Source organism: Schistocerca piceifrons, chromosome 11, assembly GCF_021461385.2.
Source record: "Schistocerca piceifrons isolate TAMUIC-IGC-003096 chromosome 11, iqSchPice1.1, whole genome shotgun sequence".
Taxonomy (NCBI): Eukaryota; Metazoa; Arthropoda; class Insecta; order Orthoptera; family Acrididae; genus Schistocerca; species Schistocerca piceifrons.
The window spans coordinates 32,431,615-32,575,793 of NC_060148.1; the positions used below are offsets into that span (position 1 = coordinate 32,431,615).

Consider the following 144,179-nt stretch of genomic DNA (forward strand, 5'->3'; position numbering starts at 1 on the left):
GAAAACTGTGCGACTGTGAAACTGTTGCATTCATTTGTTGCAGTTTATGTGACAAACTCTTATGTTTTCATCAAATCGGGCAAGGTAGAAGAATCTTCTTACCCATTCGCCAAGTGTACAAGTTAGGTGGGTCGACAACATAGTCCTGTCATGTGACGCACATGCTGTCACCAGTGTCGTATGGAATATATCAGACGTGTTTTCCTGTGGAGGAATCGGTTGACCTATGACCTTGCCATCAAATGTTTTCGGTTCCCATTGGAGAGGCACGTCCTTTCGTCTACTAATCGCACGGTTTTGCGGTGCGGTCGCAAAACACAGACACTTAACTTATTACAGTGAACAGAGACGGCAACGAACGAACGGACGGATCATAACTTTGCGAAAATAAAGAAAGAAAACTTTTCACTCGAGGGAAGACTTGACCCAAGGACCTCTCGTTTCACAGCTGCACACGCTAACCACGGGACCACGGCGCTCCTGAGCTCACACTGTCCTTGATGTTGCCTATCTTGCGCATGGACTACCCAGTTTGTATATTTTGCTTATATTTTTCATAGTTTTACACAACTTCTTCCTGTTTTCTCGATTGATCCCTGTTCAGTGTTTCAAGGCCTATCCACTGTGCCAACTTATAACTAAAGATGAGGGGGGTGCGATGGGGAGGTTTCCTTGTTTGGACATACCTTGTATATTGAGACCTACAGCTGTGAAGCGGCAGTAACGTTACACAAAGATGAATGAGGATGCAAAAACAGATGAAAATTTTAATGTTTGGATGTCTCTGGATGACACCTGTGTTCAGCAATGAATGATGAATGGCTGATGATGGTGACAGTCAACGCTAGCTTTGTAGCAGGGCCGAGGATTTCCCCGTCGACTTCGTATATGGGGAAGACCAACTTCCTCCCGTGGAGGTGACAGAGACCAACTCGACCCGCGCTTGCTGCAGCCACGTAACTGGACACACGTTGACGCAGGTTAGTGGGGGCCCCTACCACCCCTCCTCCCTCCCCCCCCCCTTCCACCAACGGACTGGCTGTCTGCCTCGTTCGCCGTACCCAGCACTCCAGTAGCGTGCCGGACTTCCACGGAGACGCCGGCGTATGACGTCATCTGCCCCGGTCCAGGAGTTCGCGCCGTCTCGCCGACTCCAGCTAAGTCGAGTCAGTATTTTATGGCACATAGTTTTCTACTTTCACACGACACGGAGCTACGGCCACGATTCCCCTTCCTCGATCATCATCCGACGATGCTCTGTACCCACCGAAATTGTTTAAACAACTCTACGAGCTTTCTTCCCTACCTTTCGTTCGTGTAAGGCAGCGTTTCCCAACCTTTCTTGGACCATTAACCCTGAATGCAATTGGTGGTCATTATTCGCTAGCCCCCCCCCCTCCGCGCTCCCTCTGCTGTCTATAGCCCCCCCACCCCCCCGGCCCATATTATGACCAACTTTTGCACCTATCTAAACTATAGAATGAAAGACTTTTCCTGGAATACTTTTATGTTTAAAATGATGAAACTGAATGATATTCACGTTTGTTTGTCTGGCCATCTTCCGCAGCAACTATATAAATACTTGTTTTGCAAATCGAACTGCCTTTTCCTGCTGCTATTTATTTCATTTAATCCATACGCGCTTCGCCTTCTACTGTTTTAAGGCATCATCGGTGGGATCTATAATGATGCAGTTTTGTTAGTTATAGATTATCAAACAGATCACTTCGCGATTTTTTGTAAAAATGTAATTACTTAGCCGGCCGGGGTGGCCGAGCGGTTCTAGGCGCTACAGTCGGGAACAGCGTGACCGCTACGGTCGCAGGTTCGAATCGTGCCTCGGGCATGGATGTGTGTGATATCCATAGGTTAGTTAGGTTTGAGTAGTTCTAAGTTCTAGGGGACTGATGACCTCTGAAGTTAAGTCCCATAGTGCTCAGAGCCAATTGAACCATTTGTAATTACTTACGATTTGCTGATTTGCGTTTCCCTAATCTGGTCTGGAGGTCGCACTACCACTTTTATCACCGTTCTATATTCACCTCTTCCTGTTTTCGCCATCCACACACTGCTCAGCATGTTTGTCATCCTTTTTTGTGGTGGACTATCGTTCTTCTCTCACTCGATACAACTATTTCGTCGTACACTTCTTTTCACAGCGTAAAAAAAAAAAAAAAATCGGCTTTATCCCACCCCTCTCTCTCTCACACTCATACGCACACAGACGGTATAAACAGCATAACAGGGTAAAAAGAAGTTAGTAACGAACATATACTTCGTTAGGTTGGCGACACATAAGTAAACATACCAAAGACGATGAAACACGTAATGGAGTCGCAGTATTTACGCTGTGAAAAGAAGTGTACGACGAAATACTTGTATCGAGTGACAGAATAACGATAGTCCACCACAAAAAAGGGTGACAAACATGCGGAACAGTGTGTGGATGGAGAAAACACGAAGAGGTGAATATAGAACAGCGATAAAAGTCCTAGTGCGACCTCCAGACCATATGTGAGGAAACGCAAATCAGCAAATCTACATCTACATTTACACTCCACAAGCCACCCAACGGTGTGTGGCGGAGGGTACTTTACGTGCCACTGTCATTACCTCCCTTTTCTGTTCCCGTCGCGTACGGTTCGCGGGAAGAACGACTGCCGGAAAGCCTCCGTGCGCGCTCGAATCTAATTTTACATTCGTGATCTCCTCGGGAGGTATAAGTAGGGGGAAGCAATATATTCGATACCTCATCCAGAAACGCACCCTCTCGAAACCTGGACAGCAAGCTACACCGCGATGCAGAGCGCCTCTCTTGCAGAGTCTGCCACTTGAGTTTATTAAACATCTCCGTAACGTTATCACGGTTACCAACTAACACTGTCACGAAAAGCGTCGCTCTTCTCTGGATCTCCTCTATCTCCTCTGTCAACCCGACATGGTACGGATCCCACACTGATGAGCAATACTCAAGTATAGGTCGAAGAGTGTTTTGTAAGCCACCTCGTTTGTTGATGGACTACATTTTCCAAGGACTCTCCCAATGAATCTCAACCTGGCACCCGCCTTACCAACAATCAATTTTATATGATCATTCCACTTCAAATCGTTCCGCACGCATACTCCCAGATATTTTACAGAAGTAACTGCTACCAGTGTTTGTTCCGCTATCATATAATCATACAATAAAGGATCCTTCTTTCTATGTATTCGCAATACATTACATTTGTCTAAGTTAAGGGTCAGTTGCCACTCCCTGCACCAAGTGCCTATCCGCTGCAGATCTTCCTGCATTTCGCTACAATTTTCTAATGCTGCAACTTCTCTGTATACTACAGCATCATCCGCGAAAAGCCGCATGGAACTTCCGACACTATCTACTAGGTCATTTATATATGTTGTGAAAAGCAATGGTCCCATAACACTCCCCTGTGGCACGCCAGAGGTTACTTTAACATCTGTAGACGTCGTAAGTAATTACATTTTTTACAAAAAATCGCGAAGTCAACTGTTTGATAATCTATAACTAACAGAACTGTATCATTATAGATCCACTGGTGATGCCTTAAAACAGTAGAAGGCGAAACGCGTATGGATTAAATAAAATATAGTCGCAGGAAAAGGCAGTTTGATTTGCAAAACAAGAATGATGTTCAGTTTGTGTGTATGTGTGTGTATGTGTATCTCTGTGTGTGTGTATGTGTGTGTGTGTGTTTTTTAGAATGAATTACGAAGGAATTCGTGGTGCATCGCAAGTGCTACACACAACTCCTTCTCAGAAAAGACAGCTAACTACCCACAGTGAGGGCAGACACTTGTTACAAAACAAGTTTCCCCTGCATTACTCCTCTCCATTGCGGCACTTGCTTGACCGGCTCACTGCAAACCCATTTAAAATCGACCAAGTTATAACGTATACACTATACTTACTGTTCGTAAATCATTCGATCGCTGCTCCTTATTTCTGACCGAGCGATGTGGCGCAGTGGTTTGCACACTGGACTCGTGTTCGGGAGGACGACGGTTCAGTCCCGCGTCCGGCCATCCTGATTTAGGTTTTCCGTGATTTCCCTAAAATCGCTCCAGGGAAATGCCGGGATGGTTCCTTTGTAAGGGCACGGCCGACTTCCTTCACCGCTGTTCCCTAATCCGATGACCTCGCTGTTTGGTCTCGTCCCTCAAAACAACGCAACCCAACCTTATTTCTGAATTGTCAGAAATTGGAAGACTTGAGGCTGTTTATGCACTGTGCCTGACCATAGCCACTAATATTATTATTATTAATAATAATAATAATGAAATGTGTATAGCGCATTAGTTGTCCTTATGTAGTTACTGCTATGCCGTGCTGTAAATGGATTCATTTATCTGTTTCGAAGCGAGTAATGAAGCAATTCCTGCACTACTGCGGGTACTAACTACAACTTGGAGAAGACCTTTTCTTAATATATTTAGTATTTGTTACCTATATGTCTCACTTTTATCATCGGCGATGTACGGGACAAAGGTCGGCCGTGGTGGCCGAACGGTTCTAGGCACTACAGTCTGCAACCGCGTGACCGCTACGATCGCAGGTTTGAATCCTGCCTCGGGCATGGATGTGTGTGATGTCCTTAGGTTAGTTAGGTTTAAGTAGTTCTAAGTTCTAGGGGACTGATGACCTCAGATGTTAAGTCCCATAGTGCTCACAAGGGAACCTCCCCATCGCACCCCCCTCAGATTTAGTAATAAGTTGGCACAGTGGATAGGCCTTTAAAAACTGGACACAGATCAATCGAGAAAACAGGAAGAAGTTGAGTGAAACTATGAAAAAAATTAGTAAAATATACAAACTGAGTAGTCCATGTGCAACATATGCAACATTAAGGAGATTGTAGCATATGGAGCGCCGTGGTCCCGTGGTTAGCGTGAGTAGCTGTGGCATGAAAGGTCCTTGGTTCAAGTCTTGCCTCGACTGAAAATTTTACTGTCTGTATTTTCGCAAAGTTATGATCTGTCCGTTCGTTCATTGACGTGTCTGTTCACTGTAAGAAGTTTAGTGTCTGTGTTTTGCGACCGCACCGCAAAACCGTGCGATTAGTAGACGAAAGGACGTGCCTCTCCAATGGGAACCGAAAACATTTGATCGCAAGGTCATAGGTCAACGGATTCCTCTACAGGAGAACATCTGATATATTCTATACGACACTGGTGACGGCATGTGCGTCACATGACAGGAATATGTTGTACACTTAGCGAATGGCTAAGAAGATTCTTCTACCTTCCCCGATTTAGGTTTCCTTGCGGATGTGATAATCACTCCCAAAAAAGTGATGAAAACATAAGAGTTTGTCACGTAAACTGAAAATAAAAATTTAAACTTTTCACGCGAGGGAAGACTTGAACCTAGGACCTCTCGTTCCGTAGCTGCTCTCGCTAACCACGGGACCACGGCGCTCCGTGACACCCATTGTCCTTGATGTTGCCTATCTTCGCATGGACTACTCAGTTTGTATATTTTACTAATTTTTTTTATAGTTCCACACAACTTCTTCCGGTTGTCTCGATTGATCTGTGTTCAGTTTTTCAAGGCCTATCCACTGTGCCAACTTATAACTAAATCTGAGGGGGGTGCGATGGGGAGGTTCTCTCGTCAGAGCTATTTGAACCATTTTGCACGGGACAAAGCCCAAAATATGTGTATTATGGTCTCTGTTAGGAACCTGTAACCTCCATCGCTTTAATGCGATTATTGAAAACTTGTGTAATCAATACTAGATGATGATGATCATTGGTTTGTGGGGCGCTCAACGGCGCAGTTCTCAGCGCCCGTACAAATTCCCAACCTTTGCTCATTCCAATCTCGCCAGTTTCGTGATCAGGACACCACAAACAGCGAGTCATCTCGGGCCAGGTGAAAATCCCTGACCCCACCGGGAATCGAACCCGGGACCCCGGGCTCGGGAAGCGAGGACGCGACCGTGAGAGCACGACATGCGGACATCAATACTAAAGTCTTGCAAAAATGTGATAATAGTAATGATCTTTTATAAGTAATTTAGTTTCGTGTCCGAAAAAGAATCCAAATCGTAGGGTGGGAAGCACTGATGTGGCATTATTCGCAATGACGTCGCTCGCGACATGTACGAAAGAAGCAAAAGGATGCTTTCTAGTTTATGTGCTGTGTCAATAGGACATACGAGTACCACAGAATATTCGTGTCGCAGTCGTGATTTTATTCCAATTCGGGATGCATTTCGAGTCCTTACGTCTCACCTTCAGTTGCTTTGACAATCTACATTGATTATTTGTCCATATTTAGGCTAATTCTGGTCCTAGTAAGACTACAAAGTTTACAAAACTAACACAAATCGAAAAGTAACGGTTTCCAATGGTGGATACATGGTTTTGAAGCACACTACGACTAAACATGTCTATGTACATATGTACACCTTTCATTCTGTAAATACAAGTCGAAACAAGCCAAATAATTTCGGATGTGAAGATGCTGCACTTCTACAAATACACGTGTGTTATTATTTCAGAGGAGATACAAAGCCGTTATATTATTAGTTATACAGGATATTGTGTACAAAACGAATATTTGTGAATATGTGAAATGTGAATAATGTTAGCAAATGGTTGCACTATAAAATATTTGTTTCAGTAGGAAAGAAACTTCCGAAATTACTGAAAAAAATTGTGGCTCCTAAACTCTTGTTTGTTTATTCAACGTGTTTTCAGAAGATTTTTCTTTGTGTAACACTATTTTCTAATTGTTCTAGTGGATCAGGTTTTTTACCGTGGTATTCTGTGTTACAAAGAACACGCCTATGCTTTTAGACTTAACCACTTTGACAAATTTACAATAGCCAACCATGCATACCTTAAGAGAGACAGGCTAAGTGACATTCACAACAGCCTAAATGTATTCCACACAGAAAGCCATGGTAATAAGCTTGATTTATTAGAACAATGAAATAATGTTACACAAAGATGTTGAATGAACAAACAGAGTATAGTAGAAATTGTTTTTTCAGTAATTTTAAAAGTTTAATATTTCCTGAAGAAGCAAATACTTAATAGTGTGACTATTTGCTAACACAATTCACATTTTACCTATTCACAAAGAAATATTCGTTTTGTACATGACATCCTCTATAACTAATAATACACTGTAGAGCCAAAGAAACTGGTATACCTGCCTAATATCGTGTAGGCACACAGAAGTGCCGCAACACGACTTGGCATGGACCCGACTAATGTCTGAAGCAGTGCTCGAGGGAAGTGACACCAAGGATCCTGCAGCACTGTCCATAAATCCGTAAGAGTACGAGGGGGTGGAGATCTCTTCTGAACAGCACGTTGCAAGGCATCCCAGATATCCTCAATAATGTTCATGTCTGGAGAGTTTGGTGGGCAGCGGAAGTGTCTAAACTCAGAAGAGTGTTCCTGGAGCCACTCTGTAGCAATTCTGGACGTGTGATGTGTCGCGTTGTCCTGCTGGAATTGCCAAAGTCCGTCGGAATGCTCAATGGACACGAATGGGTGCAGATGATCAGACAGGATGCTTACGTACGTGTTACCTGACACAGTCGTATCTAGACGTATCGCAGGTCCCATATCACTCCAACTGCACACGCCCCACACCATTACAGAGCCTCCGCCTGCTTGAACAGTCCCCTGCTGACATAGAGGGTCCTTAGATTCATGAGGTTGTCTCCATACCCGTACACGACCATCCGCTCGATACACTTTGAAACGAGACTCGTCCGACCGGGCAACATGTTTTCTATCATTAACAGACCAATATCGATGTTGATGGCTTCAGGCGAGGCATAAAGCTTTGTGTCGTGCAGTCATCGAGGGTACACGAGTGGGCCCTGAAAGCCCATATCGATGATGTTTAGTTGAACAGTTCGCACACTGACACTTATTGACGGTCCAGCATTGAAATCTGAAGGAATTTGCAGAAGGGTTGGACTTCTGTATCGTCGAACGATTCTCTTCAGTCGACGTTAGTCCCGTTCTTGCAGGATCTTTCTCCGGCCGCAGCGATGTTGGAGATTTGATGTTTTACCGGATTCCCGATATTCACGGTAGAGTCGTGAAATGGTCGTACGAGAGAATCCCCAATTCATCGCTACCTCGCAGATGCAGTGTCCCATCGCTCGTGCGCCGACTGTAACACGCCGTTTAGACTCACTTAACTCTTGATAACCTGCCATTGTAGGAGCAGTAACCGATCTAATAACTGCGCCAGACACTTGCTGTTTTATATAGGCGTTGCCGACCGCAACGCCGTACTCCGCCTGTTTACATATCTCTGTATTTGGATACGCATGCCTATACCAGTTTCCTTGGCGCTCCAGTGTATAATAGCTTTGTACCTCCAATAACAATACGTGTGTATCTGTAGAAACGCAGCATCTTTACATCTGAAATTTTTTTACATGTTTTGACTTGTTTACTGAATTGGCTGTACAATAACGTGCACCAATCATAACCCCACCCCACACCATCAAACCACGACCTCCATACAGGTCCCTTTCAAGGATATTAAAGGGTCGGTATCTGGTTCCTGGTTCACGGCAGATGAAAACCCGGCGAGAATCACTGTTCAGACTATACCTGGTCTCGCCTGTGGATATAACCTGGGACCACTGTTCCAATGACCATGTACTGTGTTCTTGACACCAGGCTTTACGGGCTCTCCTGTGACCAGGGGTCAGTGGAATGCACCTTGCGGGTCTCCAGGCAAGTAAACCGTGTCTGTTCAGTCGTCTGTAGACTGTGTGTCTGGAGACAACTGTTCCAGTGGCTGCGGTAAGGTCCCGAGCGAGGCTACCTGCAGTACTCCGTGGCCGTCTGCGGCCAATGATAGTGAGATACCGGTCTTCTTGTTGTGTTGTACACTGTGGACGTCCCGTACTGTAGCGCCTGGACACGTCTCCTGTCTGCTGGAATCGCTGCCATAACCTCGAGATCACACTTTGTGGCACACGGAGGGCCCGTGCTACGACCTGCTGTGTTTGACTAGCCTCCAGTCGCCCTAGTATTCTACCCCTCATAACGTCATCAATGTGTGTTCTTTGAGCCATTTTCAACACACGTCTGAAAACGTCTGCACACTAACTCGCTGCACCGTACTCAGACATGCACCAACACACCTCTGCGTATGTGGACTGCTGCCTGGCCGGCCGGAGTGGCCGAGCGGTTCTAGGCGCTACAGTCTGGGACCGCTCGACCGCTACGGTCGCAGGTCCGAATCCTGCCTCGGGCAAGGATGTGTGTGATGTCCTTAGGTTAGTTAGGTTTAAGTAGTTCTAAGTTCTAGGGGATTGATGACCACAGCAGTTGAGTCTCATAGTGCTCAGAGCCATTTGAACCATTTGAACTAAACACAGCCTTCCGAAATGCCTTCACAAAAGAAGAGGAAGTAAATGTTCCAGAACTCGAATCGAGAACAGATGCCAACGTGAGTGAAGTAGAAGTAAATTCCTCGGAGTAGTGAAGCAACTTAAATCACTTAATAAAAGCAAGTCTTCTGGACCAGACTGTATACCAATTAGGTTCCTTTCGGAATATGCTGATGCAAGAGCTCCGTACTAAACAATCATATACAACCGTTCGCTCGACGAAAGATCCGTAACCAAAGACTGGAAAGTTGCACAGGTCACACCAATATTCATGAAAGGTAGTAGCAGTAATCCACTAAATTACAGTTATCGCTAACGTCGATATGCAGCAGGATTTTGGAACATATATTGTGTCGAACACCTCGAAGAAAACGGTCTATTGTCACACAGTCAACATGGGTTTAGAAAACATCGTTCCTGTGAAACACAACTAGCTCTTTATTCAAATGGAGTGTTGAGTGCTATTGACAAGAGTTTGCAGATCGATTCCGTATTTCTGGATTTCCGGAAGGCTTTTGACACTGTACCACACAAGCGGCTCGTAGTGAAATTGCGTGCTTGTGGAATATCGAATCACTTATGTGACTGGGTATGTGATTTCCTGTCAGAGAGGTCACAGTTCGTAGTAACTGACGGAAAGTCATAGAGTAAAACAGGAGTGATTTCTGGCGTTCCCCAAGGTAGTGTTGTAGGCCATTTGCTATTCCTTATCTATATAAACGATCTGGGAGACAATCTGAGCAGTTGTTTGCAGATGACGCTGCCGTTTATCGACTAATAAAGTCATCAGAAGATCAAAACAAACTGCAAAACGATTTATAAAAGACATCTGAAAGTTGCGAAAAGTGGCAGTTGACCCTAAATAACGAAAAGTGTGAGGTCATCCACATGAGTGCTAAAAGTTATGCGTTGAACTTCGGTTACACGATAAATCAGTCAAATCTAAAAGCCGTAAATTCAACTAAATACCTAGACATTACAATTACGAACATCTTAATTTGGAAGGAACACACAGAAAATGTTGTGGGGAAGGCTAACCAAAGACTGCGTTTTATTGGCAGGACACTTAGAAAATGTAACAGACCTACTAAGGAGACTGCCTACACTACGCTTGTCCGTCCTCTTTTAGAATACTGCTGCGAGGTGTGGGATCCTTACCAGATACGACCGACGGAGTACATCGAAAAAGTTCAAAGAAGGGAAGGACGTTTTGTATTATCCCGAAATATGGGGGAGAGTGTTAAGGAAATGATACAGAATTTGGGCTGCACATCATTGAACGAAAGGCGTTTTTCGTTGCTCTCTCTGACTTCCACCTTTTTCGATCAGTGGCATACAGTCTGGCTGACCAGCACTTCCGATCAGATGAACAAGTGCAAAACTGAATAGAATCGCGGATCCCCACGAAAGAGGCCAGTTCTTCCGCCACGGGATTCGTATGCTGTCCGAAAGATGGGAGATTTTAGTGGCCAGCGGTGGGCAATACTATGAATCATCATTTTTTGGAAGTTTTTCACAATAAAGCCCCGGACTTCGAGAAAAAAGCGGAGGAAGCAAAGTTGTAGACCTAGTAGCTACGAATACTGTTGTAACAATTCTTCGATCGTTTGAAGTGAGTCCGTGATATCGTGAGTTGAAAAATAAATTTCATGTTAACGCAGGGGAACTAACTTTTCGGTAGCGACAAAACAAATGTGATTGACGTTATCACATGAAATAACCTTCAGATGCGAAATGCTTTGCGTTGCAAAATGTGCACGAAATTCATTGCACCGCAGTTACAACTCTCAAAAATATTTGGACCTGCTTCTACATCTACATCTACATCCATACTCCGCAAGCCACCTGACGGTGTGTGGCCGAGGGTATCTTGAGTACCTCTATCGGTACTCCCTTCTATTCCAGTCTCGTATTGTTCGTGGAAAGAAGGATTGTCGGTGTGCCTCTGTGTGGGCTCTAATCTCTCTGATTTTATCCTCACGGTCTCTTCGCTACATATACGTAGGACGGAGCAATATACAGCGTCACTCCTCGGTGAAGGTATGTTCTCGAAACTTTGACAAAAGCCCGTACCGAGCTACTGAGCGTCTCTCCTGCAGAGTCTTCCACTGGAGTTTATCTATCATCTCCGTAACGCTTTCGCGATTACTAAATGATCCTGTAACGAAGCGCGCTGCTCTCCGTTGGATCTTCTCTATATCTTCTATCAACCCTATCTGGTACGGATCCCACATTGCTGAGCAGTATTCAAGCAGTGGGCGAACAAGCGTACTGTAACCTACTTCCTTTGTTTTCGGATTGCATTTCCTTAGGATTCTTCCAATGAATCTCAGTCTGGCATCTGCTTTGCCAACTATCAATTTTATATGATCATTCCATTTTAAATCACTCCTAATGCGTACTCCCAGATAATTTAAGGAATTAACTGCTTCCAGTTGCTGACCTGCTATTTTGTAGCTAAAAGATAAGGGACCTATCTTTCTATGTATTCGCAGCACATTACACTTGTCTACATTGAGATTCAATTGCCATTCCCTGCACCATGCAATTCGCTGCAGATCCTCCGGCATTTCAGTACAATTTTCCATTGTTACAACCTCTCGATATACTACAGCATCATCCGCAAAAAGCCTCAGTGAACTTCCGATGTCATCCACAAGATCATTTATATATATTGTGAATAGCAACGGTCCTACGACACTCCCCTGTGGCACACCTGAAATCACTCTTACTTCGGAAGACTTCTCTCCATTGAGAATGACACGCTGTGTTCTGTTATGTAGGAACTCTTCAATCCAATCACACAATTGGTCTGATAGTCCAAATGTTCTTACTTTGTTCATTAAATGACTGTGGGGAACTGTATCGAACGCCTTGCGGAAGTCAAGAAACACGGCATCTACCTGGGAACCCGTGTCTATGGCCCTCCGAGTCTCGTGGACGAATAGCGCGAGCTGGGTTTCACACGACCGTCTTTTTCGAAACCCGAGCTGATTCCTACAGAGAAGATTTCTAGTCTCCAGAAAAGTCATTATACTCGAACATAATACGTGTTCCAAAATTCTACAACTGATCGACGTTAGAGATATAGGTCTATAGTTCTGCACATCTGTTCGACGTCCCTTTCAGTACACATTTAAATGAATCTTTCAAAACAACAATAGAATTATCGTTACCACTGTCCACATTGTTCCTTTTACTTTTGTCTTCGCAAAAGTTGTCCCTCTCTATCTCTTCGTTTTTCTGTTCGCCCCGTTAGTGTTCTTCTACTACGCAAAGCCTTAAAAATATATAGTTTCCGTGTAAATAATAAGGAAAGTCGTAGCTATTCAAAATAAAGGAACTGAAAATTATAATCTTCAAATTCTGTGATTACCCCGCAAAATGAAAAACAAACGTAATTCCTTTTACGATTAAACATTGGTAAGTAAAAAAAAGGCGCCAATAAACAACGTTATGTAGGGCCTGTGTTGCCCACGATAGCTTCGTTGCTATGATGTTTTGGTTCAAATGGTTCAAATGGCTCTGAGCACTATGGGACTTGACTTCTGAGGTCATCAGTCCCCTAGAACTTAGAACTACTTAAACCTAACTAACCTAAGGACATCACACACATCCACGCCCGAGGCAGGGTTCGAACCTGCGACCGTAGCGGTCGCGCGGCCGCAGACTGTAGCGCCTAGAACCGCTCGTCCACTCCGGCCGGCTATGATATTTTGTTTTCCACTGCTGACAACATCAACGATCTGACAGTTGTGGCATCTTAGCAGTCCGGTATCCGTGTATTACTGCAAATGTACCATCTGCAGCATTTAAACACGAAAGTACGTAGAATGCGGTTTCACGAAACGTTGTTACTTTCGTGAGTTGTTTCTACCACAGCGCCTGAACCTTCCGCAGGTTGGAAGTTGGTAGCGGTGTGAGAGACGAGGAAAACTTCCCTCGTGTGTGTGTGTGTCTGCTTCCTTTTACCTCTCTTAACGGCGAGGTACACACATGATATTCTTTTTGTGCCATCTATTGCAAAGTACCTATCGAATTACATCTTTCTTATATAATTAAAGGTAAAAAAAAAAACGGTACTTCAGTTTTCGCTGCTCACGTATGATTATTATGATTTTATTTTATAAGTCTTTGTAGCTTAACTGTTTACAGTGGTGCCTAATACGTATGCGTTCTGGGTGTTTACAAATTTTTAAATACAGATAAATATGAGAGTGTGAAATTAATAGCATATGCTGGTTCAAATGGCTCTGAGCACTATGGGACTCAACTGGTGAGGTCATTAGTCCCCTCGCACTTAGAACTAGTTAAACCTAACTAACCTAAGGACATCACAAACATCCATGCCCGAGGCAGGATTCGAACCTGCGACCGTAGCGGTCTTGCGGTTCCAGACTGCAGCGCCTTTAACCGCACGGCCACTTCGGCCGGCCTAGCATATGCTGTATAACAGTAACGCTTATCACCATTACTACAAAACTTCAGCCACTGTCAATAATAATAATAATAATAATAATAATAATAATAATAACAGTAACAACAATAAAACCGTTTTAAAAATAAAATACTAAATTTGGAACGCTTTGAAAGCATAAGAAATTAAAAATCAGGACAGCATGGACAGAAGAAAGGAAGACACTTCATGGGAAGAAAATGAGGGAATACTGGAAAAATAGAAAACAACAACAAATGAAGAAGATGAATTGAAGTTGCTAACGTGATCCTAGTTGGTCAATACGACTGTATAATAATAATAATAATAATAATAATATGCATAACTTTTCTGGAAAAAGGAAGGCTCAAATGACTCTGAGCTCTATGGGACTTGACATCTGAGGTCATCAGTCCCCTAGAACTTAGAACTACTTAAACCTAACTAGCCTAAGGACATCACACACATCCATGCCCGAGGAAGGATTCGAACCTGCGACCGTAGCGGTCGCGCGGTTCCAGACTGTAGCGCCTAGAACCGTCGGCCACCCCGGCCGGCTGAAAAAAAGAAGATTTTTCTTTTTTGTGAAATTTTGTTGTTTTGTATGTAATTAAGTACAGTTTGTGGCAAGAACGCAATAATGAGCGAAGTAATGTTTAAGCTTTCGCTACTCTCCGCTTTGCATTTTTGTGTAAGTGGGAATTTTCGTGCTTTTTTTATTTTTTGGGAAAAATGTACAAGATCCCTATTTCATATATTAGTTAGCGAATTAACTTCCGGGCTGAAAACCAGGTATCCGCAGGTTGCACCCACACAACTCACGCTTATTATACACTTTTTTGTTAAATGTTCGCTTGTAGTCGCGCTTATTCGATTTCGTCGCTTTGTCGTACAACGCCCTGCTTCCTTTGCGGCTAACTTTTCCTGGTAATTTTTTTTCTGCTAGCGCTTAATACAGGTTCAACAGAGTTCATACTGACTCTGTACACGAAAGACGCTTCCTGCACAGTAAAAGACCAGCTGTTTGCGGAAATTATTAAATTCAAATAGTACTATCACCCATGAGGGTCACCTGACTAGAATGCAAATGCGCTGAGAGCCATAAGGGCCAAAGGTACACCGTCTTCGATCCTCATGGTAGTAGTAGTAGTAGTAGTAGTATGGTATTCTGCCTTACGGCAGGTCTTGTCATGAATTAAGCCTCTTCCACTTTTGTCCGTCCATAGCCAGTCTTTTCATTTCTGAATATTTGTCTCCTTTGATATTGTCCAGCATTTGATATCTTCTTTTTCCTTTTCCCCTTTTTCCCTCCACCATTTCTTCTATTCCTTCCTTCAATAAACAGTTCCTCCTCAACGTCCAGTCCAGTTCTGTTTTCTCTTTCTGATGACTTTCAGAATGTTTCTTTCTTTTCCAACTCTTCTTAATACTTCTTCATTCTTTACTCGTTCTTCCCATTTCATTTTCTACATTCTTATCCACATCTCTAGTGCCTCCAATCTTCTTTCATCTTCCTCCCCCAATGTCCAGGTCTCCGCACCATACAGTGCAACACTCCAGATGTAACATTTGGCAAGTCTTTTCCTCATATTTGTTTAGTAGTCCACCAAGTAATTTCTCTTTGCTCTTGAATCCTTCTTTTGTGACTGCAATTCTTTTCCTAATTTCTGTTGAGCAAAACATATCATCCATTATTACACTTCCGAAGTAATTGAATTTATTCAGTTGCTCTATTTCCTCTCTCTCTATTTTCATACGGTATTTTCTCCCCTTTCCTCCAATTACCATGGCTGTTAATCTTCATTCCATATTAATCGACCCCCATATTTAAGTGAATGTCAGAGTACCCAGTGAGACAGGTTTTTGTGAAATTTCATATATATATGTACAATGTGGCCGTACAGGACAGATAAACCTGACCCGTCATAACATCAAGATGTCAGAAGCATGAATAAATGTTTCAGTCTTACAACCAACGACGATGTAGTTCCCGGTTCTCAGCACCTGAAATGGATGCTAAAATCCAAAATTTAATGTGCTATATTTCATTTAGAATCCAACAAAATAGGTTTTTCTGTCAGTATAACTATAACAGATACTGACGACCGATGTAATGTTACTGTATAGTGAGTGAATTGGCGTATCTACCTAGCGGGATTTATGCCAAGCGAACGTGGATAAAAGTCTGCTGCAGTGTGCTACCGCACCTGGTCGCATTGGTGTGATCTTTTAGATGAGTAGTAAGGCTTAGCAGTGTACGCCGTGAACCGTGCCCTTTGTTTGTCAAATACGTATGTTTTTGGCCCGTAAAGCAATTATCACACCAGTTGCGCATGCGCAGAAGCTCCTTAAAACTTGCGCAACTTAAGTTGTGCTCGCCACCCTGATGCCAAATTTCACGGAGTCTAGAGGAGTAGCAATGTAGCATAGCCTGGTACAATTACTGCGTGTATTTCTGATTACCGCCTCTACATCACGTTTAACAGCATTCAAAGAAAAATAACCAATGAATCGGCAAGGTGTCAAAAGTTAAGACTGTTCATGTGCTCCTGTGGTCTTACACAACAACCGCCACTGACTGCTTATGCATTGCGCTTCTGAGACCAAGATGGAACAGCAAAAATTTGGTACTGGACCAGTTTTTGTCAGTCTGGTTGGCAAGCCTGCTGCGCCATATTCACGACACTGAGCAGAGCCGCAAGCTTGTCCGATGTGCATCCAGGCAATGTTTCGCGGGCCCAAGTGGTGAGATCAAGTACCCTTTCCCTGTTCGTGCTGGGGATATTTGTGTAGGCGAAAAAAAGGTGCAATTTCTGCAGAAGTCTCCTGTATACTTCTTGAGCTGTTGCTGCTTCAAGTCTCCAATTCCTCCAGCTACATCTGCATACGTTCTCTGCAAACCACTACACGGTGCACTGTAGAGGGTACCTTGTACTGCTGCTCGCCGTTCCCTCTCCACTCCCACTCGCAAACGGAGCCAATGGAAGACGATTACGGATGATATATTTTGGTGGCGGTAGAATCGTTCTGCTGTCAGATTCAAATGCCGGTTTGGTTCAAATGGCTCTGTTCACTATGGGACTCAACTGCTGTGGTTATCAGTCCAAATGCCGGTTTCTGTAAACTTTCTCAATAGTTCGCCGTCTATGCTAATATAAAGATGAGTCGTTACCAAAAATCTCGAAAAGTTCTTGGCCGACCTACATCAAATTTTTACACCACGGACATAGGCTACACAGTTCGGACGGACATAGGCTACACATTTTTAAGGTATATGCAATTCCTGGTGCATAGATATATGGTACGGGTGCAATCGATGTTGATGGAGCACTCTCAACACCGACATTTTTGAGATTCCCGATTCTCGCACAATTTGTCTGCTACTGATGTGCGTATTAGCCGCGACAGCAGGTAAAACACCTACTCGGGCATCATCATTTGTTGCAGGTCGTGGTTGACGTTTCACACGTGGCTGAACACTTCCTGTTTCCTTAAGTAACGTGACTATCCGGCGAACGGTCCGGACACTTGGACGATGTCGTCCAGGATACCGAGCAGCATACATAGCACACGCCCGTTGGGCATTTTGATCACAATAACCAAACATCAACACGATATCGACCTTTTCCGCAATTGGTAAACGGTCGATTTTAACACGGGTGATGTATCAGGAAGCAAATACCGTCCGCACTGGCGGAATGTTACGTGATACCACGTACTTATACGTTTGTGACTATTACAGCGCCATCTATCACAAAGCGAAAAAAGTGGTCCAACTAAAACATTCATATTTCTTTACATACTACTATGAATATGTAATAAAAAATGGGGGCTGCTATTTTTTAAAAAAACGCAGTTGATATCCGTTTGACCTGTGGCAGTGCCATCTAGCGGGGCAACCATAGCGCCATCTGGTTTCCCCCTTCAAGCCAGACAAGTTTCGATCTTTGTAGTTTTTTCGTTTGACGCTTATTTCATGAGATATTTGGTCCGGTCACTATCAATGGACCACGATATATATATATATATATATATATATATATATATATATATATATATATATATTCTTGATCGATTTACTTCAAATTTTTCCAATATTCTGTAATGAACAATCAGTGGGACATATATTGAGCAAGCAGTAAAGGAAAGAAAAGAACAATTCGGAGTAGGTATTAAAATCCATGGAGAAGAAATAAAAACTTTGAGGTTCGCCGATGACATTGTAATTCTGTCAGAGACAGCAAAGGACTTGGAAGAGCAGTTGAACGGAATGGACAGCGTCTTGAAAGGAGGATATAAGATGAACATCAACAAAATCAAAACGAGGATAATGGAGTGTAGTCGAATTAAGTCGGGTGATGCTGAGGGAATTAGATTACGAAATGAGACACTTAAAGTAGTAAAGGAGTTTTGCTATTTGGGGAGCAAAATAACTACGTCGACCATGATCAGTTATTTTGCTCCCCAAATAGCAAAACTCCTTTACTACTTTCAGTGTCTCATTTCCTAATCTAATTCCCTCAACATCACCTGACTTAATTCGACTACATTCCATTACCCTCGTTTTGCTTTTGTTGATGTTCATCTTATATCCTCCTTTCAAGACACTGTCCATACTTAGGTCTTTCAGTGCACGTTCCATATAAGTGATTATATCTAAGATATTCGCAATAAAATCAATACCAATAATTTTGGGGTGAAGCAAAACATAACAGGTGGATGGGATCCATCTGGTTTGTTACAACTCGTTACTAACAGCGCCCTGTCACGGACGCTTAGGTACCACATGAAACGCTAACGACTTCTGCTTTCACCACAGAGGAGAATTGCCTGCGTGGGCAGAACCGCATGTGAGATTAACATCGGCTCGGCAGTGTCGGCAAAGTTAGGCGGCTCTGAACTGAGCGACACGTGAGGCGAACGCTGCGGCTTTCGCCAGGGTCAGGCGAACCAGCCTTAGCGGAGAAACCGGTTGCCGCTCGCGGCACCGCAGGACCTGCGCCTCTGTGGTTTGGCCTTCGAGATCCTTTCTAGTAGCGACGTACGTCTCTTCCTAGTTGTTCCCCAAACGTCTCTGCGCAAATTTTGCAACGCAAAGGGTGCTATGTTATTAGCCTGAGGGTCTCGATGTGTCATGTGGGGACACGTACACTACGTGATCAAAAGTATCCGGACAACCCCAATATCGTACATCTTTCATATTAGGTGCATTGTGCTGCCACCTACTGCCAAGTAGTTCATATCAGCGGCCTCAGCAGTCATTAGACATCGTGAGAGAACAGAGTGGGGCGCTCCGCGGAACACACAGACTGGGTGTCACTTGTGTCATTAGTCTGTACGCGAGATTTCCACACTCCTCAACATCCCTAGGTCCACTGTTTCCGATGTGACAGTGAAGTGGAAACGTGAAGGGACACGTACAGCACAAAAGCGTTGACTGACAGAGACCGCCGACAGTTGAAGAGGGTCGCAATGTGTAATAGGCAGACATCTATCCAGACCATCACACAGGAATTCCAAACTGCATCAGGACCCACTGCAAGTACTATGACAGTTAGGCGGGAGGTGAGAAAACTTGGATTTCATGGTCGAGCGGCTGCTCATAAGCCACACATCACGCCGGTAAATGCCAAACGACGCCTCGCTGGGCGTAAGGAGCGTAAACACTCGACGATTGAACAGTGGAAAAACGTTGTGTGGAGTGACGAATCACGGTACACAATGGCAGGGTGTAGGAATGCCTCAAAAATAAATAAATAAAAGGTTCAAATGGCTCTGAGCACAATGGGACTTCACATCTGAGGTCATCAGTCCCCTAGAACTTAGAACTACTTAAACGTAACTAACCTAAGGACACCACACACATCCATGCCCGAGGCAGGATTCTATACTGCGACCGTAGCGGTCGCGCGGTTCCAGATTGAAGCGTGTAGAACCGGTCGGCCACACCGGCCGCCGTGGGAATGGCGATGCCCGGTCAACATCATCTGCCAGCGTGTGTAGTGCCAGCAGTAAAATTCGGAGGCGGTGGTGTTATGGTGTGGTCGTGTTTTTCATGGAGGGGGCTTGCACCCCTTGTTGTTTCGCCTGGGGCTATCACAACACAGGCCTGGGTTGATGTTTTAAGCAATACCGTGCTTCCCACTGTTGAAGAGCAATTCGGGGATGGCGACTGCATCTTTCAACACGATCCAGCACCTGTTCATAATGCACGACATGTGGCGGCGTGATTACACGACAATAACATCCCTGTAATGGACTGGTCTGCACATAGTCCTCACCTGAATCCTATAGGACACCTTTGGGATGTTTTGGAACGCCGACTTCGTGCCAGACCTCACCGACCCACATCGATACCTATCCTCAGTGAAGAATGGGCTGCCAATCCCCAAGAAACCTTCCAGCACCTAACGTATGCCTGGGAGGGTGGAAGCTTTCATCAAGTCTAAGGGTGGACCAACACTATATTGGATTCCAGCATCACCGATGGAGGGCGCCAGAACGTGTAAGTCATTTTCAGCCAAATGTCCGGATACTTTTGGTCACATAGCGTATTTGGTACAGCCCCTTGAACACGTGAAGCACATGGCGCGGAGGATGCAGATCTGACCACAGATTTATCTGACTGTCTGACTGACAGTAGCGTCTGGATGATTCCCAGACTTACCTACCAGAATGGAGCAAACAAACTGAGAGGATGGGAGTCAAGGTATACCTCCTAATCTCGTGTCGGACTACCTCTTGACTGGGATGTTGTAGCAACTCCACGTGGCATAGACTCAGCAAGTCGTTAGAAGTCCCCTGCACAAATATTGTGCCATGCTGCATCTAAAGCCGTCCATAATAGCGAAAGCGTTGCCGCTGCTCGACTTTGTGCCTCGTTTATGTCCCATAAATATTCGAGGGACATTCATGTCGAGCGATGTGAACGGCCAAATCGTTGGCTCGACTTTTCCAGAATGTTCTTCAAACCAGTGGCTACATGGCTACAACACTAGGAGAAAGGATGATCTTCACTACTCAAAGTTAAATGTAAGTGTGGCTCAGAAGGGGGTAAATTATGCTGCCAAAAAAGTCTTTGGACACTTACCTAATAGCATCAAAAGTCTGACAGGTAGCCATATAGCACTGAAAAGGGAATTAAAAGAATTTGTTAATGGCAACTCCTTCTACTCATTAGGTGAATTTTTGGATACAGTAAGTGGGTAATTTTCCCAACCCCTACAAAAAAATTAAAAATATTAAGTGTCATGAAATATATTGTGTAATGTAATATCTTGTATAGACACCTTTTATTAACCTGACACGTTCCACATCATTACGAAGTGTCGTATTCATGATCTGTGGAACAAGTACTAACCTAACCTGTCGCGAACAACTGTTGCCAAGTGACATGGCGCATTGTCACCCATAAAAATTCCACCTTTGTTTGGAACACGAATGGCTGCAAATGGTCTTCAGGTAGCCGAACATAATCATTTCCAGTCGACGATCGCTTCAGTTGGACTAGAGGGCCCAATAAATTCCATGTAAACACATTTCACACGATTATGGAGGCACCACGAGCTTGCACAGTGCCTTGTTGACAAACTGGGTTCATGGCTTCTTGGATTCTGCGCCACACTCGAACCTTACCATCAGCCCTTACCAACTGACATTTGGACTCATCTGCCCAAGCCAGGAAAGGCGCTGCAGGCCATTTTGTGCTGTTAGCAAAGGCACTCGCGTCGGTCGTCTCCTGCCATACCCCATTCACGCTAACTTAAAAAAAAAGAAAGAAAAAAAAAGTGGTTCAAACGGATCTGAGCACTATGGGACTTAACTTCTGAGGTCATCAGTCCCCTAGAACTTAGAACCATTTAAACCTAACTAACCTAAGGACATCACACACATCCATGCCCGAGGCAGGATTCGAACCTGCGACCGTAGCAGTCGCGCGGTTCCAGACTTTAGCGCCTAGAACAGCTCGGCCACACCGGCCAGCCACCAAACTTCGCCGAACTCATTTCACGCAGTGTTTCTTGGCTGTTATCACTGACAGCTCCACGCACACGTGGTTGCTCTTGGTCGTTAAGTGAAGGCTGTCGGACACTGTTGTCCATGGTAAGAGGTAATGCCAGTAATCTGGTATTCTCGACATACTCTTCGATTGTGGATCTCGCAATATACAGGGTGAGTCACTAACTATTGGCACCAATGATAGGAGCTGAAAAGTTTGTGGGACAAAAGTTGCATGGGATAACGGGGGCCATAATATGATGCTACTTTTTTGTTGCTAGGTGCGGTCGCTTCAGAGATGGTTCAAATGGCTCTGAGCACTATGGGACTTAACATCTATGGTCATCAGTCCCCTAGAACTTAGAACTACTTAAACCTAACTAACCTATGGACAGCACACAACACCCAGTCGCTTCAGAGAAATCAGCCTCAGCTTTTTTTTTTTTAAATGGGATGCTATAGTTTGGTACTTATTTTCTGATAGCGGCTATCGAGACAAATCCAATGATGTGTAACAGTAAGGTCACAAAGGTGGCATGGACGTCCATTTACAGAAGGTGTTCCAAGTGATGACCATTGGTATCAATGCAGTGCTGCAATCTTCTTACCATGGATTGAGTGGTATTCCTTATCACATCGGTACTTGTCGAAGCACATGCTGTGACAATCCTCTCTCGCATATCTTCAGGTGTTGTTGGAACGTCTTTATAAACAATGTCTTTTACGAATCCCCACAAGAAAAAAAAATCCAGAGGCGTCAAGTCTGGCGAACGAGCCGGCCACGACACATCTCCTCCGCGTCCAGTCCAACGATTTGGGAATTCTCTCTGCAACTCATTTCTAGCCATCAGCGAAAAATGTGCCGGACACCCATAGTGTTGATACCACGTTCTGTTCCTTGTTCCTAAAGGTATTTCTTGCAATAAGAGACCTAACGTTTCTTGCAGGAATGTGGTGTACTTCCTACCGTTAAGATTCCCTTCGATGAAATACGGGCCTATTAGTCTGTCCTCCAGAATCCCACACAATACATTCACCGACCACGGTTTTTGGTGTGCAACTTACCGCAGCCAACATGGATTTTCAGTTGCCCAATAATGCATGGTATGCGAATTAACATTTCCATGGTTCGTGAATGTAGCCTCGTCAGTAAATAAAATCAAATTAATAAATGTGTCATCCCTCTGAATCTGAAGTTAAGCCCATCGGCAGAATTCAGTGCGGCGCATACAATCCGTAGCAGTTAATTCTTGGTGGAGACTGATGTGGTAAGGATGATATTCATGGCGATGCCAGATTCCCTTGCGATTTGACGCGAATTTAACACAAGCACCTCGAACCACAGTGGCAAGAGTTCAAATTTCCGTTTCCTCGATAGTAACTTTCCTTTGCCGGATATGTTTCCGATGCGTTAAAGATCCAGTTGTCGTCAATTTATTATACACATATTTAGATGTAGGACGGTTAAGGTGAATATGTTGAGGATATCTTTCAGCGTATCTCTAGCTCTCACTGAACTTCGTTGGCATTCTCCATAAATGAGAAGCATATCGACTTTTTCTTCGAAGGAATACATCACTCACATTCGCTTGATTAGACGATACTAGTCTTACTGTTCCTATTAGTGTCGTATTGCAAAACCGTCGAATGGCGTTTATACGAGGTACATTCAAGTTCTAAGGCCTCCGATTTTTTTTCTCCAGACTGGAAAGAGATAGAAACATGTGCATTGTTTTAAAATGAGGCCGCATTCATTGTCAATACGTCCCAGAGATGGCAGCACCGTACGGCAGATAGAATTTTACCACCAGCGGCGAGAATGAGAACTGTTTTAAATACTTAAAATGGCGACGTTTTCCTTACTTGAACAGCGTGCAATCATTCGTTTTCTGAATTTTCGTGGTGTGAAACCAATTGAAACTCATCGACAGTTGAAGGAGACATGTGGTGACGGAGTTACGGATGTGTCGAAAGTGCGTTCGTGGGTGCGACAGTTTAATGAAGGCAGAACATCGTGTGACAACAAACGGAAACAACCTCGGGCTCGCACAAGCCGGTCTGACGACATGATCGAGAAAGTGGAGAGAATTGTTTTGGGGGATCGCCGAATGACTGTTGAACAGATCGCCTCCAGAGTTGGCATTTCTGTGGATTCTGTGCACACAATCCTGCATGACGACCTGAAAATGCGAAAAGTGTCATCCAGGTGTGGGTGCCACGAATGCTGACGGACGACCACACGGCTGCCCGTGTGGCACGTTGCCGAGCAATGTTGACGCATAACGACAGCACGAATGGGACTTTATTTTCGTCGGTTGTGACAATGGATGAGACGTGGATGCCATTTTTCAATCCAGAAACAAAGCGCCAGTCAGCTCAATGGAAGCAGACAGATTCACCGCCACCAAAAAAATTTCGGGTAACTGCCAGTGCTGAAAAAATGATGGTGTCCATGTTCTGGGACAGCGAGGGCGAAATCCTTACCCATTGCGTTCCAAAGGGCACTGCGGTAACAGGTGCATCCTACGAAAATGTTTTGAAGAACAAATTCCTTCCTGCACTGCAACAAAAACGTCCGGGAAGGGCTGCGCGTGTGCTGTTTCACCAAGACAACGCACCCGCACATCGAGGTAAGGTTACGCAACAGTTTCTTCGTGATAACAACTTTGAAGTGATTCCTCATGCTCCCTACTCACCTGACCTGGCTCCTAGTGACTTTTGGCTTTTTCCAACAATGAAAGACACTCTCCGTGGCCGCACATTCACCAGCCGTGCTGCTATTGCCTCAGCGATTTTCCAGTGGTCAAAACTAAAGAAGCCTTCGTCGCTGCCATGGAATCATGGCGTCAGCGCTGTGAAATATGTGTACGTCTGCAGGGCGATTACGTCGAGAAGTAACGCCAGTTTCATCGATTTCGGGTGAGTAGTTAATTAGAAAAAAAAATCGGATGCCTTAGAACTTGAATGCACCTCGTATGTCAACGACATGTTAGTTGGATACGCCGTATTCGACGAATATTTACTATTTGCACGATGTATGAGAGAGAATTGTCAGAGCATGTGCTTCGATAAGTGCCCCAGTGCTAAGGAATACCACTCAATCCATGATAAGAAGATTGTAGGACTGTACTGATACCAACGGTCATCACTTCGAACACCTTCTGTAAATGCCACCTTTGTGACCGTTGACCTCCAAAGATCTTACCGTTGTACATCATTGGATTCGTGTCGACAGCCGCTATCAGAAAATAAGTACCAAACTCTAGCGTTCAATTTAAAAAAACAAAATTGACCTTGCTATGCCGGCCGGAGTGACCGTGCGGTTCTAGGCGCTGCAGTCTGGAGCCGCGTGACCGCTACGGTCACAGGTTCGAATCCTGCCTCGGGCATGGATGTGTGTGATGTCCTTAGGTTAGTTAGGTTTAATGAGTTCCAAGTTCTAGGCGACTGATGACCTCAGAAGTTAAGTCGCATAGTGCTCAGAGCCATTTGAACCATTTTTGACCTTGCTATCTCTGACGCGACGCCACCTAGCAACAAAAAACCAACGTCATATTATGGCCCCCGTTTTGCCATGCAACTTTTGTCCCACAAACTTTTCAGCTACTGTCATGCTTTCGGAGTTATTGTAGGTGGCAATAGTTAGTGACTCATCCTGTACAATTCCCTAAAGATTTCCGAAATGGAATTACCCATGCGTCTAGCTCCACTTCGTCTGTTAGTTCACGTCGTGCGGCCATAATCACATCGGAAACCTTTCCACACGAATCACCCGAATACAAGGAAAGTTCTACCAATGCGCTGTCCTTTTGTACGGGGTGTGCCAAAAGTCTCTCCACAGTGCCGTATGATTGTTAGCTGCGCGTGCCGTGTGTCGCAGTGAATATACCGAAATGAAACTCAATGAAATACAAGTTATTAATTTACTGATTATTCATTGTTACTTACAAATTTTCACACTGAATGTTGAAAGTGTCCCCCCCTGTTGTTCAATACACAATTCGTCTAATCATGTTCCCGAACTCAAGCTGTAACATTTCTTCTGTAACAGAAGCTTTGAAAGTGGATATTGCAATTTTCAATTCATCGATGGATTTTGGACGCTTTTTATAGACAGTTGCTTTCGCTGCGCCCCAGAAGAAAAAGTGAGGTGGTGTTAGGTTAAGCGATCGTGGAGGCTAAAGTCTCTGTGAAATTATGCGATCACCGAAAACATGAGCAAGCAGTGACATTGAAACGCCAGCTGTATGCGCGGTTGCACCATCTTGCTAAAAATAACCATCCAGTATTTCACTTAACACAAGTTCTCCTACGAATGGGTACCGAATATCACTGCAGTATCGTTGTGCGCTTATTGTTTCGTCGAAAAATATGGGACCCACAATCCGACGTCTAGAAATTGTAATCCTAACTCCTATTTTCACAGAATGAAGTGGTTCCTCAAGAATACACTATGGATTTGCAGTGCTCCACATAGGAGAATTTTGCGAGTTCATGTACCCGGATAAATGAAACCACCGCCTCGTCAGTGAAAAACGTTTCATTAAGAATATCCCTTCCATTATGCTGAACGAAATTTTTGAACCATTGACAATAATGCAGTCTCTTGCCGTGATCAGTATTTTTCAGTTCTTGCACGACTGTCACTTTGTATGGGAAAAGTTCAAATTTGTTTTCTTACAGCTGTGTGGGCCGTTCCGACACTGACATCGATTTCCTGGGCGAGTTTTCTTACTGACTTGTTCGGATTAGTGGACATTTTATCGGAAATATCGAGTAGTTTATCCTCAAACAAAACGCTAGGACGACCACTTCTCGGTGCATCTCTCACTGAACCCGTACTTCTAAATTTGCTAATCAAATCACGCACAGTATCGCGATGTGGGAGTGTTGCCTTTAAATGTTTTACGAGCTGAAACTGTGTATTTACCGCCAGCTTTTAACAATTGTTCGAGTGAAAACACACGTTCTTCAATGGTTAGCATTTTAACAGTGACAAAAACGGAAACAAACGAACGAAGCAACTAAATTTGAACGTTCATGTCAACACGTAACGACACACACACCAACGATACTACTGACGCAGGCTCAGAAGAGTGGAATGTTTGAGAGAGTCCACTTTGAAACCTTCACGTCTCCTGTATACCTCTTTTGTTAATGATAACCTTCCCTGTTACAATAAACTATGAAACCTTTCCTTAGGATTTCTATCTCTTGCTTAAGAATAACAAATGAAATCTTCCCTTTGAAATTTATTCCCTTTCTCAATCTTCGCATAAAAATTTAATTGCTGCTTATTAAAAGTGATTTTCTGATTATTTCGACGAAACACAGAATGTGTCGTCGTCGTGGCCCTCAGTCGTTACCTGCAATAACCCAAAACTGTTCCTCACCTTTTTTTTCTGTTACTGCCACATCGAACTGCGACATGAATATACTTACTCTGTTTTACTATACTCTCTTAGCTGCTGGTGGGCTTTCATAATAAGTGGCTGTATTTATTACCAAAGCTGGCGTTATTCTTTAACAGCAAAGCTGACGTTATTCTTTAATTAATTTGACTGAAGTTACGTAATTCACAGTTAAACTTTTTCTTGACAACAACAAAATTTTGCAAAGTTTTACGTTGATGGTTTTTGGGATGGATTATAATTAGAAATGCAATATTGCTGGCTAAAGTTAATTATATTCTGAATGAAATGATTTTAGAAACGTTCAAATGAGACTTACTTTTTACAATAATCTTACAACTAGCAATGCGCAAACATACCTTCAGTAGTCTTGAGTTTCGCAAAGAAAATAATTCAATAATATTAGTTCCTCTTATGATAATAGTTAGCTGATGTCTCTGTACATCCGTTTATAATCTCTTGTAAACCATAGCTGGTGGCTGGCAGGCACACCGCTCCTCTCAACCTCTCGCTTCAGACCTGCTACCGACTCGCTTCACTTCTCGCTCACTACTGACTTCCTACGAACGCTAAAGTGCGCTCTCTCCTGCCAACAGTGCTTTCTGGTGCAGACAATCCCTGCCACCATTACAAAATGTACCAATGCGCGGTCTTTCCCGCTCTTTTCTTAAAATGTATCCATACGCGGTCTCTCCCGCCATTTTTTAAAATTAAATCAATGTGCGGTCTCCCCCGCCAACAATACTTTGGTGCAGACATTCCCCGCTACCACAATTATTTCCAATATGACAAATATTAATTATTCCTACTTAATCCTATTAGTAAAATATAGAGAGGTTCATAAATTGTAATTTGACAATAAACAATAGGAATATACACGTCTTACGACTTGAAGGGAAGTAACCCAACAATCATACGGCAAGCGCGGCTAACAGTCACACTTGCACTGCGGAGAGACTTTTTGAACACTCTGTATGTTGCGTGACCTGTACTCCGGCCAAGCATATACGTGTATATCGCTATCTGATCAGTTTTACCACTTCAGTGTGCACTCGAAGAAAAAAAAAGAAAGGAAGATGCACCATGAAAGAATTATCGGAATGAGACGGGTAACCAAATGATTATAATTTCAGAAAATTTGTATGATTTGTTCAAGAGAAAAAGTTTCACAAATTAAGTCATAACTCGTTGGTCTACCTCTGGCTCTTGTCCGCAGCTCGTGGTCGTGCGGTAGCGTTCTCGCTTCACGCGCCCGGGTTCCCGGGTTCGATTCCCGGCGGGGTCAGGGATTTTCTCTGCCTCGTGATGACTGGCTGTTGTGTGCTGTCCTTAGGTTAGTTAGGTTTAAGTAGTTCTAAGTTCTAGGGGACTGACGACCATAGATGTTAAGTCCCATGGTGCTCAGAGCCATTTGAACCTCTGGCTCTTATGGAAGCAGTTACTCGGCCTGGCATCGGAGCTGCTAGATGTCCTCGTGAGGAGTATCAGGCCAGACTCTGTCCAACAGAATTGTGCAGGTGGTTCGATGAACCCTCTGCCAGGCACTTAAATGTGATTTGCAGAGTATCCACGTAGAAGTAGATGTAGACCATTAACGTCTTGCAACAGACGTCAATGTAAATGCGTTTGAATTTCGAAAGAGCGAATAATTTAGATATGTACCGGACGAGAGTGGGCCAAGTTGCTGGCGGTGAGTTTTGTACGAAACAGGAGCTCCGCAGCGGAGCTGTTACCTCGCGTATGCAAGGGGGCAACTGCTTCCGAGAATCCAGTTTACGTCATCGGCGGCGCCTGAAGACCTGCGGCGCAGTGCGTGCAACATGCAGACACCTGCTGCCTACCACTGACTACACAGAAGAGAATAGCGAAGCGAAGCGAAGTACTCGGTAGTGAAGCCACTTTATAAAAAGGGAGACGGGGATAATGTTGACAATTATAGACCTATTTCTATGCCATCGGTGTTTTTTGCTAAAGTTATCGAGATGGTTGTATACAGGGTGTTGCAAAAAGGTACGGCCAAACTTTCAGGAAACATTCCTCACACACAAAGAAAGAAAATGTGTTATGTGGACATGTGTCCGCAAACGCTTACTTTCCATGTTAGAGCTCATTTTATTACTTCTCTTCAAATCACATTAATCATGGAATGGAAACACATAGCAACAGAACGTACCAGCGTGACTTCAAACACTTTGTTACAGGAAATGTTCAAAATGTCCTCCGTTAGCGAGGATACGTGCATCCACCCTCCGTCGCACGGAATCCCTGATGCGCTGATGCAGCCCTGGAGAATGGCGTATTGTATCACAGCCGTCCACAATACGAGCACGAAGAGTCTCTGCATTTGGTACCGGGGTTGCGTAGACAAGAGCTTTCAAATGCCCCCATAAATGAAAGTCAAGAGGGTTGAGGTCAGGAGAGGGTGGAGGCCACCGAATTGGTCCGCCTCTACCAATCCAGCGGTCACCGAATCTGTTGTTGAGAAGCGTACGAACACTTCGGCTGAAATGTGCAGGAGCTCCATCGTGCATGAACCACATGTTGTGTCGTACTTGTAAAGGGACATGTTCTAGCAGCACAGGTAGAGTATCCCGTATGAAATCGTGATAACGTGCCCCATTGAGCGCAGGTGGAAGAACATGGGGCCCAATCGAAACATCACCAACAATTCCTGCCCAAACGTTCACAGAAAATCTGTGTCGATACCGTGATTGCACAATTGCGTGCGGATTCTCTCCAGCCCACACATGTTGATTGTGAAAATTTGCAATTTGATCACGTTGGAATGAAGCCTCATCCGTAAAGAGAGGATTGACACATTGTCGGATGAACCATTCGCAGAAGTGTCCCCCTGGAGGCCAATCAGCTGTACATGGTACGGAAACAACTGGTTCTCCCGTAGCACTCTCCATACAGTAACGTGGTCAACGTTACCTTGTACAGCAGCAACTTCTCTGACGCTGGCATTAGGGTTATCGTCAACTGCACTAAGAATTGCCTCGTCCATTGCAGGTGACCTCGTCGTTCTAGGTCTTCCCCAGTCGCGAGTCATAGGCTGGAATATTCCGTGCTCCCTAAGACGCTGATCAATTGGTTCGAACGTCTTCCTGTCGGGACACCTTCGTTCTGGAAATCTGTCTCGATACAAACGTACCGCGCCACGGCTGTTGCCCCGTGTAATCCATACATCAAATTGTCTGCCAATTCCGCATTTGTAAACATTGCACTGACTGCAAAACCACGTTCGTGATGAACACTAACCTGTTGATGCTACGTACTGATGTGCTCGATGCTAGTACTGTAGAGCAATGAGTCGCATGTCAACACAAGCACCGAAGTCAACATTACCTTCCTTCAATTGGGCCAACTGGCGGTGAATCGAGGAAGTATAGTACATACTGACGAAACTAAAATGAGCTCTAACATGGAAATTAAGCGTTTCCGGACACATGTCCACATAACATCTTTTCTTTATTTGTGTGTGAGGAATGTTTCCTGAAAGTTTGGCCGTACCTTTTTGTGACACCCTGTATACAAGGTTACTGGAACATTTAAATTCACATAATTTGCTGTCAAATGTACAGTTTGGTTTTAGAAATGGCTTAACAACTGAAAATGGTATATTCGCTTTTCTGTGTGAGGTTTTGGAAGGATTAAATAAAAGGTAGCGAACGTTAGGTGTTTCCTTTGATATAACGAAGGCTTTTGACTGTGTTGACCACAAAATATTACTGCAGAAGTTGGACCACTATGGAGTAAGGGGAGTAGCTTACAATTGGTTCGCTTTCTTACTTAAAGAACAGAAAGCAGAAGGTAATTCTCCGCAACATTGAGAGTGGTAATGATGTTCAGTCGCAATGGGGCACTGTTAAGTGGGGCGTTCCCCAAGGGTCGGTGCTGGGGCCACTGCTGTTTCTTATTTATATAAATGATATGCCTTCTAGTATTACAGGTGATTCAAAAATATTTCTGTTTGCTGATGACACCAGCTTGGTAGTGAAGGATCTTGTGTGTAATATTGAAACATTATCAAATAATGTAGTTCATGAAATAAGTTCGTGGCTTGTGGAAAATAATTTGATGCTAAATCACAGTAAGACTCAGTTTGTACAGTTTCTAATTCACAATTCAACAAGAACCGATATTTTGATCAGACAGAATGGGCACATTATAAGCGAGGCGGAACAGTTCAAGTTCCTAGGGGTTCGGATAGATAGCAAGCTGTCGTGGAAAGCCCATGTTCAGGATCTTGTTCAGAAACTAAATGCAGCTTTATTTACCATTAGAACGGTATCTGAAATAAGTGACATTTCAACACGATAAGTAGTCTACTTAGCATATTTTCATAAGCTTATGTCATATGGTATTATTTTTTGGGGTAATTCTTCTGATTCAAAAAGGGTATTTTTGGCTCAGAAACGGGCTGTTCGAGCTATGTGTGGTGTAAGTTCGAAAACCTCTTGTCGACCCCTATTCAATAGTCTGGGAATTCTGACATTGCCCTCACAGTATATATTTTCTTTAATGTCGTTTGTTGTTAGCAATATTAGCTTATTCCCAAGAGTTAGTTGCTTTCACTCAGTTAATACTAGGCAGAAATCAAATCTGCATGCGGAATGCACTTCCTTGACTCTTATGCAGAAAGGAGTGCACTATTCTGCTGCATCCATTTTCAATAAGCTACCACAAGAACTCAAAAGTCTTAGCAGTAGCCCAAACACTTTTAAGTCTAAACTGAAGAGTTTCCTCATGGCTCACTCCTTCTATTCTGTCGAGGAGCTCCTGGAAGAGCTAATACATTAAGCAAGTTCCAGTGTTACATTGTTGATTTTCTTTATTTAAACTTACGACTTGTCGCCTGAATATGTTTCTTATATTTCATTTTATCTGTTTCTACAATTGTGTTATAATTTCATGTACTGACTCGTTCCATGACCATGGAGACTTCTCCTTAATGTGGTCCCACGGAACAATAAATAAATAAAGACAGATGGCAGTGGTATCGCGTACATAAGGTGTAAAAGGGCCGTGCATTGCCGGAGCCGCCATTTGTACTCACAAGGAGACGGCACGTCCGTGGGGCCGGGGATTTGTCCGAAATTTTTTGTGTGGTGAAAGAGGACCCCTAACACCTCACGTGGTTCAAATATTAGGACGCACTACTAGGAAAATCCCGAGAAAAATCGATCCAAAGTTTCTTACAAGGGAACCTCCCCATCGCACCCCCCTCAGATTTAGTTATAAGTTGGCACAGTGGATAGGCCTTGAAAAACTGAACACAGATCAATCGAGAAAACAGGAAGAATTTCTGTGGAACTATGAAAAAATAAGCAAAATATACAAACTGAGTAGTCCATGCACAAGATAGGCAACATCGAGGCTAGTGTTGGGTCAGGATCGCCGTGGTCGCGTGGTTAGCGCGAGCAGCTGCGGAGGGAGAGGTCCTTGGTTCAAGTCTTCCCTCGAGTGATAAGTTTAATTTTTTATTTTCAGTTTATGTGACAAACTCGTACGTTTTCATCACTTTTTTGGGAGTGATTATCATATCCACAAGGAAACCTAAATCGGGCAAATTAGAAGAATCTTTTTATCCATTCGCCAAGTGTATAAGTTAGGTGGGTCGTCAACATATTCCTGTCATGTGACGCACATGCCGTCACCAGTGTCGTATATAATATATCAGACGTGTTTTCCTGTGGAGGAATCGGTTGACCTATGGCCTTGCGATCGAGTTGGTTGGTTGGTTGTTTTGGGAAAGGAGACCAGACAGCGAGGTCATCGGTCTCATCGGATTAGGGAAGGACGGGGAAGGAAGTCGGCCGTGCCCTTTGAATGGAACCATCCCGGCATTTGCCTGGAGCGATTTAGGGAAATCACGGAAAACCTAAATCAGGATGGCCGGACGCGGGATTGAACCGTCGTCCTCCCGAATGCGAGTCCAGTGTCTAACCACTGCGCCACCTCGCTCGGTGCGATCAAGTGTTTTCGGTTCCCATTGGAGAGGCACGTCCTTTCGTCTACTAATCGCTCGGTTTTGCGGTGCGGTCGCAAAACACAGACACTAAACTTATTACAGTGAACAGTAAACTTATTACAATGAACAGAGACGTCAATGAACGAAGGGACAGATCATAACTATGCGAAAATAAAAAAAGTAAACTTTTCACTTGAGGGAAGACTTGAACCAAGGACCTCTTCTTCCGCAGCTGCTGACGCTAACCACGAGACCACAGCGCTCCTGCACTAACGTTCTCCTTGATGTGACATATCTTGCGCAAGAACTACTCAGTTTGTATATTTTGCTTATTTTTTTCATAGTTCCACACAACTTCTTCCTGTTTTCTCAATTGATCTGTGTTCAGTTTTTCAAGGCCTATCCACTGTGCCAACTTATAACTAAATCTGAGGGGGGTGCGATGGGGAGGTTCCCTTGTTAGGTGCCTTATGAGTATAAAATGTTAGTCCACTCCCGAGACGCCGTAGCGGTACCTCAGCGTGCTCCGTCAGAGGGCTAGCTGCCGTCTGTAATAAAATAACTGAGTTAATGGATCAACAACGAACTGGAACGGGTGTCTTTCAATGTCCGCCCAGAGCAGATACAACGAATGAAAACGATCAAAATGAGATTAAAAAAAAAAGAAAAAAAAATATGTTTAGCTCTCGGACGCGGACTCTTACGCCAGAAGTCTCGGGTTCGGTTCTTGTACTTTCGTTTTTCCTTCTGTTTCATTTTCTTTTGTTATTACACCAATTGCTCAAATAGTTTCCCAAACCTACATTATTTTAGCTCAAGAACGTAAAGTTTTTCATTCAATGAAAAATATTCTTGCCTGTTGTTCTATGTCGTTTTACGGGGTTTCATGGTTTAGAGGGGCTTTGTAAGGGTCCCCTTGCGATTATAGCGGCCATCTGCCCATAGGACTGTGCGCGAGCCGCGAGAAGTAAAGGGCAGTTTGTTTTTCGATTTCGTCGTGAACAGACGTGCCTGTTTCAAATTTCAACGTGTTATTCCGAACCGAGGTTCAACATGTCCACTGAAGAAGTTGCTGGCTCATCTCGAATAGGAGAAGAAATTCCTGAAGACTCCATTCGTAGCGATCTATCAAAATTACGGTTGAAGGACGCAGTGGTGTATTATGAAAAGCTTTGACGGAAAATAATTTAATTGCAAAAAAAAGGATGTCGCCAACTGAAGAGAGAAAGAATATCTTTCACAATGGGAGAAAGATATTAAAAGTGGTGGTATGCGAATTGACAAATTTGAGGAGATAGATTCGTGGACCTACGACCGTTTCGTGGAAGCAAGACAGCAATATCAGCAAGTCACGACAAGAAATTTACAGCAATGGGCATTGGCTGCGGCTGCACAGTTCGTCGATTTCAAATTCGAGGCGTCTGATCGATGGGTCACGGCATTTAAACAGAAGCACAGAATTTCACAACGCAAGTTCACGAAACTGGTTTCGAAAAAAGAAGCGGCGTCAATGGAGGACATCCAGGCGTCTGCGGAGAACTTTCGTCGGCAGACGTGCCGTTTAATCCCTCAGTACCATAAGGATTATGTGATAAATACTGACCAAACGGTTAAATACATGTTTTCTGCGTACAAAATGTTTTTGCCGATGTAAAATATCAACGAGCATGACCACGAATATTTTTCAGTGAATGAAAAACTTTCCGTTCTTCAGCTGAAATAATGTTTTAAAAATAATTCAGGTTTGGGAAAGTTTTCGAATAATTGGTGGAATAACAAAAGAAAATGAAACAGAAGAAAAAAAAAGTGCCAGAGGAGGAACCGAACCCGAGACTTCTGGCGTAAAAGTCCAAGTCTGAGCCCTAACCTTCTAGGCCAGACGGCTGCTCGGCAATGGACGAACATTTTATACTCATAAGGCACCTAAAAAACTTGGGATCGATTTTTCCCGGGATTTTCCGAGTAGTATTTTGACCACGTGAGGTGTTAGGGGTCTCCTTTCACCACACAAAATTTCGGACAAATCCATGACCCCACGGTCGTGCCGTCTCCTTGTCAGCTGACTCGTGTGGAAAGGTTTCCGACGTGGCTATGGCAGTACGACGGGGACTAACAGACTTTGAACGCGAAACGATAGTTGGAGCTACACGCACAGGAGATTCGATTCCGGAAATCGTTAGGGAGTTCAATACTCAGAGATCCACAGGGTCGAGAGAATACCGAAGTTCAAACATTACCCCTCACCACGGACAACGCAGTGGTCGACGGCCTTCACTTAACGCCCAAGAGCAGCGTCCTTTGCGTACAGTTGTCGGTGCTAACAGACAAGCAACACTGCCTGAAATAACCGGGGAATTCAATGTGGAATGTTAGGACAGTACGGCGAAATTTGGCGTTAATGGCCTATGGCTTTGCTAACAGCACAACATCGCCTGCAGCGCATCTCCTGGCCTGGTGAACATACCGGTTGTGAGACATAATTGGTAGGTAGTCAGAGAGCGCACAGGTAAAGTCGTGGATCGGGCCATAAACAGTTACTGTAAGTTGCACAATCAAACACACAACTTTATTTTTCTAAGAACCACTTATTTACACATTGGCTTAAAACATCGCAAGTAGCCGGCCGCGGTGGCCGTGCGGTTCTAGGCGCTCCAGTCTGGAGCCGCGCTGCTGCTACGGTCGCAGGTTCGAATCCTGCCTCGGGCATGGCTGTGTGTGATGTCCTTAGGTTAGTTAGGTTTAATTAGTTCTAAGTTCTAGGGGACTGATGACCACAGCAGTTGAGTCCCATAGTGCTCAGAGCCATTGGAACCATTTTGATCGCAAGTAAACAATACAGCTCAAGGCCTAGTTAATGAAAACTTGAGGTGTTTTCTGGGCTGAAGGCCAAAAACCACACAGCAAACACAAGAACGGTTGAAGTCCTGGCTTAGAAATCAAAAGCAATTAAAAATCGAAGGTAAAAAAATTAAAAAATGCAATGAAAACAATTAACGGCTGGAGGCGTCTGCTACATATCTGAAGGAAAACTGTAATTAAGGCACATTAATAGACAATGTTTTTTAGCACAAAAATTTCTTTTTAAGCAGTACAGTCGAAACGTAATCAACTTATTGCATGGCTGGAGGCCACAAACAAATATGAAACAACGGCCGAAGGCCACAAACAAATATGAAACAACGGCTGAAGGCCTGAACAACAAGTGAGATAAATAATTTAGAATAAACCCCTTGCTTCTTATAAAAAAAAAAATTCCTTTGGAGAATACAAATGGCTCAAGACCATATTAAGGGGTTCAAGCAAATCCTGAGCTGAAGGCCAGACATATGAAACGTCCCCTTTTTGAAGAATTATACAAGACTGTGCTTATCCCGACACAATATTTTTAGCGCAACGCAATCTGACTTTCAAAACATCCCTACAAAAGAATGGCCCTGACTAACATTAACCTATACCTTTCACAAATCACTTACCTCACAAAAATCTTCGTTACTGGAACTACTGCAATACAGCGAGCGCCACTACTGCCAGCTAAATAAAAGATTCAAACTATGGAAGGCACTAACTACTGATAGGGATAGTTAGCAAATGAAAGATATTAATAGAGAACAAACAATGTATTTACCTTGATATCATCATATATAAATATAGCAGTTCATGACAAATTTCAAAACTCCGCCATCTCTCTCCCCACATCCACCACTGCTGGCGGCTCACCTCCAACTGCGCAACGCTACGCGCTGTTCACATCCAGCTGCCGCTGCCCAACACTACAATGGCAGACAACAATGCAAACTAGCCACAGACTGCACACAGCACAGCCAGTGATTTTCATACAGAGCGCTGCATAACGTTGCCAATAAGAAAACATAAACAGCCTACTTACACATAACACATGGAACAACTAATGGCTTAGGACCTTGATTACAAACAATTTCAGATAGAACAATTTCTGTGAATAAAAAGAGAAATTCTAAAACAATCAATAGTCAAAATTTTAATTTAACACAGCTGAAGGCCTTTATGTAAAATTTAAAAAAAACTGAATTAATACACAGCTAAAGGACTCGCACAATACTTCAACTAAAATGAAAATCACAATTTAAAACAAACAGAACAAGTGGTGCTCAGAAGCCATCCAAGGTCCAAAATGGTTCAAATGGCTCTGAGCACCGTGGGACTTAACAGCTGGGGTCATCTGACTGAAGCGCCTAGGACCGCTCGGCCACAGCGGCCAGCAGAGTTCCAAGGGTCGGCCTGGGAAGGTAGCTCAAATGTGAGGTGACGAGAGACAGGCAGCCAAAAGTAGATGCTAGGTAATCGGGTGGCAACCCAAACTAGGGACGGCCCAAGGACCGACCAAAAGTTTAACCAATTTCCTTCCGTTCGACCAACGGCACGATGATGGAGAATATTGGCCGAGGTCGAGGATATGAACAGCACTACGCCTCCAGAAATTGGCATCTAAAAACAGCCATGGGAACAATGACCACTCTAAGCAAATATGAACCAAACAAAGGCTGTCGAACCACTCGCTGTGCCGGACTGCATCAACATGACGAGGAAAGACTGTGTGATAATTGAAGTCACAAAAAGCAGCGTGATATTTCTATTTGTGTCACTTTTGTCAATTCAAGTAAGCATAGGGCGCTTAAATAATTTTGATTATGGTTCAAATGGCTCTGAGCACTATGGGACTTAACATCTATGGTCATCAGTCCCCTAGAACTTAGAACTACTTAAACCTAACTAACCCAAGGACAGCACACCACACCCAGCCATCACGAGGCAGAGAAAATCCCTGACCCCGCCGGGAATCGAACCCGGGAACGAGCTGCGAACAGTTTTGATTGATAGTTTTGAAGAAACATTTAAGAAAATTTTCCTTTCTGTCAGTTTTAATGAATAAACTGAAATGTACCGCTTCTGTGCCTTTTGTTATAAAAAGTTCATTCTTTTCTTATTTACCATTGTTAGATCTTCCAAATAAACGGGACACCCTTGATTACGAAAGTAAGTCAATTATTATCCGGAATTTAGTTATATTTTTGTATATTTTGGTAGTACTGGCCTTTTACGTTGATGACGCATGCTTTGTTTATTTGTTGTTATATCTTTGCAAATTTTAAAGCTGCTAGGTTAGTTAGCATTCGACAATATAAAATCGTGCAAGCTGTTCGAGATTCTGAGAAAAGTAGGGGTAAGCTATAGGGAGAGACGGGTCATATACAATATGTACAACAACCAAGAGGGAATAATAAGAGTGGACGATCAAGAACGAAGTGTTCGTATTAAGAAGGGTATAAGACAAGGCTGTAGCCTTTCGCCCCTACTCTTCAATCTGTACATCGAGGAAGCAATGATGGAAATAAAAGAAAGGTTCAGGAGTGGAATTAAAATACAAGGCGAAAGGATATGAATGATACGATTCGCTGATGACATTGCTATCCTGAGTGAAAGTGAAGAAGAATTAAATGATCTGCTGAACGGAATGAACTGTCTAATGAGTACACAATATGGTTTGAGAGTAAATCGGAGAAAGACGAAGGTGATGAGAAGTAGTAGAAATGAGAACAGCGAGAAACTTAACATCAGGATTGATGGTCACGAAGTCAATGAAGTTAAGGAATTCGGCTACCTAGGCAGTAAAATAACCAATGACGGACGGAGCAAGGAGGACATCAAAAGCAGACTCGCTATGGCAAAAAAGGCATTTCTGGCTAAGAGAAGTCTACTAATATCAAATACCGGCCTTAATTTGAGGAAGAAATTTGTGAGGATGTACGTCTGGAGTACAGCATTGTATGGCAGTGAAACATGGACGGTGGGAAAACCGGAACAGAAGAGAATCGAAGCATTTGAGATGTGGTGCTACAGACGAATGTTGAAATTTAGGTGGACACATAAGGTAAGGAATGAGGAGGTTCTACGCAGAATCGTAGAGGAAAGGAATATGTGGAAAACACTGATAAGGAGAAGGGACAGGATGATAGGACATCTGCTAAGACATGAGGGAATGACTTCCATGGTACTAGAGGGAGTTGTAGAGGGCAAAAACTGTAGAGGAAGACAGAGATTGGAATACGTCAAGCAAATAATTGAGGACTTGGTTGCAACTGCTACTCTGAGATGAAGAGGTTAGCACAGGAAAGGAATTCGTGGCGGGCCGCATCAAACGAGTCAGTAGACTGATGACCAAAAAAAAAGGTTAGTTTCGTTACGCTGCCGTGCTGTTAATCATGGCCGCTCCGCTGTCTGTTTGCACCGAAGAAGAGCAACGTTCAGTGATCCGTTTTTTGTGGTCGGAAGGCGTACCAGGGGCCGAAATTCATCGAAGACTTTCGGTACAGTACGGGAACAGTGTTTTGCCACAACGGAGTGTCTACGAATGGATTGAAAAATTCCGAAATGGTCGCACAAGTGTTATGCGCGATGAAGGAGACGGACGACCGTTTACCGCCACAAATGAAGAAACCATTGAGCGTTCACGTGAAATGATTCTCTTAGACAGACGATTAACTATTGACGAAGTGGCACATCGTCTGCAATTTAGTCACGATTCTGCCTACGTAATCATACACAACAGACTTGGGTTTCATAAAGTTTGTGCAAGATGAGTCCCAAAACAACTCACACAGTTGCATAAACAAACGCGCTCGGACATCTGCAAGAAACATTTGGATCGTTATGGTGACGAAGGGGGACAACTTCTTAGATAGGATCATTACCGATGACGAAACATGGATCCATCATTACGAGCCGGAGAGTAAACGGCAGAGTATGGAATGGAAACATCCCAATTCACCGTGCAGGGAAAAGTTTGAGACCCAACCGTCCGCAGGAAAACTGATGCTTACGGTTTTTTGGGACGCACAAGGTCCAGTACTGGAACATTATGCGGAAAGGGGCACAACAATAAACAGTGTACGTTACAGTGAGATGCTTACTGCCAGGCTAAAGCCTGCAATTCGAAGCAAACTGCGAGGATTGCCGTCAAAAGGTGTTGTGTTGTTGCAGACAATGTCTGTCCGCATACTGCTGCCCACACTGCTGAAACGCTCCAGAAACTCAAGTTTGAAGTGCTGCAGCATCCTCCGTATAGTTCCGGTCTTGCCCCCTTCTGAGTATCGGTTGTTCGTTCCACTCAAACAGGCATTAAGGGGCCGTCCATTTGCCTCGGACGAAGCAGTGAAAGAAGCGGTGCATTCCTGGCTCGCAGCTCGACCAGAACCTTCTTTTATGAGGGCATCAGGAAGCTTGTACAACGATGGACCACGCGCGTTGAAACGCAAGGAGACTGTGTCGAAAAATGTTGTTCTTGTAAGTTTCCTATTTGATTACAATAAAATTTGATAACTACTTTGCGGATAATAATTGACTTACCCTCGTATATTGTGAATTGTATTGTTTGGGACGATTTATTGTTGTTATGAGTTGCTTCACTATAGAAGCATTATTTTCTAACGTTCTCAGTTGTGTAAGTTTTGAAAAAGTAGATTAGAATATTTTGAGTTGTGCCATTTTTCAAGACTGCACTCATCGTTTTCTGTTCCCTTTTCATACAGAATAATGGTGTTGTCATTAGGGTGTTCGCCTGTCATATTGTAGGACAATACGGAGGATGGACATTATGCTGATCTAAAGAGAAGCCCATGAAACAAATCCATGGGACAAGGAAGCAATGTTGTTATTGTGGTCTTCAGTCCTGACCTCGGTGAACTTCCGATGTTATCCACAAGGTCATTTATATATATTGTGAACAGCAACGGTCCTACGACACTTCCCTGCGGCACACCTGAAATCACTCTTCCTTCGGAAGACTTCTCTCCATTGAGAATGACATGCCGCGTTCTGTTATCTAGGAACTCTTCAATCCAATCACACAATTCGTCTGATAGTCCATATGTTCTTACTTTGTTCATTAAACCACTGTGGGGAACTGTATCGAACGCCTTGCGGAAGTCAAGAAACACGGCATCTACCTGGGAACCCGTGTCTATGGCCCTCTGAGTCTCGTGGACGAATAGCGCGAGCTGGGTTTCACACGATCGTCTTTTTCGAAACCCATGCTGATTCCTACAGAGTAGAATCCGAATGGGACGGAAACCCGTAGAAATGATGTACATGTAGAGACAAGAAACGACTACATAATTCCAGAAAAACTGGATGATTTATTCAAGACAAACTACTTCACAGATTGAGCAAGTCGATAATACACTGGTATACCTCTGATGCTGACGCAAGTAGTTATTCGGCTTGACGTTGAGTCGTTTGAGGTCCTCCTGGGGGTTACTGTGCCAAATTCTCTTCAATTGGCGATTTGGATCGTCAGAATTCCGTGTTGGTTGGAGGGCCGCGCCAGTAAAGCTCCAAACGTTCTCAATTGGGCGGAGATCTGGCGATCTTGCTGGCCGAGGTAAGGTTTGGCAAGCACGAAGATGTGTAGTAGAAACTCTCACTATGTTCGGGCGGGAATTATCGTGCTGAAATGTAAGGCCAGGATGGTTTGCCAAGAAGGGCAGCAAAACACGGGGTAGAGTATCGCCGACCTACCGCTGTGCTTTAAGGATGTCGAGGATGACATGGTTTAGTTCAGCATCTGTGGATTGAAATTGCAGGTTTATTGGAAACAACATCTACATCTACGAGATTAATCAGCTATTCACAATAAAGTGCCTGGCAGAGGGTTCAATAAACCACCTTCAAACCGGCCGCTGGTGGCCTAGCGGTTCTAGGCGCTTCAGTCTGGAACGGCGCCACCGCTACGGTCGCAGGTTCGAATCCTGCCTCGGGCATGGGTGTGTGTGATGTCCTTAGGTTAGTTAGGTTTAAGCGGTTCTAAGTTCTAGGGGATTGATCACCTCAGAAGTTAAGTCCCATAGTGCTCAGAGCCATTTGAACCACCTTCAAGCTGTCTCTCTACCGTTGCACTCTCGAATGGCACGCGGGAAAAACGAGCACTTAAATTTTTCTGTGCGAGCCCTGATTTCTCTTATTTTATCGTGACGATCATTTCTCCCTATGAAGATGGGTGCCAACAGAATGTTTTCGCAATCGAAGGAGAAACCTGGTGATTGAAATTTCATGAGAAGATTCGGTCGCAACGAAAAACGCCTTTGTTTTAATGATTGCCACTCCAATTCACGTATCATGTCTGTGAAACCATCTCCCTTATTCCGCGATAATAAACGCGAGCTGCCCTTCCTTGTACTTTTTCGATGTCATCCGTCAGTCCCACCTGATGTGGATCCCACACCGCACAGCAATACTCCAGAATAGGGCAGACAAGCGTGGTGTAAGCAGTCTCTTTAGTAGACCTGTTGCACCTTCCAAGTGTTCTGCCAATGAACCGCAGTCTTTGGTTTGCTTTACCCACTACAGAATCTGCGTGATGTTCCAGTTTAGGCTATTTGTATTTGTAATCCCTAAGTATTTAGTTGAATTTACAGCCTTCAGATTTGTGTGACTTTTCGCGTAATCGAAATTTAGCTGATTTCTTTTAGTGCTCATGTGAATAACTTCACACTTTTCCTTATTACCACTTTTCGCACCATACAGATATCTTATCTAAATCATTCTGCAATTCGTTATGATATCTGATGACTTTACAAGACGGTAAATGACAACATCATCTGCAAACAATCTAAGACGGCTACTCAGATTGTCTCCTATGTCGTTAATATAGATCAGGAACAATAGAGGGCCTATCACACTTCCTTGTGGAACGCCGTGTATTACTTCTGTTTTACTCGATGAGTTTCCATCTGTTACTACGAACTGTGACCTTTCTGACAGGAAATCACGAATCCAGTCGCACAGCTGAGGCGATACTCCGTAGGCACGCAGTTTGGTTAGAAGACGCTTGTGAGGAACGGTGTCGAATGCCTTCTGGAAATCTAAAAATATGGAATCAATTTGACATCCCCTGTCGATAGCACTTATTACTTCATGAGTATAAAGCGCTAGTTGTGTTTCGCAAGAAAGATATTTTCTGAAACCGTGGTGACTACGTGTCAATAAATCGTTTTCTTCGAGGTACTTCATAATGTTCGAATACAGTTTGTGTTCCAAAACCCTACTGCAAATCGACGTTAGTGATATCGGCCTGTAATTCAGCAGATTACTCCTACTTCCCTTTTTGGGTATTGGTGTGACTTGAGCAATTTTCCAGTCTTTAGGTACGGATATGTCTGTGAGCGATTGGTTGTATATAATTGCTAAATATGGAGCTATTTTATCAGCATACTCTGAAAGGAACCTGACTGGTATACAATCTGGACCGGATGCCTTGTCTTTTTTAAGTTATTTAAGCTGCTTCGTTACTTCGAGGATATCTATTTCTATGTTTCTCATCTTGGCAGTTGTTCGTCATTGGAATTCGGGAATGTTTACTTCGTCTTCTTTGGTGAAGCAGTTTCGGCTTTAGTGGCTCTGTCATCAGTGACTTCACTGCTGTTATCGCGCAGTGAAGGTGCTGATTGCGTCTTGTCACTGGTGTGCTTTATGTATGAGCAGAATCTCTTTGGCTTTTGTGCCAGATTTCGGGACAGAATTTCGTTGTGGAAATTATTAAAAGCATCTCGCATTGAAGAACGCGCCATATTTCGAACTTCTGTAAAACTTTGCCAGTCTTGGGGATTTTGCTTTTTTGGTTGCTTCTGCAACAACGATATGACCCGTTTTGTGTACCATGTGGGATCAGTACCATCACTTATTAATTTATGTGGTATATATCTCTCAATTTCTGTCGATAGTATCTCTTTGAAAACATTCCACAACTTTTCTACTCTTACATAATCAGATCGGAAGGAGTGAAGACTGTCTCTTAAAAAGGCGTTAAGAGTATTTTTATCATGCAGGCAAAATCTTTTTCGGAAATTTTAGGTGTAAATTATAACCTCAAAAAACAATTTGTTCAAGTGAGAAGGATGGCGTATCTTACGCTTATTAAGTTACTCTGTTGGATCTTTTCTGGGTTCTTGTATGTAGAAGTTCGCTGACTACAAAATATTATTACTACTTGCTGGCGTTTTTATGCCAGTAGGGTGGCGATTCTGTTATATGAGGTGATTTGCAAATGTGGTGTTATGTGTGTCCACATTTTAGTGCTTTACGTGTTCAGGGTATCTCATTCTAAATCTGAACTTTATGTTCCACGCGTATGCTAAATGACAGTCATTGAAAGTTAATTAACGTATGACTGCACGACTTCAATAAATTCAGCAAAACATAGCGTTTGTAATCTTGCTTTTCAGGGTCATCACTTATCTTCTTGAGTATGTAAAGCCGAAGACTCAACAGTGAAACACTGTCGCATAACGAAAGCTAATTTCGAGCACTTGTAGAGGCGTTATTCTAGCTCGGTTAAAAAAACCGACACTCACATTAAAGATGCAGTTCTGGCACAAATAAAAGTAGACGGGACAGTTGACATCTGGCGATTACATCTTTCCACTACTGAAGCCTATATCAAAGTACTGAAAATCACAATTCCGAAGTTTTTGTTTGATACGTTGGATGCTTTTTATGATGCTCTGACGACTAATTTAAAATCTAATATCTTCACTCTAGCACACGAAATACTACGAAATTTTAAATCTACACTATGTGATCAAAAATATCCCGACACCTGGCTGAAAATGAGTTACAAGTTCGTGGCGCCCTCCATGGGTAATGCTGGAATTCAGTATGGTGTTGGCCCATGCTTAGCCTTGATGACACATTCCACTCTCGCATGCATACGTTCAGTCAGGTGCTGGAAAGTTTCTTGGGGAATGACAGCCCATTCTTCACGTAGTGCTGCACTGAGGAGAGGTATCGAGGCGTGGCACGAAGTCGGCGTTCCAAAACATCCCAAAGGTGTTCTATACGATTCAGGCCAGGACTATGTGCAGGCCAGTCCATTGCAGGGATGTTATCGTCGTGTAACCACTCCGCCACAGGCCGTGCATTATGAACAGGTGCTCGATCGTGTTGAAAAATGCAGTCGCCTTCCCTGAATTGCTCTTTAACATTGGGAAGCTAGAAGGTGCTTAAAACATCAATGTAGGCCTGTGCTGTGATAGTGCCACGCAAAACAACAAGGGGTGCAAGCCCCCTCCGCCAAAAACACGACCACTCCATAACACCATCACCTCCAAATTTTACTGTTGGCACTACACACGCTGGCAGATGACGTTCACCGGGCATTCGCCATACCCACACCCTGCCATCGGATCGCCACATTGTGTACCGTGATTCGTCACTCCACACAACGTTTTTCCACTGCTCACTCGTCCAATGTTTACTCTCCTTACACAAGGCGAGGCGTCGTTTGGCATTTACCGGCGTGATGATGTGTGGCTTATGAACAGCCGCTCGACCGTGAAATCCAAGTTTTCTCACCTCCCGCGTAACAGTCGTAGTACTTGCAGTGGATCCAGATGCAGTTTGAAATTCCTGTGTGATGGTCTGGATAGATGTCTGCCTATTACACATTACGACCCTTTTCAACTGTCGGCGGTCTCTGTCAGTCAACAGACGAGGTCAGCCTGTACGCTTTTGTGCTGTACGTGTCCCTTCACGTTTCCACTTCACTGTCACATCGGAAACAGTGGACCTAGGGATGCTTAGGAGTGTGGAGATCTTGGGTACAGACGTATGACACAAATGACACCCAATCACCTGACCACGTTCGAAGTCCGTGAGTTCCGCGGAGCGCCCCATTCTGCTCTCTCACGATGTCTGATGACTACCGAGGTCGCTGATATGGAGTACCTGGCAGTAGGTGGCAGCACAATGCACTTAATATGAAAAACGTATGTTTTTGAGGGTGTCCGGATACTTATGATCACATAATGTACTTTATACCGAATTCTGAAGCTGTGCTTTGTGCAAGTACGCTAAACAGACAGTGTGGTATAGATGATTTCCTTCATTAAACGCTACACTCAGTCTGAAATAATACTGCCAACACAAACCTTGTTACTTTCTTTCTCAAATCCACTAAGCAAGTGCTTGAAGGGCATTGAAGTTTCCAGTACTAGAATCTGATTATCGAAATATTCTGCCAGTATTGCATTAATTTTCACCAGTAATGGGAAATCACATATCTATTTTTCATTAATTAAATAATACTTGCTTTCTCGCACTCAAATTTTATGCATCATATGGTAACAGAAACAACATGTACTTTCACCGCGTAACCATTACGGCCTCATAACCTCACTGGCAAAACCTTCATCCCACCACATCCCACCACAGTAGCGTAATAAACCGTACTCGGAGCTCGACTGAGAGAGATCATTAATGCGATGTATCACCTAAACTACATATTTTCGTAATACATTCTTATAAGTATGGAATGCACCAAGAACGGCATGTTCGATTCAAAGGTCGCTGGTATTTAAAGCAGCGCCACGCGGAAGAACCGGGCAGTTCCCATTTGAATAGCGAACTCATAAAACGATTCCAGATTGAGATTTTCACTCTGCAGCGGGGTGTGCGCTGATATGAAACTTCCTGACAGATTAAAGCTGTGTGCCGGACCGAGACTCAAACTCGGGACCTTTGCGTTTCGCGGGCAAGTGCTCTACCAACTGAGCTACCCAAGCACGACTCACGACCCGTCCTCACAGCTTCAATTCAGCCAGTACCTCGCCTCCTACCTTGCAAACTTTACAGAAGCTCTCCCGCGAACCTAGCAGAACTAGCACTCCTTGAAGAAAGGATATTGCGGAAACATGGCTTAGCCACAGCCTGGAGGATGTTTCCAGAATGAGATTTTAACTCTGCAGCGGAGTATGCGCTGATATGAAACTTCCTGACAGATTAAAACTGCGTGCCGGACCGAGACTCGAACTCGGGACCTTTGCATTCGCGGACAAGTTCTCTACCAAGTAAAGGTCCCGAGTTCGAGTCTCGGTCCGGCACACAGTTTTAATCTGTCAGGAAGCTTCATAAAACGATTCTTTCTACACGTCATACGAACAACGAGTGCAAGTTAGTAAATTTTGAAGTGTTTACTGTAGGTATAAAATGGCGTGAAGTCTATGGTGACATGTGCTTCGATGACTAAAGCGTTGTTGTCTAATGTTTACCGCCTAATAAACTTATCATAGCTTACGAAAATGCCTAAGGATGGAAAGAGGAAGTATCACTTTTTGGATGATTACCGAAGAGAGTGTTGTTGTTGTGTTTTTTTATCAAGAGAGGAGATAATTATCAGGAAGCGTCGTGTGACATTTCTAGCTGTTTCACCACAGTAACTCACGGAGGTAAGGCAGATGTGAGGCATCACATTTCTACGAAGAATCGAACAAAGAGATTCGCGGTATCATCGACATTAAAGCCTGTTTCTACACACATGATTGCGCAAGATACCAAGGAAGAATTGCTCGTTGCTGATGCAGAACTAACAACAGCGTATAAAATTGGCAAGCATTATCAATCCTTCAGTTCTCTTGACTGCGCCATGAAACTGAATGTCGCAGTGTATGCTGACTCCAAGGTCGGCACAAAGCAGTCTACAGCCAACACGAAAGAAAGATACAGCGATAATTTGCACAACGAAATTCTGTCTCGAAATCTGGCAGAAAACCCAAAGAGATTCTTCGTATATCCGTAATTGAAATGGACGATTTGGGACGTCAGCTAGTACAATATACAGGGTGAGTCACCTAACATTACGCCCGCAGCTCGTGGTCGTGCGGTAGCGTTCTCGCTTCCCACGCCCGGGTTCCCGGGTTCGATTCCCGGCGGGGTCAGGGATTTTCCCTGCCTCGTGATGACTGGGTGTTGTGTGATGTCCTTAGGTTAGTTAGGTTTAAGTAGTTCTAAGTTCTAGGGGACTGATGACCATAGATGTTAAGTCCCATAGTGCTCAGAGCCATTTGAACCTAACATTACCACTGAATATATTTCGTAAACCACATCAAATACTGTCGAATTGATTCCACAGACCGAACGTGAGGCGAGGGGCTAGTGTAATTGGTTAATACAAACCATACAAAAATGCACGGAAGTATGTTTTTTAACACAAACCTACGTTTTTTAAAATGGAACCCCGTTAGTTTTGTTAGCACATCTGAACATATAAACAAATACGTAATCAGTGCCGTTTGTTGCATTGTAAAATGTTAATTAATCCGGAGATATTGTAACCTAAAGTTGACGCTTGAGTACCACTCCTCCGCTGTTCGATCGTGTGTATCGGAAAGCACCGAATTACGTAGGGATCCAAAGGGAACGGTGATGGACCTTAGGTACAGAAGAGACTGGAACAGCACATTATGTCCACATGCTAACACCTTTTTATTGGTCTTTTTCACTGACGGACATGTACATTACCATGAGGGGTGAGGTACACGTACACACGTGGTTTCCGTTTTCAATTACGGAGTAGAATAGAGTGTGTCCCGACATGTCTGGCCAATAGATGTTCAATGCGGTGGCCATCATTTGCTGCACACAATTGCAATCTCTGGCGTAATGAATGTCGTACACGCCGCAGTACATCTGGTGTAATGTCGCCGCAGGCTGCCACAATACGTTGTTTCATATCCTGTGGGGTTGTAGGCACATCACGGTACACATTCTCCTTTAACGTACCCCACAGAAAGAAGTCCAGAGGTGTAATATCAGGAGAACGGGCTGGCCCCATATGGTTTGTATTAAACAATTACACTAGCCCCTCTCCTCACGTTCGATCTGTGGAATCGATTTGTCAGTATTTGATATGGTTTACGAAATATATCCAGCGGTAACGTTAGGTGACTCACCCTGTATGTTAAAAAATGACGAAATTCCTCCAGCTGTATTAAGGTGTTGGTTTTAATGGCGACTAGTTTTGATGTTGTTACAACATCATCTTCAGGTCCATTCTTGTTGACAGCAACTGTATGTGTGTAACACTAGTAGTCAGTGGTGAGATAGGCGTGTTCCATGAGGAAGGCAGGTAGTAACTGATGCGGTTGCTGTCAACAAGTATGGACCTGAAGATGATGATGTAACAACATCGAAACTAGTCGCCAATAAAACCAACACCTTAATACAGCTGGAGGAATTTCGTCATTTTTTAACAAGGAGATTACGGCCACACACAAAGCACACCAGCGGCAAGGCGCAATCAATACCTTCACTGCGCGATAACAACGATGAAGTCACTGATGACAGTGCCACTAAACCAGAGTTATTAAACACAGTTTTCCGAAACTCCTTTGGCAAAGAAGACGAAGTAAATATTCCTGAATTCCAATCAAGAAACATAGAAATAGATATCCTCGAAGTAACAAAGCAGCTTATATCACTTAATAAAGGCAAGGCCTCCGGTCCAGATTGTATACCAGTCAGGTTCCTCTCAGAGTATGCTGATAAAATAGCTCCATATTTAGCAATTATATCCGACCACTCGCTCACAGAAAGATCCGCACCTAAAGACTGGAAAATTGCTCAAGTCACACCAATACCCAAAAAGGGAAGTAGGAGTAATCCGCTGAATTACAGGCCTGTATCACTAACGTCGATTTGCTGTAGGTTTTTGCAACATATACTGTATTCGAACATTATGAAGTATCTCGAAAAAAACGATTTATTGACACATAGTCAGCACGGATTCAGTTAACACAACAAGCTCTTTATATTCTTGAAGTAGTAAGTGCTATCGACAGGGGATGTCAAATTGATTCCATATTTTTAGATTTCCAGAAGGCTTTCGACACCGTTCCTCACAAGCGTCTTCTAACCAAACTGCGTGCCTACGGAGTATCGCCTCAGTTGTGCGACTGGATTCGTGATTTCCTGTCAGAAAGGTCGCAGTTCGTAGTAATAGACGGAAAGTCATCGAGTAAAACAGAAGTTATATCCGGCGTTCCCCAAGGAAGTGTTGTAGGCCCTCTATTATTCCTGATGTATGTTAACGACATAGGAGACAATCTGAGGAGCCGTCTTAGATTGTTTGCAGATGATGCTGTCATTTATCTTCTTGTAAGGTCATCAGATGATCAAAACGACTTGCAACATGATTTAGATACGATATCTGTATGGTGCGAAAAGTGGCAGTTGACCCTGAATAAGGAAAAGTGTGAAGTTATTCACACGGGTACTAACAGAAATCAGCTAAATTTCGATTACGCGAAAAGTCACACAAATCTGAAGGCCGTAAATTCAACTAAATACTTAGGGATTACAATTACAAATAGCCTAAACTGGAACATCACGTAGATTCTGTTGTGGGTAAAGCAAACCAAAGACTGCGGTTCATTGGCAGAACACTTGGAAGGTGCAACAGGTCTACTAAAGAGACTGCTTACACCACGCTTGTCCGCCCTATTCTGGAGTACTGCTGTGCGGTGTGTGATCCGCATCAGGTGGGACTGACGGATGACAGCGAAAAAGTACAAAGAAGGGCAGCTCGTTTTGTATTATCGCGAAATAGGGGAGATAGTGCCACAGACATGATACGTAAATTGGAGTGGCAATCATTATAACAAAGGCGTTTTTCGTTGCGACGGGATTTTCTCATGAAATTTCAATCACCAGTTTTCTCCTTCGATTGCGAAAACATTCTGTTGGCACCCATCTTCATAGGGAAAAATGATCATCATGATAAAATAAGAGAAATCAGAGCTCGCACAGAAAAATTTAAGTGGTCGTTTTTCCCGCGTGCCGTTCGAGAGTGTAACGGTAGACAGACAGCTTGAAGGTGGTTCATTGAACCCTCTACCAGGCACTTTATTGTGAATAGCAGAGTAACCACGTAGATGCAGATGTAGATTGTTAAAAATATTCTCGCACCATATTCCGTGTCCGAAGGTGGGCATTAAAGACATTTTGCGGCATAGGCTCAAAAATGGCTCTGAGCACTATGGGACTTAACACCCATGGTCATCAGTCCCCTAGAACTTAGAACTACTTAAACCTAACTAACCTAAGGACATCACACACATCCATGCCCGAGGCAGGATTCGAACTTGCGACCGTAGCGGTCGCTCGGCTCCAGACTGTAGCGCCTAGAACCGCACGGCCACTCTGGCCGGCTTGCGGCATAGGCACCGACGCCTCGAAGCTCAATGCTGAAAGGTGTTTCCTTCAGTTTTTCTATACTGACGGAATCCAACAAAAGCTGTTGAAGTTTGAGTCGGTGAATAACGAAAGATCGGAGACAATTGCCAAGTTTTGTCTAGTCTCTTTAAGGGGAGGTTTACTATATTTGGCGCGAAAAAAGCATGTTCTTTGAGAATGTTTTTCTCGGTATGTGCTATGGATATCAATGTCAAATTTGGTCAAAATGTTTATTGATATTTGCCCCGATATCAACAAATTTCTTTTCTTCAGAAACGTTTTTCTTGCCATTGCCAGTCTACATTTGATATCCCCCCTCCTTCGACCGTCATCGGTTATTTTGCTCCCCAAATAGCAAAACTCGTCTACTACTTTAAGTGTCTCATTTTCTAATTCCCTCGGCATCACCTGAATTAATTCGACTACATTCCATTATTCTCGTTTTGCTTTTGTTGATGTTCATCTTATATCTCCCTTTCAAGACACTATCCATTCCTTTCAACTGCACTTCTAAGTCCTTTGCTGTCTCTGACAGAATTACAATGTCATCGGCGAACCTCAAAGTTTTTATTTCTTCTCCATGGATTCTAATACCTCCTCCGAATTTTTCTTTTGTTTCCTTCACTGCTTGCTCAATATACAGATTGAATAACTTCGGGGAGGGGCTACAACCGTGTCTCACTCCCTTCCCAACCACTGCTTCCCTTTCATGCCCCTCGACTCTTAGGACGGCCATCTGATTTCTGTACAAATTGTAAATAGTCTTTCGCTCTCTGTATTTTACCCCTGCCACCTTTATTTATGTAGATGTCATTAATAACACAAATATTTGTGAATGTGGTAAATGTGCCTATATTTTCTTAAATGGTTACATAATTGAACACTTGTTTCTGTAGGAAACAAACCGAGTTTAGCAGTCACAATCTTTCCAGTTATTTTAAAAGTTTATTGTTTCCTACAGAAACAGGTATTTAATAATGTAACCATTTCATAAAATAAGGATACCATTACCACATTCACAAATACTTATATTATTAACGACAGCTATGTAATAAAGTAACCTTGTAAATAATATCTGTGTATTTATAAGAAATGAAGCATCTTGATGGTCGAAATTCATTGACTTGTTTTGAATTGTGTTCGAAAATGTGCTGTGTCAAAATGTTTCTGCAAATGTGCTGTTCAACAGAAAGTGTATATTTGTACATAAACGTTCTCCAGTGCCATACACCTGCTACGAGAAACAGTAATTTACTTTTCGATTAATGGTAGTTTTATAAATATATATTTCATAATGCGGCATTTTGTAATGTGACAATGTTATCTTGCCAGGCCCAGAATTAAACGAAATGTAAAGTTGATGTAGACTCTCAAAGCTCCTGAAGATGAGCTCTCACGGATCTAAATGCATCATGCATTTTGATAAAATCACGATTTGTGGCTGAAGGTGGTTGTTCTTTATTGTTACGAAGCTGAAATCTTTCGAAAAGTATTGTGTACCAATTAATTAAATAAATTTTTTACTTCATTTCTACACCCTCATTTCAGAGTGTCCCTACGAGGTCCCAGCTAGCAATGGCAACTCTAAAGGTAGCTTCTAGCAGGCTGGACGTTGCCGGGATATAATACAAAAAGCTAACTACACTGAAGAACCAAAGAAACTGGTACACCTGCCTCATATCGTGTAGGGTACCCACGAGCACGCAAAAGTGCCGCAACACGATGTGGCGTGGACTCGACTAATGTCTGGAAGTAGTGCTGGAGCGAAGTGACACCATGAATCCTGCAGGATTGTCCATAAATCCGTAAGAATACCAGGAGGTGGAGATCTCTTGTGAACAGCACGTTGCAAGGCATCCCAGATATGCTCAATAAAGTTCATGTCTGGGGAGTTTGGTGGCCAGCGGAAGTGTTCAAACTCAGAAGAGTGTTCCAGGAACCACTCTGTAGCAATTCTGGACGTATGGCTTGTCGCATTGTCCTGCTGGAATAAAATGGTTCAAATGGCTCTCAGCACTATGGGACAACTTCTGAGGTCATCAGTCCCCTAGAACTTAGAACTACTTAAACCTAACTGACCTAAGGACATCACACACATCCATGCCCGAGGCAGGGCCGGCCGGAGTGGCCGTGCGGTTCTAGGCGCTACAGTCTGGAACCGCGTGACCGCCTCGGTCGCAGGTTCGAATCCTGGCGGGCATGGATGTGTGTGGTGGCCTTAGATTGGTTAGGTTTAAGTAGTTCTAAGTTCTAGGGGACTGTTGACCTCAGAAGTTGAGTCCCATAGTGCTCAGAGGCATTTGAACCATTTTTGAACCCGAGGCAGGATTGGAATCTGCGACGGTATCGGTCGCGCGGTACCAGACTGTAGCGCCTAGAACCGTTCGGCCACCCCGGCCGGCTGCTGGAATAGGCCGAGTACGCCGGAATGCACAATGGACACGAATGGATGCAGGTGATCAGACAGGATGCTTACGTACGTGTCACCTGTCAGAGTCGTATCTAGACGTATCAGGGTCCCATATCACTTCGAATGCACGCTCCAGACGCCATTACAGAGTCTCCACCAGCTTGAACAGTCCCCTGCAGACATGCAGGGTCTATGGATTCATGAGGTTGTCTACATACCCGTAGCGTCCATCCGCTCGATACAATTTGAAACGAGACTCGTACGACCAGGCAACATGTGTCCAGTCATCATCAGTTCAATGAGGGGCTCAGGCGAGGCGCAAAGCTTTGTGTCGTGCAGTCATCAAGGGTACACGAGTGGGCCTTCGGCTCCGAAAGTCCATATCGATGATGTTTTGTTGAATGGTTCGCACGCTGACACTTGATGATGACCCAGAATTGCGATATGCAGCAATTTGCGGAAGGGTTGCACTTCTGTCACGTTGAACGGTTCTCTCCAGTTGCCGTTGGTCCCGTTCATGTAGGGCTTTTTCCGGCCGCAGCGATGTCTGAGATTTGATGTTTTACCGGATTCCTGATATTCACGGTACACTCGTGAAATGGTCGTACGGGAAAATGGGCACTTCATCGCTACCTCGGAGATGCTGTGTCCCATTGCTCGCACACCGACTGTAACACCGCGTTCAAACTCAATTAAATCTTGATAACCTGACACTGTAGCAGCAGTAAGCGATCCAGCAACTGCGCCAGACACTTGTTGTGTTATATGGCGTTGCCGACTGCAGTGCCGTGTTCTGCCTGTTATCTCTGCATTTGAATACGCATGCCTATACCACTTTCTTTGGCACTTCAGTGTAAAAAGTTAACTAATACGAAAAATGCGACGTAAGGAGTAATAATAGCAACACCAGTAGTGGCAGCTGTAATCGTAGAAGAAATGTAAACAGAAACTATACAGGGTGGTCCATTGATAGTGACCGGGCCAACTCTCTCACGAAATAAGCATCAAACGAAAAAACTACAAAGAACGAAAGTAGTCTAGCTTGAAGGGGGAAACCAGATGGCGCTACGGTTGGCCCGCTAGATGGTGCTGCCATAGGTCAAACGGATATCAACTGCCGTTTTTTAAATAGGAACCCACATTTTTATTACATATACGTGTAGTACGTAAAGAAATATGAATGTTTTAGTTGGACCACTTTTTTCCTTTTGTGATAAATGGCGCTGTAATAGTCACAAACGTATAAGTACGTGGTATCACGTAACATTCCGCCAGTGCGGGCTGTATTTGCTTCGTGATACATTATCCATATTAAAATGGACCGTTTACCAACTGCGCAAAAGGTCGATATCGTGTTGATGTATGGCTATTGTGATGGAAATGCCCAACGGACGTGTGCTATGTATGCTGCTCGGTATCCTGGACGACATCATCCAAGTGTCCGGACCGTTCGTCGGATAGTTACGTTATTTAAAGAAACAGGAAGTGTTCAGCCACATGTGAAACGTCAACTACGACCTGCAACAAATGATGATGCCCAAGTAGGTGTTTTACCTGCTGTCGCGGCTAATCCGCACATCAGTAGCAGACAAATTGCATGAGGATCGGGAATCTCAAAAACGTCGGTGTTGAGAATGCTACGTCAACATCGACTGCACCCGTACCATATTTCTATGCACCAGGAATTGCATGGCGACGACTTTGAAAGTCGTGTACACTTCTGCCGCTGGGCACAAGAGAAATTACGGGACGATGACAGATTTTTTGAACGCGTTCTGTTTAGCGACAAAGCGTCATTCACCAACAGCGGTAAAGTAAACCGGCATAATATGCACTGTTGGGCAACGAAAAATCCACGATGGCTGCGAAAAGTGGAACATCAGCGACCTTGGCGGGTTAATGTATGGTGCGACATTATGGAAGCAAGGGTAATTTTATCGATGGCAATCTAGATGGTGCAATGTATGCCGATTTCCTACGTAATATTCTACCAATGTTACTACAAGATGTTTCACTGCATGACACAATGGCGAAGTACTTCCAACATGATGGATGTCCAGCACATAGCTCGCGTGAGTTTGAAGCGGTATTGAATAGCATATTTCGTGACAGGTGGATTGGTCGTCGAAGCACCATACCGTGGCCCGCACGTTCACCGGATCTGACGTCCCCGGATTTCTTTCTGTGGGGAAAGTTGAAGGATATTTGCTATCGTGATCCACCGACAATGCCTGACAACATGCGTCAGCTTATTGTCAATGCATGTGCAAACACTACGGATGGCGAACTACTCGCTGTTGAGAGGAATGTCGTCACACATATTGCCAGATGCATTGTGGTTGACGGACATCATTTTGAGCATTTATTGCATTAATGTGGTATTTACACGTAATCACGCTGTAACAGCATGCGTTCCCAGAAATGATAAGTTCACAAAGGCACCTTTATCGCATTGGAAGAACCGAAATAAAATGTTCAACGGTAGCTACGTACTGTATTTTAATTTAAAAAACCTACCTGTTACCAACTGTTCGTCTAAGATTGTGAGCCGTATGTTTGTGACTATTACAGCGCCATCTATCAGAAAGCGTAAAAAGTGGTCCAAGTAAAACACTCATATTTCTTTACGTACTACACGAATATGTAATAAAAATGGGTGTTGCTATTTAAAAAACGCAGTTGATATCCATTTGACCTATGGCAGCGCCATCTAGCGCGCCAACCATAGCACCATCAGGTTTCCCCCTTCAAGCTAGACGAGTTTCGTTCTTTGTAGTTTTTTCGTTTAACGCTTATTTCGTGAGATTTTTAGCCCGGTCACTATCAATGGACCACCCTGTATACATTTCAAGTATAAAAAAATACAGTGAAAGAGTAAAAAGGAACGGGTACCAAAAAGAACGATCACTGGACCACCCTGTGTATTGTGTCCTTCATTTCTAAGTTCTAAAAGTCGCAAGGTTCTTCGAGTGCAGTCGAGTGAACGTCTCTGGTAGCTTACGAGTATGCTGGCGACGTTTGCTGGTCTTTCCTACGCGCGTAGCATTCGCAGAATGCGTAATAGGGGCCCCCCGTGGGGGAAACAAGTCATTTCCTGTTGGGAAACGAATTCGCTCGCGGCGGAGAACGAACTCTCCTCTGGTTGTTTCCCGGATGCGGAAGGTGGCCGCAACGTAGGTAGCCCGGCGACGTCAAGGCGCGGTTCGCGGTAGGTCCGGCAACACAGCTGGCGACGCTGAAGCACGGGGCGTTTCCCCTCATTACGGAACAGACTGGGGTACGAAATGTAGTTGACGCTGACAGCTATCGGCCTCACACGAGCTAAGATACACTCCAAGGAAAAAAAAAAAATTATCCGAATGGGACGGAAATCGGTAGATGTTTTGTGCATGTTGTTGTTGTTGTGGTCTTCAGTCCTCAGACTGGTTGATGCAGCTCTCCATGCTACTCTATCCTGTACAAGCTTCTTCATCTCCCAGTAATTACTGCAACCTACATCCTTCTGAATCTGCTTAGTGTATTCATTGTAAGTAGGCTGTTTATGTTTTCTTATTGGCAACGTTACGTAGTGCTCAATATGAAAATCACTGGCTGTGCTGTGTGCAGTCTGTGGCTGCTTTGCATTGTTGTAATACTCGCCATTGTAGTGTTAGGCAGCTGGCTGTGAACAGCGCGTAGCGTTGGGCAGTTGGAGGTGAGCCGCCAGCAGTGGTGGATGTGGGGAGAGAGATGGCGGAGGTTTGTAATTTGTCATGAACTGCTATATTTATATATGATGATATCAAGGTAAATACATTGTTCGTTCTCTATTAATATCTTTCATTTGCTAACTATCCCTATCAGTAGTTAGTGCCTTCCATAGTTTGAATCTTTTATTTAGCTGGCAGTAGTGGCGCTCGCTGTATTGCAGTAGCTTGAGCAGCGAAGATTTTTGTGAGGTAAGTGATTTGTGAAAGGTATAGTTTAATGTTAGTCAGGGCCATTCTTTTGTAGGGAATTTTGAAAGTCAGATTGCGTTGCGCTAACAAAATATTGTGTGTCAGTTTAAGGACAGTCCTGTATAATTGTTGAAAGGGGACGTTTCATCATCTCTTGGTCTCCCTCTACAATTTTTACCCTGCACGCTGCCCTCCAACGCTAAATTTGTGATCTCCTGATGCCTCAGAACATGTCCTACCAACCGGTCCCTTCTTCTGGTCAAGTTGTGCCACAAAATCCTCTTCTCCCCAATTCTTTTCAATACCTCCTCATTAGTTATGCGATCTACCCATCTAATCTTCAGCATTCTTCTGTAACACCACATTTCGAAAGCTTCTATTCTCTTCTTGTCCAAACTATTTATCGTCCATGTTTCGCTTCCATACATGGCTACACTCCATACAAATACTTTCAGAAACGACTTCCTGACATTTCAATCTATACTCGATGTTAACAAATTTCTCTTCTTCAGAAACACTTTCCTTGCCATTGCTAGTCTACATTTTATATCCTCTCTACTTCGACCATCACAGTTACTCTGCTCCCCAAATAGCAAAACACCTTTACTACTTTAAGTGTCTAATTTCCTAATCTAATTCCCTCAGCATCACCCGACTTAATTCGACTACATTCCATTATTTTCGTTTTGCTTTTGTTGATGTTCATCTTATATCCTTCTTTCAAAACACTTTCCATTCCGTTCAACTGCTCTTCCAAGTCCTTTGCTGTCTCTGACAGAATTACAATGTCATCGGCGAACCTTAAAGTTTTTATTTCTTCTCCATGGATTTTAATATCTACTCTGAATTTTTCTTTTGTTTCCTTTACAGCCTGCTCAATATACAGATTTAATAACATCGGGGAGAGGCTACAACCCTGTCTCACTCCCTTCCCAGCCACTGCTTCCCTTTCATGCCCCTCGACTCTTCTAACTGGCATCTGGTTTCTGTACAAATTGTAAATAGCCTTTCGCTCCCTGTATTTTACCCCTGCCACCTTCAGAATTTGAAAGAGAGTGTTCCAGTCAACATTGTCAAAAGCTTTCTCTATGTCCACAAATGCTAGAAACGTATGTTTGCCTTTCCTTAATCTTTCTTCTAAGATAAGTCTTAGGGTCAGTATTGCCTCACGTGTTCCAACATTTCTACGGAATCCAAACTGATCTTCCCCGAGGTCGGCTTCTACCAGTTTTTCCATTCGTCTGTAAAGAATTCGCGTTAGTATTTTGCAGCTGTGACTTATTAAACTGATAGTTCGGTAATTTTCACACCTGTCAACACCTGCTTTCTTTGGGATTGCAATTATTATATTCTTCTTGATGTCTGCGAGAATTTCGCCTGTCTCATACATCTTGCTCAGTAGAGTTTTGTCAGGACTGGCTTTCCCAAGGCTGTCAGTAATTCTAATGGAATGTTGTCCACTTCCGGGGCCTTGTTTAGACTCAGATCTTTCAGTGCTCTGTCAAACTCTTCACGCAGTATCATATCTCGCATTTCATCTTCATTGAGCATGTAAAAACTATGAATTTTGATTTTTTTAAAATTATCCGAAATCTGATTCACGATATTTAAACAAATATCGTCATCTACATCTACTACATCTACATGATTACTCTGCAATTCAAGTGCTTGGCAGAGGGTTCATCGAACCACAATCATACTATCTCCCTACCATTCCACTCCCGAACAGCGCGCTGGAAAAACGAACACCAAAACCTTTCTGTTCGAGCTCTGATTTCTCTTATTTTATTTTGATGATTATTCCTAGCTATGTAGGTTGGTCTCAACAAAATATTTTCGCATTCGGAAGAGAAAGTTGGGGACTGAAATTTCGTAAATAGATCTCGCCGCGACGAAAATCGTCTTTGCTATAATGACTTCCATCCCAACTCGCGTATCATATCTGCAACACTCTCTCCCCTATTACGTGATAATACAAAACGAGCTGCCATTTTTTGCACCCTTTCGATGTCCTCCGTCAATGCCACCTGGTAAGGATCCCACACCGCGCAACAATATTCTAACAGAGGGCGAACGAGTGTAGTGTAAGCTGTCTCTTTAGTGGACCTGTTGCATCTTCCAAGTGTCCTGCCAATGAAACGCAACCTTTGGCTCGCCTTCCCTACAATATTATCTATGTGGTCTTTCCAACTGAAGTTGTTCGTAATTTTAACACCCAGGTACTTAGTTGAATTGACAGCCTTGAGAATTGTACTATTTATCGAGTAATCAAATTGCGACGGATTTCTTTTGGAACTCGTGTGGATCACCTCACACTTTTCGTTATTTAGCGTCAACTGCCACCTGCCACTACATATAGCAATCTGTTATAAATCGCTTTGCAACTGATACTGGTCTTCGGATGACCTTACTAGACGGTAAATTACAGCATCATCTCGGAACAACCCAAGAGAACTGCTCAGATTGTTACCCAGGTCATTTATGTAGATCAGGAACAGCAGAGGTCCCAGGACGCTTCCCTGGGGAACACCTGATATCACTACAGTTTTACTCGATGATTAGCTGTCTATTACTGCGAACTGCGACCTTCCTGACAGGAAATCACGAATCCAGTCGCACAACTGAGACGATACCCCATAGGCCCGCAGCTCGATTACAAGTCGCTTGTGATAAACGGTGTCAAAAGCTTTCCGGAAATCTAGAAATACGGAATCAACTTGAGTTCCCCTGTCGATAGCGGCCGTTGCTTCGTGCATATAAAGAGCAAGCTGCGTTGCACAAGAACGATATTTTCTGAAACCATGCTGATTACGTATCTATAGATCGTTCCCTTCGAGGTGATTCATAATGTTTGAATACAGTATATGCTCCAAAACCCTACTGCAAACCGGCTCTTGATAAACCGTAAAATAGCATCGGTATATCGGATGAGAAAATACCAACGTACATAAATATCGGCTGCACATTGTAAACATACTGTCGGTTTTAGGGCTGTGTATTTAAGCACTGACTTTTTTTCTCATCAGTTTTCTGACTGGATTGATGCGGCCCGCCACGAATTCCTTTCCTGTGTTAACCTCTTCATCTCAGAGTAGCACTTGTAACGTAGAACCTCAGTTATTTGCTGGACGTATTCTCCAACCTCTGTCTTCCTCTACAGTTTTTGCCCTCTACTGCTCCCTCTAGTATCATGGGAGTCATCCCCTGATGCCATAACAGTTGTCCTATCATCCTGCCCCTTCTCTTCATAATCTCTTCATTCCTTGCCTTATGAGTCCACCTAATTTTCAACATTCGTCTGTAGCTCCACATTTCAAATGCTTCGATTCTCTTCTGTTCCGTTTTTCCGGAGTCCATGTTTCACTACCGTACAATGCTGCGCTCAGTATAAATTTGAAAACTGAATAAATCACGGAATTATGTAGATAGAGAGGTACAAATTGACACACATGCTTTGAATGACCTGGGGTTTTATTAGAACAAAAAAAATACAAAAGTTCAAAAAATGTCCAACAGATGGCACTTCATCTGTTCAGAATAGCAATAATTAGCATAACAAAGAAAGCAAAGATGATGTTCTTTACAGGAAATGCGCAATATGTCCACCATCGTTCCTCAATAATAGCTGTAGTCGAGGAATAATGTTGTGAGCAGCACTGTAAAGCATGTCCAGAGTTATGCTGAGGCATTGGCGTTGAATGTTGTCTTTCAGCATCCCTAGAGATGTCGGTCGATCACGATACACTTGCGACTTCAGGTAACCCCAAAGCCAACAATCGCACGGACTGGGGTCTGGTGACCTGAGAGGCCATCGTGGCGAAAGTGGCGGCTGAGCACACGATCATCACCAAACGACGCGCATCTGTCGGACATTTTGTGAACTTTGTTGTTTTTTTTTGTTCAAATAAAACCCTATGTCATTCCAAGCATGTGTGTCAATTTTTACCTCTCTATCTACATTACTCCGTGATTTATTAAGTTTTCAAATTTATAGTGACTTTTTGATCACCCGGTACATTCTCAGAAATTTCCTCCTCAAATTAACTGCTATGTTTAATACTAGTAGAGTTCTCTTGGCCAGCAATGCCATTTTTGCCAGTGCTAGTCATCTTTTTATGTCCACCTTTCTCCGTCCGTCATTGGTTATTTTGCTGCCTAGGTAGTAGAATTTCTTAATTTCATCTACAGGGTGGCGCAGGGGAACGGGAAATGTTGAACGTTACAGTTGGCAGCACTGTAGCGCCGGCAGATGTTCTAAACTTTGCACAATTGATGTGAACGCATTGCCATTTAGTAATCGTGGAGAATTGGACTGGTGCGGAACGTGCAGTAGCTGTGAGAGCGTTTTACAAAGATGGCGATAGAGCGACTGCCGCGCAGAGAACATTTCGACAGCATTACCAGCTCGGACGTCACGGACGTGTCCCATCTGCGCACGCGATTACAACGTGGGTGCGTAATTTAGAAGAAACGGGATCTGCCTTGAAAAAGGAACCTCCAGGTGGCATTCCAACGGTACGTACCACAGAGAACATTGCAGCTGCTAGAGCTGCAGTCGAGTCAAGTCCTCGCCACTCCGTTCGACAGCACGCGTCTTCGCTAGGGATTAAGCGACGGAGCTTACAAAGAACACTGCACGAATTAGACTTCCGTCCCTATAAGTTGCAGATTGTGCGACACTTACAAGAACGAGACCCAGCGTCACGTATGGAGTTTAGCAGCCAGATATTGGCTAAAATCGACGAGGACGCGAATTTTCTCACTAACTTATGGGTATCAGAAGAAGCCCATTTCCACCTGAACGGATTCGTGAACAAACAGAATTTTCGTTATCGGGCACAGGACAATCCTTGTTGAGTTTCACCAGCGACCACTACATATCGCCAAGGTCACAGTATGGTGTGCTGTGTCATGTCACGGTGTTATCGGCCCTTATTTTTTTGAACGTGAGGATGGTAGTGCAGTGACAGAAACATCCGCTCGATATGTTGAAATGATTCGAACATCCTTTGCACCGAGACTGTACGAGCTTAATCTTAACGTCGAAAACATGTGGTTTCAGCAGGACGCAGCCACGTCACACTGCTCGACAATCGATGGCAGCAGTTCCTCAGTTGTTTGGAAGACGCATTATTTGACGTAACGGTGACATAGCACGGCCTGATCTTAGTGTGTGCGACTTCTTCCTGTGGGGGTATCTTAAAGGCAAGGTATACCGTACACGTCCTGCAACAATCCGTGAACTGAAGGAGAACATTGAAAACGAAATCACTGCCATTCCCCAAGATTTGCTACACCGAGTTTTCATAACAGGCTGTTAAGAGTGTGAACGCCGAATGGGAGCACATCTTTCCGATGTCATCTTTAAAAAGTAAAGAGACACTTTTGGACATTTTGATTGTAAAGACATACTGAATAACGGCATACTGAATACATTCACTTTCGTTAATAAATTACTGGTTTTATGAATTTATTCATGGAAATGACGTTATTTCGAAATTTCCCGTTTCCCTGCGCCATCCTGTACTTCGAGACCATCAATCGTGATATTAAGTTTCTCGCTGTTCTCATTTCTATTACTTCTCATTACTTTCCTCCTTCTTTGATTTACTCTCAGACCATACTCTGTACTCAGACTGTTCATTCCGTTCAGCAGATCATGTAATTCTTCTTCCGAAACGTATCATTGATATACGTTCACCTTGAATTTTAATTCCACTCCCAAACCTTTCTTTTATTTGCATAATTGCTTCCTCGATGTACAGATTGAACACTAGAGGCGAAAGGCTACATCCTTGTCTCACACCCTTTTTAATACTGAAACGTCCCCTTACAAAAATTATTGAATTACTGTGCCGATAAACCTCTTACATTATTTGATTTTCAAACAGCTGAGCAGAACTGAACGTACTCAAACATTTCGCTCTTTACCTATTCTCATCAACACTGACAGCCAATATTTTTAGCGCACCGCAATCTGACTTTCAATAATCCCTACAAAAGAATGGCCCTGACTAACATTAACCTATACCTTTCACAAATCACTTACCTCACAAAAATCTTCGATACTCGAACTACTGCAAAACAGCGAGCGCCACTACTGCCAGCTAAATAAAAGATTCAAACTACTGAAGGCACTAACTACTGATAGGCATAGTTAGCAAATGCAAGATCTTGATAGAGAACAAACAATGTATTTACCTTAATAATGTTCAAAAGTCATAATATATATATAGCAGTTCATGACATCCAGTATTACAAATTTACTGTATCGTCCGCTCTTAAAATTCTGCTATCTCTCTCCCCACATCCACCACTGCTGGCGGCTCACCTCCAACTGCACAACGCTTCGCGCTGTTCACATCCAGCTGCCCAACAATACAACAGCAAATTCCAACAATGCCAACCAGCCACAGACTGCACACAGCACAGCCAGTGATTTTCATACAGAGCGCTACGTGGAGTTACCATCACAAAAACCTAAACAGCTTACTTACAATACGAGCACTTCGTTCTTGATCGTCCACTCTTATTATTCCCTCTCGGCTGTTGTACATATTGTATATGACGCGTCTCTCCCTATAGCTTACCCAAATTTTCTCAAACACTGTTTTATCATTAGATATTCTGTAAATCAAGAAGCTAGCATCCTGCTTATCCTCCTTAGAGCAAGAATTGAAGCCGGCCGCTGTGGCCGAGCGGTTCTAGGCGCTTCAGTCCGGAACCGGGCGACCGCTACGGTCGCAGGTTCGAATCCTACCTCGGGCATGGATGTGTGTGATGTCCTTAGGTTAGTTAGGTTTAAGTTGTTCTAAGTTCCAGGGGACTGATGACCTCAGATGTTAAGTCCCATAGTACTCAGCGCCATTTGAACCGTTTTTGAACCAAGAATTGAAAGGAAAACGATGCACGTTCGCCCTTGGCGATAACCAATTTGCTAATAACAGTATCTGCACGTAAGTGACGCAATGAAAGGTTTCTGATGGGTCACCTATAGGATTAGTCCGGAACATTTCATGTCGACTTACCTCTTTTCTCGTTTTTGCTAACGCCAGCGACCTAGCTGTCGTGGTGTCAAAACTGCGTGTACTGCGTGTGGTAAAGTTAAAAGTTGCAGTTTCTGTTTCGTAGCGCCGAGCGCCGATTTTGTCAGCGTTTCCCCTCACACGTCTCCGTCCACAACAACCACCTATCTTGTCATTGATATCTTTGTTCGCAATTTTCAGAATCTGTTTTTGAAGAATGTCGATGTGAAGAAATAACATACTAGTTGCGATAAAATATTTTTTTAACGCAACTGGTGTGTTGTTTCTACATATCGGAAATCTTTTCCATTCACACCGATACTCCCCAGTGCAGTCTTTTGTGCCCCCTATACTTGCTTCACACTGTTAAAGATGTAAGTAGGCTGTTTAGGTTTTTATGTTAGTAACGTCACCTAGCGCTCTGTATGAAAATCACTGGCTGCGCTGGGAGCATGGGGGCTATGTAAGTAGGCTGTTGAGGTTTTTATATTGGTAACGCCACGTAGCGCTCTGTATGAAAATCACTGGCTGTGCTGTGTGCAGTCTGTGGCTAGTTTGCATTGTTGTCTGCCATTGTAGTGTTGGGCAGCGGCAGCTGGATGTTAACAGCGCGTAGCGTTGCGCAGTTGGAGGTGAGCCGCCAGCAGTGGTGGATGTGGAGGGAGGGATGGCAGAATTTTGAGAGCGGACGATCTAGACGTGTGTCCATCAGAAACAGTAAATTTGTATGACTGGATGTCATGAAGAGATGTAACATATATTATGACTTTTGAACACTATTAAGGTAAATACATTACTTGTTCTCTATCAAAATCTTTCATTTGCTAACTATGCCTATCAGTAGTTAGTGACTTCAGTAGTTAGAATCTTTTATTTAGCTGGCAGTATTGGCGCTCGCTGTATTGCAGTAGTTCGAGTAATGAAGATTTTTGTGAGGTAAGTCATTAATGAAAGGTATAGGCTACTGTTAGTCAGGGCCATTCTTTTGTAGGGATTATTAAAAGTCGGATTGCGTTGCGCTAAAAAATATTGTGTGTCACTTTAAGCACAGCCATTTATAATTTACTAATGGGACGTTTCATAAAGAGAAAGACTGGACGTGATGAAACCTCAAAAAGTACTAAGAATCCTTCATACAGTGAAGGTAAAATTATGTTCTACTTCAGTTTCAAAAGAATTAATATTTAAAGGAAATTGTGAAAAAAATAATATTAAATAAAAATATCGGCACTCGATATTGTTTTTCTGATTTCGATACATGCATATAAAGGCGTAAAACTGTCACAAATGTATATCGATATTTTCTGGAAGTTCGATATATGGATGTTTCATTGCCAGCCCTACTAAAAACAAACATCTGGTTACAATTTCAGAAAAATTGGACGATTTATTCAAAAGAAAGGACGTCAAAAATTGAACAAGTCAATAACCGAGTTGCCCCACCTCTGGCCCTTATACAATCGGTTATTCGGCTTGCCATTGATTAATAGAACTGTTGGGTGTCCTCCTGGGTGGTATTGTGCCAAGTTGTGACCAATGGCGGCGTTAGATTGTCAAAATTCCGCTCTGATTGGACGGCATTGACCATAATGCTCCAAGAGGTCTCGACCTTGCTTGCCAAGGTAGGATTTGGCATGCACGCAGACAAGCAATAGAAACTCTCGCCTTGTGCGGACGGCCATTATCTTGCTGAACTATAAGCCCAGGGTGGTTTGCCATGAAGGGCAACAAAACGGGGCGTAGAATATCGCCGGTGTACAGCTGTGCTGTGTAACCTCCCCACTATATTCGTTTCTCTATGAAATTGTTGCATCCTTGAGCCCCCGATTAGCAGATGTACATCTAGCGGGTTTTAGGCTGACGCCCCCGGTTACAGGAGTCAAGGATAACACTTCATTAATAATTATAATACAAAGTAATATGGCCAGTTACAGTTACATTCTCAGCAAGTACACCAAGTCCTTTCATCCATACATGTATTTTCTCATCATTAGAAACTTTTCAACATGAGCAGGTATACAGAGTAAAAGGCATATTACTATAAACGAAACTAGGTCTACTTTGGGTCTTCGGGTCGATTCCACAGTGCCAAGTCCTGTAGGCGATGGCATCTCGGTCGGCAAAAGATTCTAGTCCAGGTAGCGATGCGTTCTCACAGCGGACAATAGCAAGTGTAAACCACCCACTGCCAGCTGCTCCAGTTGTGACATCGAGTGAAAAATTAACTCGACAACCACGGAAGAAAATAGGTCCATTAAGAATAACAGATTGTGCAGTTCCATTTACTCCAAGTTTGATTTCAAGGCTAATTATGGTTAATGGCTCTGAGCACTATGGGACTTAACTTCTGAGGTCATCAGTCCCCTAGAACTTAGAACTACTTAAACCTAACTAACCTAAGGACATCAAACACATCCATGCCCGAGGCAAGATTCGAACCTGCGACCATACAGCAGCGCGGTTCCCGACTGAAGCACCTAGAACCGCTCAGCCACATCGGCCGGCCTCAGTGGGTTATTTTCTTACTGTAAAATTGTTGTTACATATTAACATTTAGAGAAACTTTTGGTACAAAATGTTTACAATTGTGAATGAAAAATAGTTGTACAATATTATTCATCATTTGTTCACAGTTCACAGTTGAGATATGTATTAACGACCTCATGCACTGTGTGTTGTTTATAACATTATATCTAAAGTTCTAGTTGTAGCTTCATTGGCAAAAGAGGGTATGTGTCATTAGTTTACATACCTTACGTGAAGCTATTTGATATTTATATTGGTAGCTAGTCTGCTATACAAAACAACTTCTCATCTACAAACAGCAAAACGTAATTTTTTTGTCTGTTTATTATGCATTTACAAACGGAAATGAGTATATATGACGTTTTTTGTGTGTAACTTACAGTTTTGATGTTGTAGTGTTTCCTCATATGTTATTGGCAAGGTGAATATGGCCTTGTCCTCTACTCATTCCTGCTTAACCTTTCTATTTTTTAGGGGTCTGTATTCCCTTTCGCTTGCTTCATTTGCTGCATGCTAACATTTTCTGTCTTCCTCTATTAAATTCAACATCTGTGATATCTGGCGTTCCCAAAGGAAGTGTTATAGCTGCTCTGTTGTTCCTAACCCATATAAATCACTTAAGAGACAATCTGAGCATCCCTCTTAGTTTGCAGACGATGGTATCATTTACTGTGTTGTAAAACCATCAAAAGATCACAACCAATAGCAAAATGATTTACGATGTGTATGGTCCGGAAAGTGGCATTTGACTCTATGTAATGAAAAGTATAAAGTCATCCACGTAAGTGCTAAAAAGGAGTCCGTTAAATTTCGATCAGATGGTAAATCACACAAATCTAAAGTATGTCAATTCCACAAAATGGTTAGGCGTTTTAGTTACAAGCAAATTGAATTGGAACGAACGCATAGGCGCCTTCAGATTATTATCTTTTCAGCTCCCTGAAGGCAGACACTAGTTGAATTAAATTTTCAGTCCATGAGAAGGTTCAGAAAGAGGTCCTAAAGTGGCGCAAGGAGTTGGCGGGAGGCTTCTTCGACAAAGGCACGAAGAAGATTGTGTCACATTTAAACACGTACATTGAACAAGTTGGTGATTATGTGAAAAAATAGTCAACCAGTACATCAACAATATCTTGTAATTTTTTCAAATACACTTTTTCGGAAAAATATAAAAATCTAGTATACTTATGTCCTGCGCATGCTACATAGAAAAATAGCCTACTGTCACCAAATTCTAACCCTTAAAAACATATATCGATCATTTATTCAACGACCTTTAAGTATGCCTAATAATACACTACTGGCCATTAAAATTGCTGCACCACGAAGATGACGTGCTACAGACGCAAAATTTAACCGACAGGAAGAACATGCTGTGATATGCAAATGATTAGCTTTTCAGAGCATTCACACAAGGTTGGCGCCGGTGGCGACACCTACAACGTGCTGACACAAGGAAAGTTTCCAACAGATTTCTCATACACAAACAGCAGTTGACCGGCGTTGCCTGGTGAAACGTTTTTGTGATGCCTCGTGTAAGGAGGAGAAATGCGTACCATCACGTTTCCGACTTTGATAAAGGTCGCATTGTAGCCTATCGCGATTGCGGTTTATCGTATCGCGACATTGCCGTTCGTGTTGGTCGAGATCCAATGACTGTTGGCAGAATATGGAATCGGTGGGTTCAGGAGGGTAATACGGAACGCCGTGCTGGATCCCAACGGCCTCGTATCACTAGCAGTCGAGATGACAGGCATCTTATCCGCACGGCTGTAGCGGATCGTGCAGCCACGTCTCAATCACTGAGTCAACAGATGGGGACGTTTGCAAGACAACAACCGTCTTCAAGAACTTTTGCAGCAGCATGGACTATCAGCTCGGAGACTGTGGCTGCGGTTATGCACGACCGCATTTTGCAGGTCCTGTATGGGCCTTTCTGGATACAGAAAACGTTCGACTGCTGCCCTGGCCAGAACATTCTCCAGATCTCTCTCCAACTGAAAACGTGTGGTCAATGGTGGCCAAGCAACTGGCAAGTCACAATACGCTAATCACTACTCTTGATGAACTGTGGTATCGTGTCGAAGCTGCATGGGCAGCTGTACCTGTACACGCCATCCAAGCTCTGTTTGACTCAATGCCCAGGCGTATCAAGGCCGTTATTACGGCCAGAGGTGGTTGTTCTGGGTACTCATTTCTCAGGATCTATGCACCCAAATAGCATGAAAATGTAATCAATTGTCAGTTCTAGTATAGTATATATGCCCAATGAATACCCGTATATCATCTGCATTTCTTCTTGGTGTAGCAGTTTTAATGGCCAGTAGTGTATGTGTACTGTGCATCGCATTTTGCAGTTATTTGTGAAACGTAGATCAAATAAGACTCTGTGGTTCCAGCGACCTTTTCGAGTCTTGAAAAACATCTGTGCTGTATACGTGCAGAGTGAATTGACGAATCAAAATGTTTACCAAGGCCAGGTTCCGAACATGGGTCTACCCCTAACTAACAGATGCGGTAACGACTACGCCACCATGGCAGAGTGGCTTTGCACAACTGCTATTCGAGTTTAGGGGGAATATCAAGGGCACTGAGGCGTGAATGGGAATTTGGATTGAGGAGTTGTGCAAAGTCAGGGTGGCATAGTACTTAGCGTTGGGTGATTGGTTAATTTAAGGGAGGGGACCAAACAGCGAGGTCGTTGGTCCCATCACATAAGGAAAGGAACCATTCCACCATTTGCCTGAAACGGTTTAGGGAAATCACAGAAAACCCAAATCAGGACCGAGCGAGGTGGCGCAGTTGTTAGCACACTGGACTCCCATTCGGGGGGACGATGGTTCAATCCCGCGTCCGGCCATACTGATTTAGGATTTCCGTGATTTCCCTAAATCGCTCCAGGCAAATGCCGGGATGGTTCCTTTGAAAGAGCATGGCCGACTTCCTTCCCTAATCCAATGAGACCGATGACCTCGTAGTTTGATCTCTTCCCTCAAAAACAACTGTGGTGTGTGTACTGTAAGACCTTCGGTACACACACCATCAGATTATTTGACTTGTCGCTCTAACGAAGTAGGCGAGTGTCAGCAATATGTCTCGTGGTCTTATCGTGGCGTGTTTATCTTCTCCCGTCAGTTCAGACGATAGAAATGCCACTAGCGCGCTTAGAGTAGCAGATTGACGGTGACCAACTTTAAACAGAACTTGATTAATTTTCACACACATTTATTAAAATAATAACAATCATAAACCTTACTTAACTTGTTCTGGATGCTATTTACAATTGACAATCTGAAGTACCTTTGGTCTTGGTACGTTAATCTTATTCTCACATATCTCTGATACTTGACAAAGTGTCTATACATTTATCTTCATGGTTCAAATGGTTCAAATGGCTCTGAGCACTGTGGGACTCAACTTCTGAGGTCATTAGACCCCTAGAACTTAGAACTAGTTAAACCTAACTAACCTAAGGACATCACACACATCCATGCCCGAGGCAGGATTCGAACCTGCGACTGTAGCGGCCTCGCGGTTCCAGACTGCAGAGCCTATAACCGCACGGCCACTTCGGCCGGCTATCTTCATGGCTATGTACAGGAATATAATAATCTTCTTAGGTGCAGACTGAAACTTGACTATAGACTGGTACAGACTAATGCAGACTAATGTAGACTGACTAATCGGAGGTCTGTACACTCGTTATAATACCTCGCGCGTTCCGGTATCACTGCGCGAGTGTGATCCGCGAGGAGAAAAGGTTCTACATTAGCAGCAATCTCATTGGCTGCATTACACATTAATACGCGGATCGGCAGAAGCAGAATTTGGTCCGTCTCTAAGGCAGCGCCATCTCGTAGTGCGGAGACGGACGAGCGCTGCGCCTGCGCTGTTGTGCTTAGCGGGGCGCGCTCTAGTGGGAAAGTTGTGTACGCGCTGACTACGCGGGACTATGTACACAATAACAACCCAACCCCAAATCAGGATGGCTGGACGCAGGTTTGAATTGTAGTCCTCCCGAATGTCCAATGTGCTGACTAACTCGGTAGTAAACAGCACATCTGTCTAGCGAGCAGGAGACTAGCGAGTAGGAAATCTGGGTTCGACTCCCAGTCTTCATACAAATATTCATTAGTAGCTTTAGTCTGCATATATACACTGATAAGCCAAAACAGTATGACCACTGCCCAGTACGACATTGGATGCCGCACGGTAGCATTGCAGGCACATGACACAGTACCAAAAGTACGTAAGTGGAGCACTCACAAACGGGGCATCACCCTAGTGAAGATGTGAGCTGAAAATGGGGAATTTCATTGGGATAATCCTCTTTGACAAAGGTTGCATGTTATTACACAGAGCCTGTGAACGAGTGTGGCGAAACTGGTCGAATGTTCACGTGCTACTGTCGTATCTAAGGAAAGAGGTGGAAGGACAGTGAAACTAGGCGTGAAATGGTTGGATGTTCACGACTCTTCACAGAATATAGAGTTCAGAGGCCTGTCTACTCTGTATAGTTGGGTAGATGGTGATCTGTGGTATCTCTGCCGACAGAGCGCAAAGGCGGTGCACGCACAGTGGTTCGGAACACACTGTTCATTGTAGGCTGTTGGACATGGAGCTCCTCAGTAGACCACCCGTTCGTGTTCACATGTTGACCCCACTACACCGTCAGTGACGAGTGCAGTGGGCAGGGGACAACCAGGATTCGATCGTCGATCAATGGGAACGTGTCAGCGCTTCGGACGAATCACAGTTTTGCTACACTAGGTCAGTGGTCACCTCCACAAATGTCGTCATCGACGTGAACGGCGGCTCGAAACGAGAAGCGCGCCACAGACGCTATGGGAGGCATTCTCGTGCGCTTGAAGCGGATCTGTAGTACCAATCGAAGACATGCTGCCAGCTGCGAACTACCTGCATCCCATCATTCTCCGACAGTGATATCGTCTCCCAGCAGTATAACTGTCCTTGTCTTGGAGCCAGAACTGTACTTTCGTGGTTTGAGGAGCGTTACATTGAAGTCACGTTAATGTCCCTGCGACCAGATTCGCGTGGTCCTATGTCACCCATCTCGGTAGCTATCGAGCGCTGCGTTATCACCACGTATGCAAAGCAGCGTCCCATTATTTATGTGAATTACGCACACTAAAAAAAGTTTTGCATACCCCAGTTACCAGAACTCCTGAAGATAGACCTTGACTGTGGGTATTGTATCACAGGCACAGTCTGGCTGTTCAGTCTGGTCGAGCGGCAGAGGCGTACATCGGCCCCACATAATGCGACCCCAAAACATCAGGGAACCTCCACCTTGCTGCACTCACTGGACAGTGAGTCTAAGGCGTTCAGCCTGGCCAGGTTGTCTGTTGGCTGTTCAGAGGTGTCACTAAAGCCGCCCAAAGACCTAAACAACCATGCATGAGCAGCACCTATTATGTGGAGGGGGTCAGACAGCCGATCAGTTCCAGTCATTCCACCAGGAAGGAGGTACACGGCTCGTGTTTGTAGTTCAACCGTGCCTACACAGTCAATACCGCGGTTCGGTCGCGTCTGCATTGTTACTTTGTCCCAGGGAGGGCTCCCAACAAGTGTCCAGGCGCCTTGGAGTGAGCCAATGCGAAGTTGTTTAGACGTCGATGTCGATGACATGCCTCGCTCAGGGCGCCTGAGGGCTACTACTAGAATGGATGAGTGCTACCTACGGATTATTAGGAACCCTGACAGCAACGCCACCATGTTGAATAATGCTTTTCGTGCAGCCACAGGATGTCGTTTTATGACTCAGACTATGTGCAATAGGCTGCATGATGTGTAACTTCACTCCCGACATCCACGGCGAGGTCAATCTTTGTAACCACAACACCGTGCACCGCGGTACAGCAGGGCCCAGCAACATGTCGAATGGACTGCTCAGGACTGGCATGACATTCTCTTCACTGATGAGTGTTGCATATGCCTTCAACCAGACAATCGTCGGAGACGTGTTTGGAGACAACCTGGCCAGGCTGAACGCCTTAGACTCACTGTCCAGCGAGTGCAGCAAGATGGAGGTTCCCTGATGTTTTGGGGTCACATTACGTGGGGCAGATGTACGCCTCTGGTGCTCGACCAGAGTGGCCAGCATGTTCTGCAGACATGAACCCTATCGAACATGCCTGGGATAGATTCAATGGGCTGTTTATTATGTGACCCACCAACCTGAGGCAAGTACACCGAAGCACCCTTGAGAAGTGGGACAATCTGGGCCAACAGTTCCTTGATGAAGTAGTGGATAGTATGCCACAAGGAGACAGGCATGCATCAATGCAAGAGGATGTGCTACTGGGTATCAGAGGTACAGGTGTGTACAGCAATCTGGAGGTCTCGCTATATGGTGGTACAACATGCAATGTGAAGTTTTCATGAGTGATAAAAATGATGTTCATGTTGATCTCTATTCCAAAAATTCTGTGCAGGTTCCTGAACTCTCGAACCGAGGTGATGCAAAACTTTTATTGATGTGTGTATGTGGCCTATGCATAGACATGTAATACCACATACCTCCACAAATCTACCAACAAATTGCTGGATTCCTCATAGGCAGAATCCTTGGAGCATTTCGTACCAGATACAGACAAACAAGCTATTAAGCAGTTGGTCATAATGTTTCGGCTCATCAGTGTACATGAAACCTCTATGTAGTTAGCTGACATTGTTTGACAAGGTGCTAACCGTGTGTCGGGCTGTCTGCAGGATGCACGTGTGCTGGTGGCGGCTGATCGTGGCGATGGTGGCGCTGCCACTGGTGGCGGGCGTGGTCATCATCCTCATGTGCTTCGTCTGCTGCCCGCTGCTGTGGAAGGAGATACCCAATACGGAGCAGAGCGACTACTACCGCACGCCGCTCTACGTGGTGGGAGTGTTGGCGCTGTGGGTGCTCTTCGCCATCGGCATCTTCTTCCTCTGGTGGCGCCGCAAGCCCAAAGTGATCGTCGACGATTCCACTGAAGTGATCGTCGACGAGCCCATCAAAGTGATCTTCGACGAGCCCGCCAAAGTGATCGTCGACGAGCCCATCAAAGTGATCTTCGACGAGCCCGCCAAAGTGATCGTCGACGAGCCCATCAAAGTGATCTTCGACGAGCCCGCCAAAGTGATCGTCGACGAGCCCGCCAAAGTGATCGTCGACGAGCCCACCAAAGTGATCGTCGACGAGCCCGCCAAAGTGATCGTCGACGAGCCCACCAAAGTGATCGTCGACGAGCCCAGCAAGGTGATCGTCGACGAGACCACCTTGCTCCCTGCCGCCGAGGCGTGACGGCCCGTCCACTTGCCGGTACCTCCGAGACGCGACGTATGGCTGTGACATCAATGAGGCCACTTTGTCACGTTTTGGTAGGCCACTGGGATGTACATCTCTCCTGGAATTGCGACCTTCATATTGACGATCCAGCATTATATGGAACAAATCTCCACATTACTCTGCAAGTTTTCAGCTGACACACGGGTGTTTGTACCTGAGGCTCCAGTTGCGATTCGTGCTATGCGGAAATTTTTTGTCGATGCGGAGCTTCTCTTGCTACAAACAATGCAAAGAGCGCGAAAACACTGCAGGGGAAGGTCGATTTACTCAGTTGTATGGCACCCCATACTGTACCCTAATATGAAGAAAATACACTCTAAAACAGGAAAAAGAGACATGCCACGAAGAAATTATCCGAATGGGACGGAAATCGGTAGAAGTGATGTACACATGCATACACACTAATGATTGGATGTACCGCAAAACTGGATGATATTTTCACGAGAAAGTCCTTCACACACTGAACAAGTCAAGATCTCGTTAGTCCAACTTTGGCCGATATGCGGGCAACTTTTCACGACATCCCTAAGGAGGACATCCAGTAACGTAATCAATCCATCGCAAGCTGAATAACTGAGTGCATAAGGGTCAGAGATTGAATTCCTCAATTTGTTGAGTGCTTTCTGTTGAATAAATCATCCAATGTTTCTAAAATTGTACCTTTGTTTCTTTGCCTGTACACTTACATCGTAATTACCGTGTTCCGACTCATTCGGATTTTCTCTTGGAGTGTAAATTCTAAAACCGACATTTATAATTTTCTGTTGTGCCATAAGAGGTTTTGTTTTATAGTTTCGTGAAATACAGATTGACAAATAACTGCACAATACAGGTGAATGTTTCTCAACCCATTCCCATAATGGTCACAGAGAGAAAGATGATGGCCATTGTGTTTTGAAGTCTGGTACGAGACTATGAATTTCTCTCACAGATGTTCAGCTTCTGACAGGCAGTCAGAAGTGGTTTTTACTCTCAGTAACACTTAAATAAAACTAGTTTGTGCATCATTCTCAGTAAGTTACAAATAACAGCGTTCAATAAAATATTTAAAACAACTGTAAGTTGATTTATTTAGATCCTATAAGAGCCACCCATGAAATGTTAAAGCAATTATTTGTAGAATGAACAATAAAGCAACACTAATGTACAAAGCTACTGGTACATGAATTGTACGAGTACAACAAAAAGAGCACTTTCTACGCATAAGTGCAATATCCAAAACAAACCTCAAAAAGATGCAGACTGTAAAACAATATATTTTTACATATTACGACTGGGAAATAAGTTAATTAACAGTGTTTAGCAGAGATTAGAAGAATATGAAAATTAGTGTGATTTACCATGAGGGAGTTAGTTCTGAATTACGGTTTAGTACGATTTCACGTAAGTTTCAGAAAGCAATTTCAGACAGTTTACGGCAATTCGTGTTTCAGTGAAATAGACTGTAATGACAGGTAGGCCAATATTACACCGAGCGAGGTCGTGCAGTCGTTAGCATACTGGACTCGCATTCGGAGGTCTACGGTTCGAATCCATGTCAAGCCATCCTGAGTTAGGTTTTCCGTGATTTCCCAAAATCGCTTTATTCAAATGCCGGGATGGTTCTTTTGGAAGGACATGGCTGATGTCCTTCTCATCCTTCCCTAATCTGATGAGACTGATGACCTTGCTCGCTGTTTGGTACCCCCCCCCACCCCCCCAAACAAATCAAATGGTTCAAATGGCTCTGAGCACTATGGGAGGTCGTCCCCTAGGACTTAGAACTACTTAAACATAACTAACCTAAGGACATCACACACATCCATGTCCGAGGTGTGGTGGCCAAGCGGTTAAAGGTGCTACAGTCTGGAACCGCGTGACCGCTACGGTCGCAGGTTCGAATCCTGCCTCGGGCATGGCTGTGTGTGATGTCCTTAGGTTAGTTAGGTTTAAGTAGTTCTAAGTTCTAGGGGACTGATGACCTTAGAAGTTAAGTCCCATAGTGCTCATAGCCGTTTGAACCATGTCCGAGGCAGGATTCAAACTGCGACCGTAGCAGCCGCATGATTCCGGACTGAAGCACTACCACTGCCGGCCCCAAATCAATCAACCAGCCAATACTACAATACAATTTGCAGTCTACCAAGGCACCTCAATATGAAACGACAGCTCGGCCTGAGGAATGCCACACCGATGGGAATCATGAGTAGCAGAGTTGTTCATAGTGATTTTCCAGCATCTGCTCCTTCATGTAACGGTCAGGAATCTGTCAGTCGTCACCGATTCCACATCTAAGAACGAAGAACCTTCTGTACTGCGAGCATACGTCTCTCGTACAAATGCCTTCCATTATCTCACAGAACAACTCACCCTCACAGATGTGATGTCCTCAACACGGAAGTCGTGAAATTCAGTATTTGCAGAAAATGGAATTTTTATGTGGTAAGTTCCTATGGGACCAAACTGCTGAGGTCATCGGTCCCTAAGCTTACCTAACTTAAACCAACTTACGCTAAGGAGAACACACACACGCTTACCCAAGGGTCAGGGGAAGCCACGCGAATCGTGGCAAGGCGCCTCGTACCACGCGGCTACCAGGTGCGGCTACAGAATATGCTATCCATTTTTTTTAATGAATTCGTGAAGTATTTTAAGTAAAACTTGGCAGCGACACGAAAGTACGAGGTCGTTCAATAAGTGAAGCAGCTCATTTTGTTTTCTAGGACTTCAAAATGGCGTCTGTAACGTAGGTCTACTCTAGGCACAGAGTTGACACTGAGTTTCTTTTGTCGGAAAACCAGAGCATCGCAGGTATTCGTAGGAGCTTGCTGAATGTCTACAGAGAACTGGCAGTGAACAAAAGCACGGGGAGTCGTTGGGCGAGACGTCTGTCAGGGTCGCACAAGCCAGTCCGTTCTCCCCCCTGCCATCCCGCCGCACACGGCTGTGACTCCTACAACGCCGGAACGTGTGGACACTCTCATTCGAGGTGATCCACGGATCGCAATCAAACACCTGGCTACTCAGCTGGACGTCTCTGTTGGTGGTGCTGACACAGTCGCCCACCAGTTGGTGTACTCAAAGGTGTGTGTGTGTGTGTGTGTGTGCGTGTGTGTTAGAATGAATGACGAAGGAATTCGTCGTGCATCGCAAGTGATACCTACCCCTCCTTCTCACATAAGAAAGCTAGCTACCCTCAGTGAGGGCAGAGACTTGTTACAAAACACGCTTCCCCTGCAATGCTCCTCTCTGTTGCGACACTTGCTCGACGTGCACACTGCAACCCCATTTAAAATGAAACAAGTTCACATGTGTGCGCTATGCTTATTGTTCGTAAATCACTTGATTGCTGCACTCTTTACTTCTCAACTGGCAGTAATTGAAAGACTTCAGGCTATTACTGCCACGAATAGTAATAATAATAAGAATAATAATAATGTGTACAGCAATATAGTAGCCCTTATGTACTGGGCTATTACAAATGACTGAAGCGATTTCATAAATTCATTGTAGCTCCATTCATTGACATCTGGTCACGACACACTACAGATACGTAGAAAAACTCATAAAGTTTTGTTCGGCAGAAGCCGCACTTCAGGTTTCTGCCGCCAGAGCGCTCGAGAGCGCAGTGAGACAAAATGGCGACAGGAGCCGAGAAAGCGTATGTCGTGCTTGAAATGCACCACGTCAGTCAGTCATAACAGTGCAGCGACGCTTCAGGACGAAGTTCGACAAAGATCCACCAACTGCTAACTCCATTCGGCGATGGTATGCGCAGTTTAAAGCTTCTGGATGCCTCTGTAAGGGGAAATCAACGGGTCGGCCTGCAGTGAGCGAAGAAACGGTTGAACGCGTGCGGGCAAGTTTCACGCGTAGCCCGCGGAAGTCGACGAATAAAGCAAGCAGGGAGCTAAACGTACCACAGCCGACGGTTTGGAAAATCTTACGGAAAAGGCTAAAGCAGAAGCCTTACCGTTCACAATTGCTACAAGCCCTGACACCCGATGACAAAGTCAAACGCTTTGAATTTTCGGCGTGGTTGCAACAGCTCATGGAAGAGGATCCGTTCAGTGCGAAACTTGTTTTCAGTGATGAAGCAACATTTTTTCTTAATGGTGAAGTGCACAGACACAATGTGCGAATCTGGACGGTAGAGAATCCTCACGCATTCGTGCAGCAAATTCGCAATTCACCAAAAGTTAACGTGTTTTGTGCAATCTCACGGTTTAAAGTTTACGGCCCCTTTTTCTTCTGCGAAAAAAACGTTACAGGACATGTGTATCTGGACATGCCGGAAAATTGGCTCACGCCACAACTGGAGACCGACAGCGCCGACTTCATCTTTCAACAGGATGGTGCTCCACCGCACTTCCATCATGATGTTCGGCATTTCTTAAACAGGAGATTGGAAAACCGATGGATCGGTCGTGGTGGAGATCATGATCAGCAATTCATTTCACGGCCTCCACGCTCTCCCGACTTAACCCCATGCGATTTCTTTCTGTGGGGTTATGTGAAAGATTCAGTGTTTAAACGTCCTCTACCAAGAAACGTGCCAGAACTGCGAGCTCACATCAACGATGCTTTCAAACTCATTGATGGGGACATGCTGCGCCGAGTGTGGGAGGAACTTGATTATCGGCTTGATGTCTGCCGAATCACTAAAGGGGCACATATCGAACATTTGTGAATGCCTAAAAAAACTTTTTGAGTTTTTGTATGTGTGTGCAAAGCATTGTGAAAATATCTCAGATAATAAAATTATTGTAGAGCTGTGAAATCGCTTCAATCATTTGTAATAACCCTGTAGTTACTGCTGTCATACTGACAATTCATTTATCTCTTTCGAAGTGAGCAATGAAGCAGTTTCTGGACTACTGTAGGTACTATCTTCAAATTGGAGAAGACATTTTCTCGAGATATTTAGCATTTGTTACGTACGTGTTTCACTTTTACCAGCAGCGACGTATGGGACACATCACAACGTATGTGCAGTGTGTGGACTATGTAAGGAACTTCTGACCTTCATTATACGGGGTGCTCAAAAAGTCTCTCCGCAGTGCCGTATGACTGTTAGCCGCGCGTGCCGTATGATTTTTCGCCTGCCTGGGTTACTTCCCTTCACGTGGACTCTCCCAACATTCCATTAAGTGAAAATTTGTAAGTAAAAATGAATATTCGATAAATTAAAACTTGTATTTTACTGAGTTTCATTTCGGTATATTCACTGCGGCATACAGCACGCGCGGCTAACAACCATACGGCACTGTGGAGAGACTTTTTGAACACCCCATATTAATGATACTAATTGAAAAAAGTAATTATATTCTAGCAAAACTGTGGTAAAAGTAATGATCTGTAGCAAATTATGTAGTTTCTTGACTGAAACAGAAACGAATCTTTTAGTTTTTACCCTTCCGAAAATTTCATTTTACCTCTCAGGGAGTAATTAGGCCCAAGTTGGGAACCACTGCTGCAGACAATACACTGATAAAAGCTAGGTCGCTATAAACGGTATCAATTATACATTGAACTTTTCTATAACTTTGAGTCTTAATCTGTTTTAACAGAGTTGTACAGTATCTGATTTTTAATTCAGTATTGTTTTAACAAAAAACTGTCCTGCCAAAGTAGCCGAGAATGCAATCGCACTGCTTCCTGGACTCAGGTAGGCGCGCCGGCCCTGTATCGAGTAAGCCTGGCGGATTAACGACGACGACCGGTCTGCCGGCCAACCTGGATGTGGTTTTTAGGCGGTTTTCCACATGCCACTAGGTGAATACCGGGCTGGTCCCCAAATGCCACCTCACTTACACGCCTCGCAGACATTTAGATACGTTCGCGCTATTAGATGGCTTACACTGGACGCAGACAGATGGGTGTACACTAATTCCACCCCTGGTGGTTCAGGGTGTGGGCAGGAAGGGCTTCTGGCCACCCTCTGCAACTACACTGCCAAATCAGTAGTAACACAGCCGAACATGTGTGATGCGTGACTAAGGCTTCAAGCAAGAAAGAGCGGTTTTTACAGAAAACTAATACATACTTTTAATTTTTTGTACTGTAATCACTTCTGTTGCATTTAATAAATAACAGTTACTTGTTTTTGTACACGAAACTATACAGGAGAGCCCATACGACAGTTTGTAGGTGAGGTGGGCATGGGCTAGACCTGGGGTATGGAGTATTTTTAATATTTTGGAAGACGAATGGCGACTTTTAAGTAGCCATAACAAAGTTCCATTTCTGACTGTTCTAAAGACCAGTGTAACATCATTTTCTATACAGAAAAGCAACTGACTACATTACATTTTTATCTCTCCCTGAGAGCTAGGGGTGGAGGGGATTACCGTCCAGCTATTGCCCCAAGTATGGGCCCACATGCACTATAGGTTTTGCTAATATCCGGTTTTTTAAACCAGATTTCTCAAAACGACATCGATAATCAGGCATAACTGGTAATCTGGAATCGACAGATCCTCAATCATACCGGATTATCAAGGTCCTACTGTATTTGTGACGTAGCTGCCTCAGTTCCGCTCTCATAGATCCATGGTATTCACCAAGGCGACGAAAGTCACTGGATAGTGGTATGCACATTTACAGGTGGCATTAGTATCATGTAGACAAGGTATTAAAGGTCAGTGCAGTGGCGAGTTGTCATTTGTAGTCAACTGATTTACTGAAATGTTGTTGTTGTTGTGGTCTTCAGTCCTGAGACTGGTTTGATGCAGCTCTGCACGCTACTATATCCTGTGCAAGCTTCTTCATCTCCCAGTACCTACTGCAGCCTACATCCTTCTGAATCTGCTTAGTGTATTCATCTCTTGGTCTCCCTCAACGATTTTTACCCTCCACACTGCTCTCCAATACTAAATTGGTGATCCCTTGATGCCTCAGAACATGTCCCACCAACCGATCCCTTCTTCCAGTCAAGTTGTGCCACAAACTCCTCTTCTCCCCAGTTCTATTCAATACCTCCTCATTAGTAATGTGATCTACCCATATAACCTTGAGCGTTCTTCTGTAGCACCACATTTCAAAGGTTTCTATTCTCTTCTTGTCCAGACTATTTATCGTCCATGTTTCACTTCCATACATGGCTACACTCCATACAAATACTTTCAGAAACGACTTCCTGACACTTAAATCTATATTCGATGTTAACAAATATCTCTTCTTCAGAAACGCTTTCCTTGCCATTGCCAGTCTACCTTTTACATCCTCTCAACTTCGACCATCATCAGTTATTTTGCTCCCCAAACAGCAAAACTCCTTTACTACTTTAAGTGCCTCAGTTCCTAATCTATTTCCCTCAGCATCACCCGACTTAATTCGACTACATTCCATTATCCTCGTTTTGCTTTTGTTGTTGTTCGCCGGTCGCGGTGGTCTCGCGGTTCTAGGCGCTCAGTCCGGAACCGCGCCACTGCTACGGTCGCAGGTTCAGATCCTGCCTCAGGCATGGATGTGTGTGATGCCCTTAGGTTAGTTAGGTTTACGTAGTTCTAAGTTCTAGGGGACTGATGACCTCAGAAGTCCCATAGTGCTCAGAAGCATTTGAACCATATTTCGGCCCTCAGTAGTCCGGCCTCTCACAAGGGAACCTCCCCATCGCACTCCCCTCAGATTTAGTTATAAGTTGGCACAGTGGATAGGCCTTGAAAAACTGAACACAGATCAATCGAGAAAAGAGGAAGAAGTTGTGTGAAACTATGAAAAAAATAAGCAAAATACACAAACTGAGTAATCCATGCGCAATATAGGCAACATCAAGGATATGAGCTCAGGATCGCCATGGTCCCGTGGTTAGCGTGAGCAGCTGCGGAACGAGAGGTTCAAGTCTTCCCTCGAGTGAAAAGTTTACTTTCTTTATTTTCGCACAGTTATGATCTGTGCATTCGTTCATTGACGTCTCTGTTCACTGTAATAAGTTTAGTGTGTGTGTTTTGCGACCGCACCGCAAAACCGTGCGATAAGTAGACGAAAGGACGTGCCTCTCCAATGGGAACCGAAAACATTTGATCGCAAGGCCATAGGTCAACCGATTCCTCCACAGGAAAACACGTCTGATATATTCTATACGACACTGGTGCCGGCATGTGCGTCACATGACAGGAACATGTTGTCGACCCACCTAACTTGTACACTTGGCGAATGGGTAGAAAGATTCTTCTACCTTGCCCGATTTAGGTTTTCTTGTGCATGTGATAATCACTCTCAAAAAAGTGAAGAAAACATGAGTTTGTCACATAAACTGCAACAAATGAATGCAACAGTTTCAGAGTCGCACGGTTTTCCCTGTGCTCTGTCAAAACATTTGTTTTTAACGATTTCAAATTTTTCCGTGTGTAAACCGTCAAATCCTGCATATGCCCAAGCAAATCTGAACATATCCTGGAATTTTGGAGAGCGAAGTTGTTCATGTGTGAGTGCCTATACTTTTCACTCCAAGGAAGAATTGAACCAAGGACCTATCGCTTCGAAGCTGCTCACGCTAATCACGGGAGAACGGCGCTCCTAACATCATGTGATCCTTGATGTTGCCTATCTTGCGCATGGACTACTCAGTGCATATATTTTGCTTATTTTTTTCATAGTTCCACACAACTTCTTCCTGTTTTCTCGATTGATGTGTGTTCAGTTTTTCAAGGCCTAGCCACTGTGCCAACTTATAACTAACTCTGAGGGGGGTGCGATGGGGAGGTTCCCTTGTCAGTAATCCGGCGCACATCCAGAAACACGTGCACAATGAATTATCGTGCGCAACAATGCTTAGTTAAACAATGCTTTATATACTGTATTTGAAATTGTAGCTTTTTTTACAGTTCGGAATCAGGTCTTGTAAAAGGAAACAAGTTACACTAGACCTCAAGCAGAAACTCAAAATTTCAGACAAGTTAAATCGAGGTTCTTCACAGAAAGCCATTGCTGCTGAGTTCAATGTTGGACGAGCAACTACTTATGACATCAAAAAGAAAGAAGATGTTATTCGACAGTACTCAACACAAATGGATAGTGAGGTGCGAAAACGGAAGGTTACGCAAAAGAGTGAGAATGAAGAACTGGACGTAGCTGTTTATAGATGGTTCGTACAACAAAGCAGTAAAGGAATTCCAGTGAGTGGCCCGACTATAGAGGAAAGCATTTAAGGTAACTTACTAGTGAACAGCTGGAAAAACAGCAACAGTTTTCATAAAGTTTATGATTGTCTAACTACATAACGTGAACCCTGAATACAAAGAAATTTTAGAACAATGAAAGTGTTTTAAGAATGAAGATTTTGGTATAAGAATAATCAGAATAGCTTTGATATAAACTTTATTATACGGGGTGTTACAAAAAGGTACGGCCAAACTTTCCGGAAACATTCCTCACCCACAAAGAAAGAAAATATGTTATGTGGACATGTGGCCGGAAACGCTTACTTTCCATGCTAGAGCTCATTTTATTACTTCTCTTCAAATCACATTAATCGTGGAATGGAAACACACAGCAACGGAACGTACCAGCTTGACTTCAAACACTTTGTTACAGGAAATGTTCAAAATGTCTTCCGTTAGCGAGGATACGTGCATCCACCCTCCGTCGCACGGAATCCCTGATGCGCTGATACAGCCCTGGAGAATGGCGTATTGTATCACAGCCGTCCACAATACGAGCACGAAGAGTCTCTAGCATTTGGTACCGGGGTTGCGTAGACAAGAGCTTTCAAATGCCCCCATAAATGAAAGTCAAGAGGGTTGAGTTCAGGAGAGCGTGGAGGCCATGGAATTGGTCCGCCTCTACCAATCATCAGTCACCGAATCTGTTGTTGAGAAGCGTACGAACACTTCGACTGAAATGTGTAGGAGCTCCATCGTGCATGAACCACATGTTGTGTCGTACTTGTAAAGGCACATGTTCTAGCAGCACAGGTAGAGTATCCCGTATGAAATCGTGATAACGTGCTCCATTGATCGTAGGTGGAAGAACATGGGGCCAAATCGAGACATCACCAACAATGCCTGCCCAAACGTTCACAGAAAATCTGTGTTGATGACGTGATTACACAATTGCGTGCGGATTCTCGTCGCCCCACACATGTTGATTGTGAAAATTTTCAATTTGATCACGTCGGAATGAAGCCTCATCTGTAAAGAGAACATTTGCACTGAAATGAGGATTGACACATTGTCGGATAAACCATTCGCAGAAGTGTACCCGTGGAGGCCAATCAGCTGCTGATAGTGCCTGCACACGCTGTACACGGTACGGAAACAACTGGTTGTCCCGTAGCACTCTCCATACAGTGACGTGGTCAACGTTACCTTGTACAGCAGCAACTTCTCTGACGCTGACATTAGGGTTATCGTCAACTGCACGAAGAATCGCCTCGTCCATTGCAGATGTCCTCGTCGTTCTAGGTCTTCCTCAGTCGCGAGTCATACGCTGGAATGTTCCGTGCTCCCTAAGACGCCGATCAATTGGTTCGAACGTCTTCCTCTCCGGACACCTTCGATCTGGAAATCTGTCTCGATACAAACGTACCGCGCCACGGCTATTGCCCCGTGCTAATCCATACATCAAATACGCATCTGCCAACTCCGCATTTGTAAACATTGCACTGACTGCAAAACCACGTTCGTGAAGAACACTAACCTGTTGATGCTACGTACTGATGTGTAGAGCAATGAGTCGCATGTCAACACAAGCACCGAAGTCAACATTACCTTCCTTCAATTGGGCCAACTGGCGGTGAATCGAGGAAGTACAGTACATACTGACGAAACTAAAATGAGCTCTAACATGGAAATTTAGCGTTTCCGGACACATGTCCACATAACATCTGATCTTTCTTTGTGTGTGAGGAATGTTTCCTGAAAGTTTGGCCGTACCTTTTTGTAACACCCTGTATAGACATTTATGTCGGTCAGTAATTTAAAATTTTTCCTGCCAGTCTACGTTTGAAGTCTATACACTTATTAACTACTTTTCTTAGATGCTTAAAACTTTATGCACACATTTATGGCATTGTTATCTAAAAAGTAGACTGAAATCAAATGATTTTAACCAATAGTCAAAATTAAGGCAATTTTTCATAGTTAATAAGGTTATATTATTCCTCCTGGTGATAGTAAACTGGTGTCTGTAGTCTACGTTTCTCGAAATGGTAGCCTGAAATATCGCAAAACATTTCAGACCTCTAGCTCAAACAGTTGCATAAAATAAAAATGTCAGAAAATTTGATTCTTGGGGAACTCAGTTTAAAGGTACGTTTCATCTGTTACTCATCTCTGTTGTTTTTAATGCCCTCCACTTGCATAATATTCTTGGTTTGTGTGCTCCTCATAATCTATCTTCCTTTTCTTACTCCTCTTTGCTATTCTGGGCTCTTTAGTTGCCTCAAGAACCCATGTTTCGCCTTCGGTACCTCTCAAGGAATCAATTTCCATCAGTGCTTGTCTCATATTCAAACCAGGAGTTAGTCCCCGCAGCTCTAAAACATCACATCTGCTAACTGCCCCATCATTAAAGCAAATAACTGCATCTAATACACCTAATCTCATGGTATTGAGCGGGCCGCGGTGGCCGTGCGGTTCTGGCGCTGCAGTCCGGAACCGCGGAACTGCTATGGTCGCAGGTTCGAATCCTGCCTCGGGCATGGGTGTGTGTGTGATGTCCTTAGGTTAGTTAGGTTTAAGTAGTTCTAAGTTCTAGGAGACTTATGACGTAAGATGTTGAGTCCCATAGTGCTCAGAGCCATTTGAATCATCATGGTATTGAAGCCAACAAACACAGTTTTAGCCAGACTTTCCCATATCACACGGTTGAAACATTCATCAACATTTTTTGTGTTTCCATGTAAGCACCGAGCCAATAGTTTAGTGTCACTTAAGTCCCTGTATATGGGTTTAATTGCTTCCAATACCTCAAATGGCAGCGAGTGATGGAGTCCATAAGTCTCACAATTTGCTATTGCTTTTTGTATCCACACCATGTGTCTACACCACTGCCGCAGAGGCTATCCTGTGGATGGTCATCCGTAGAGGCTTTATGGAAAAAGGCAGGCAATACTGCTTTCTTCATGGCCTCAGTACTGTCTCGATTCCTTCTTATGGCTAAACCATAATAGAGCTGCAGTTTGTCCACCTCTTCCTTAGTAAGACGACCTAGACCACCAGTTGGTTTGCCATCACAGAGTTTCCCCTTCATATCTTTTATTAGCTTACGTAAACGTGTGCCCATCCTCTTTTGGACATGGCTAACACACTCTAACTTTTCAAGTTTTACAGTTCTTCCATAAGGCATATTTCCCAACACATTTGCAAACCCTTTGGACTCCAAGGCCGCATGTTGTCGTTGTTGTTGTTGTTGTGGTCTTCAGTCCTGAGACTGGTTTGATGCAGCTCTCCATGTTACTCTGTCCTGTGCAAGCTTCTTCATCTCCTAGTACTTACTGCAACCTACATCCTTCTGAATCTGCTTAGTGTGTTCATCTCTTGGTCTCCCTCTACGGTTTTTACCCTCCACGCGACCCTCCAATGCTAAATGTGTGATCCCTTGATGCCTCAGAACGTGTCCTACCAACCGGTCCCTTCTTCTAGTCAAGCTGTGCCACAAACTCCTCTGCTCCCCAATCCTATTCAATACTTCCTCATTAGTTACGTGATCTACCCATCTAATCTTCAGCATTCTTCTGCAGCACCACATTTCGAAAGCTTCTATTCTCTTCTTGTCCAAAATATTTATCGTCCATCTTTCACATCTATACATGGCAACACTCGATACAAACACTTTCAGGAACGACTTCCTGACAATGAAATCTATACTCGATGTTAACAATTTTCTCTTCTTCAGAAACGCTTTCCTTGCCACTGCCAGTCTACATTTTATATCTTCTCTACTTCGACCATCATCAGTTATTTTTCTCCCCAAATAGCAAAACTCATTTACTACTTCAAGCGTCTCATTTTCTAATCTAATTCGCGCAGCATCAACCGATATAATTCGACTATATTCCATTATCATCGTTTGGCTTTTGTTGATGTTCATCTTATATCCTCCTTTCAAGACACTGTCCATTCCGTTCAACTGCTCTTGCAAGTCCTTTGCTGTCTCTGAGAGAATTACAATGTCATCGGCGAACCTCAAAGTTTTTATTTCTTCTCCATAGATTTTAATACCTACCCCGAATTTTTCTTTTGTTTCCTTTACTGCTTGCTCAATATACAGATTGAATAACATTGGGGAGAGGCTACAACCCTGTCTCACTTCCTTCCCAACCACTGCTTCCCTTTCATGCCCCTAGACTCTTATAACTGCCACCTGGTTTCTGTACAAATAGTAAACAGCCTTTCACTCCCTGTATTTTCTACTGCCACCTTCAGAATTTGAAAGAGAGTATTCCTGTCGACATTGTCAAAAGCTTTCTCTAAGTCTACAAATGCTAGAAACGTAGGTATGCCTTTCCTTAATCTTTCTCCTAAGATAATTCGTAAGGTCAGTATTGCCTCGCGTGTTCCAATATTTCTACGGAATCCAAACTGATCTTCCCCGAGGTCGACTTCTACCCGTTTTTCCATTCGTCTGTAAAGAATTCATGTTAGTATTTTGCAGCTGTGACTTATTACACTGATAGTTCGGTAATTTTCACATCTGTCAACACCTGCTTTCTTTGGGATTGGAATTATTATATTCTTCTTGAAGTCTGAGGGTATTTTGTCTGTCTCATACATCTTGCTCACCAGATGGTAGAGTTTTGTCAGGACTGGCTCTCCCAAGGCTATCAGTAGTTCTGATGGAATGTTTGTCTTCTCCCGGGGCCCTGTTTCGACTCAGGTCTTTCAGTGCTCTGCCAAACTCTTCACGCAGTATCGTGTCTCCCATTTCATCTTCATCTACATCCTCATCCATTTCCATAATATACTGAAATATATTTAAATTTGTTTTTAAAGATATTCCCGATGTCCGAAGCGATTCATTCAACTACCATTTTGTTCACAGAACTCTAAATATTGATTTAAGACGGAGGAAAACGAATTTTTGAAGCAGATTCACTAGTAAGTGACCTTAACAAACAACTAGGCGGCAGTAACTTGTTTGCAGCGAGCGAAGGTTGGCTGACAAAGTGGAAAAAACGACACGGCATTCGGCAGCTGCCAGTCGCTGGGGGAAAGTCGCTTGGCTAATGCTACGGATGCTGATGAGTTTGTATGCAAGATACGGAGGATAATAGAGGAAGAAGATTTAACTGCTGATGCCTTGTATAATGCTGATGGAACAGGACCCTTTTACTAGATGCTTCCTTATAAAACATTACAATACCCACTACATGCCCCAATTCTCTCAATTCCGAAGGAAGCACTGTGAACCTGCTCTTTGTTTCTACACACGCCACACTCAGCGGTAATCAGCCCTTCTGCATCAACGGACAGAAGTCCCTCTCAGAACTGTTCCACAAATTCGGCGATCGCTTCCCCTCAACACAAATGCGTTACTCTCTCTTCTTCTTCCTTGCCTGCTCGCTTTTTTTCTACAAACTTATCCAGACTCATAGACTACAAGGACACACCATTTTTTATCTAAGTACAGAATCCTTTAAACCACTCAATAACTAGAAACAAACAGACCAAAAAATTATATTCGCACTCTCGAATACCGAAGTCGTTGATCTCATTATACTTATACAGTTAAATCTTACGATCGCGGTCTCATTTGATTGGCATTCCACAATGAGCTAAGTATCGGAAATACACTCTCTTGACCGCTGTTACTCTGGAAATATCTCTATCGTCCTTACGACTTCCTCTCTACTCGTCACATAATATAATCAATATTAACTTTACAGTGCAGCATATACAAACGCTACACAATGTAAACCACATTAGCTTCACAATAAAGTATATACACTTTTGACACAAAACAGTGCACTTATCCAGTATATCTCTACAGCATGCGAAAAAAATATCCTATCCCTACAGCGTCTATATACAGCAATGCTCCCCAATCCTTCTAAAGCACCGTCAACCTGTTCTCTCTACAGACCCGACACTCAGAGCTACACATGTACTTTCCCCATAATATTACACCATTTTAGCTGTACTTCTCAATATCATGCACTAGGCTACACCCTACCGATCACTAGTTCATCATAATTCCCAAGATATAGACTTCAAATTAATTCTCTACAAACGCCGAACTTTATCTATGTGCAGCATGCTGTAAACCACTGACTAACTAGAAACAAACATATGCAAAATGATATTTCCACTCTCGAATACCGGTCTCAGCCATGTAACATTTTCGAGATCTTGGCTATAATTTACACGTCCACTAAGGTCTGTCCCAGGTCTAGAGAACACACAAGCATGTATCGAACACACCACAATCGATCTTCACTCAGCTAAATAAAGGAAGCAAATGTGCAGAAGTATTCAACGGAACAATCTACATCCCATCTAATAACACTCCAACCCAAATCAATCATCTTCTCAAATTCTGAGCCGGGCGCGGTGGTGTAGCGGTTCTAGGCGGTACAGTCCGGAGCCGCGCGACCGCTACGGTCGCAGGTTCGAATCCTGCCTCGGGCATGGATGTGTGTGATGTCCTTAGGTTAGTTAGGTTTAATTAGTTCTAAGTTCTAGGGGACTGATGACCATAGGTGTTAAGTCCCATAGTGCTCAGAGCCATTTGAACCATTTCAAATTCTGACTTGATCACCAAAGCCGCCCAACACATAATATTACTTCGCTATTCGGTCGTCTAGAGGACTTCAAAGTTCGCTCTTACAGATCCATACACCCCAACAGGTCTCTGCATTCGGACAGCTGCTCCAGTTATTTATTATCATTTATGATCATTTATTATTATTTATAATTTATTATTATTTATATCATGTTACCTAACAAAAATGGCTCCAAGTTCAACTGTGTTTAGCTCCTATGACAACCACCAGAGCGCTCTGTCATCACATCAGTTGATTACGCAATTACCATTATTCAAGACGGCTGCACCCAATGTGAAACGTGCCACCTTTCCCGAACCTGCATGCTACATTAAAATTCCAGCTTGGCTTTAGTCACACCCTACACATCGTTCAACTGATCCCATTTCCAGATCTTTGCGCATCTGATATATGCAATTTAAGTCAGAGAAAGACATATCAGTTACCTTCTGCAGCCTGTCTACAGGCAGAATGACCTCAGTTACTGCAACAGGACCTTGTATTGACCATTCGCCTGAAATGCAAGCGCCGCCGGCGGCATGTCAAAGCCACGTATCAGTCCATCTAAACAGCCGTCCACTAAGCCCCAGGACCAGCATGCCGTAGTGGGCTCTCTCTCTATACCTGCTCTCCAGCTATTGCCTAACGACATACACTGCACAGACGGATTCCTGAGTAGCGCTGATCTCTATCCTCCCCTGCATCTCCAACTCGACATGTAAACAGTGTCCTCCCCCCCCAGCCAGCAAACCCGTCGTCATTCACGTTGCGCCGACAATTCTGTCAAAACTCACTTTCTAAGCAAAGATGAGTATTCATTTAGAACAAATAGACAAACATAACTCCAAGCAGAAGTCATACATATGAGAAAAAAGGAAAAAATGACCTCAATTTAGATTATCCGACATTTATTTACATGTCCTGATGATACAGTCGTGTCGTCCACTCGCTCACTCCTTCTACACACGCTTTCACACAACTTGTTCTACTTACATGCCACCCACCCTGTTATAATAATAATTTTCAACAAGCATTTACGCCCCCACATTCAACCCAGCTCAATAGAACATAATAATTCCTTTTCGCACAGACAGCCATATTCGGTGAACACTTAAATGTACTAAATTGCGCATACATGTAATCAAATAAGCAAATACTTTTACCGACATACACACACTTCTCACTGAGGATAGGGCATTTAATACACTCCTGGAAATGGAAAAAAAGAACACATTGACACCGGTGTGTCAGACCCACCATACTTGCTCCGGACACTGCGAGAGGGCTGTACAAGCAATGATCACACGCACGGCACAGCGGACACACCAGGAACCGCGGTGTTGGCCGTCGAATGGCGCTAGCTGCGCAGCATTTGTGCACCGCCGCCGTCAGTGTCGGCCAGTTTGCCGTGGCATACGGAGCTCCATCGCGGTCTTTAACACTGGTAGCATGCCGCGACAGCGTGGACGTGAACCGTATGTGCAGTTGACGGACTTTGAGCGAGGGCGTATAGTGGGCATGCGGGAGGCCGGGTGGACGTACCGCCGAATTGCTCAACACGTGGGGCGTGAGGTCTCCACAGTACATCGATGTTGTCGCCAGTGGTCGGCGGAAGGTGCACGTGCCCGTCGACCTGGGACCGGACCGCAGCGACGCACGGATGCACGCCAAGACCGTAGGATCCTACGCAGTGCCGTAGGGGACCGCACCGCCACTTCCCAGCAAATTAGGGACACTGTTGCTCCTGGGGTATCGGCGAGGACCATTCGCAACCGTCTCCACTGAAGCTGGGCTACGGTCCCGCACACCGTTAGGCCGTCTTCCGCTCACGCCCCAACATCGTGCAGCCCGCCTCCAGTGGTGTCGCGACAGGCGTGAATGGAGGGACGAATGGAGACGTGTCGTCTTCAGCGATGAGAGTCGCTTCTGCCTTGGTGCCAATGATGGTCGTATGCGTGTTTGGCGCCGTGCAGGTGAGCGCCACAATCAGGACTGCATACGACCGAGGCACACAGGGCCAACACCCGGCATCATGGTGTGGGGAGCGATCTCCTACACTGGCCGTACACCACTGGTGATCGTCGAGGGGACACTGAATAGTGCACGGTACATCCAAACCGTCATCGAACCCATCGTTCTACCATTCCTAGACCGGCAAGGGAACTTGCTGTTCCAACAGGACAATGCACGTCCGCATGTATCCCGTGCCACCCAACGTGCTCTAGAAGGTGTAAGTCAACTACCCTGGCCAGCAAGATCTCCGGATCTGTCCCCTATTGAGCATGTTTGGGACTGGATGAAGCGTCGTCTCACGCGGTCTGCACGTCCAACACGAACGCTGGTCCAACTGAGGTGCCAGGTGGAAATGGCATGGCAAGCCGTTCCACAGGACTACATCCAGCATCTCTACGATCGTCTCCATGGGAGAATAGCAGCCTGCATTGCTGCGAAAGGTGGATATACACTGTACTAGTGCCGACATTGTGCATGCTCTGTTGCCTGTGTCTATGTGCCTGTGGTTCTGTCAGTGTGATCATGTGATGTATCTGACCCCAGGAATGTGTCAATAAAGTTTCCCCTTCCTGGGACAATGAATTCACGGTGTTCTTATTTCAATTTCCAGGAGTGTATTATATACTTAAACACAAACCAGTGATAACCATATTCTGACGCACACCTTGTCCTCGTAATAAAGTACACTGGCCAATCATGTGACAGCGTGTTTTCCTAGTTTCAATGTCATAGCTAAACCATACCTCCTCTACTTTGCAAGTATCATTGCGAGCGTTGATAGATGACTGCTCAGTACGTCCATTCACACTTAATTCTCGAACACATAAAAACGACCAAAGTATACCAGACAACGATATACATATTTCTAAGACCTCGCGCACAGTACTCGATCAATCTCTCTGCCTATGGCGGTCACAGAGCAATCTCGCCCTCTTACGTTAAAAGACCATCCTCACTTCGGTATCGACCACTCTACCCCGCTAGGTCGCTACCCAATTAATCCTCATCCAAGTAGAGGAATATAGCTACACTTCACCTCTCTTGTCTGAATAGAGCTTTCCTAGACCTAACCCCTCCAAGTGCACCACATTTCTGGAGATGTACCCAAGTATTGGAGCCTAGCACGTCATATCGATCTATACTAACAGATCTCAAAGTGCCTTAATTTAATAGCATACGGTTAAGAAGAACAAGAACGGAGTGTTATTTATACACAACGTAGTTCGACACATATTTACGTAAATCATCCAGTCTAAGAGGGCAGTTCAATAAGTAATGCAACACATTTTTTTTCTGAAACAGGGGTTGTTTTATTCAGCATTGAAATACACCAGGTTATTCCCCAATCTTTTAGCTACACAACACTATTTTTCAGCGTAATCTCCATTCAATGCTACGGCCCTACGCCACCTTGAAATGAGGGCCTGTATGCCTGCACGGTACCATTCCACTGGTCGATGTCGGAGCCAACGTCGTACTGCATCAATAACTTCTTCATCATCCGCGTAGTGCCTCCCACGGATTACGTCCTTCATTGGGCCAAACATATGGAAATCCGACGGTGCGAGATCGGGGCTGTAGGGTGCATGAGGAAGAACAGTCCACTGAAGTTTTGTGAGCTCCTCTCGGGTGCGAAGACTTGTGTGAGGTCTTGCGTTGTCATGAAGAAGGAGAAGTTCGTTCAGATTTTTGTGCCTACAAACACGCTGAAGTCGTTTCTTCAATTTCTGAAGAGTAGCACAATACACTTCAGAGTTGATCGTTTGACCATGGGGAAGGACATCGAACAGAATAACCCCTTCAGCGTCCCAGAAGACTGTAACCATGACTTTACCGGCTGAGGGTATGGCTTTAAACTTTTTCTCGGTAGGGGAGTGGGTGTGGCGCCACTCCATTGATTGCCGTTTTGTTTCAGGTTCGAAGTGATGAACCCATGTTTCATCGCCTGTAACAATCTTTGACAAGAAATTGTCACCCTCAGCCACATGACGAGCAAGCAATTCCGCACAGATGGTTCTCCTTTGCTCTTTATGGTGTTCGGTTAGACAACGAGGGACCCAGCGGGAACAAACCTTTGAATATCCCAACTGGCGAACAATTGTGACAGCACTACCAACAGAGATGTCAAGTTGAGCTCTGAGTTGTTTGATGGTGATCCGTCGATCATCTCGAACGAGTGTGTTCGCACGCTCCGCCATTGCAGGAGTCACAGCTGTGCACGGCCGGCCCGCACGCGGGAGATCAGACAGTCTTGCTTGACCTTGCGGCGATGATGACACACGCTTTGCCCAACGACTCACCGTGCTTTTGTCCACTGCCAGATCACCGTAGACATTCTGCAAGAGCCTATGAATATCTGAGATGCCCTGGTTTTCCGCCAAAAGAAACTCGATCACTGCCCGTTGTTTGCAACGCACGTCCGTTACAGACGCCATTTTAACAGCTCCGTACAGCGCTGCCACCTGTCGGAAGTCAATGAAACTATACGAGACGAAGCGGGAATGTTTGAAAATATTTCACAGGAAATTTCCGGTTTTTTCAACCAAAATTGGCCGAGAAAAAAAAAAGTGTTGCGTTACTTATTGAACTGCCCTCGTATCATGTGTAAAGCACTGTAGCTGCATATGGCTAGAACGCAGGCTATATCACGTGACTAAAGCATCCAGATAGAACACTGGAAAAAAATCGACCTTCGACAACTTGTCATTCTCCAGAATAAATGAGTCAACGTTTGAATCCTACCTAGTTGCAGCTCTGTCTCAATAGATCATCCCGTACACTTTCTGTTATCCTTTAACACAGAGGTGAGTAAGTTTAGACGTGAATGATTCTCTGTCCTCCTCAAAAGCATCAAATACAGTATTCAGCTCGCGTGTATCACTGCTACCTCAGTAGACATACACTATAATACGAACTCAACGAGAAAAAATTGACTACCTTCCTTAGTCCGCCCCCTTCGATGTCGTCGTTTTCCTGCATTCCTCTTGTTGCAGCATACTTGACTCCGTGTACAAATTCCCCCCTGCGAACCAGAAGATAAGCAAGTACGTCCTCATTTTCACCGCATTTCGGTGTATACTGGGTTAGTTTATATCTATGCGCTAATCAGTTTTCGCATTTCTTTCGATTTTATGTCAGATCCATCCATGCGACCGAGACATAAGTTATCGTTCTGTGTTCTAAAATTGTCTCTAAATGTAACCAAGGCGTATCCAGTCACCTCCACATTCGGAGAGCGCTTGCTCTGTTTTCTGTATCTCTTTGCACATGCACGCCTCGCGGAAGGCTCCCAGGACCCGGTCCCATTGGCTGCTGGACCAAACTTCGAGCACAGAATACTTATCTGGACGTAACACGTGCTTGGTCCACCCACGAACCCTATCAGGGATAGGAACCCCCATTTTTTTAAATTACGTATTCTTGTAGTACGTAAAGAAATATGAATGTTTTAGTTGGACCACTTTTTTCGCTTTGTGATAGATGGCGCTGTGATAGTCACAAGCATATGGCTCACAATTTTACACGAACAGTTGGTAACAGGTAGGCTTTTGAAATTAAAATAAGGTACGTTTGAACATTTTATTTCAGTCGTTCCAATGTGATACATGTACCTTTGTAAATTTATCATTTCTGAGAACGCATGCTGTTACAGCGTGATTACCTGTAAATACCACATTAATGCAATAAATGCTCAAAATGATGTCCGTCAACCTCAATGCATTTGGCAATACGTGTAACGACATTCCTCTCAACAGCGAGTAGTTTGCCTTCCGTAAAGTTCGCACATGCATTGACAATGCGCTGACGCATGTTGTCAGACGTTTTCGGTGGATCACGATAGCAAATATCCTTCAACTTTCCCCACAGAAGGAAATTCGGGGACGTCAGATCCGGTGAACGTGCGGGCCACGGTATGGTGCTTCGACGACCAATCCACCTGTCATGAAATATGCTATTCAGTACCGCTTCAATCGCACGCGAGCTACGTGCCGGACATCCGTCATGTTGGAAGTACATGGCCATTCTGTCATGCAGTGAAACATCTTGTAGCAACATCGGTAGAACATTACGTAGGAAATCAGCATACATTGCATCATTTAGATTGCCATCGATAAAATGGGGGACAATTATCCTTCCTCCCGTAATGCCGCACCATACATTAACCCGCCAAGGTTGCTGATGTTCCACTTGTCGCAGCCATCGTGGGTTTTCCGTTGCCCAATAGTGCATATTATGCCGGTTTACATAACCGCTGTTGGTGAATGACGCTTAATGGTACGCGTGCTAAAAATCTGTCACCGTCCCGTAATTTCCCTTGTGCCCAGTGGCAGAACTGTACACGACGTTCAGAGTCGTCGCCATGCAATTCTTGGTGCATAGAAATATGGTACGGGTGCAATCGATGTTGATGTAGCATTCTCAACACCGACGTTTTTGAGATTCCCGATTCTCGCACAATTTGTCTGCTACTGATGTGGGGATTAACCGCGACAGCATTTAAAACACCTACTTGGGCATCATCAGTTGCTGCAGGTCGTGGTTGACGTTTCACATGTGGCTGAACACATCCTGTTTCCTTAAATAACGTAACTATCCGGCGAACGGTCCGGACACTTGGATGATGTCGTCAAGGATACCGAGCAGCATACACAGCAAACGCCCGTTCGGCATTCTGATCACAATAGCCAAACATCAACACGATATAGATCTTTTCCGCAATTGGAAAACGGTCCATTTTAACACGGGTAATGTATCACGAAGCAAATACCGTCCGCACTGGCGGAATGTTACGTGATATCATGTACTTATACGTTTGTGACTATTACAGTGCCATCTATCACAAAGCGAAAAAAGTGGTCCAACTAAAACATTCATATTTCTTTACGTACTACACCAATATGTAAGGAAAAATGGGGGTTCTTATTTTAAAAAAACGCAGTTGATATCCGTTGGAACTATGGCAGCGCCATCTAGTGGGCCAACCATAGCGCCATCTGGTTTCCCCCTTCAAGATAGACAAGTTTCGTTTGTTTTCGTTTGATGCTTATTTCGTGAGATATTTTCCCCGGTTACTATCAATGGACCACCCTGTATAATACTATGTCCAGTATATTGTACACTCAAGTACTATGTTTTCTTTGAAAATTGATGTGTTTTTGGATTTAATAAAGCATATCGTCTATGTGCTAAAATTGTATCCTTCGGTTTGATGAAGTACAGTACACTACATTCCCTATGTTTTCATAATAAAATGAATAAAAAAAATTCAAAGACTCAATAATCCGGTACTTCCGCTAATCCGGCACCCATATGTGCGAGGAATGGCCAGATTAGCGAGAGTCTAGTGAATATTACATGAAAAACACACAGAAAACGATAAACACTTAACTTACAGGTCTGTAGTCGTGTATCAGCTGAGAGCTGGAGCCTTACGTCAAATAAATCGCTCCGTTTCCGCATTGCGACGACTTTTGCAGTGTTTTCAGCGTCCCCCCGACATACTTTATGTGCCTTCACTGCTAGTGTGGCAGTAGCCGTCTGTGATTGGCCGTCGCACATTGAGGTCGAACATAGGTGGTAGTAACATTATTGTGACTGTACCGTGTATATTGCGCTTTAGGGGGAACAATTAATTTATGACTTCAGCTGCTATGATGCGTGGCAGCGTCGTCCACACCATGGGTAATTTCGGCTTAGGTCTTTCAGTGATCTGTCGAATTCCTCTCCTTTCTTTCCTAAGTACTGGCTTCCCACCAGAGCTGTTGACAATCATACAGTTGCTTTTCTTATCTCCAAAAGTAATATTCCAGTTGCCTGTATCTACCTTTCACCTAGTTATATCTGCTACTACAGCCTTGCATTTATCCTCTAGATATCCCTGCTTAGTCTTTCTACTTCCTGGCTATCTCATATTTTAGGCGACTGTATTGCCTTTCGCTAGCTTCATTTGCTGCATTTTGACATTTCCTGTTTTCGTCTATTAAATTCAACATCTTCTGTGATACGTACCGTTCCGAAAAGAAGTGTTATAGCTCCTCTACTGTTCCTAACCCATATAAATCACTTGCGAGACAATCTGAGCGTCCGTCTTAGACAGTTTGCTGACGATGGTATCATTTACCGTCTTGTAAAGTCATCAAAAGCTCACAACCAATAGCAAACTGATCTAGGCAAGATACCTTTATGCTTCGAAAAGTGGCAGTTGTCTCTTTGTAATGAATAGTATAAAGTCATCCACGTGAGTCCTAAAAAGGAATCCGTTAAATTTCGATCAGATGGTAAATCACACAAATCTAAAGTATGTCAATTCAACAAAATGCTAAGGGATTACACTTTCAAGTACGTTAAATTGGAACTAACACATAGGCACCTTCAGATTATTATCTTTTCACCTCCCTGAAGACACACCCTAGTGGAATTAAATTTTCAACCGATGAGGAGGTGCAGAAAGAGGTCCCAAATTGGGGCAAGGAGTGTCGTTCCAGGAGGGCAGAAAGAAGTTCCTGCCACAATTCACCACATGCACCAAAGAGAATAGCGATTATGTGGAGAAATATACAACAAGTGAATCAAGTATATCTTGTAATATTTTCAACTACACTTTTTAAAAAAATATATATAAAAATGTAGTACACTTACATTGTGAGCATGCTTCGTAGAATATTAGTACATGTGATAGCCGATTCTCACAAAATTCTAACTCTAACAAGATATATGCACAATAAAATGTATCCTCTGCATCGCATTTTGCAGTTACTCGCTCTTTCTACGGTTCCTTTTGCTTCGTTTCCTGTTTTTCCCTTTGTTCATTTTCCCTTTCTTTTGGTTCCCTTTCTTGCCTATCGCGCTGTTTTTGTGATTTATAAGCTACCCTTTCCAGAGTCTCCTGTTCTCTTTCTTGAAGAAAAATTCTTATCATTTCAAGCATAGAAAATTCTCTCGCTTGCTGTGACGATACGTCACGCACACTATCGTCGTCTGCCGCTCTCCCCATTCGCGAATCGGGTCTGCCTTTTCCTGTCCACGAACCTAGTGGGTATGGTTCAAATGGCTCTGAGCACTATGGGACTCAACTTCTAAGGTCATTAGTCCCCTAGAACTTAGAACTAGTTAAACCTAACTAACCTAAGGACATCACACACATCCATGCCCGAGGCAGGATTCGAACCTGCGACCGTAGCGGTCTCGCGGTACCAGCGTAGTGGGTATGACTTGACAGTTGTGTCATCACTGTTAGTCGGCTTGCAACTGTCATCTGCCATGTTTATTTTCAAGTTTGTGACGTAACTGCTCAGAGAAATCTTTCTCGGCACGCCGATCGTCAACTCTCAGATGTGCACGCTGCGAAGTCAGATGTCACACCGCGGTAGCTGACAATTGCAGAGCTATATCGGGTACAAGACAAGATGGCACCTGGCTTTGCAAATAAGTGACAATCATCAACTAGACACTGAATCCTGTTATTATGGCATCCATCTTGTGTTCTTAACCGTAGTAACAATGGAGATGCTAATAATGCTAACAAATAAACTTTGCATAAAGAGCTGATCAGAAGCGAATTCTAACTACGTAGATAAACAATTCTGCAAGGAAATTGGCTGCGATAGGATAAAATGAAGCGGTAAGGAAAGAAATTCCGCAAAATAGTTTTTATATATACACTACTGGCCATTGAAATTGCTACACCAAGAAGATAACGTGCTACAGACGCGAAATTTAACCGACAGGAAGAAGATGATGTGATATGCAAATGATTAGCTTTTCAGAGCATTCACACAAGGTTGGCGCCGGTGGCGACATCTACAACGTGCTCACATGAGGAAAGTTTCCAACCGATCTCTCACACACAATCAGCAGTTGACCGGCGTTGCCTGGTGAAACGTTGTTGTGATGCCTCGTGTGAGGAGGAGAAATGCGTACCATCACGTTTCCGACATTGATAAAGCTCGGATTGTAGCCTATCGCGATTGCGGTTTATCGTGTCGCGACATTGCTGGTCGCGTCGGTCGAGATCCGATGACTGTTAGCAGAATATGGAATCGGTGGGTTCAGGAGGGTAATACGGAACGCCGTGCTGGATCCCAACGGCCTCGTATCACTAGCAGTCGAGATGACAGGCATCTTATCCGCACGGCTGTAACGGATCGTGCAGCCACGTCTCGATCCCTGAGTCAACAGATGGGGACGATTGCAAGACAACAACCATCTGCACGAACAGTTCGACGACGTTTGCAGCAGCAGGGACTATCAGCTCGGAGACCGTGGCTGCGGTTACCCTTGACGCTGCATCACAGACAGGAGCGCCTGCGATGGTGTACTGGGCGACGAACCTGGGTGCACGAATGGCAAAACGTCATTTTTTCGGACGAATCCAGGTTCTGTTTACAGCATCGTGATGGTCGCATCCGTGTTTGGCGACATCGCGGTGAACGCACATTGTAAGCGTGTATTCGTCATCGCCATACTGGCGTATCACCCGGCGTGATGGTATGGGGTGCCATTGATTACACGTGTTGGTCACCTCTTGTTCGCACTGACGGCACTTTGAACAGTGGATGTTACATTTCAGATGTGTTACGACCCGTGGCTCTACCCTTCATTCAATCTTTGCGAAACCCTACATTTCAACAGGATAATGCACGACCGCATGTCGCAGGCAATGTATGGGCCTTTCTGGATACAGAAAATGTTCGACTGCTGCCCTGGTCAGCACATTCTCCAGATCTCTCACCAATTGAAAACGTCTTGTCAATGGTGTCCGAGCAACTGGCTCGTCACAATACGCCAGTCACTACTCTTGATGAACTGTGGTATCGTGTTGAAGCTGCATGGGCAGCTGTACCTGTACACGCCATCCAAGCTCTGTTTGACTCAATGCCCAGGCGTATCAAGGCCGTTATTACGGCCGGAGGTGGTTGTTCTGGGTACTGGTTTCTCAGAATCTATGCACCCAAATTGCGTGAACAGGTAATCACATGTCAGTTCTAGTGTAATATATTTGTCCAATGAATACCCGTTTATCATCTGCATTTCTTTTTGGTGTAGCAATTTTAATGGACAGTAGTGTATATACAAGACGCAAGATTTTATGCGTAATGTAAACCGTACTTACACCCGTCATTTTGCTCACTGCTGTCATTTTTCGAAATTTTTAATACTTCTACGGTTTTGTTCAGTACTTCATTTATGGCTTTCCTATGTCCACCGGATGATGTCATGATACAATAACAGAACAGATTAATTTTTTTTTATAAGACCGTGCTCGGGAGCCACATCTAGTATGATAAAAAAAATTAAATTAAATATTGAAATATTTCAATTTTTTCAATTTTAATCTAATACTTATGTAGGTGTTGTGTTTCATACTAGAATGTCGTGTTCCCAGTTTGGCACAGCTTTGCCACGGGAATCGCGAAAGAGGCCAAAGACGTCCGCGTTCGTTCGGCTCCTGATCGTTGTAAGAAGGAGGCTAGTCTTTGATTACGCAAAGGCTTCTATTATTTGGAAAAGAACAACCCGCATTTCTTTACGTAATCAATATGAATTTTATAATTACCTAAGGGACATTTAACAATCATCAATAAAAATTGCATTTGCAAATGAAATCATTAATAAATGGGGCGGCTATGAGTTGTATAGAAGACAAGTGGCGGCCTTCTGTCTACGAAGAGGATGCCGCAGAATTCTCTGCTGTAGTAAAGGCTGTTTGACATTTATTAAAATAATGTGACATGGAGGTAAAAAAAAGGAACAGAATAGAATAAGAATCCTGGTAAACACTAAATATATTCAATTATTTCTCACAAGCAATTAGGGCTTATTTATAAACAGTATAAGTCATATAAGTAATTTTCTGACTGTTGGCGAGATAAGATTTCAGCCTGTTCTTGGTTCACGTCTATATAAAAAATAACACTCATTATCTTTCTCTTTCGATGCAATTCTTTCACTTTTCAACACTTTTATAACAAAAACTTGCCGATTTACGGTAGAGAACACAAATGACTAGACTTTTACCAATTAATAACTGTTGTCTGCACGCTGGCAAGACCGTTCATTTTTATGGCTCACAATCGACCTCTTTTACTCTTTCACATTACAAGAAGAAGTGCGACAAAATCTGAAGATGTACAAAAGTTTTTACCGCCATATTTTTTATTTAGATCGAAGCGGAACGATCAGTTAGGCTTCAGTTAAAATGTTTCTCTGACTGCGCTGTGGATGTATTAACGTTTGCGCTAGATGCACAACTTTACAGTTACGTAAATTACACAAACCAAATGTCTTTCAAAGATTAGGTCTCATCTTGTAAGTTGATCATTTAATACGTAGCTTGGTGAATGCCTTTCCAAAGGTACTTATAGCTTTCATACGACGGAAAGTCCAATAATATTCCAAGGCACATGCTGGTGGGAGCAGCATTATGCTATGGGAGGCATTGTACTGTGCTTGCATAGGACCTGTGGTAGTAATTACACGGCTATTACAAATGATTGAAGCGATTTCATAAATTCGCTGTAGCTCCGTTCATTGACATATGGTCACGACACACTACAGATACGTAGAAAAACTCATAAAGTTTTGTTCGGCTGAAGCCGCACTTCAGGTTTCTGCCGCCAGAGCGCTCGAGAGCGCAGTGAGACAAAATGGCGACAGGAGCCGAGAAAGCATATGTCGTGCTTGAAATGCACTCACATCAGTCAGTCATAACAGTGCAACGACACTTCAGGACGAAGTTCAACAAAGATCCACCAACTGCTAACTCCATTCGGCGATGGTATGCGCAGTTTAAAGCTTCTGGATGCCTCTGTAAGGGGAAATCAACGGGTCGGCCTGCAGTGAGCGAAGAAACGGTTGAACGCGTGCGGGCAAGTTTCACACGTAGCCCACGGAAGTCGACGAATAAAGCAAGCAGGGAGCTAAACGTACCACAGCCGACGGTTTGGAAAATCTTACGGAAAAGGCTAAAGCAGAAGCCTTACCGTTCACAATTGCTACAAGCCCTGACACCCGATGACAAAGTCAAACGCTTTGAATTTTCGGCGTGGTTGCAACAGCTCATGGAAGAGGATCCGTTCAGTGCGAAACTTGTTTTCAGTGATGAAGCAACATTTTTTCTTAATGGTGAAGTGAACAGACACAATGTGCGAATCTGGACGGTGGAGAATCCTCACGCATTCGTGCAGCAAATTCGCAGTTCACCAAAAGTTAACGTGTTTTGTGCAATCTCACGGTTTAAAGTTTACGGCCCCTTTTTCTTCTGCGAAAAAAACGTTACAGGACATGTGTATCTGGACATGCCGGAAAATTGGCTCACGCCACAACTGGAGACCGACAGCGCCGACTTCATCTTTCAACAGGATGGTGCTCCACCGCACTTCCATCATGATGTTCGGCATTTCTTAAACAGGAGATTGGAAAACCGATGGGTCAGTCGTGGTGGAGATCATGATCAGCAATTCATTTCACGGCCTCCACGCTCTCCCGACTTAACCCCATGCGGTTTCTTTCTGTGGGGTTATGTGAAAGATTCAGTGTTTAAACGTCCTCTACCAAGAAACGTGCCAGAACTGCGAGCTCACATCAACGATGCTTTCAAACTCATTGATGGGGACATGCTGCGCCGAGTGTGGGAGGAACTTGATTATCGGCTTGATGTCTGCCGAATCACTAAAGGGGCACATATCGAACATTTGTGAATGCCTAAAAAAACTTTTTGAGTTTTTATATGTGTGTGCAAAGCATTGTGAAAATATCTCAGATAATAAAATTATTGTAGAGCTGTGAAATCGCTTCAATCATTTGTAATAACCCTGTAGTTACTGCTGTCATACTGACAATTCATTTATCTCTTTCGAAGTGAGCAATGAAGCAGTTTCTGGACTACTGTAGGTACTATCTTCAAATTGGAGAAGACATTTTCTCGAGATATTTAGCATTTGTTACGTACGTGTTTCACTTTTACCGGCAGCGACGTATGGGACACATCACAACGTATGTGCAATGTGTGGACTATGTAAGGAACTTCTGACCTTCATTATACGGGGTGCTCAAAAAGTCTCTCCGCAGTGCCGTATGACTGTTAGCCGCGCGTGCCGTATGATTTTTCGCCTGCCTGGGTTACTTCCCTTCACGTGGACTCTCCCAACATTCCATTAAGTGAAAATTTGTAAGTAAAAATGAATATTCGATAAATTAAAACTTGTATTTTACTGAGTTTCATTTCGGTATATTCACTGCGGCATACAGCACGCGCGGCTAACAACCATACGGCACTGTGGAGAGACTTTTTGAACACCCCATATTAATGATACTAATTGAAAAAAGTAATTATATTCTAGCAAAACTGTGGTAAAAGTAATGATCTGTAGCAAATTATGTAGTTTCTTGACTGAAACAGAAACGAATCTTTTAGTTTTTACCCCTCCGAAAATTTCATTTTACCTCTCAGGGAGTAATTAGGCCCAAGTTGGGAACCACTGCTGCAGACAATACACTGATAAAAGCTAGGTCGCTATAAACGGTATCAATTATACATTGAACTTTTCTATAACTTTGAGTCTTAATCTGTTTTAACAGAGTTGTACAGTATCTGATTTTTAATTCAATATTGTTTTAACAAAAAACTATCCTGCCAAGGTAGTCGAGAATGCAATCGCACTGCTTCCTGGACTCAGGTAGGCGCGCTGGCCCTGTATCGAGTAAGCCTGGCGGATTAACGACGACGACCGGTCTGCCGGCCAACCTGGATGTGGTTTTTAGGCGGTTTTCCACATCCCACTAGGTGAATACCGGGCTGGTCCCCAGATGCCACCTCACTTACACGCCTCGCAGACATTTAGATACGTTCGCGCTATTAGATGGCTTACACTGGACGCAGACAGATGGGTGTACACTAATTCCACCCCTGGTGGTTCAGGGTGTGGGCAGGAAGGGCTTCTGGCCACCCTCTGCAACTACACTGCCAAATCAGTAGTAACACAGCCGAACATGTGTGAAGCGGGACTAAGGCTTCAAGCAAGAAAGAGCGGTTTTTACAGAAAACTAATACATACCTTTAATTTTTTGTACTATAATCACTTCTGTTGCATTTAATAAATAACAGTTACTTGTTTTTGTACACGAAACTATACAGGAGAGCCCATACGACAGTTTGTAGGTGAGGTGGGCATGGGCTAGACCTGGGGTATGGAGTATTTTTAATATTTTGGAAGACGAATGGCGACTTTTAAGTAGCCATAACAAAGTTCCAATTCTGACTGTTCTAAAGACCAGTGTAACATCATTTTCTATACAGAAAAGCAACTGACTACATTACATTTTTATCTCTCCCTGAGAGCTAGGGGTGGAGGGGATTACCGTCCAGCTATTGCCCCAAGTATGGGCCCACATGCAGTATAGGTTTTGCTAATATCCGGTTTTTTAAACCAGATTTCTCAAAACGACATCGATAATCAGGCATAACTGGTAATCTGGAATCGACAGATCCTCAATCATACCGGATTATCAAGGTCCTACTGTATTTGTGACGTAGCTGCCTCAGTTCCGCTCTCATAGATAAATGGTATTCACCAAGGCGACGAAAGTCACTGGATAGTGGTATGCACATTTACAGGTGGCATTAGTATCATGTAGACAAGGTATTAAAGGTCAGTGCAGTGGCGAGTTGTCATTTGTAGTCAACTGATTTACTGAAATGTTGTTGTTGTTGTGGTCTTCAGTCCTGAGACTGGTTTGATGCAGCTCTGCACGCTACTATATCCTGTGCAAGCTTCTTCATCTCCCAGTACCTACTGCAGCCTACATCCTTCTGAATCTGCTTAGTGTATTCATCTGTTGGTCTCCCTCAACGATTTTTACCCTCCACACTGCCCTCCAATACTAAATTGGTGATCCCTTGATGCCTCAGAACATGTCCCACCAACCGATCCCCTCTTCCAGTCAAATTGTGCCACAAACTCCTCTTCTCCCCAATTCTATTCAATACCTCCTCATTAGTTATGTGATCTACCCATATAACCTTGAGCGTTCTTCTGTAGCACCACATTTCAAAGGCTTCTATTCTCTTCTTGTCCAGACTATTTATCGTCCATGTTTCACTTCCACACATGGCTACACTCCATACAAATACTTTCAGAAACGACTTCCTGACACTTAAATCTATATTCGATGTTAACAAATATCTCTTCTTCAGAAACGCTTTCCTTGCCATTGCCAGTCTACCTTTTACATCCTCTCAACTTCGACCATCATCAGTTATTTTGCTCCCCAAACAGCAAAACTCCTTTACTACTTTAAGTGTCTCAGTTCCTAATCTATTTCCCTCAGCATCACCCGACTTAATTCGACTACATTCCATTATCCTCGTTTTGCTTTTGTTGTTGTTCGCCGGTCGCGGTGGTCTCGCGGTTCTAGGCGCTCAGTCCGGAACCGCGCCACTGCTACGGTCGCAGGTTCAGATCCTGCCTCAGGCATGGATGTGTGTGATGCCCTTAGGTTAGTTAGGTTTAAGTAGTTCTAAGTTCTAGGGGACTGATGACCTCAGATGTTAAGTCCCATAGTGCTCAGAAGCATTTGAACCATATTTCGGCCCTCAGTAGTCCGGCCTCTCACAAGGGAACCTCCCCATCGCACTCCCCTCAGATTTAGTTATAAGTTGGCACAGTGGATAGGCCTTGAAAAACTGAACACAGATCAATCGAGAAAAGAGGAAGAAGTTGTGTGAAACTATGAAAAAAATAAGCAAAATACACAAACTGAGTAATCCATGCGCAATATAGGCAACATCAAGGATATGAGCTCAGGATCGCCATGGTCCTGTGGTTAGCGTGAGCAGCTGCGGAACGAGAGGTTCAAGTCTTCCCTCGAGTGAAAAGTTTACTTTCTTTATTTTCGCAAAGTTATGATCTGTGCGTTCGTTCATTGACGTCTCTGTTCACTGTAATAAGTTTAGTGTGTGTGTTTTGCGACCGCACCGCAAAACCGTGCGATAAGTAGACGAAAGGACGTGCCTCTCCAATGGGAACCGAAAACATTTGATCGCAAGGCCATAGGTCAACCGATTCCTCCACAGGAAAACACGTCTGATATATTCTATACGACACTGATGCCGGCATGTGCGTCACATGACAGGAATATGTTGTCGACCCACCTAACTTGTACACTTGGCGAATGGGTAGAAAGATTCTTCTACCTTGCCCGATTTGGGTTTTCTTGTGCATGTGATAATCACTCCCAAAAAAGTGAAGAAAACATGAGTTTGTGACATAAACTGCAACAAATGAATGCAACAGTTTCAGAGTCGCACGGTTTTCCCTGTGCTCTGTCAAAACATTTGTTTTTAACGATTTCAAATTTTTCCGTGTGTAAACCGTCAAATCCTGCATATGCCCAAGCAAATCTGAACATATCGTGGAATTTTGGAGAGCGAAGTTGTTCATGTGTGAGTGCCTATACTTTTCACTCCAAGGAAGAATTGAACCAAGGACCTATCGCTTCGAAGCTGCTCACGCTAATCACGGGAGAACGGCGCTCCTAACATCATGTGATCCTTGATGTTGCCTATCTTGCGCATGGACTACTCAGTTCATATATTTTGCTTATTTTTTTCATAGTTCCACACAACTTCTTCCTGTTTTCTCGATTGATGTGTGTTCAGTTTTTCAAGGCCTAGCCACTGTGCCAACTTATAACTAACTCTGAGGGGGGTGCGATGGGGAGGTTCCCTTGTCAGTAATACGGCGCACATCCAGAAACACGTGCACAATGAATTATCGTGCGCAACAATGCTTAGTTAAACAATGCTTTATATACTGTATTTGAAATTGTAGCTTTTTTTACAGTTCGGAATCAGGTCTTGTAAAAGGAAACAAGTTACACTAGACCTCAAGCAGAAACTCAAAATTTCAGACAAATTAAATCGAGGTTCTTCACAGAAAGCCATTGCTGCTGAGTTCAATGTTGGACGAGCAACTACTTATGACATCAAAAAGAAAGAAGATGTTATTCGACAGTACTCAACACAAATGGATAGTGAGGTGCGAAAACGGAAGGTTACGCAAAAGAGTGAGAATGAAGAACTGGACGTAGCTGTTTATAGATGGTTCGTACAACAAAGCAGTAAAGGAATTCCAGTGAGTGGCCCGACTATAGAGGAAAGCATTTAAGGTAACTTACTAGTGAACGGCTGGAAAAACAGCAACAGTTTTCATAAAGTTTATGATTGCCTAACTACATAACGTGAACCCTGAATACAAAGAAATTTTAGAACAATGAAAGTGTTTTAAGAATGAAGATTTTGGTATAAGAATAATCAGAATAGCTTTGATATAAACTTTATTATACGGGGTGTTACAAAAAGGTACGGCCAAACTTTCTGGAAACATTCCTCACCCACAAAGAAAGAAAATATGTTATGTGGACATGTGGCCGCAAACGCTTACTTTCCATGCTAGAGCTCATTTTATTACTTCTCTTCAAATCACATTAATCGTGGAATGGAAACACACAGCAACGGAACGTACCAGCGTGACTTCAAACACTTTGTTACAGGAAATGTTCAAAATGTCCTCCGTTAGCGAGGATACGTGCATCCACCCTCCGTCGCACGGAATCCCTGATGCGCTGATGCAGCCCTGGAGAATGGCGTATTGTATCACAGCCGTCCACAATACGAGCACGAAGAGTCTCTAGCATTTGGTACCGGGGTTGCGTAGACAAGAGCTTTCAAATGCCCCCATAAATGAAAGCCAAGAGGGTTGAGGTCAGGAGAGCGTGGAGGCCGTGGAATTGGTCCGCCTCTACCAATCCAGCGGTCACCGAATCTGTTGTTGAGAAACGTACGAACACTTCGACTGAAATGTGCAGGAGCTCCATCGTGCATGAACCACATGTTGTGTCGTACTTGTAAAGGCACATGTTCTAGCAGCACAGGTAGAGTATCCCGTATGAAATCGTGATAACGTGCTCCATTGATCGTAGGTGGAAGAACATGGGACCCACCTCGAGACATCACCAACAATGCCTGCCCAAACGTTCACAGAAAATCTGTGTTGATGACGTGATTGCACAATTGCGTGCGGATTCTCGTCGCCCCACACATGTTGATTGTGAAAATTTTCAATTTGATCACGTCGGAATGAAGCCTCATCCGTAAAGAGAACATTTGCACTGAAATGAGGATTGACACATTGTCGGATGAACCATTCGCAGAAGTGTACCCGTGGAGGCCAATCAGCTGCTAATAGTGCCTGCACACGCTGTACACGGTACGGAAACAACTGGTTCTCCCGTAGCACTCTCCATACAGTGACGTGGTCAACGTTACCTTGTACAGCAGCAACATCTCTGACGCTGATATTAGGGTTATCGTCAACTGCACGAAGAATTGCCTCGTCCATTGCAGATGTCCTCGTCGTTCTAGGTCTTCCTCAGTCGCGAGTCATAGGCTGGAATGTTCCGTGCTCCCTAAGACGTCGATCAATTGGCTCGAACGTCTTCCTCTCCGGACACCTTCGATCTGGAAATCTGTCTCGATACAAACGTACCGCGCCACGGCTATTGCCCCGTGCTAATCCATACATCAAATACGCATCTGCCAACTCCGCATTTGTAAACATTGCACTGACTGCAAAACCACGTTCGTGAAGAACACTAACCTGTTGATGCTACGTACTGATGTGTTTGATGCTAGTACTGTAGAGCAATGAGTCGCATGTCAACACAAGCACCGAAGTCAACATTACCTTCCTTCAATTGGGCCAACTGGCGGTGAATCGAGGAAGTACAGTACATACTGACGAAACTAAAATGAGCTCTAACATGGAAATTTAGCGTTTCCGGACACATGTCCACATAACATCTTATCTTTCTTTGTGTGTGAGGAATGTTTCCTGAAAGTTTGGCCGTACCTTTTTGTAACACCCTATATAGACATTTATGTCGGTCAGTAATTTAAAATTTTTCCTGCCAGTCTACGTTTAAAGTCTATACACTTATTAACTACTTTTCTTAGATGCTTAAAACTTTATGCACACATTTATGGCATTGTTATCTAAAAAGTAGACTGAAATCAAATGATTTTAACCAATAGTTTTTATACTACAAATACATAAATTTGACAGTCAAAATTAAGGCAATTTTTCATAGTTAGTAAGGTTATATTACTCCTCCTGGTGATAGTAAACTGGTGTCTGTAGTCTACGTTTCTCGAAATGGTAGCCTGAAATATCGCAAAACATTTCAGACCTCTAGCTCAAACAGTTGCATAAAATAAAAATGTCAGAAAATTTGATTCTTGGGGAACTCAGTTTAAAGGTACGTCTCATCTGTTACTCATCTCTGTTGTTTTTAATGCCCTCCACTTGCATAATATTCTTGGTTTGTGTGCTCCTCATCATCTGTCTTCCTTTTCTTACTCCTCTTTGCTATTCTGGGCTCTTTAGTTGCCTCAAGAACCCATGTTTCGCCTTCGGTACCTCTCAAGGAATCAATTTCCATCAGTGCTTGTCTCATATTCAAACCAGGAGTTAGTCCCCGCAGCTCTAAAACATCACATCTGCTAACTGCCCCATCATTAAAGCAAATAACTGCATCTAATACACCTAATCTCATGGTATTGAGCCGGCCGCGGTGGCCGTGCGGTTCTGGCGCTGCAGTCCGGAACCGCGGAACTGCTACGGTCGCAGGTTCGAATCCTGCCTCGGGCATGGGTGTGTGTGTGATGTCCTTAGGTTAGTTAGGTTTAAGTAGTTCTAAGTTTTAGGGGACTTATGACGTAAGATGTTGAGTCCCATAGTGCTCAGAGCCATTTGAACCATCATGGTACTGAAGCAAACAAACAAAGTTTTAGCCAGACTTTCCCATATCACACGGTTGAAACATTCATCAACATTTTTTGTGTTTCCATGTAAGCACCGAGCCAATAGTTTAGTGTCACTTAAGTCCCTGTATATGGGTTTAATTGCTTCCAATACCTCAAATGGCAGCGAGTGATGGAGTCCATAAGTCTCACAATTTGCTATTGCTTTTTGTATCCACACCATGTGTCTACACCACTGCCGCAGAGGCTATCCTGTGGATGGTCATCCGTAGAGGCTTTATGGAAAAAGGCAGGCAATACTGCTTTCTTCATGGCCTCAGTACTGTCTCGATTCCTTCTTATGGCTAAACCATAATAGAGCTGCAGTTTGTCCACCTCTTCCTTAGTAAGACGACCTAGACCACCAGTTGGTTTGCCATCACAGAGTTTCCCCTTCATATCTTTTATTAGCTTACGTAAACGTGTGCCCATCCTCTTTTGGACATGGCTAACACACTCTAATTTTTCAAGTTTTACAGTTCTTCCATAAGGCATATTTTCCAACACATTTGCAAACCCTTTGGACTCCAAGGCCGCATGTTGTCGTTGTTGTTGTTGTTGTGGTCTTCAGTCCTGAGACTGGTTTGATGCAGCTCTCCATGTTACTCTGTCCTGTGCAAGCTTCTTCATCTCCTAGTACTTACTGCAACCTACATCCTTCTGAATCTGCTTAGTGTATTCATCTCTTGGTCTCCCTCTACGATTTTTACCCTCCACGCTGCCCTCCAGTACTAAATTGGTGATCCCTTGATGCCTCAGAACATGTCCTACCAACCGGTCCCTTCTTCTTGTCAAGATGCGCCAGAAACTTCTCTTCTCCCCAATTCTATTCAATTCCTCCTCATTAGTTATGTGATCTACCCATCTAATCTTCAGCATTCTTCTGCAGTACCACATTTCGAAAGCTTCTATTCTCTTCTTGTCCAAAATATTTATCGTCCATCTTTCACATCTATACATGGCAACACTCGATACAAACACTTTCAGGAACGACTTCCTGACAATTAAATCTATACTCGATGTTAACAATTTTCTCTTCTTCAGAAACGCTTTCCTTGCCACTGCCAGTCTACATTTTTTCTCTACTTCGACCATCATCAGTTATTTTTCTCCCCAAATAGCAAAACTCATTTACTACTTCAAGCGTCTCATTTCCTAATCTAATTGGCGCAGCATCAACCGATATAATTCGACTATATTCCATTATCCTCGTTTGGCTTTTGTTGATGTTCATCTTATATCCTCCTTTCAAGACACTGTCCATTCCGTTCAACTGCTCTTCCAAGTCCTTTGCTGTCTCTGAGAGAATTACAATGTCATCGGCGAACCTCAAAGTTTTTATTTCTTCTCCATAGATTTTAATACCTACCCCGAATTTTTCTTTTGTTTCCTTTACTGCTTGCTCAATATACAGATTGAATAACATTGGGGAGAGGCTACAACCCTGTCTCACTTCCTTCCCAACCACTGCTTCCCTTTCATGCCCCTCGACTCTTATAACTGCCACCTGGTTTCTGTACAAATAGTAAACAGCCTTTCACTCCCTGTATTTTCTACTGCCACCTTCAGAATTTGAAAGAGAGTATTCCTGTTGACATTGTCAAAAGCTTTCTCTAAGTCTACAAATGCTAGAAACGTAGGTATGCCTTTCCTTAATCTTTCTCCTAAGATAATTCGTAAGGTCAGTATTGCCTCAAGTGTTCCAATATTTCTACGGAATCCAAACTGATCTTCCCCGAGGTCGACTTCTACCCGTTTTTCCATTCGTCTGTAAAGAATTCGTGTTAGTATTTTGCAGCTGTGACTTATTACACTGATAGTTCGGTAATTTTCACATCTGTCAACACCTGCTTTCTTTGGGATTGGAATTATTATATTCTTCTTGAAGTCTGAGGGTATTTTGCCTGTCTCATACATCTTGCTCACCAGATGGTAGAGTTTTGTGAGGACTGGCTCTCCCAAGGCTATCAGTAGTTCTGATGGAATGTTGTCTACTCCCGGGGCCCTGTTTCGACTCAGGTCTTTCAGTGCTCTGCCAAACTCTTCACGCAGTATCGTGTCTCCCATTTCATCTTCATCTACATCCTCATCCATTTCCATAATATACTGAAGTATATTTAAATTTGTTTTTAAAGATGTTCCCGATGTCCGAAGCGATTCATTCAACTACCATTTTGTTCACAAAACTCTAAATATTGATTTAAGACGGAAGAAAACGAATTTTTGAAGCAGATTCACTAGTAAGTGACCTTAACAAACAACTAGGCGGCAGTAAGTTGTTTGCAGCGAGCGAAGGTTGGCTGACAAAGTGGAAAAAACGACACGGCATTCGGCAGCTGTCAGTCGCTGGGGGAAAGTCGCTTGGCTAATGCTACGGATGCTGATGAGTTTGTATGCAAGATACGGAGGATAATAGAGGAAGAAGATTTAACTGCTGATGGAACAGGACCCTTTTACTAGATGCTTCCTTATAAAACATTACAATACCCACTACATGCCCCAATTCTCTCAATTCCTAAGGAAGCACTGTGAACCTGCTCTTTCTTTCTACACACGCCACACTCAGCGGTAATCAGCCCTTCTGCATCAACGGACAGAAGTCCCTCTCAGAACTGTTCCACAAATTCGGCGATCGCTTCCCCTCAACACAAATGCGTTACTCTCTCTTCTTCTTCCTTGCCTGCTCGCTTTTTTTCTACAAACTTATCCAGACTCATAGACTACAAGGACACACCATTTTTTATCTAAGTACAGAACCCTTTAAACCACTCAATAACTAGAAACAAACATACCAAAAAATTATATTCGCACTCTCGAATACCGAAGTCGTTGATCTCATTATACTTATACAGTTAAATCTTACGATCGCGGTCTCATTTGATTGGCATTCCACAATGAGCTAAGTATCGGAAATACACTCTCTTGACCGCTGTTACTCTGGAAATATCTCTATCGTCCTTACGACTTCCTCTCTACTCGTCACATAATATAATCAATATTAACTTTACAGTGCAGCATATACAAACGCTACACAATGTAAACCACATTAGCTTCACAATAAAGTATATACACTTTTGACACAAAACAGTGCACTTATCCAGTATATCTCTACAGCATGCGAAAAAAATATCCTATCCCTACAGCGTCTATATACAGCAATGCTCCCCAATCCTTCTAAAGCACCGTCAACCTGTTCTCTCTACAGACCCGACACTCAGAGCTACACATGTACTTTCCCCATAATATTACACCATTTTAGCTGTACTTCTCAATATCATGCACTAGGCTACACCCTACCGATCACTAGTTCATCATAATTCCCAAGATATAGACTTCAAATTAATTCTCTACAAACGCCGAACTTTATCTATGTGCAGCATGCTGTAAACCACTGACTAACTAGAAACAAACATATGCAAAATGATATTTCCACTCTCGAATACCGGTCTCAGCCATGTAACATTTTCGAGATCTTGGCTATAATTTACACGTCCACTAAGGTCTGTCCCAGGTCTAGAGAACACACAAGCATGTATCGAACACACCACAATCGATCTTCACTCAGCTAAATAAAGGAAGCAAATGTGCAGAAGTATTCAACGGAACAATCTACATCCCATCTAATAACACTCCAACCCAAATCAATCATCTTCTCAAATTCTGAGCCGGGCGCGGTGGTGTAGCGGTTCTAGGCGGTACAGTCCGGAGCCGCGCGACCGCTACGGTCGCAGGTTCGAATCCTGCCTCGGGCATGGATGTGTGTGATGTCCTTAGGTTAGTTAGGTTTAATTAGTTCTAAGTTCTAGGGGACTGATGACCATAGGTGTTAAGTCCCATAGTGCTCAGAGCCATTTGAACCATTTCAAATTCTGACTTGATCACCAAAGCCGCCCAACACATAATATTACTTCGCTATTCGGTCGTCTAGAGGACTTCAAAGTTCGCTCTTACAGATCCATACACCCCAACAGGTCTCTGCATTCGGACAGCTGCTCCAGTTATTTATTATCATTTATGATCATTTATTATTATTTATAATTTATTATTATTTATATCATGTTACCTAACAAAAATGGCTCCAAGTTCAACTGTGTTTAGCTCCTATGACAACCACCAGAGCGCTCTGTCATCACATCAGTTGATTACGCAATTACCATTATTCAAGACGGCTGCACCCAATGTGAAACGAGCCACCTTTCCCGAACCTGCATGCTACATTAAAATTCCAGCTTGGCTTTAGTCACACCCTACACATCGTTCAACTGATCCCATTTCCAGATCTTTGCGCATCTGATATATGCAATTTAAGTCAGAGAAAGACATATCAGTTACCTTCTGCAGCCTGTCTACAGGCAGAATGACCTCAGTTACTGCAACAGGACCTTGTATTGACCATTCGCCTGAAATGCAAGCGCCGCCGGCGGCATGTCAAAGCCACGTATCAGTCCATCTAAACAGCCGTCCACTAAGCCCCAGGACCAGCATGCCGTAGTGGGCTCTCTCTCTATACCTGCTCTCCAGCTATTGCCTAACGACATACACTGCACAGACGGATTCCTGAGTAGCGCTGATCTCTATCCTCCCCTGCATCTCCAACTCGACATGTAAACAGTGTCCTCCCCCCCCCAGCCAGCAAACCCGTCGTCATTCACGTTGCGCCGACAATTCTGTCAAAACTCACTTTCTAAGCAAAGATGAGTATTCATTTAGAACAAATAGACAAACATAACTCCAAGCAGAAGTCATACATATGAGTAAAAAGAAAAAAATGACCTCAATTTAGATTATCCGACATTTATTTACATGTCCTGATGATACAGTCGTGTCGTCCACTCGCTCACTCCTTCTACACACGCTTTCACACAACTTGTTCTACTTACATGCCACCCACCCTGTTATAATAATAATTTTCAACAAGCATTTACGCCCCCACATTCAACCCAGCTCAATAGAACATAATAATTCCTTTTCGCACAGACAGCCATATTCGGTGAACACTTAAATGTACTAAATTGCGCATACATGTAATCAAATAAGCAAATACTTTTACCGACATACACACACTTCTCACTGAGGATAGGGCATTTAATACACTCCTGGAAATGGAAAAAAAGAACACATTGACACCGGTGTGTCAGACCCACCATACTTGCTCCGGACACTGCGAGAGGGCTGTACAAGCAATGATCACACGCACGGCACAGCGGACACACCAGGAACCGCGGTGTTGGCCGTCGAATGGCGCTAGCTGCGCAGCATTTGTGCACCGCCGCCGTCAGTGTCGGCCAGTTTGCCGTGGCATACGGAGCTCCATCGCAGTCTTTAACACTGGTAGCATGCCGCGACAGCGTGGACGTGAACCGTATGTGCAGTTGACGGACTTTGAGCGAGGGCGTATAGTGGGCATGCGGGAGGCCGGGTGGACGTACCGCCGAATTGCTCAACACGTGGGGCGTGAGGTCTCCACAGTACATCGATGTTGTCGCCAGTGGTCGGCGGAAGGTGCACGTGCCCGTCGACCTGGGACCGGACCGCAGCGACGCACGGATGCACGCCAAGACCGTAGGATCCTACGCAGTGCCGTAGGGGACCGCACCGCCACTTCCCAGCAAATTAGGGACACTGTTGCTCCTGGGGTATCGGCGAGGACCATTCGCAACCGTCTCCACTGAAGCTGGGCTACGGTCCCGCACACCGTTAGGCCGTCTTCCGCTCACGCCCCAACATCGTGCAGCCCGCCTCCAGTGGTGTCGCGACAGGCGTGAATGGAGGGACGAATGGAGACGTGTCGTCTTCAGCGATGAGAGTCGCTTCTGCCTTGGTGCCAATGATGGTCGTATGCGTGTTTGGCGCCGTGCAGGTGAGCGCCACAATCAGGACTGCATACGACCGAGGCACACAGGGCCAACACCCGGCATCATGGTGTGGGGAGCGATCTCCTACACTGGCCGTACACCACTGGTGATCGTCGAGGGGACACTGAATAGTGCACGGTACATCCAAACCGTCATCGAACCCATCGTTCTACCATTCCTAGACCGGCAAGGGAACTTGCTGTTCCAACAGGACAATGCACGTCCGCATGTATCCCGTGCCACCCAACGTGCTCTAGAAGGTGTAAGTCAACTACCCTGGCCAGCAAGATCTCCGGATCTGTCCCCCATTGAGCATGTTTGGGACTGGATGAAGCGTCGTCTCACGCGGTCTGCACGTCCAGCACGAACGCTGGTCCAACTGAGGCGCCAGGTGGAAATGGCATGGCAAGCCGTTCCACAGGACTACATCCAGCATCTCTACGATCGTCTCCATGGGAGAATAGCAGCCTGCATTGCTGCGAAAGGTGGATATACACTGTACTAGTGCCGACATTGTGCATGCTCTGTTGCCTGTGTCTATGTGCCTGTGGTTCTGTCAGTGTGATCATGTGATGTATCTGACCCCAGGAATGTGTCAATAAAGTTTCCCCTTCCTGGGACAATGAATTCACGGTGTTCTTATTTCAATTTCCAGGAGTGTATTATATACTTAAACACAAACCAGTGATAACCATATTCCGACGCACACCTTGTCCTCGTAATAAAGTACACTGGCCAATCATGTGACAGCGTGTTTTCCTAGTTTCAATGTCATAGCTAAACCATACCTCCTCTACTTTGCAAGTATCATTGCGAGCGTTGATAGATGACTGCTCAGTACGTCCATTCACACTTAATTCTCGAACACATAAAAACGACCAAAGTATACCAGACAACGATATACATATTTCTAAGACCTCGCGCACAGTACTCGATCAATCTCTCTGCCTATGGCGGTCACAGAGCAATCTCGCCCTCTTACGTTAAAAGACCATCCTCACTTCGGTATCGACCACTCTACCCCGCTAGGTCGCTACCCAATTAATCCTCATCCAAGTAGAGGAATATAGCTACACTTCACCTCTCTTGTCTGAATAGAGCTTTCCTAGACCTAACCCCTCCAAGTGCACCACATTTCTGGAGATGTACCCAAGTATTGGAGCCTAGCACGTCATATCGATCTATACTAACAGATCTCAAAGTGCCTTAATTTAATAGCATACGGTTAAGAAGAACAAGAACGGAGTGTTATTTATACACAACGTAGTTCGACACATATTTACGTAAATCATCCAGTCTAAGAGGGCAGTTCAATAAGTAATGCAACACATTTTTTTTCTGAAACAGGGGTTGTTTTATTCAGCATTGAAATACACCAGGTTATTCCCCAATCTTTTAGCTACACAACACTATTTTTCAGCGTAATCTCCATTCAATGCTACGGCCCTACGCCACCTTGAAATGAGGGCCTGTATGCCTGCACGGTACCATTCCACTGGTCGATGTCGGAGCCAACGTCGTACTGCATCAATAACTTCTTCATCATCCGCGTAGTGCCTCCCACGGATTACGTCCTTCATTGGGCCAAACATATGGAAATCCGACGGTGCGAGATCGGGGCTGTAGGGTGCATGAGGAAGAACAGTCCACTGAAGTTTTGTGAGCTCCTCTCGGGTGCGAAGACTTGTGTGAGGTCTTGCGTTGTCATGAAGAAGGAGAAGTTCGTTCAGATTTTTGTGCCTACGAACACGCTGAAGTCGTTTCTTCAATTTCTGAAGAGTAGCACAATACACTTCAGAGTTGATCGTTTGACCATGGGGAAGGACATCGAACAGAATAACCCCTTCAGCGTCCCAGAAGACTGTAACCATGACTTTACCGGCTGAGGGTATGGCTTTAAACTTTTTCTCGGTAGGGGAGTGGGTGTGCCGCCACTCCATTGATTGCCGTTTTGTTTCAGGTTCGAAGTGATGAACCCATGTTTCATCGCCTGTAACAATCTTTGACAAGAAATTGTCACCCTCAGCCACATGACGAGCAAGCAATTCCGCACAGATGGTTCTCCTTTGCTCTTTATGGTGTTCGGTTAGACAACGAGGGACCCAGCGGGAACAAACCTTTGAATAACCCAACTGGTGAACAATTGTGGCAGCACTACCAACAGAGATGTCAAGTTGAGCACTGAGTTGTTTGATGGTGATCCGTCGATCATCTCGAACGAGTGTGTTCGCGCGCTCCGCCATTGCAGGAGTCACAGCTGTGCACGGCCGGCCCGCACGCGGGAGATCAGACAGTCTTGCTTGACCTTGCGGCGATGATGACACACGCTTTGCCCAACGACTCACCGTGCTTTTGTCCACTGCCAGATCACCGTAGACATTCTGCAAGCGCCTATGAATATCTGAGATGCCCTGGTTTTCCGCCAAAAGAAACTCGATCACCGCCCGTTGTTTGCAACGCACGTCCGTTACAGACGCCATTTTAACAGCTCCGTACAGCGCTGCCACCTGTCGGAAGTCAATGAAACTATACGAGACGAAGCGGGAATGTTTGAAAATATTTCACAGGAAATTTCCGGTTTTTTCAACCAAAATTGGCCGAGAAAAAAAAAAGTGTTGCATTACTTATTGAACTGCCCTCGTATCATGTGTAAAGCACTGTAGCTGCATATGGCTAGAACGCAGGCTATATCACGTGACTAAAGCATCCAGATAGAACACTGGAAAAAAATCGACCTTCGGCAACTTGTCATTCTCCAGAATAAATGAGTCAACGTTTGAATCCTACCTAGTTGCAGCTCTGTCTCAATAGATCATCCCGTACACTTTCTGTTATCCTTTAACACAGAGGTGAGTAAGTTTAGACGTGAATGATTCTCTGTCCTCCTCAAAAGCATCAAATACAGTATTCAGCTCGCGTGTATCACTGCTACCTCAGTAGACATACACTATAATACGAACTCAACGAGAAAAAATTGACTACCTTCCTTAGTCCGCCCCCTTCGATGTCGTCGTTTTCCTGCATTCCTCTTGTTGCAGCATACTTGACTCCGTGTACAAATTCCCCCCTGCGAACCAGAAGATAAGCAAGTACGTCCTCATTTTCACCGCATTTCGGTGTATACTGGGTTAGTTTATATCTACGCGCTAATCAGTTTTCGCATTTCTTTCGATTTTATGTCAGATCCATCCATGCGACCGAGACATAAGTTATCGTTCTGTGTTCTAAAATTGTCTCTAAATGTAACCAAGGCGTATCCAGTCACCTCCACATTCGGAGAGCGCTTGCTCTGTTTTCTGTATCTCTTTGCACATGCACGCCTCGCGGAAGGCTCCCAGGACCCGGTCCCATTGGCTGCTGGACCAAACTTCGAGCACAGAATACTTATCCGGACGTAACGCGTGCTTGGTCCACCCACGAACCCTATCAGGGATAGGAACCCCCATTTTTTTAAATTACGTATTCTTGTAGTACGTAAAGAAATATGAATGTTTTAGTTGGACCACTTTTTTCGCTTTGTGATAGATGGCGCTGTGATAGTCACAAGCATATGGCTCACAATTTTACACGAACAGTTGGTAACAGGTAGGCTTTTGAAATTAAAATAAGGTACGTTTGAACATTTTATTTCAGTCGTTCCAATGTGATACATGTACCTTTGTAAATTTATCATTTCTGAGAACGCATGCTGTTACAGCGTGATTACCTGTAAATACCACATTAATGCAATAAATGCTCAAAATGATGTCCGTCAACCTCAATGCATTTGGCAATACGTGTAACGACATTCCTCTCAACAGCGAGTAGTTTGCCTTCCGTAAAGTTCGCACATGCATTGACAATGCGCTGACGCATGTTGTCAGACGTTTTCGGTGGATCACGATAGCAAATATCCTTCAACTTTCCCCACAGAAGGAAATTCGGGGACGTCAGATCCGGTGAACGTGCGGGCCACGGTATGGTGCTTCGACGACCAATCCACCTGTCATGAAATATGCTATTCGATACCGCTTCAACCGCACGCGAGCTACGTGCCGGACATCCGTCATGTTGGAAGTACATCGCCATTCTGTCATGCAGTGAAACGTCTTGTAGCAACATCGGTAGAACATTACGTAGGAAATCAGCATACATTGCATCATTTAGATTGCCATCGATAAAATGGGGGACAATTATCCTTCCTCCCGTAATGCCGCACCATACATTAACCCGCCAAGGTTGCTGATGTTCCACTTGTCGCAGCCATCGTGGGTTTTCCGTTGCCCAATAGTGCATATTATGCCGGTTTACATAACCGCTTTTGGTGAATGACGCTTAATGGTACGCGTGCTAAAAATCTGTCACCGTCCCGTAATTTCCCTTGTGCCCAGTGGCAGAACTGTACACGACGTTCAGAGTCGTCGCCATGCAATTCTTGGTGCATAGAAATATGGTACGGGTGCAGTCGATGTTGATGTAGCATTCTCAACACCGACGTTTTTGAGATTCCCGATTCTCGCACAATTTGTCTGCTACTGATGTGGGGATTAACCGCGACAGCATTTAAAACACCTACTTGGGCATCATCAGTTGCTGCAGGTCGTGGTTGACGTTTCACATGTGGCTGAACACATCCTGTTTCCTTAAATAACGTAACTATCCGGCGAACGGTCCGGACACTTGGATGATGTCGTCAAGGATACCGAGCAGCATACACAGCAAACGCCCGTTCGGCATTCTGATCACAATAGCCAAACATCAACACGATATAGATCTTTTCCGCAATTGGAAAACGGTCCATTTTAACACGGGTAATGTATCACGAAGCAAATACCGTCCGCACTGGCGGAATGTTACGTGATATCAAGTACTTATACGTTTGTGACTATTACAGTGCCATCTATCACAAAGCGAAAAAAGTGGTCCAACTAAAACATTCATATTTCTTTACGTACTACACCAATATGTAAGGAAAAATGGGGGTTCTTATTTTAAAAAAACGCAGTTGATATCCGTTGGAACTATGGCAGCGCCATCTAGTGGGCCAACCATAGCGCCATCTGGTTTCCCCCTTCAAGATAGACAAGTTTCGTTTGTTTTCGTTTGATGCTTATTTCGTGAGATATTTTCCCCGGTTACTATCAATGGACCACCCTGTATAATACTATGTCCAGTATATTGTACACTCAAGTACTATGTTTTCTTTGAAAATTGATGTGTTTTTGGATTTAATAAAGCATATCGTCTATGTGCTAAAATTGTATCCTTCGGTTTGATGAAGTACAGTACACTACATTCCCTATGTTTTCATAATAAAATGAATAAAAAAAATTCAAAGACTCAATAATCCGGTACTTCCGCTAATCCGGCACCCATATGTGCGAGGAATGGCCAGATTAGCGAGAGTCTATTGAATATTACATGAAAAACACACAGAAAACGATAAACACTTAACTTACAGGTCTGTAGTCGTGTATCAGCTGAGAGCTGGAGCCTTACGTCAAATAAATCGCTCCGTTTCCGCATTGCGACGACTTTTGCAGTATTTTCAGCGTCCCCCCGACATACTTTATGTGCCTTCACTGCTAGTGTGGCAGTAGCCGTCTGTGATTGGCCGTCGCACATTGAGGTCGAACATAGGTGGTAGTAACATTATTGTGACTGTACCGTGTATATTGCGCTTTAGGGGGAACAATTAATTTATGACTTCAGCTGCTATGATGCGTGGCAGCGTCGTCCACACCATGGGTAATTTCGGCTTAGGTCTTTCAGTGATCTGTCGAATTCCTCTCGCAATATCTCATCTTCACCTTCATCTTCTTCTTCTCATTATGTGATATTCTCTTCAAGTTAATTTCCTGTGTAGAGCCTCTCTGTGTACGCCTTCGATCTTTCTCCTCTCCTTTCTTTCCTAAGTACTGGCTTCCCACCAGAGCTGTTGACAATCATACAGTTGCTTTTCTTATCTCCAAAAGTAATATTCCAGTTGCCTGTATCTACCTTTCACCTAGTTATATCTGCTACTACAGCCTTGCATTTATCCTCTAGATATCCCTGCTTAGTCTTTCTACTTCCTGGCTATCTCATATTTTAGGCGACTGTATTGCCTTTCGCTAGCTTCATTTGCTGCATTTTGACATTTCCTGTTTTCGTCTATTAAATTCAACATCTTCTGTGATACGTACCGTTCCGAAAAGAAGTGTTATAGCTCCTCTACTGTTCCTAACCCATATAAATCACTTGCGAGACAATCTGAGCGTCCGTCTTAGACAGTTTGCTGACGATGGTATCATTTACCGTCTTGTAAAGTCATCAAAAGATCACAACCAATAGCAAACTGATCTAGGCAAGATATCTTTATGCTTCGAAAAGTGGCAGTTGTCTCTTTGTAATGAATAGTATAAAGTCATCCACGTGAGTCCTAAAAAGGAATCCGTTAAATTTCGATCAGATGGTAAATCACACAAATCTAAAGTATGTCAATTCAACAAAATGCTAAGGGATTACACTTTCAAGTACGTTAAATTGGAACTAACACATAGGCACCTTCAGATTATTATCTTTTCACCTCCCTGAAGACACACCCTAGTGGAATTAAATTTTCAACCGATGAGGAGGTGCAGAAAGAGGTCCCAAATTGGGGCAAGGAGTGTCGTTCCAGGAGGGCAGAAAGAAGTTCCTGCCACAATTCACCACATGCACCAAAGAGAATAGCGATTATGTGGAGAAATATACAACAAGTGAATCAAGTATATCTTGTAATATTTTCAACTACACTTTTTAAAAAAATATATATAAAAATGTAGTACACTTACATTGTGAGCATGCTTCGTAGAATATTAGTACATGTGATAGCCGATTCTCACAAAATTCTAACTCTAACAAGATATATGCACAATAAAATGTATCCTCTGCATCGCATTTTGCAGTTACTCGCTCTTTCTACGGTTCCTTTTGCTTCGTTTCCTGTTTTTCCCTTTGTTCATTTTCCCTTTCTTTTGGTTCCCTTTCTTGCCTATCGCGCTGTTTTTGTGATTTATAAGCTTCCCTTTCCAGAGTCTCCTGTTCTCTTTCTTGAAGAAAAATTCTTATCATTTCAAGCATAGAAAATTCTCTCGCTTGCTGTGACGATACGTCACGCACACTATCGTCGTCTGCCGCTCTCCCCATTCGCGAATCGGGTCTGCCTTTTCCTGTCCACGAACCTAGTGGGTATGGTTCAAATGGCTCTGAGCACTATGGGACTCAACTTCTAAGGTCATTAGTCCCCTAGAACTTAGAACTAGTTAAACCTAACTAACCTAAGGACATCACACACATCCATGCCCGAGGCAGGATTCGAACCTGCGACCGTAGCGGTCTCGCGGTACCAGCGTAGTGGGTATGACTTGACAGTTGTGTCATCACTGTTAGTCGGCTTGCAACTGTCATCTGCCATGTTTATTTTCAAGTTTGTGACGTAACTGCTCAGAGAAATCTTTCTCGGCACGCCGATCGTCAACTCTCAGATGTGCACGCTGCGAAGTCAGATGTCACACCGCGGTAGCTGACAATTGCAGAGCTATATCGGGTACAAGACAAGATGGCACCTGGCTTTGCAAATAAGTGACAATCATCAACTAGACACTGAATCCTGTTATTATGGCATCCATCTTGTGTTCTTAACCGTAGTAACAATGGAGATGCTAATAATGCTAACAAATAAACTTTGCATAAAGAGCTGATCAGAAGCGAATTCTAACTACGTAGATAAACAATTCTGCAAGGAAATTGGCTGCGATAGGATAAAATGAAGCGGTAAGGAAAGAAATTCCGCAAAATAGTTTTTATATATACACTACTGGCCATTGAAATTGCTACACCAAGAAGATAACGTGCTACAGACGCGAAATTTAACCGACAGGAAGAAGATGATGTGATATGCAAATGATTAGCTTTTCAGAGCATTCACACAAGGTTGGCGCCGGTGGCGACATCTACAACGTGCTCACATGAGGAAAGTTTCCAACCGATCTCTCACACACAATCAGCAGTTGACCGGCGTTGCCTGGTGAAACGTTGTTGTGATGCCTCGTGTGAGGAGGAGAAATGCGTACCATCACGTTTCCGACATTGATAAAGCTCGGATTGTAGCCTATCGCGATTGCGGTTTATCGTGTCGCGACATTGCTGGTCGCGTCGGTCGAGATCCGATGACTGTTAGCAGAATATGGAATCGGTGGGTTCAGGAGAGTAATACGGAACGCCGTGCTGGATCCCAACGGCCTCGTATCACTAGCAGTCGAGATGACAGGCATCTTATCCGCACGGCTGTAACGGATCGTGCAGCCACGTCTCGATCCCTGAGTCAACAGATGGGGACGATTGCAAGACAACAACCATCTGCACGAACAGTTCGACGACGTTTGCAGCAGCAGGGACTATCAGCTCGGAGACCGTGGCTGCGGTTACCCTTGACGCTGCATCACAGACAGGAGCGCCTGCGATGGTGTACTGGGCGACGAACCTGGGTGCACGAATGGCAAAACGTCATTTTTTCGGACGAATCCAGGTTCTGTTTACAGCATCGTGATGGTCGCATCCGTGTTTGGCGACATCGCGGTGAACGCACATTGTAAGCGTGTATTCGTCATCGCCATACTGGCGTATCACCCGGCGTGATGGTATGGGGTGCCATTGATTACACGTGTTGGTCACCTCTTGTTCGCACTGACGGCACTTTGAACAGTGGATGTTACATTTCAGATGTGTTACGACCCGTGGCTCTACCCTTCATTCAATCTTTGCGAAACCCTACATTTCAACAGGATAATGCACGACCGCATGTCGCAGGCAATGTATGGGCCTTTCTGGATACAGAAAATGTTCGACTGCTGCCCTGGTCAGCACATTCTCCAGATCTCTCACCAATTGAAAACGTCTTGTCAATGGTGTCCGAGCAACTGGCTCGTCACAATACGCCAGTCACTACTCTTGATGAACTGTGGTATCGTGTTGAAGCTGCATGGGCAGCTGTACCTGTACACGCCATCCAAGCTCTGTTTGACTCAATGCCCAGGCGTATCAAGGCCGTTATTACGGCCGGAGGTGGTTGTTCTGGGTACTGGTTTCTCAGAATCTATGCACCCAAATTGCGTGAACAGGTAATCACATGTCAGTTCTAGTGTAATATATTTGTCCAATGAATACCCGTTTATCATCTGCATTTCTTTTTGGTGTAGCAATTTTAATGGACAGTAGTGTATATACAAGACGCAAGATTTTATGCGTAATGTAAACCGTACTTACACCCGTCATTTTGCTCACTGCTGTCATTTTTCGAAATTTTTAATACTTCTACGGTTTTGTTCAGTACTTCATTTATGGCTTTCCTATGTCCACCGGATGATGTCATGATACAATAACAGAACAGATTAATTTTTTTTTATAAGACCGTGCTCGGGAGCCACATCTAGTATGATAAAAAAAATTAAATTAAATATTGAAATATTTCAATTTTTTCAATTTTAATCTAATACTTATGTAGGTGTTGTGTTTCATACTAGAATGTCGTGTTCCCAGTTTGGCACAGCTTTGCCACGGGAATCGCGAAAGAGGCCAAAGACGTCCGCGTTCGTTCGGCTCGTGATCGTTGTAAGAAGGAGGCTAGTCTTTGATTACGCAAAGGCTTCTATTATTTGGAAAAGAACAACCCGCATTTCTTTACGTAATCAGTATGAATTTTATAATTACCTAAGGGACATTTAACAATCATCAATAAAAATTGCATTTGCAAATGAAATCATTAATAAATGGGGCGGCTATGAGTTGTATAGAAGACAAGTGGCGGCCTTCTGTCTACGAAGAGGATGCCGCAGAATTCTCTGCTGTAGTAAAGGCTGTTTGACATTTATTAAAATAATGTGACATGGAGGTAAAAAAAAGGAACAGAATAGAATAAGAATCCTGGTAAACACTAAATATATTCAATTATTTCTCACAAGCAATTAGGGCTTATTTATAAACAGTATAAGTCATATAAGTAATTTTCTGACTGTTGGCGAGATAAGATTTCAGCCTGTTCTTGGTTCACGTCTATATAAAAAATAACACTCATTATCTTTCTCTTTCGATGCAATTCTTTCACTTTTCAACACTTTTATAACAAAAACTTGCCGATTTACGGTAGAGAACACAAATGACTAGACTTTTACCAATTAATAACTGTTGTCTGCACGCTGGCAAGACCGTTCATTTTTATGGCTCACAATCGACCTCTTTTACTCTTTCACATTACAAGAAGAAGTGCGACAAAATCTGAAGATGTACAAAAGTTTTTACCGCCATATTTTTTATTTAGATCGAAGCGGAACGATCAGTTAGGCTTCAGTTAAAATGTTTCTCTGACTGCGCTGTGGATGTATTAACGTTTGCGCTAGATGCACAACTTTACAGTTACGTAAATTACACAAACCAAATGTCTTTCAAAGATTAGGTCTCATCTTGTAAGTTGATCATTTAATACGTAGCTTTCATACGACGGAAAGTCCAATAATATTCCAAGGCACATGCTGGTGGGAGCAGCATTATGCTATGGGAGGCATTGTACTGTGCTTGCATAGGACCTGTGGTAGTAATTACACGGCTATTACAAATGATTGAAGCGATTTCATAAATTCGCTGTAGCTCCGTTCATTGACATATGGTCACGACACACTACAGATACGTAGAAAAACTCATAAAGTTTTGTTCGGCTGAAGCCGCACTTCAGGTTTCTGCCGCCAGAGCGCTCGAGAGCGCAGTGAGACAAAATGGCGACAGGAGCCGAGAAAGCGTATGTCGTGCTTGAAATGCACTCACATCAGTCAGTCATAACAGTGCAACGACACTTCAGGACGAAGTTCAACAAAGATCCACCAACTGCTAACTCCATTCGGCGATGGTATGCGCAGTTTAAAGCTTCTGGATGCCTCTGTAAGGGGAAATCAACGGGTCGGCCTGCAGTGAGCGAAGAAACGGTTGAACGCGTGCGGGCAAGTTTCACACGTAGCCCACGGAAGTCGACGAATAAAGCAAGCAGGGAGCTAAACGTACCACAGCCGACGGTTTGGAAAATCTTACGGAAAAGGCTAAAGCAGAAGCCTTACCGTTCACAATTGCTACAAGCCCTGACACCCGATGACAAAGTCAAACGCTTTGAATTTTCGGCGTGGTTGCAACAGCTCATGGAAGAGGATCCGTTCAGTGCGAAACTTGTTTTCAGTGATGAAGCAACATTTTTTCTTAATGGTGAAGTGAACAGACACAATGTGCGAATCTGGACGGTGGAGAATCCTCACGCATTCGTGCAGCAAATTCGCAATTCACCAAAAGTTAACGTGTTTTGTGCAATCTCACGGTTTAAAGTTTACGGCCCCTTTTTCTTCTGCGAAAAAAACGTTACAGGACATGTGTATCTGGACATGCCGGAAAATTGGCTCACGCCACAACTGGAGACCGACAGCGCCGACTTCATCTTTCAACAGGATGGTGCTCCACCGCACTTCCATCATGATGTTCGGCATTTCTTAAACAGGAGATTGGAAAACCGATGGATCGGTCGTGGTGGAGATCATGATCAGCAATTCATTTCACGGCCTCCACGCTCTCCCGACTTAACCCCATGCGGTTTCTTTCTGTGGGGTTATGTGAAAGATTCAGTGTTTAAACGTCCTCTACCAAGAAACGTGCCAGAACTGCGAGCTCACATCAACGATGCTTTCAAACTCATTGATGGGGACATGCTGCGCCGAGTGTGGGAGGAACTTGATTATCGGCTTGATGTCTGCCGAATCACTAAAGGGGCACATATCGAACATTTGTGAATGCCTAAAAAAACTTTTTGAGTTTTTATATGTGTGTGCAAAGCATTGTGAAAATATCTCAGATAATAAAATTATTGTAGAGCTGTGAAATCGCTTCAATCATTTGTAATAACCCTGTAGTTACTGCTGTCATACTGACAATTCATTTATCTCTTTCGAAGTGAGCAATGAAGCAGTTTCTGGACTACTGTAGGTACTATCTTCAAATTGGAGAAGACATTTTCTCGAGATATTTAGCATTTGTTACGTACGTGTTTCACTTTTACCGGCAGCGACGTATGGGACACATCACAACGTATGTGCAATGTGTGGACTATGTAAGGAACTTCTGACCTTCATTATACGGGGTGCTCAAAAAGTCTCTCCGCAGTGCCGTATGACTGTTAGCCGCGCGTGCCGTATGATTTTTCGCCTGCCTGGGTTACTTCCCTTCACGTGGACTCTCCCAACATTCCATTAAGTGAAAATTTGTAAGTAAAAATGAATATTCGATAAATTAAAACTTGTATTTTACTGAGTTTCATTTCGGTATATTCACTGCGGCATACAGCACGCGCGGCTAACAACCATACGGCACTGTGGAGAGACTTTTTGAACACCCCATATTAATGATACTAATTGAAAAAAGTAATTATATTCTAGCAAAACTGTGGTAAAAGTAATGATCTGTAGCAAATTATGTAGTTTCTTGACTGAAACAGAAACGAATCTTTTAGTTTTTACCCCTCCGAAAATTTCATTTTACCTCTCAGGGAGTAATTAGGCCCAAGTTGGGAACCACTGCTGCAGACAATACACTGATAAAAGCTAGGTCGCTATAAACGGTATCAATTATACATTGAACTTTTCTATAACTTTGAGTCTTAATCTGTTTTAACAGAGTTGTACAGTATCTGATTTTTAATTCAATATTGTTTTAACAAAAAACTATCCTGCCAAGGTAGTCGAGAATGCAATCGCACTGCTTCCTGGACTCAGGTAGGCGCGCTGGCCCTGTATCGAGTAAGCCTGGCGGATTAACGACGACGACCGGTCTGCCGGCCAACCTGGATGTGGTTTTTAGGCGGTTTTCCACATCCCACTAGGTGAATACCGGGCTGGTCCCCAGATGCCACCTCACTTACACGCCTCGCAGACATTTAGATACGTTCGCGCTATTAGATGGCTTACACTGGACGCAGACAGATGGGTGTACACTAATTCCACCCCTGGTGGTTCAGGGTGTGGGCAGGAAGGGCTTCTGGCCACCCTCTGCAACTACACTGCCAAATCAGTAGTAACACAGCCGAACATGTGTGAAGCGGGACTAAGGCTTCAAGCAAGAAAGAGCGGTTTTTACAGAAAACTAATACATACCTTTAATTTTTTGTACTATAATCACTTCTGTTGCATTTAATAAATAACAGTTACTTGTTTTTGTACACGAAACTATACAGGAGAGCCCATACGACAGTTTGTAGGTGAGGTGGGCATGGGCTAGACCTGGGGTATGGAGTATTTTTAATATTTTGGAAGACGAATGGCGACTTTTAAGTAGCCATAACAAAGTTCCAATTCTGACTGTTCTAAAGACCAGTGTAACATCATTTTCTATACAGAAAAGCAACTGACTACATTACATTTTTATCTCTCCCTGAGAGCTAGGGGTGGAGGGGATTACCGTCCAGCTATTGCCCCAAGTATGGGCCCACATGCAGTATAGGTTTTGCTAATATCCGGTTTTTTAAACCAGATTTCTCAAAACGACATCGATAATCAGGCATAACTGGTAATCTGGAATCGACAGATCCTCAATCATACCGGATTATCAAGGTCCTACTGTATTTGTGACGTAGCTGCCTCAGTTCCGCTCTCATAGATAAATGGTATTCACCAAGGCGACGAAAGTCACTGGATAGTGGTATGCACATTTACAGGTGGCATTAGTATCATGTAGACAAGGTATTAAAGGTCAGTGCAGTGGCGAGTTGTCATTTGTAGTCAACTGATTTACTGAAATGTTGTTGTTGTTGTGGTCTTCAGTCCTGAGACTGGTTTGATGCAGCTCTGCACGCTACTATATCCTGTGCAAGCTTCTTCATCTCCCAGTACCTACTGCAGCCTACATCCTTCTGAATCTGCTTAGTGTATTCATCTCTTGGTCTCCCTCAACGATTTTTACCCTCCACACTGCCCTCCAATACTAAATTGGTGATCCCTTGATGCCTCAGAACATGTCCCACCAACCGATCCCCTCTTCCAGTCAAATTGTGCCACAAACTCCTCTTCTCCCCAATTCTATTCAATACCTCCTCATTAGTTATGTGATCTACCCATATAACCTTGAGCGTTCTTCTGTAGCACCACATTTCAAAGGCTTCTATTCTCTTCTTGTCCAGACTATTTATCGTCCATGTTTCACTTCCACACATGGCTACACTCCATACAAATACTTTCAGAAACGACTTCCTGACACTTAAATCTATATTCGATGTTAACAAATATCTCTTCTTCAGAAACGCTTTCCTTGCCATTGCCAGTCTACCTTTTACATCCTCTCAACTTCGACCATCATCAGTTATTTTGCTCCCCAAACAGCAAAACTCCTTTACTACTTTAAGTGTCTCAGTTCCTAATCTATTTCCCTCAGCATCACCCGACTTAATTCGACTACATTCCATTATCCTCGTTTTGCTTTTGTTGTTGTTCGCCGGTCGCGGTGGTCTCGCGGTTCTAGGCGCTCAGTCCGGAACCGCGCCACTGCTACGGTCGCAGGTTCAGATCCTGCCTCAGGCATGGATGTGTGTGATGCCCTTAGGTTAGTTAGGTTTAAGTAGTTCTAAGTTCTAGGGGACTGATGACCTCAGATGTTAAGTCCCATAGTGCTCAGAAGCATTTGAACCATATTTCGGCCCTCAGTAGTCCGGCCTCTCACAAGGGAACCTCCCCATCGCACTCCCCTCAGATTTAGTTATAAGTTGGCACAGTGGATAGGCCTTGAAAAACTGAACACAGATCAATCGAGAAAAGAGGAAGAAGTTGTGTGAAACTATGAAAAAAATAAGCAAAATACACAAACTGAGTAATCCATGCGCAATATAGGCAACATCAAGGATATGAGCTCAGGATCGCCATGGTCCTGTGGTTAGCGTGAGCAGCTGCGGAACGAGAGGTTCAAGTCTTCCCTCGAGTGAAAAGTTTACTTTCTTTATTTTCGCAAAGTTATGATCTGTGCGTTCGTTCATTGACGTCTCTGTTCACTGTAATAAGTTTAGTGTGTGTGTTTTGCGACCGCACCGCAAAACCGTGCGATAAGTAGACGAAAGGACGTGCCTCTCCAATGGGAACCGAAAACATTTGATCGCAAGGCCATAGGTCAACCGATTCCTCCACAGGAAAACACGTCTGATATATTCTATACGACACTGATGCCGGCATGTGCGTCACATGACAGGAATATGTTGTCGACCCACCTAACTTGTACACTTGGCGAATGGGTAGAAAGATTCTTCTACCTTGCCCGATTTGGGTTTTCTTGTGCATGTGATAATCACTCCCAAAAAAGTGAAGAAAACATGAGTTTGTGACATAAACTGCAACAAATGAATGCAACAGTTTCAGAGTCGCACGGTTTTCCCTGTGCTCTGTCAAAACATTTGTTTTTAACGATTTCAAATTTTTCCGTGTGTAAACCGTCAAATCCTGCATATGCCCAAGCAAATCTGAACATATCGTGGAATTTTGGAGAGCGAAGTTGTTCATGTGTGAGTGCCTATACTTTTCACTCCAAGGAAGAATTGAACCAAGGACCTATCGCTTCGAAGCTGCTCACGCTAATCACGGGAGAACGGCGCTCCTAACATCATGTGATCCTTGATGTTGCCTATCTTGCGCATGGACTACTCAGTTCATATATTTTGCTTATTTTTTTCATAGTTCCACACAACTTCTTCCTGTTTTCTCGATTGATGTGTGTTCAGTTTTTCAAGGCCTAGCCACTGTGCCAACTTATAACTAACTCTGAGGGGGGTGCGATGGGGAGGTTCCCTTGTCAGTAATACGGCGCACATCCAGAAACACGTGCACAATGAATTATCGTGCGCAACAATGCTTAGTTAAACAATGCTTTATATACTGTATTTGAAATTGTAGCTTTTTTTACAGTTCGGAATCAGGTCTTGTAAAAGGAAACAAGTTACACTAGACCTCAAGCAGAAACTCAAAATTTCAGACAAATTAAATCGAGGTTCTTCACAGAAAGCCATTGCTGCTGAGTTCAATGTTGGACGAGCAACTACTTATGACATCAAAAAGAAAGAAGATGTTATTCGACAGTACTCAACACAAATGGATAGTGAGGTGCGAAAACGGAAGGTTACGCAAAAGAGTGAGAATGAAGAACTGGACGTAGCTGTTTATAGATGGTTCGTACAACAAAGCAGTAAAGGAATTCCAGTGAGTGGCCCGACTATAGAGGAAAGCATTTAAGGTAACTTACTAGTGAACGGCTGGAAAAACAGCAACAGTTTTCATAAAGTTTATGATTGTCTAACTACATAACGTGAACCCTGAATACAAAGAAATTTTAGAACAATGAAAGTGTTTTAAGAATGAAGATTTTGGTATAAGAATAATCAGAATAGCTTTGATATAAACTTTATTATACGGGGTGTTACAAAAAGGTACGGCCAAACTTTCTGGAAACATTCCTCACCCACAAAGAAAGAAAATATGTTATGTGGACATGTGGCCGCAAACGCTTACTTTCCATGCTAGAGCTCATTTTATTACTTCTCTTCAAATCACATTAATCGTGGAATGGAAACACACAGCAACGGAACGTACCAGCGTGACTTCAAACACTTTGTTACAGGAAATGTTCAAAATGTCCTCCGTTAGCGAGGATACGTGCATCCACCCTCCGTCGCACGGAATCCCTGATGCGCTGATGCAGCCCTGGAGAATGGCGTATTGTATCACAGCCGTCCACAATACGAGCACGAAGAGTCTCTAGCATTTGGTACCGGGGTTGCGTAGACAAGAGCTTTCAAATGCCCCCATAAATGAAAGCCAAGAGGGTTGAGGTCAGGAGAGCGTGGAGGCCGTGGAATTGGTCCGCCTCTACCAATCCAGCGGTCACCGAATCTGTTGTTGAGAAACGTACGAACACTTCGACTGAAATGTGCAGGAGCTCCATCGTGCATGAACCACATGTTGTGTCGTACTTGTAAAGGCACATGTTCTAGCAGCACAGGTAGAGTATCCCGTATGAAATCGTGATAACGTGCTCCATTGATCGTAGGTGGAAGAACATGGGACCCACCTCGAGACATCACCAACAATGCCTGCCCAAACGTTCACAGAAAATCTGTGTTGATGACGTGATTGCACAATTGCGTGCGGATTCTCGTCGCCCCACACATGTTGATTGTGAAAATTTTCAATTTGATCACGTCGGAATGAAGCCTCATCCGTAAAGAGAACATTTGCACTGAAATGAGGATTGACACATTGTCGGATGAACCATTCGCAGAAGTGTACCCGTGGAGGCCAATCAGCTGCTAATAGTGCCTGCACACGCTGTACACGGTACGGAAACAACTGGTTCTCCCGTAGCACTCTCCATACAGTGACGTGGTCAACGTTACCTTGTACAGCAGCAACATCTCTGACGCTGATATTAGGGTTATCGTCAACTGCACGAAGAATTGCCTCGTCCATTGCAGATGTCCTCGTCGTTCTAGGTCTTCCTCAGTCGCGAGTCATAGGCTGGAATGTTCCGTGCTCCCTAAGACGTCGATCAATTGGCTCGAACGTCTTCCTCTCCGGACACCTTCGATCTGGAAATCTGTCTCGATACAAACGTACCGCGCCACGGCTATTGCCCCGTGCTAATCCATACATCAAATACGCATCTGCCAACTCCGCATTTGTAAACATTGCACTGACTGCAAAACCACGTTCGTGAAGAACACTAACCTGTTGATGCTACGTACTGATGTGTTTGATGCTAGTACTGTAGAGCAATGAGTCGCATGTCAACACAAGCACCGAAGTCAACATTACCTTCCTTCAATTGGGCCAACTGGCGGTGAATCGAGGAAGTACAGTACATACTGACGAAACTAAAATGAGCTCTAACATGGAAATTTAGCGTTTCCGGACACATGTCCACATAACATCTTATCTTTCTTTGTGTGTGAGGAATGTTTCCTGAAAGTTTGGCCGTACCTTTTTGTAACACCCTATATAGACATTTATGTCGGTCAGTAATTTAAAATTTTTCCTGCCAGTCTACGTTTGAAGTCTATACACTTATTAACTACTTTTCTTAGATGCTTAAAACTTTATGCACACATTTATGGCATTGTTATCTAAAAAGTAGACTGAAATCAAATGATTTTAACCAATAGTTTTTATACTACAAATACATAAATTTGACAGTCAAAATTAAGGCAATTTTTCATAGTTAATAAGGTTATATTATTCCTCCTGGTGATAGTAAACTGGTGTCTGTAGTCTACGTTTCTCGAAATGGTAGCCTGAAATATCGCAAAACATTTCAGACCTCTAGCTCAAACAGTTGCATAAAATAAAAATGTCAGAAAATTTGATTCTTGGGGAACTCAGTTTAAAGGTACGTCTCATCTGTTACTCATCTCTGTTGTTTTTAATGCCCTCCACTTGCATAATATTCTTGGTTTGTGTGCTCCTCATCATCTATCTTCCTTTTCTTACTCCTCTTTGCTATTCTGGGCTCTTTAGTTGCCTCAAGAACCCATGTTTCGCCTTCGGTACCTCTCAAGGAATCAATTTCCATCAGTGCTTGTCTCATATTCAAACCAGGAGTTAGTCCCCGCAGCTCTAAAACATCACATCTGCTAACTGCCCCATCATTAAAGCAAATAACTGCATCTAATACACCTAATCTCATGGTATTGAGCCGGCCGCGGTGGCCGTGCGGTTCTGGCGCTGCAGTCCGGAACCGCGGAACTGCTACGGTCGCAGGTTCGAATCCTGCCTCGGGCATGGGTGTGTGTGTGATGTCCTTAGGTTAGTTAGGTTTAAGTAGTTCTAAGTTTTAGGGGACTTATGACGTAAGATGTTGAGTCCCATAGTGCTCAGAGCCATTTGAACCATCATGGTACTGAAGCTAACAAACAAAGTTTTAGCCAGACTTTCCCATATCACACGGTTGAAACATTCATCAACATTTTTTGTGTTTCCATGTAAGCACCGAGCCAATAGTTTAGTGTCACTTAAGTCCCTGTATATGGGTTTAATTGCTTCCAATACCTCAAATGGCAGCGAGTGATGGAGTCCATAAGTCTCACAATTTGCTATTGCTTTTTGTATCCACACCATGTGTCTACACCACTGCCGCAGAGGCTATCCTGTGGATGGTCATCCGTAGAGGCTTTATGGAAAAAGGCAGGCAATACTGCTTTCTTCATGGCCTCAGTACTGTCTCGATTCCTTCTTATGGCTAAACCATAATAGAGCTGCAGTTTGTCCACCTCTTCCTTAGTAAGACGACCTAGACCACCAGTTGGTTTGCCATCACAGAGTTTCCCCTTCATATCTTTTATTAGCTTACGTAAACGTGTGCCCATCCTCTTTTGGACATGGCTAACACACTCTAATTTTTCAAGTTTTACAGTTCTTCCATAAGGCATATTTTCCAACACATTTGCAAACCCTTTGGACTCCAAGGCCGCATGTTGTCGTTGTTGTTGTTGTTGTGGTCTTCAGTCCTGAGACTGGTTTGATGCAGCTCTCCATGTTACTCTGTCCTGTGCAAGCTTCTTCATCTCCTAGTACTTACTGCAACCTACATCCTTCTGAATCTGCTTAGTGTATTCATCTCTTGGTCTCCCTCTACGATTTTTACCCTCCACGCTGCCCTCCAATACTAAATTGGTGATCCCTTGATGCCTCAGAACATGTCCTACCAACCGGTCCCTTCTTCTTGTCAAGATGCGCCAGAAACTTCTCTTCTCCCCAATTCTATTCAATTCCTCCTCATTAGTTATGTGATCTACCCATCTAATCTTCAGCATTCTTCTGCAGTACCACATTTCGAAAGCTTCTATTCTCTTCTTGTCCAAAATATTTATCGTCCATCTTTCACATCTATACATGGCAACACTCGATACAAACACTTTCAGGAACGACTTCCTGACAATTAAATCTATACTCGATGTTAACAATTTTCTCTTCTTCAGAAACGCTTTCCTTGCCACTGCCAGTCTACATTTTTTCTCTACTTCGACCATCATCAGTTATTTTTCTCCCCAAATAGCAAAACTCATTTACTACTTCAAGCGTCTCATTTCCTAATCTAATTGGCGCAGCATCAACCGATATAATTCGACTATATTCCATTATCCTCGTTTGGCTTTTGTTGATGTTCATCTTATATCCTCCTTTCAAGACACTGTCCATTCCGTTCAACTGCTCTTCCAAGTCCTTTGCTGTCTCTGAGAGAATTACAATGTCATCGGCGAACCTCAAAGTTTTTATTTCTTCTCCATAGATTTTAATACCTACCCCGAATTTTTCTTTTGTTTCCTTTACTGCTTGCTCAATATACAGATTGAATAACATTGGGGAGAGGCTACAACCCTGTCTCACTTCCTTCCCAACCACTGCTTCCCTTTCATGCCCCTCGACTCTTATAACTGCCACCTGGTTTCTGTACAAATAGTAAACAGCCTTTCACTCCCTGTATTTTCTACTGCCACCTTCAGAATTTGAAAGAGAGTATTCCTGTTGACATTGTCAAAAGCTTTCTCTAAGTCTACAAATGCTAGAAACGTAGGTATGCCTTTCCTTAATCTTTCTCCTAAGATAATTCGTAAGGTCAGTATTGCCTCAAGTGTTCCAATATTTCTACGGAATCCAAACTGATCTTCCCCGAGGTCGACTTCTACCCGTTTTTCCATTCGTCTGTAAAGAATTCGTGTTAGTATTTTGCAGCTGTGACTTATTACACTGATAGTTCGGTAATTTTCACATCTGTCAACACCTGCTTACTTTGGGATTGGAATTATTATATTCTTCTTGAAGTCTGAGGGTATTTTGTCTGTCTCATACATCTTGCTCACCAGATGGTAGAGTTTTGTCAGGACTGGCTCTCCCAAGGCTATCAGTAGTTCTGATGGAATGTTTGTCTACTCCCGGGGCCCTGTTTCGACTCAGGTCTTTCAGTGCTCTGCCAAACTCTTCACGCAGTATCGTGTCTCCCATTTCATCTTCATCTACATCCTCATCCATTTCCATAATATACTGAAATATATTTAAATTTGTTTTTAAAGATGTTCCCGATGTCCGAAGCGATTCATTCAACTACCATTTTGTTCACAGAACTCTAAATATTGATTTAAGACGGAAGAAAACGAATTTTTGAAGCAGATTCACTAGTAAGTGACCTTAACAAACAACTAGGCGGCAGTAAGTTGTTTGCAGCGAGCGAAGGTTGGCTGACAAAGTGGAAAAAACGACACGGCATTCGGCAGCTGTCAGTCGCTGGGGGAAAGTCGCTTGGCTAATGCTACGGATGCTGATGAGTTTGTATGCAAGATACGGAGGATAATAGAGGAAGAAGATTTAACTGCTGATGGAACAGGACCCTTTTACTAGATGCTTCCTTATAAAACATTACAATACCCACTACATGCCCCAATTCTCTCAATTCCTAAGGAAGCACTGTGAACCTACTCTTTCTTTCTACACACGCCACACTCAGCGGTAATCAGCCCTTCTGCATCAACGGACAGAAGTCCCTCTCAGAACTGTTCCACAAATTCGGCGATCGCTTCCCCTCAACACAAATGCGTTACTCTCTCTTCTTCTTCCTTGCCTGCTCGCTTTTTTTCTACAAACTTATCCAGACTCATAGACTACAAGGACACACCATTTTTTATCTAAGTACAGAATCCTTTAAACCACTCAATAACTAGAAACAAACAGACCAAAAAATTATATTCGCACTCTCGAATACCGAAGTCGTTGATCTCATTATACTTATACAGTTAAATCTTACGATCGCGGTCTCATTTGATTGGCATTCCACAATGAGCTAAGTATCGGAAATACACTCTCTTGACCGCTGTTACTCTGGAAATATCTCTATCGTCCTTACGACTTCCTCTCTACTCGTCACATAATATAATCAATATTAACTTTACAGTGCAGCATATACAAACGCTACACAATGTAAACCACATTAGCTTCACAATAAAGTATATACACTTTTGACACAAAACAGTGCACTTATCCAGTATATCTCTACAGCATGCGAAAAAAATATCCTATCCCTACAGCGTCTATATACAGCAATGCTCCCCAATCCTTCTAAAGCACCGTCAACCTGTTCTCTCTACAGACCCGACACTCAGAGCTACACATGTACTTTCCCCATAATATTACACCATTTTAGCTGTACTTCTCAATATCATGCACTAGGCTACACCCTACCGATCACTAGTTCATCATAATTCCCAAGATATAGACTTCAAATTAATTCTCTACAAACGCCGAACTTTATCTATGTGCAGCATGCTGTAAACCACTGACTAACTAGAAACAAACATATGCAAAATGATATTTCCACTCTCGAATACCGGTCTCAGCCATGTAACATTTTCGAGATCTTGGCTATAATATACACGTCCACTAAGGTCTGTCCCAGGTCTAGAGAACACACAAGCATGTATCGAACACACCACAATCGATCTTCACTCAGCTAAATAAAGGAAGCAAATGTGCAGAAGTATTCAACGGAACAATCTACATCCCATCTAATAACACTCCAACCCAAATCAATCATCTTCTCAAATTCTGAGCCGGGCGCGGTGGTGTAGCGGTTCTAGGCGGTACAGTCCGGAGCCGCGCGACCGCTACGGTCGCAGGTTCGAATCCTGCCTCGGGCATGGATGTGTGTGATGTCCTTAGGTTAGTTAGGTTTAATTAGTTCTAAGTTCTAGGGGACTGATGACCATAGGTGTTAAGTCCTCATAGTGCTCAGAGCCATTTGAACCATTTCAAATTCTGACTTGATCACCAAAGCCGCCCAACACATAATATTACTTCGCTATTCGGTCGTCTAGAGGACTTCAAAGTTCGCTCTTACAGATCCATACACCCCAACAGGTCTCTGCATTCGGACAGCTGCTCCAGTTATTTATTATCATTTATGATCATTTATTATTATTTATAATTTATTATTATTTACATCATGTTACCTAACAAAAATGGCTCCAAGTTCAACTGTGTTTAGCTCCTATGACAACCACCAGAGCGCTCTGTCATCACATCAGTTGATTACGCAATTACCATTAATCAAGACGGCTGCACCCAGTGTGAAACGTGCCACCTTTCCCGAACCTGCATGCTACATTAAAATTCCAACTTGGCTTTAGTCACACCCTACACATCGTTCAACTGATCCCATTTCCAGATCTTTGCGCATCTGATATATGCAATTTAAGTCAGAGAAAGACATATCAGTTACCTTCTGCAGCCTGTCTACAAGCAGAATGACCTCAGTTACTGCAACAGGACCTTGTCTTGACCATTCGCCTGAAATGCAAGCGCCGCCGGCGGCATGTCAAAGCCACGTATCAGTCCATCTAAACAGCCGTCCACTAAGCCCCAGGACCAGCATGCCGTAGTGGGCTCTCTCTCTATACCCGCTCTCCAGCTATTGCCTAACGACATACACTGCACAGACGGATTCCTGAGTAGCGCTGATCTCTATCCTCCCCTGCATCTCCAACTCGACATGTAAACAGTGTCCCCCCCCCCCAGCCAGCAAACCTGTCGTCATTCACGTTGCGCCGACAATTCTGTCAAAACTCACTTTCTAAGCAAAGATGAGTATTCATTTAGAACAAATAGACAAACATAACTCCAAGCAGAAGTCATACATATGAGTAAAAAGAAAAAAATGACCTCAATTTAGATTATCCGACATTTATTTACATGTCCTGATGATACAGTCGTGTCGTCCACTCGCTCACTCCTTCTACACACGCTTTCACAGAACTTGTTCTACTTACATGCCACCCACCCTGTTATAATAATAATTTTCAACAAGCATTTACGCCCCCACATTCAACCCAGCTCAATAGAACATAATAATTCCTTTTCGCACAGACACCCATATTCGGTGAACACTTAAATGTACTAAATTGCGCATACATGTAATCAAATAAGCAAATACTTTTACCGACATACACACACTTCTCACTGAGGATAGGGCATTTAATACACTCCTGGAAATGGAAAAAAAAGAACACATTGACACCGGTGTGTCAGACCCACCATACTTGCTCCGGACACTGCGAGAGGGCTGTACAAGCAATGATCACACGCACGGCACAGCGGACACACCAGGAACCGCGGTGTTGGCCGTCGAATGGCGCTAGCTGCGCAGCATTTGTGCACCGCCGCCGTCAGTGTCAGCCAGTTTGCCGTGGCATACGGAGCTCCATCGCGGTCTTTAACACTGGTAGCATGCCGCGACAGCGTGGACGTGAACCGTATGTGCAGTTGACGGACTTTGAGCGAGGGCGTTAAGTGGGCATGCGGGAGGCCGGGTGGACGTACCGCCGAATTGCTCAACACGTGGGGCGTGAGGTCTCCACAGTACATCGATGTTGTCGCCAGTGGTCGGCGGAAGGTGCACGTGCCCGTCGACCTGGGACCGGACCGCAGCGACGCACAGATGCACGCCAAGACCGTAGGATCCTACGCAGTGCCGTAGGGGACCGCACCGCCACTTCCCAGCAAATTAGGGACACTGTTGCTCCTGGGGTATCGGCGAGGACCATTCGCAACCGTCTCCACTGCAGCTGGGCTACGGTCCCGCACACCGTTAGGCCGTCTTCCGCTCACGCCCCAACATCGTGCAGCCCGCCTCCAGTGGTGTCGCGACAGGCGTGAATGGAGGGACGAATGGAGACGTGTCGTCTTCAGCGATGAGAGTCGCTTCTGCCTTGGTGCCAATGATGGTCGTATGCGTGTTTGGCGCCGTGCAGGTGAGCGCCACAATCAGGACTGCATACGACCGAGGCACACAGGGCCAACACCCGGCATCATGGTGTGGGGAGCGATCTCCTACACTGGCCGTACACCACTGGTGATCGTCGAGGGGACACTGAATAGTGCACGGTACATCCAAACCGTCGCCGAACCCATCGTTCTACCATTCCTAGACCGGCAAGGGAACTTGCTGTTCCAACAGGACAATGCACGTCCGCATGTATCCCGTGCCACCCAACGTGCTCTAGAAGGTGTAAGTCAACTACCCTGGCCAGCAAGATCTCCGGATCTGTCCCCCATTGAGCATGTTTGGGACTGGATGAAGCGTCGTCTCACGCGGTCTGCACGTCCAGCACGAACGCTGGTCCAACTGAGGCGCCAGGTGGAAATGGCATGGCAAGCCGTTCCACAGGACTACATCCAGCATCTCTACGATCGTCTCCATGGGAGAATAGCAGCCTGCATTGCTGCGAAAGGTGGATATACACTGTACTAGTGCCGACATTGTGCATGCTCTGTTGCCTGTGTCTATGTGCCTGTGGTTCTGTCAGTGTGATCATGTGATGTATCTGACCCCAGGAATGTGTCAATAAAGTTTCCCCTTCCTGGGACAATGAATTCACGGTGTTCTTATTTCAATTTCCAGGAGTGTATTATATACTTAAACACAAACCAGTGATAACCATATTCCGACGCACACCTTGTCCTCGTAATAAAGTACACTGGCCAGTCATGTGACAGCGTGTTTTCCTAGTTTCAATGTCATAGCTAAACCATACCTCCTCTACTTTGCAAGTATCATTGCGAGCGTTGATAGATGACTGCTCAGTACGTCCATTCACACTTAATTCTCGAACACATAAAAACGACCAAAGTATACCAGACAACGATATACATATTTCTAAGACCTCGCGCACAGTACTCGATCAATCTCTCTGCCTATGGCGGTCACAGAGTAATCTCGCCCTCTTACGTTAAAAGACCATCCTCACTTCGGTATCGACCACTCTACCCCGCTAGGTCGCTACCCAATTAATCCTCATCCAAGTAGAGGAATATAGCTACACTTCACCTCTCTTGTCTGAATAGAGCTTTCCTAGACCTAACCCCTCCAAGTGCACCACATTTCTCGAGATGTACCCAAGTATTGGAGCCTAGCACGTCATATCGATCTATACTAACAGATCTCAAAGTGCCTTAATTTAATAGCATACGGTTAAGAAGAACAAGAACGGAGTGTTATTTATACACAACGTAGTTCGACACATATTTACGTAAATCATCCAATCTAAGAGGGCAGTTCAATAAGTAATGCAACACATTTTTTTCTGAAACAGGGGTTGTTTTATTCAGCATTGAAATACACCACGTTATTCCCCAATCTTTTAGCTACACAACACTATTTTTCAACGTAATCTTTATTCAATGCTACGGCCATACGCCACCTTGAAATGAGGGCCTGTATGCCTGCACGGTACCATTCCACTGGTCGATGTCGGAGCCAACGTCGTACTGCATCAATAACTTCTTCATCATCCGCGTAGTGCCTCCCACGGATTACGTCCTTCATTGGGCCAAACATATGGAAATCCGACGGTGCGAGATCGGGGCTGTAGGGTGCATGAGGAAGAACAGTCCACTGAAGTTTTGTGAGCTCCCCTCGGGTGCGAAGACTTGTGTGAGGTCTTGCGTTGTCATGAAGAAGGAGAAGTTCGTTCAGATTTTTGTGCCTACGAACACGCTAAAGTCGTTTCTTCAATTTCTGAAGAGTAGCACAATACACTTCAGAGTTGATCGTTTGACCATGGGGAAGGACATCGAACAGAATAACCCCTTCAGCGCCCCAGAAGACTGTAACCATGACTTTACTGGCTGAGGGTATGGCTTTAAACTTTTTCTCGGTAGGGGAGTGGGTGTGGCGCCACTCCATTGATTGCCGTTTTGTTTCAGGTTCGAAGTGATGAACTCATGTTTCATCGCCTGTAACAATCTTTGACAAGAAATTGTCACCCTCAGCCACATGACGAGCAAGCAATTCCGCACAGATGGTTCTCCTTTGCTCTTTATGGTGTTCGGCTAGACAACGAGGGACCCAGCGGGAACAAACCTTTGAATAACCCAACTGGTGAACAATTGTGGCAGCACTACCAACAGAGATGTCAAGTTGAGCTCTGAGTTGTTTGATGGTGATCCGTCGATCATCTCGAACGAGTGTGTTCGCACGCTCCGCCATTGCAGGAGTCACAGCTGTGCACGGCCGGCCCGCACGCGGGAGATCAGACAGTCTTGCTTGACCTTGCGGCGATGATGACACACGCTTTGCCCAACGACTCACCGTGCTTTTGTCCACTGCCAGATCACCGTAGACATTCTGCAAGCGCCTATGAATATCTGAGATGCCCTGGTTTTCCGCCAAAAGAAAC

At 43.9% G+C, this 144,179-nt stretch overlaps 1 protein-coding gene across 1 annotated transcript; it reads left to right on the forward strand.

Moving 5' to 3' along the window:
* Positions 1-1,045: 1,045 nt before the first annotated feature.
* LOC124720052 lies at positions 1,046-75,545 on the forward strand. Its single transcript, XM_047245313.1, has 2 exons — positions 1,046-1,166; positions 73,887-75,545. Exon 2 carries the CDS (start codon positions 73,888-73,890, stop codon positions 74,449-74,451), a length of 564 nt encoding a protein of 187 aa, XP_047101269.1. The 5' UTR covers positions 1,046-1,166; position 73,887; the 3' UTR covers positions 74,452-75,545.
* Positions 75,546-144,179: the final 68,634 nt, after the last annotated feature.

Excerpts from the sequence above, each read along its gene's own strand:
- LOC124720052 (XM_047245313.1), top strand. The coding sequence starts at position 73,888 with ATGCACGTGTGCTGGTGGCGGCTGATCGTGGCGATGGTGGCGCTGCCA.